The 111966-nt window shown below is 43.9% G+C and overlaps 4 protein-coding genes across 18 annotated transcripts; all 4 read right to left on the bottom strand.

Moving 5' to 3' along the window:
* Positions 1–16375: 16375 nt before the first annotated feature.
* On the bottom strand, positions 16376–31757 carry TMEM248 (transmembrane protein 248). The gene is made up of 7 exons (XM_032201024.1): positions 31551–31757; positions 22273–22447; positions 21295–21580; positions 20096–20246; positions 19140–19323; positions 18544–18687; positions 16376–17782 (listed from the first exon to the last, which is right to left on the bottom strand). The coding sequence occupies exons 2-7, from the start codon at positions 22429–22431 to the stop codon at positions 17762–17764; spliced, it is 945 nt and encodes a 314-aa protein (XP_032056915.1). The 5' UTR covers positions 22432–22447; positions 31551–31757; the 3' UTR covers positions 16376–17761.
* A 1458-nt stretch (positions 31758–33215) lies between these two features.
* On the bottom strand, positions 33216–57222 carry RABGEF1 (RAB guanine nucleotide exchange factor 1). Of its 5 annotated transcripts, none has more exons than XM_032200741.1 (10): positions 57140–57222; positions 47870–48055; positions 45384–45550; positions 44329–44448; positions 41147–41316; positions 39514–39595; positions 38551–38683; positions 38054–38145; positions 37448–37704; positions 33216–36484 (listed from the first exon to the last, which is right to left on the bottom strand). In XM_032200741.1, exons 2-10 carry the CDS (start codon positions 48046–48048, stop codon positions 36086–36088), a joined length of 1599 nt encoding a protein of 532 aa, XP_032056632.1. In that variant the 5' UTR covers positions 48049–48055; positions 57140–57222; the 3' UTR covers positions 33216–36085. The 5 variants fall into 5 exon arrangements, with proteins under 5 accessions (XP_032056632.1, XP_032056629.1, XP_032056628.1 ...); XM_032200738.1 differs by having other exon boundaries at positions 41147–41313; positions 57140–57201; XM_032200737.1 differs by having other exon boundaries at positions 44329–44445; positions 57140–57201.
* A 5424-nt stretch (positions 57223–62646) lies between these two features.
* KCTD7 (potassium channel tetramerization domain containing 7) lies at positions 62647–69395 on the bottom strand. The gene is made up of 5 exons (XM_032200939.1): positions 69129–69395; positions 68207–68376; positions 65830–66008; positions 64933–65305; positions 62647–63880 (listed from the first exon to the last, which is right to left on the bottom strand). The coding sequence occupies exons 1-5, from the start codon at positions 69270–69272 to the stop codon at positions 63829–63831; spliced, it is 918 nt and encodes a 305-aa protein (XP_032056830.1). The 5' UTR covers positions 69273–69395; the 3' UTR covers positions 62647–63828.
* A 5346-nt stretch (positions 69396–74741) lies between these two features.
* On the bottom strand, positions 74742–109734 carry TPST1 (tyrosylprotein sulfotransferase 1). 11 transcript variants are annotated; one of them, XR_004254091.1, is made up of 7 exons: positions 109671–109723; positions 94894–95837; positions 88168–88366; positions 78405–78455; positions 76820–76874; positions 75756–75803; positions 74742–74756 (listed from the first exon to the last, which is right to left on the bottom strand). XR_004254091.1 is itself a non-coding variant. In XM_032200879.1 (6 exons), exons 2-5 carry the CDS (start codon positions 95736–95738, stop codon positions 76830–76832), a joined length of 1140 nt encoding a protein of 379 aa, XP_032056770.1. In that variant the 5' UTR covers positions 95739–95837; positions 109689–109734; the 3' UTR covers positions 75756–75803; positions 76799–76829. The 11 variants fall into 11 exon arrangements, 10 of the variants coding, with proteins under 10 accessions (XP_032056770.1, XP_032056767.1, XP_032056776.1 ...); XM_032200879.1 differs by lacking the exon at positions 74742–74756 and having other exon boundaries at positions 76799–76874; positions 109689–109734; XM_032200876.1 differs by lacking the exon at positions 74742–74756 and having other exon boundaries at positions 76799–76874.
* Positions 109735–111966: the final 2232 nt, after the last annotated feature.

The following is a 111966-nucleotide window of genomic DNA, read 5'->3' as shown; positions in this document are numbered from 1 at the left end:
GAAGCCATGATCCAGTCAATGCCTTCTCTGCTTGCACACCAGAGGAGAGATCCTCTGCCTGAGCAGGACCGAGTGAAGTCTTTTGTCCTTTCAGATAAACATCTCCGGAGCGTGGGGTAAAACTGACCCGGCTCCAAAATTTCCTGGCCAGAGAGAGAGGCTGAAACCACTGGTTTCTTTCCAGCATAGAGTAAAAAGTTGATATTTCAAAAATAATAAATATAAATCAAAGTTTTAACTTGCTTGTGGAAGGAAAAAAAAAAAAAAAAAGGAAAAAAAAAAAACTTTCTGATTTTGGAAACACTGATTTTCTTACTGGCTCTAACGAAGCGACTCACAGCAAGGCAGCCAGCATGGATACAGCACCGTGTTCCTCTCTCTGTCTCCTCGGGCCTCCCTCCCCCGGGAATAAAACCAGCTCACATCAGGCAAGGCATCAGCAGCAAAATCTAATTTCGTTTCATTGAAATAATCAAATGTTTTGGGATCATTTCAGCCAAACACAGGCAGGCGAGTCAGGGTGACCCGATCCAGCGCGATGCATCCACGCTGCGCTCCCCGCCGTGTTTAAAGGGGAATTTGCAGAGTGCTCCTGAGAGCAGGGCTGTGCTGCATCCCTCCCACTGCAGCTGAGCGCCCGAGGGCCCTGCAAGACCAACCTGAGGTCTAATTTTAGTTGTTTGCTCCAAAGCCAAACTGTTTCTCTCCCACCCAAAGTCCAGCACCTGGCAGACACCAGCTCATGCAGCAGCAGGCACGGCTCCAATTTGAACCTTGCCACCAAACCTGCTCTGATCAGCGCTTCCCTTCTCCCTCCCTTGCCTACCAAAGGGTCAGAAGCTGGGTGGAATTGGAGATTTTCCCATTTCCAACCTGGTGGGGCAAAGCCAAGGTTCTCCATGCCTGACTCCTGGCTCAGCGCAAGGCCAGTGACTGCCCGCTCCACCAGGATGCTGGTGAAGCCTTGCATAAAATATTCATTTGCCATGAAAGGGGGGAGTGCAGAAGCAGCTTAAAACATTCCTGGAGACATCTAAATAATGTAGCCCAGATGGAAAATGTGCTCGTTAAAGGAAGATGTCACCGCGTGCTAAATACAAGCCAACGGTGTGCGAATTCAGGAGGGCAGGAGCAGCAGGGAAGCAGCTCACAGCCTTTGTGCCACAAGGGATGCACGGTCCTGGGAAATCCCCCAAGGAGCAGAATCTGCTCCTCTGATTCTTCTTTTTAATTTAATTTCATATTTTAAGTAAGCAGCACAAACAGGATGATTTTTCTCATCATGACATGAGGAGGTAGGACAAGAAAATAACTTCTGAAGCAGGCAAATAAGAGAAAATAAACCACTTTTTTTTTTTTTTTTTTTTTTAAGGAAAAGAAATGCCAGATCAGATAACATTGGCACAAATGGAAAGCTCTTGACCCTTTGCATACATGAACATCAAAATTTGAGGGCTGAGATTTTCAAGACCAAGCTGAAGACTCATCTTGCATCCATTTCCTAGGAGATTTGGGTTCCTCAGCCTCTGGAATTTGTTTCCCAACCCTCTTAGAAAGAAAAGACGAGCTGTGCAGACAAGCTGCAAGTCAAAAGTTAGGGCTAATATCTGGGAAAAAATAGGAACAGCGTGGAGAAGCATGGATCTAATTCCCCTTTAGCCTAGTGCTCCTTTTGTGACATTACTCAGCATCCGAGCGATACCACTTGCAAGAGGAATGCATTTGTGAGAGAAACACGGAATGAGAAGAACAACATTTTAAAATGCTGTCGCTTGACTTAACCTCAGGGCAATTAAAAGCCATATCCACCGTCACTCAGCAAAGTTAACAGAAAATCTATCAGAGAAATCAACCAGCAGAGGATCGGACCTTCACCACAGCACCCTGAGACCCAACACGAGGCCATCCTCCAACCCCACACCCGGCACAAGAGCCCCCTGCCAACGTGCCATGGTGCCTGGAGTGGTGTTATGAGGGCTCTGCATCGTCAGGACAAGGACAACAGCAACCACTGCACAACTCATCAACAACTTCCCAAGGGATCCCAAGAATGCACTTCTCCAAAGCAAGAGCCCCCAAAAGATTCAAAGGGATAGATGAGAACAAAGCCCACACAAGTGCCAGATTGTAGCACCCCAGACCAAACTCAAAGCCTCTTCCCTGCTTACATCTTGGCCCTGATCTAGAGAAAAGCCCTGGCTTGTTGAGCACAGAGCTTACTTCTCTCAATAAGAAGCTGAGGTTGCTAAATCTGGGAGAGCTGGGTGAAAATTGCTATTTGGAGGGGCGGGTGAGACATCGCATGGCTGGGATCTTGCACTAAATGTTCCTGGTCTTGCCCTTTCTATAAGTGGGAGCAAATCAACAGGAGACCTAGGAGAGCCTACAGCAACCAGAGAAGAGATGGAGCTCTTCTGCCAATGCATGTTCAATTTTTCTGATATTTTCAGACATTTGAAGCCCAGGTTTGCAAGCATATCCAGGCTCCCGAGTGCTAGAGCAAGCCTACCCCTAAGAAAATCCCTGCAGGAAAGCTACGGGATTCTCTGGATCATGCTGAAGGTTATTTACAGGGAAAGAGTCTGGATTTCCATACACCACCTTGACCACATTGCAGAAGAGGCACATTTAGCCTCAGAAGGTCAACCCACATATACCCAACAGGCAACAGCCACACCAGGCTTCCCTGAGCCACCTCGTGGGATGGCCCTGGCCATAAATAGCAGGAAAAAGCCCTGAAACCATTGTAGAACTCGGCTGCCAGGTACCTTGGTCCTCGCTCTTGCTCTCAAGACATCCAGTGACACAACCAGGAGCATTTCTGATGGCAAGGACAGGAGCGAAGCCGGCTGTCTGGGGTCTGCAGATAAGCAGATGGATGGGTCCTGGGGGCAGGAGGGAAAGCTTCAAGCCTGAGAGTCTTAAAAGGTTCAAGAAGAAAGAAATCAAATCAAAGCTAAATGCCGCAGCTCTCCCTCTCGCTACAAGCTTCAGTGTTGAACTAATCCAGGAGTGCTTTGAATTCCAGCTGTGCCTGCAGAGAAGGCGCGGAGTCACCGTATTTGAGATTCAAGCCACAGTGCAGGGAGTACCGCCGGCTTTCCCCCAGATCACAGCGGGCACACCGAGCCCTGCCCTTCTTCCTGGCCAGCCAAGGGAGGTTTACAAACCTCGCCACCCCCAAGAAGCCCTTCCAACCACTCATTTAATCAACACCGATACACGGAGATGCACAAGTGCCATGGAATAACCACAGCAGCCGCGCACTGACGCCCCTGCCTGCTGGTTTCATCGATCCTGCCCCTATCGGGGGCTCTCCCATTTCCTCAGCCATAGGGCAGGGAGGTTTTGCAGTGAGGACCTGAAGCATGAGGTGCCAATTCTTTTTTCCTTTTAATTTATAAACCCCAACTGCAGATACAGCCGCGTTTCTTATTCGAGACTGCTTTCTCTTGGTGCCCCCCTAGCAAGGCATTTCCTGACCAGAAGCAGCAGTCTTAAATTCTTCATGAACAGAGTTTAGTCTCACCGCAATTTTTAGTGTGTGTCATGAATTTTAATAGAAATACATACAAACCCCAGTCCCTCAGCACCAAGGTGTTGAGGCGGGCAAGATTTGTGCAAGGTGAGAGGTACAACTGTTTGTTGCTTTTGCTTTTTATTTTTAAACTCAGCTGCAGTGAATCTTTGTGGTGGGCAAGGATCGCTGAGCTACTTCTATCCACCGAACTGACCACAGCTTAGGAATCCCCTTGGTCAGGGCCCTACAGCACAGGAGGGCAGCCTGCCTTGGGTGCCCAGCAGCATTTGTCGAAGTTTTGATTGAGAAAAAAAGCCCTAAAAATGACAAAGAAAAAAAAAAAAGGAGAAGAAAGGTAAACCAGTGTACGTGCCCTCTCCACCAGCAGCCCTCACTGTTAGCTTATGCTCCTGCCTAAGAGAGGCAAAAAGCCCCAAACACACACACACCGAGCCAACCCAGAGACAGAGAGATCTTAAATGCTCTTTCTGGCACTACAGGGGGGTTCTCTTCCATTGTGGCTTTGTTAGTAAATAAATCAATTCCTTTTTCTTCACGTCACTCTCTAAAATGGCCCCACTCAGACGCCCGTGCTGGTGCAGCAGAGCCCTGCCTTCCCACACGCAGCAGGGCAGTGATTCACCCGCTGATTTCAGCACCTCTGGAAGTACGAGAAATTAAATTAAATTTCTTTAACACATCCTTGGCATCTCCTCCCAGGAGGTTAAAGCAAACAAACAAACGGAAACAAACACTTTCGTTTGCCAGAATGAAAAGCGATCCATGCTCAGCACACTCCTACTGGAGAACCTTGGGTGGTGTGATGGACAGAGTCATTTTAATGGAGATCTTCCCATTTCCAGGAATGAGCTTGCTCACAGGCATGTCGAAGGTTGCATTCGCATTGGCAGCTTCCTGCAACAGCAAAAGCCCCAGATGCTTGTGGTTGGAAGCGACCTATTTTGGATAAACAGAACAATGAACAAAGCACCCTCTCCCCGGCAGACGGAGCAGCACAGAGGAATGTTTTGCAAAATCTTTTGGCAACAAGGTACCCTCTGGTTTTGCAATCAGCGAAACCATGGGCAAAGCCCATGCGTCACATGAAATCCAGCTGGGAGAAGCAGTCAGCAGTGCTGCCAGCACCACCAAGAGCCCCGAGGAGACAGAGCCCACCGGCGAGACCTCTCCAGCAGGATGCTGAGGTCCTCCCGGGCTGTCCCAGCACAGACGCAGAAGCTCCCAGAGATATCACACTTGCAGCAACACGGAGAATTCACAAGCTGCTCTCAGGAAATACAGCCAGAAATAGCAGACGTTGTGCTGTCTGCAAACATCACAAGCCTTGGCCATCCTGGATTCACACCACGGGATTCGCACTGGGAGCGCCCGTAGCAGTTCCTGCTCCGTTTAGCAGCCTCTTGCTCACACCACAGCAAAGCTGGCTCTAGGCTAGAAGGTCCTACAAACGCAAGACCATGCCTGTACACAATGAGAGATGCTCTTTGCTCTCCTTTGAGAGATTTTGAGGCCTCAGAGAGAGCTTTTCACTGTCTTGCCTTAAGCGTGGCAGCAGAGAAAAATCTAGAAGCAGGAGTGTGCCCAGGTCTCACCAGCACACAGGAGAAGTGGTGGCTCCAAAACCACTGAGGTTTCTGATCTGCAGGCACCTCCTGCTCAAAGTGGGTTATGAAGCTGAAACACAGAAAGATTCAATGCTACCAGAAACATTGGTTTCAGCAAATTTCTGTTGTCTGTGATCTTCACCACCAACTCTGTATGGAGCAGCTCAGGCCAAGAAGCAAACCTCCTGCTAGATCTGTTCCCATCCCCATCAGCACCCAAAGCCTAATGCTCCCCACACCTCGATAAAGACCCTTCAGCTCTAATCCAGAGCAGTTAAGAGATTCCTGTAAGCAGCCAGATCAGCACAGCACCAGATGGGCTGAAAGGACTTATGTCTTGCAGGAGTTTAGCGGACAACCCCAGCCACAGATGGCAGGACATGGGGGAGAAGCCCCCCCTCTGTGCAGCATGCTCCACCTCCCAGGAGCCTCACCACGACCTCCCCAGCCCACATCAGGAAAGCCTGGATTTGGTTATTGAGCCACAAATGAGTTTTAGCTCAAATGTAGCTCTATCTGCTGCTATGATGCTTCAAATGACTCAAGGGGAAATCTTGATGCTGCAGCGGCTGGCGCATTGACTCGAGGTTGTATTATTCAATGCCTGCTCATATTCAGTTTGCAGCAGATCTGCTAAGATTCCAGTTTTTCAGTGAAGGGGAAGGAAGTGCTTCTCGAAGTATTTTGACTTTGTCAGGGCAACCGTTCCAGGGGACCATTGTCTGCAACAACACATTTGGCTACCCTGACGTGGAGTCACAGCAAGCCTGAGCTGCTCTGGGCTCCAGCCCCGGATGCTGGGGGACTCCTTCCTCCAGTCACTCAGCTCAGACACAGCAGCTTTCAGGCTGCTCCAACCCACACCAGGGTCCCTGCTGGCCTCCAGCTGTGCCCAGGCTTGGAGATGATAATTGTGCCTCATGTGCCAGGGTTTGGCTCCACAGTCACTTGTTTGCTTTGTGCATGCACAATCGTGCCTGGGCAACCACTGGGTGGATGGAGCTTTTCTGCTGAAAAACTGCTTTGAATGGGTCTAGTCTACGTCCCTCCTGCACACAAGAAATCAGCAAGACATCAACCCCACGGTGCTCCGACCATGAGGGAGCAGCCAGCACCTCACCTCGTGAAAGTGCCTGCTCGCAGCGGGCACTGCTGGGACATCTCCGATGATGGAGGCTTCCTGTGTTCCTACAAAACATTTTATTCATGCACAATGGAACATCATAAATAATTCCGAGCCCGCTGTGCTCCTGGAGCACAGCACGGTGTGCCAGGGGTTTGCCTCACTTGCTTTGCTCTCCTGCTAACAGCCAGCAGGAGCTGCGTGTGCATTCAGGCAAGATCCAAAGCAGGGAGTGAAAGATTTCCCTGATCCACCACAGCCGAGAAACACAGGGACTGTGGCCTTATTTTTAACAGGAGATGGGGAAAAGTTCAAATATTCAAACAAACAAGCTGCAGCTAGGTTTCTAAATGCTGTTGCCTTCAGGGCAAAGTTAGGTACAGGAGCCAGGTCCTAGTCACGAGACATTAATGTGTTGGTGCTAGCAGGGGTTTGAGCCATCTTCCTGGAAACACTGCCTCCCTCCACCTGATAGCAATTCCAAATTATGATGGACCCCGTACCCATTAAGTAGCACCAACTGCAGACCCAGGGCACTGACATTTACAACCATCACAACAGAGAAAGGCAAATGCCTCCTCTAGACCCCCTGTAACCAACAACAGGGACAAACTTGTCAAATTGCTTTGACCTTTGCTCAGCTGCTTACCAGGCTGGGCTGCAGTGGGGAAGATCCCCAAGCTCAGTTTATTCTTCACAATTTCCCTGCTGTTACCTTTTCTTTAAATGGGAGCAAGACCCAGGAAAACCAGCCCATTTCCCAGATTTTCCCTGAGCGATTACAGACACACAGGGACCTGCAGGAACAGAACCGAGCAAGGTAAAGCATCCCCAGCCCTACCACGCAGCCCTGGGAACGCCGCAGTGCCTCTGTTGCATAAGAGGTTTGTTTCTAATTAGGAAAGGGCATCTGTGGCCTCAGATGCTGCACAAGGGAAACCACGCACCTACTGCTAAGGAAGCGCTAAGGCCGGTGGGTCGCTTATTGGAAGCACAGGTGGAGGTAAGGAGAGGATGCACATCGCCAGGTGGGTGGCACAGCACAAGAACCTGAGCACTGAGCAAATCCAAAGGAGCACATCAGCTGAGAAACTGCTTGGGAATGTCAGGGAAAGGGCTGGAAGAGGGCTGTCGTTCAGTATTCAGTCTCTTCCTAAATGAAAACCCCTCGTTTTAGGGGACAACATCTGACAAACAATCACCAGAGGAAGGACAGCAGCACCCTACACTCGCTCTGCAATTCCTAATGCCTGTTCAGGAGATTCAGCCCCGATACCCGACAGATGCAGAGCCCAGCACCCCTATGGGGTGAGGAAGGCTCCCTGTGAATCTACAGCACGCAGACACCCCGGGAGGGACGGGGACACCCAGACAAGACCCGTGGCAGAGCCACGAGCATCGCTCACTGCCCAGAGCGCAGTTACACGGCCCCGGGCACTCCTAAAACACTCTGCCATCCTCTCCCCCTCTCCCCACAGGGCTGGGGGCAGAAGCAGCGCCGTGTGTCCCCCCCCTGCAGCCCGGCCCCGCTGGAAGCAGGTCCAGGCCCAAGCCCCAGCCCCGGGAGGCTCCAGGCCGGGCTCCTGCCGCCCTCTGGCGGCATCGGGCGGGCAGGGCCGGGCCGGGCCTCGCCGCTTCCCGCCCCGTTTTCCCTCAGGTCCTTGTGTGCTTCAAATGAGTTTCTTGCAGAAGCGTCAGGCCTCTTTTCCTGATCTGAATTCACTCATTTCTAGTCCTCCCCCCGTACTAGCGCTGACTCTCTCGCTAGGGATTTCCTCGGGAAGTTTCCTTCCCAGCCTGTTTGCTTCAGGCTCAAAGAGCAGCAAGTTCAGCCAGCCCCGGTTGCTTTAAGCTCTGTAACAACCTCCTAGCCCACCAGCCACCACCTCCTAAAGCCCCTTTGGGTTCACTTTGGAGTCCAGTTTTGCCACCCAACACAAAAGCACCACAGCCCCCGTAGCCCCCTGCAAGCAGGGACTTACCTGAGCCACAGCAGCGCCAGCAGGAGGAGGCAGCTCCAGTCCCACTTGTTCACTTCTAAATGTTTCTTCATATCACCCCAAGCCCCAACATGCACTGCCAGAATTACCTCTCCCCCCGGAGAAGCCTGAGTGCCCAGCAGTGACCACCCCACCTCAATCACCACGTCCCCAGCCACCAGCTGAGGAGCAATCAGAGGCGCTCAGCAGCTTCTGTGGCACCTCGTTACTCTGCAAAATGGCAAATCCACACACCTGAGCCACAGGCAGCAATTTGGACTCAGCTGCTCAGCAAGTGCTGCTGCCAAAGGAAAGGGGGAGTCCAGCAGAAACAAGTAAACTCTAAGGTGAAAATCTTCCCTTGGGTGCTGAGCTGTGGTGAGTGCTGCAGGGAGGGTGAGCTCCACATGGCCACATCCCCACCTACAGGTCACAAAATGACTTCCCTTACTAGTAGTGCCTGCTAGAATATGGTAATTTTGTTTATATGGGGCTCTGGGGTGAAATTGGAACAAGGACGTGATGGGTTTTCCCACATTTTGCAGTCACTCACTTACCTGAGCTACTGCTTGCAGAGTAGGAGCAGACAAAGTTAGTCTTTTATACAAAGACTGTAGGTGGTCATTGTCACCCTCCTCTCTGTAAATCCCCCTCTTGTTATAAGTTCAATGTCATTAAGCAGAAAGATCTTTTCCAATGGTATATGCTAATCAATGTAATGTACTGGGAAGTTTCCTATTCACAAACCTTAATAACGAGGTCTATGAAACGGATCATGCATGGATTGACTTGTGTGTTTAGCTACAGATGAAATCTCAAGTAGTTACTTATTTCATCAAGGCACAAGAATATTGGTGCAAGAAGCAAACAATAGAGATGACAGAAGGAAGTCTATCCTTAGGTGCCCAATTTTTATTTTAACATCCTGTACAGAAATGTCTCTGAAAGATAGATAGCAAATATTGGTTCTGCTGGGAAGCCTTGCAGGTTAGGTAATAATCTCCCTAAGTTTGTATCAGCAAAGGTCATAGCACTTTGTACAGCTGTAAAGCCTGTAGAAATACAGGAGAAAATGAGATCTGCAAACATAAAGCAAGCTGCCCAAGTCACCCAGCAAGGCAGAGCAAGAAATCCAGATCTCTTGAGAGCTGGTGCAGTGCACTGATGGACAGGAACACTGCTTGCATCAGCGCTGAACAAAGATCCAAATCCAGCAAGTTTGCACCTCGGTTCTCAGCAATTCTGCTATTTATTTAGCTGAGTTGTTTTCAGCGTGGGGTTAACAGACACCTCAAGGTCAGTCCCCAAGCTACATCTGAAAAGTTGGCAAAGGCTAACAGAAAGACTACCCAAGTTAACAGACACCACAAAGAAACCTTTGTACATACAAGTTCTCAGGCATCTTCCAAGAAGGATGTTTGTGCAGCTCAGAAATCAAGTTTGAAAGTCACTGAATTAACTGGTTAAAGGCAGACAGGTCCACAGAGTTTAACACGTGTAGTTTTCTACTTTTTGCTACAGATTTATTTTTCATCCTGCCAGGTAAATCATCGCTAGCAATATTTTGATTAACACTGGATGGAAAAGAAATTGCAATCTAAATTTCAGCATATTTATTCACATGCACTTCTGGGGACATTTACTTGAAACTTTTTTAAAAAGAAGGCTAAGGAAATTTGCTTGCAGAAAGAAGGCACTGCTGCAAGAAGACAGATGCTGTTCCTCCTTTTCAGCAATACTTCCACATAATACCAAAATATTTGGCACAAAGCGCCCGATTAAAGAAATGCCATTGCTGACAGCAGATGGTACTTCTCATCCCAATCTGTAGCTGCCTGCTAACACTAGATGTAATCTGATTGCAAACATGGTGTGTGCATTTTTTCCAGATGAGCAAGCTTTACATAATTTTTCATTGCCGTTGTTTGTTTGTTAACAAACACCATTGTTAGGAGCAAACAGCCTGATTACAGTGCTATCAAACAAATCCCTTCTGCTCACCCCACCCTTCCAACCTTCCGGCTCTGGAAATGTCCTGTTATACATCAGCAAAGCAGCCTGGTTTTCTCCCACTGCACTACTACCTGCTTAAAACTTACTTTTAGGCTGCTCATGCTACAAAGAGCCAGGAGAGGGCCTTTAAAGAACAGTGGTACCAAATTACAGCAAGACTTTCCCTATGCAAGAGGCTGGTCAGCTGTTCCAGACAGCAGGTTGCTTGCCTTTACTTCAGAAAAAAAGAACGCATTACATTACCTGTTCATTTACTAAGTACATTTTCCAAATGGAAATTCACTATAGGTCCTCCTTTAAGTCTACCCATGTATAATTCTATGCAGTAATAGCTCTAAAACCAGGATTTTCTTCAAGGAAGTTGCACTTCTCCAGAGCCCACTGAACATATGTGCATATTTGCCAAATAGTGGCTGCTGGAGTTATAAAAGAGAGTTTGTTTAACAGGAAACAAGTGAATACATGTCCTAGCGCCTCTCTCTTCCTCTCTGCTGGCTGACGGACTGAATTCAGCAGAAGCCAAGAGGATTGCTTTGCTAAGTGCAACAGTGACAGACTAACTCCAAATTGAGACCATGCTAACACAGGGCTTTAATGCTAATTCAGGGCAGACATTTCAGAGCTAGCCAGACTTCCTAGAGCCAAACCAAGGGGATTTGTCAAAGCTATTCTCTTAAATTCACTTTTTTTCTATTAATTCTCAGAGTTTCTCTGCCCAGAAAAAAAGAATCTTAAACAACTTCACAGATTTGCTTTTAAACAATGCTCCCATTTGTCACTAGATTTGAATAGGCACCATCTGCATACATCCAGAGTATGTTAGAGCACTGTGTGAATGCTTTGAACTCCATTCTCCAGCAAAGCAAGACAGGCTGGCCTTCTTGTGCTTGTCAAATACTCAGTGCCTAGCTTTTAACAAGCTTCCAAGAGCAACACCAAGTATGTTTTTCCTACTCCCTCAAGCACTGAAAACATGCAGGTGCAACTTGTTCCAGCTGCACAATAACTGGAGCTAGAATTTAATGAGTTACATTATCTTGATTTCAAAAGCCATCCATATATGTCTTTCAATGATCTCAAGCCACCTGCAAGCATTTTGAAATGCTCGGGATCTGGTCTCAGTTCAGCTGAGTGAGTTACAGAGCACCTGTAGCAAGGAGGCAGGGGGTGGGCATGATAACAATCAAGGCATACTGAGTACTTCTCTTAGCATTGCTCCATTTTCAGGTTCCATGACAATCACAAGTGCTTATTTCAACCTTTTGCTTCCTCTCATAGGTCCTTACTGCAGCAAGAAGTCCACCTTTTTGGGGGTTTTCCTGCTAAATCTAATAATACTGTCAACACAGAAGGCAGATGATATTTGGCAAAAATTCTTGGGATTCTGAAAGGGGAAATACATGTGAATGGAATAAAAACTGATTTGACTATTAACAACACATTGGTTTCAGAAAAATAGCTAAGGCTGTTCTCTGTTCTCTTCTGTCACACTCCTAGCACCCCACCTGTATATGTTCAGCACAGAAATCTGCACTGCATCAATAAAACAAGCTTTATGTACCTGTGACTGATAAGAGACAAAAAGATAATGAGGTCCCAAGAAAAACAGCAACAGCAGAGATGTGTCTAAGTCAAATTCTGCATTTGTCATGATGGGAACCAGCTGCATTCCCTACCCCCCATAACACATAAAAAGGTGCTTACTGCACCATACAAAGGATTTGAAATTCCAATCCATTATAGACTTTCACTACTGATTTCTTCTGAGGGTGCATATAATGCAATGATTTATGAAACCTCCATAGCATCTGGTTAGCAGAAATAAAGACAACAAAATAAACTTCATCAGTTTTATTCTGCAAAGCAATATGCACATCTTACAAACACAAAATTAATCTAGGAGAGAAATGTCATTTCCAAATCAGCTATTAACCATCATGCAACAAGACAAGTGAAATGTAAGAACAAAACAAAACAAAAGAAGCCATCTTAACCCTACAATCACCTGCAGAGGGTTGAAAACCAAGGCTCAGATTTTCTATGTAATGCCAAAGAAAAATGCAAAAGAAAATGGCAGCTTTCTAAGAACAAGAAAACACGTACAAATAGAATCAAAACTGATTCAAGTCATAGTTAAAAAGAAAAAGAAAACAAAAAAGGAAAGATCAATATGATCTGAACTTTAATATTAAGTTTTTACTCTTCTGTTTGGCTGCATTTAACTTTTGTACATTGCACCTAGGAACAATCCAATATTCCTCAGTATTACAGCATTTCAACCTGATGGATACACTTAGCTCTCTGCTGCAATACATGGGTGCAAAGGGATAAGCTAAGGCCAAAAATACATTTCTGTAACGTTTTCCCTTTTGCTTTTGTTGGTCACAATCTTAGCATTTCTCTGTATTTCCATGCAGTGGGTGACAAATTGCAAAGCAGGCTCCTCTAATTACCAAATAGCAAAACTGATTAAAAAAAAAATAAATCTCTTTTCCCCACCAGATCAATTCGTAAATAGGACATTTGGAGGTGGATCTTTAGGTTGCTGAAACAGAAAGGATATGGGTTTGCTTTTTTAAAGGAGTCGCATTATGGTTTTTATTAGGTATTTCCAGAATTTGCAACACCACCCCAATCGGTTTCCTCTTCCTGCCTTTGGTCCCAAGATCAAGCCACCCTCGTAGGCAACTCTCAAAGTCAGTATCAATGCAGAAGGCTGGGTATGCATGAATTAATTAGGAACAGCTCAGACAATTTTCAGGAGAAGCTGTCTACCTGTGTTACTTCACCGACTCACATCAGTGAAGCAGTATTAGCCCATAGCAGCATCAGGAGAAAAAATGGAAGCTTCATTTTATCCCTAGACTCCAAACTAGGCCATCTCTCAAGCTTTACCTTAACATCCCTGGAGAAAAATGCAAGTTAGTTAACACCATTTAAGTAACCAAAACTCTGGAATGGAAATATGTTCTGAAGAAAAGCGTGGTTATTTGCTTCAAATGCTCTGAAGAGTTGTGAACTTGCTGAATACTGAAGTCCTATAGATACAGACCCACGAATCAGTAGGGTAGCAATCCCAATAGTGTCTATGTGTAATAAACTAAGAATCTTATGCCAGCATAATTGAGACTGTAAGACCTTACTTGGGTTTTCTTGTTTTGTGTACTTTAGAGCAATATTTACCAAAGAAAGAGAGAGAAAAGCATATGTGTGGGCTGCAGACCTACCTGCAAAAGGTGTGCCCAGGTGGAGGATCTCCTGCAGCAGGTGGCTGAGCTGCAGGAGGAGGTGAGAAGGCCGTGTGACATCAGGGAGGCCGAGATGGAGTTAGACAGCTGGTTCCAAGCGCAGCCTGCAGTGGACCCGCAGCCCAACAGCCAAAGATTCCCCCACTGGCACGTACAGAAGGGAGAGGGGCCAATAATGCAGAAGGGTGGAAGCTTGCAGCAGCAAGGACCAGCAGGAGGAAAAGGCTTCCCCCGAAGGCTGAGGTGCCCTTGCAGAACCGCTTTACTGCTCCACAGACTGAAGGGGAGAGACCCATCACATCAGGAGAGATGCTGGAACTGAACAAGGCAGACAGATCTGTTCCCCGTATAACAACCAGCATGGCTAAGAAAAGGTGATGGGTGATAGTACGTGACTTTCTGAGGTACAGAGGCACCCATCTGCCAACCTGACGCTCTCTAGAGGTGTGCTGCTTACTGGGGGCTTGTATCAGGGATGTCACCAAGAAACTAGCATGCCTCATACAGCCCCGACTATTATCTGCTGCTGTTGTTTCATAGGGACACCAGCAATTTAGCCAGGAGCAGCCTGATGGCTCCCATGGCTGGAGTGTTGGGATGGGAAGATAGAGGCTGTTTAGGAAGGATAGGCAGGGGGAGACGAGGAGGAAGAATCACCCTCTGTGTTGGTGACCAGCTGGAGTGTGTGGAGCTCTGCATGGGGATGGATGAGGAGCCACAGAGAGTTGAGGGGCCAGGTTTAAAGGAAGGGCAGGGACAGGTGACATTGTAGTGGGGGTCTGCTACAGGCCACCCAACTGGGAAGACCAAGTGGATGAGGCCCCTCTATAGATGGACAGGAGCAGCCTCACATCCACAAGCTCTGATCCTCACAGGGCAACTTTAACCACCCCACTATCTGTTGGAGGGACAGCACAGCACGGCACAAGCCATCTAGGATGTTACACAAATGTTTTGATGAAAACTTCCTTCCCCAAGAGATATAGGAGCCAAGGATCAAGGCGATTCAAGGATCACCTCCTCCAAGCTCAGGAGGAAGTCGGGCAGGAGGCCTTCATGGATGAACAAGTTACTTCTGGACAAACTCAAGCAGACTAGAGGGAGTGGAAGCAAGGACAGGTAGCCTGGAAGGAATATAGAGAAATTGTCCAGGCAGCTGGGGATCAAGTCAGGAAAGCCAAAGCTCTGATAGAATTACATCTGGCCAGGGACATCAAGGGCAAGAAAAGCTTCTATAGGTACATCAGCACTAAAAGGTTTCTCTAAGGAAATGAGAGACCCAATTACCTGGGATATAGAGAAGGCTGAGGAACTCGATGACTTTTTTGCCTGCCTTCACTAGCAAGAGACCACTGGCACACCACCCAAATTGCAGGAGGCCAAGGCAGGGATTGGGAGAATGAGGAACCACCCTCTGCAGGAAAGAACCAGGCCTGAGACCAGCTAAGGAACCTGAAGGTGCAGAGGCCCATGGGACCTGATGAGACGCAACTATGGGCCTTGAGGGAACTGGCAGATGAAGTTGCTAAGCCACTGTCCATCATATTTGAGAAGTTGTGGCAGTCCAGTGACATTCCCACTGACTGGAAGAGAGAAACATAACCTTCATTTTTAAACAGGGAAAAAAGAAGACCCGGGGAAATACAGGCCAGTCAGCCTCACCTCTTGTGCCCAGCAAGAGCATGGAGCAGATCCTCCTTGAAACCCTCCTAAGGCACGTGGAAAACAGAGGTGATCGGTGAAGCCAACGTGGCTTCACTAAGGATAGATTGTGCCTGACAAATCTGGAGGCCTTCTACAAGAGGGTTAGAGTGTTGGTGGATAGGGGAAGAGCAACTGACATCATCTACCTGGACTTGTGCAAAGCATTTGACACTGTCCTGCAGGATACTGTCTCTAAATTGGAGATGTGGATTTGATGGATGGACAGCTCGGTGGGTAAGGAATTGGCTGGATGGTTGCACTCAAAGAGCTGTGGTCAATGGCTCAACATCCACGTGGAGACCCCTGACAAGCAGTGTTCCTCAGGCATCGGTTCTGGGACTGGTGCTGTTTAACATCTCTGTCGTGGACAGGGGGATCGAATGCACCCCCAGCAAGTTCGTCGGTGACACCAAGCCATGTGGTGTGGTCGACACGCTGGAGGGAAGGGATGCCATCCAGAGGGACCTGGCTGGACAGGCCTGAGAGGTGGGCCTGTGCAAACTCCATAAAGTTCAACAAGGCCAAGCACAAGGTCCTGCATCTGGGACGGGACAATCCCAAGCACAAACACAGGCTGGGAGGAGAACAGATTGAGAGCAGAGTCCTGAGGAGAAGGACCTGGGGGTGTTGGTGAATGAGAAGCTCAACATGATCTGGTGTGATGGTCTTTCAGCTCAGAAAGTCAACTGTATTCCAGGCTACATCAAAAGCAGCGTGGCCAGCAGGGCAAGGGAGGTGATTGTCCCCCCTCTACCCCACCTGCAGTACTGCATTCAGCTCTGGGGGCCCCAATGTAAGGACTTGGAGCTGTTGGGACAACTCCAGAGGACAGCCACAAAGATCAAAGGGCTGGAGCACTTCTGTGAAGACAGGTTGAGACAGTTGGGGTTGTTCAGCCTGGAGAAGAGAAGGGAGACCTTCTAGTGGCCTTCCAGTACTTAAAAGGGGCCTGCAAGAAAGTTGGAGAGGGTCTATTTATAAGGTCTTGTAGTGATAGGACAAGAAGTAATGGCTTTAAACTGAAAGAAGGTAGATTTAGATTAGATATAAGGAAGAACCTCTTCACTAGGAGGGTGGTGAGGCACTGGAACAGGTTGCCCAGAGAAGTTGTGGGTGCCCAACAGGGCTTTGAGCAACCTGGTCTAGTGGAAGGTGTCCCTGCCCATGGCAGGAGGGTTGGAACTAGATGATCCTTAAGGTTCCTTCCAACCCACCCCGTTCTATGGTTCTACAAAGACAAGATGAAAGGTCAATTAAGGCAATCAGTGAGATTTTAAAAGCAGTGGTGGAAGTGTCTGCAGGAAAATCCAGACTCCTGAAAATTAAGGAGGTTACCAAATAACAAGCTGGAAAGAAACAGCAAAAGCCAGAATGAGAAAGGGAAAAATGCACATCACAAAAACTCCTCTGATTTAAGAATGGACACAGAGAACAGTATGAATTTTACTGTGTGGTCTCTCTGACCTTAATCGCAACAGTACTAGTTCACTCCTCATCATCTTCCCCCGAGTGCACAGCATTAAATTGAAATTGGACTAAGCTAATAAAGTGTCATTTTCAGCTGCCCTTCAGAGATGGATAGAGTCCCAAAGTGAGAGTTGGTAACAGACTATGGGATTTCTTTTTCTTTCATTATTTGCACTTGCCCAAGGCTGTGCAGAGCCCCAACAGACAGTTAATACAATGCATCTTTTAACCAAGTTTCACTTTCTAGAAAAAAATGTTTACAGAAAGCTGCTCTGCAGCGGAGATGCATATTCTGGGTCTGAGGACTGCAGATGGGAGGCTAAGTAGAAAGCTTTCCAGGTAGTCTCTATGCTGACTGATTCTCTGGCATTCAGCAGGCCAAATGGAAAAAAAATAATCAAACTTAGCAGTTTTCAATAAGAAAGATTTTAAAATGGGACTTCACTTCTTAAGTTTTTACTATGAATAAAAGCACAAGTTTGTCCTAAATACAGCACTATTAAAATGTGTATATGTATTTCTTTTTTTCAAAAAAAATATCTAAAAATGTTCATATCTTTTCTTGCAAGCAAGGAGCAAATGGAAGAAGGTATCAGGCCACACAAATACACATTTAATTCATGTAGTAGGTTGGTGGCTCTGGAAATGCAGTATTATATCAAAGGTGCATACTGTTTCAAACACACTGTACATATCATTGGGCAAAAAACAAAGATTCATTGTTTTGTTTGAGACATTTGCAAAGGCATCTTAACCTGCCCAGATGCAGCTAGACAAAAATATCTTGCTCTGACTATATGTAGCCATATCACTAAACATATCTACACAAACATTCGGCTATGTCCACAGGTAAAGACTGAAAGTTTCTGGCCGCACTACAATGCGGAACAAGTGCATCATCTGACCTATTCTGAATATACTTTTATAAATATGTACAAATCAATTACAGGCACTTGAAATGTCTTTGGTTGGAATAAACCAACATTGCAAGATAATGTATTCACAGAGTGTTAAGACCCATTCTGGGTTCAGCAGGCAATGATTACGGTTCTCAGTCATTCTCAGTAAAAGAAGAGGATGGATTATGCTTCTGACAAAACAACCTAAACAAAAGAAAAAGAAAACATTTAATTAAAGCCAAATTCCTAATCCCATAACAGTGATATTACTTATCTCCATGCAGCTGGCATATCTGTCCTTGCCTTTTTCGAAGAACCTTGGAAGTCTAACTTGGAAAGGAAATCAAAGCAAGTCTGAAGGTATTTTGTTCTTAGCATAATCAATTTAAAAACAATACAAAACAGAACAGCTTATGTTACAAAAAATCATTAAGATCAAAGGGTGCCAACATTCATTTCCTACTTCACAATAAATATATTCATATTTAATCCTTCAAGCAAAGTCCGTGTCTCCAATGCATACTGAATAATGACTGTTTCAATACCTTTGTGATTGTTTTTTGTAATTCTAATGGCTGCTAATCAGAATTATGTATCATGTTTTATTCAAAATTTTCAGTCTGTTGCGATGAAAGGTAAATAAAACCATTCGGTGCTATCTAATCAATGCTTCATACAAAATAGTGAGAATAACAACAGAAGTGTGGCAGAAGAGCTGCATTATAGCACTTCCTGAACTGCAATAATCCACTTCTGGAGGAGAGAAATCTAACTGAGGACCTACACAGCACATATATATATTTTGTAGAACCCTTCTTTACTGTACACGATAAAACACCCACATCTCTTTGAAAAAGAATTAAGCCTACATTTCAAGAGATAAGAACTAGTCTGTACTATGTAAAAAAAAGAGGCTTGCTATGTTTTCTTAACAGAGTCAATATTTTGTTATTACTCAAACTCACCTTTTCAGAGCAGAATTCTGTATTGCTTTGCCTCAGTTTGCTTGGTCTGCCTTTAATAACTGCATAGCAGAACATTGTAATCACCATCACAAAAAGAAAGTAACTGGTATGCATGAGATGCAGGTTTATTAGAGAGCGATCATCCTGCACAGAAAATTAAAACCATTTACTGACAATGCACCAATAGTTGACACTTAATATTAGAGCAATAATTACCAGTTCAGCACAGAAATTACTTCATGAATCAACTTTCTCCCCTATTAAAAGATGGCATAGTAATGAAAGGGATTCTTAATTGTGGCACAAAAAGAGCTAAAATGCTCCTCATGTTAAAACTCTGTGCGAGAGATTTCCCATATACAAGAACTACCTTTTGTCAAATGATTTCAGAATATAAAGCTTGGTTATTAAAAACTGTGAGGGCCATAGAGATTACATGAACACCATTGTGCCCACCAGTGATGAAGCATATTCAACTCTGTTTCAGCCCCTGTGCTGAATATAATTAAAAAGCACTAAATCTGACTATTTTGGGACCCATATTCAGTTAAACCACATTCATTCAACATAACGTGTAAAAACACCGGGGCACTTACATCTGGAACTATAACAGTTAGTTTGGGATTTAAAGCGTGGTACACTTTTCCAATTGCTCCCTTGTAACACCAGAAAGGGTTATAATCTTGTGCATATTTTGTATTAGAGTCCCTTGCTGTGGTAAAGATCTTGTACCAAAGTGTGGCATTGCTGTACGTTTCAGGAACGCAATGTGGTGGCTGACTGCAGAAAAACAGAAATAATTAGCACCTTAATTGCCATTCTCCACATTCAGTAAGGTTAACTTTCAGAACCGAGTCAGGCCCAGTCTCCTCAACAGCAGTATAAAACACAGTTTCACAAAACAGCAAAAAAAAAGTCTTCACCAAAACACTGTATAAAAAACATGATTTCTATATGAACATTAAAATTTAACTGAATTTTGTTGCAGTAAGTCAACACCCCACGGCTTAATTAGAAAAATACTGGTTTTCATATGGCTTCATACAGTCCTGGGAACCTGTCTGATGGTTCTCCAGAGTATACTGAATAGTGTCAGGGAGTCTGGAGGAGACAAAGGGAAACTATTTTGATGAAAGGTCTGCACCTGCTGGGTTTGGTAGCAAAGCAATGTTCAGCTTATGCTCATCTCTAGGCAGGGAAGAGGATAAGATCCTCAGAGTCAAGTCTTAGCTCTCATACAAGGTAGTGAAACTAAATTATAGGGTATCTTTCTTAAATATTCACTGATCCCATAGTTCCTACTGAAGTTTAAATCACAGGCTGCATGCTGAAAGGCAGGCATGCCTAGAGACAAAACATTCACAGAAAAATCTAGCCTTGCTAAAAGACAGCAGAAGTCTCAAGACAGACAGGGTTTTATGGCAGGGGAAGGAAAGCAGGTACACGATATCCAGTCAACAACAACATTCATCAGATGTGACAACCTCAGAGAAGCAGCTGAGAAATTAATCACCCAACAACCAGTCTATGAAAGAGTTTAAAATGCACTTACACTGTGACAGGAAACACGTTGCTGGCTGCTGTCACAGTCATGCAGGTTGTGAATACGACCTGCTCGCAGTGACCATGAAGAACGCAGTCATCTGAATTCCAGGCAGTCGGCAGGGTGAACGTAATGTTTATCTCCTCATGGGATTCTCTGCCTTTGAGAAAGAGAGGAGGAAAGAAGAAAAGCTGTTTTCCAATCACAAAAGTAGCCGAGCAACAATCGCTAGGATAAGGAAAGCGTGCAATTGATTAAGAAGGCAACATTACCCTGGATCTGTACCTTTGAAGTCACCCAGCATCTTTATTATCAACAGAGAAAGCAGAAAAAGTTTAAAAAACAACAAAAAGCACCAGAAAATTTTGAGAATAACAACTGCTGGTCCTTCTAATCTCTCCTGCCCCCAAAAGAAGTGGGATTGATCATCAGGCTCCTTTCAGAAACAAATACCTCCCTATTTATAAATGAATTCATGCATGTTCTGAGAATTTTATTAGAAAGTACAATCACACTTCTTTAGCCTTTCTCCTGCCAAAGACGTTGTTGAACATCTGCTTTTTTTGAAGCTCACATTTCAAATTGGAGATATTTGTGCAGATGAAAAGGTGCTAGCAGATACTGAACTGCAGATTAAGTAGTCTACACTAAATCCACATGGACATATTCATACTGAAAATAAATCCAGGCTACTTGAAACAGAACCTGCATTTGATAGCACGCAAAGCAGTAACAAAATAATAATATAAAATACAAGAACACAGATTTACAGCTATGGCAAATGTCTCCTTACAGATCTCTGAGGTTCAAGACACCTTCAGACATGATTATAAAATGCAACCCTGGCTAAAAGCTAAAATTCCACAAGCTTCTATTATTAACAATCTAATCTCATGTCAAAACTGTCAGGGCAGCCAAATAAGAGGTCTTCATTCCACAGAAATTTAAATCATTTTATTTGTTGCTGTTTTCAGTATTAAAATTTATGTATGCATTTTAACTAAACTTTGTATTTTTTAGGCAATACACTACTTGATCTCTAAAGTACATACGTTAATGCCTTCAAAATGTGAGCAAGTGAAGGGCTCTGTACAGGACTCCACTCACAATAAATCTGCTCTAAGCAAAAGATTCATCTCACCAATAATAAAGTTTTCATTTGAATCTGTAGCTGTCATTCAAATTTATAAAAGTCAAGTCCCGCATACCTGAGAGTCCGATTTGGTGTCCAAAAATTGTGGAACTTAGATGTGTGACGTTGCGGGAATATCCGCCAAATGGTCTGAGTGGGTCCAGCGTCAAAGTGATTGTAACAGAGATGTTTATAGGACCAGAGTCCTCAAGAGTCTGTGGAGACTGTGTAGAAGATCTCGCCTGGCCGCTGGTCACGGTACTTTCTGGAGTTGTGGTATCATTGATGAGATGCTTTAGGGTTTCATTCTCAGATATACAGAAGTCCAAATCGTTAAACCTCAGGAGGAAAGTATTCCAGTCCTTCAAACAAACGCAACGATTTAGAGCAGATTAGCACGTTAACTTCTGTTGCCACTTGCCTACAGCAGCACAGACCTTGCTACGTACTATCCTGCCTGCAGTTTCAAGCCATTTAACGTAAATTACATGGCTCACGAAGCAAGCACAAACACCACCATGGCTATCTCAACAATGGGACAAGTTGTTTACAAAAGTCTGAAGTGTTCAATCCCAGCCACTGCCTGACCGCTGCTGGGCACAGCAGAAGAATACCCTTCTTGAAACTCCAGAAATATACTGGTTTGGTCCACCCTCACTGCGCGCAGGGTACGAGCAGTTTCCACCAAGGTTTTCCTCCTTACAGCATTGTAACGCTAGGTAAGAACAGGATTTTCACAAACAACCTAGCTGACATCATGGAATAATAATAAAAACTAACAAAAAAAAAAAAAAAGGCTCCTAGCCACGGCAGGGAAAATCCAAGTCAGATGATTTGGCCTCACCCTTAAACTAAAATAAGACTATTCACACATTCACACCAACAGTCACTTTTCCTGTAAAATCAGTGGCAAGTCTGCTGAAAACAATCTCCCATAAGACTCTTGCACCGCCATAAAAAGGTTTTCAGGAGGGAAAAAGGAACTCATTAGCTTTGTGCATGTATTTCAAATCAGTATTCCCACTGTTCAACCTGGGAACTTCTTGTACCGTACCTCTGTCATCTCTGGTGACTTGATCTCCTTGATTTTAAAGAAATAGCCCAGTGTCAGAAAAGCTATTGCCATAGCGCTTACGCTGATCATAAAGACCACAAGCGGAGGTCGGCTGCTGACGTAAACCTTCAGGTTCTCCAACAGGTTTATGTTGAACATTATTCTGATTGTTCACCTGCAAAGAAAGAACATTAGAGCAGAGTGACTGGGCCGTGTGCTGCGGGGTGGGGGTGGTCGATCACAAAAGAGAGAAGTTTGACACTAAAAAAAAATGAAATCATATGCGAAAATGAGATTCAATTATACAGCCCTGTGCTGGTCGTTGAACACAGGCTCAGTACGCCTCAAATAAAGCACAAATCAAAACACGCTCGACTTCACCTCCTCAGCTCCAAAGATCACTAACAGACTCTAAGCAGCGCAGACAACCTCTAGCACAGCCCAATATCGCTGATGAGCAATAATACCAGCCCTTCTCCTTCCCCACTTTCCTAGGCAGAATAGGCTCTGTGACTAATTCCAGCAATATTTGGACGCCTCGAATTGCAGTGCAAATGGAGCTGCAATGCAGCCTACAAAGCGAACTCTACATCTCTGCATATACGATCAAAACCAAGGCTGAAGCCTGAAAACATCACTCTCCCCATCCTTAGCCCCAAATGGGATCCAAGAAGCAGCCTAGGGGCATTTTGGACTTCTGCACCAAGAATCCTGTTGTCAGAAACACCCAATAACAGCACGAGTGGGGAGGAGAAAGCAGCTCCTTTCTTTCTCCAATTTGTGCAGCAGCTAGAGAACTTTTACTGCAGTCTGTAAACAAAAGAGAGGACTCAACATATGCTGAGGAAACGTACAGAATCAGTGCTTTTTATCCAAAAAGAGTAGTATTTAGTCTGATTCTTCTAATTGATTTTCCATTTTCATGGCAGGAAGTCTTAAGCTAAGTTCACTGTATCAGCTTCCCCATCTCCTAGTCAAAAGCAAACATTCAAGTGTTAAAGTGCAGCCTTGCAGCACCTCGTTCAGCAGCTCTGCAAGGAGAAAACACAAAGAAAACTTTTTACCTTTGTCTTACCTACAATCCCGTTGACAAGGCTTTTAACCCCATCTGTAACAGGACAGAAACAGGTCCTAGCTACATGCTGCTCAGCCTCAAAACCCAAAGGAAATGGCAAGCTCCAGGACCAGTATCTACAGGATGTGGCACTGCAGTGGTTAATGTTTGAGCACTCATACTGATCTGATAACCCTTAATTAAGTCAGGGACTCTGCTCCCTGCAGGTCTGTGCGATTCTCATGGACTCTTATTAGAAGCACATGCCATTTACCTCCCAGCTGCAGCGCGGCCCAAGCCCCGGTAAGCCCACGGGTGCAGGAGGAGCGCAAGCCGTGATCTGATCTACTGATCCAGAAGGGAAGGGGAGAAGGGAACAGGACAAGCTTGCAAGTTGTTGTTTTTTCAGATCCCGCAATGTACATCGATCGCAACTTTTGCATACTCAGTATTTTACTGGCAGAAATGCTTCGGTTATTCTTGACAGAAGCAATACCAACTAAAGCTGCAAAACAGCTCCAGAGAAGAGAAATTTGGGTCCAGAGGAGAGACCTGAAGCCCTGGGGCAGCAGCAAGACATGGAGCTGTGTGTGCCAGCTCTCCTGGACTCTCCCCACACACCTACTTGCTGTCCTTGATGAGACGGGGCTCGCTCCAGAGCACAAGATTGTGTCTTGCGTTTACTTTTTTGTTCTATCAACCAATTTCCATCCACTCTGCAAAGACCAGAAAAGCCAGGAGCTTGTTATCAGCAAAAGCTGATAAAACTGCAAACACCCCCTGCCAAAAGTACGCAGCGAGTCCGAGCGTGAGAAGCACGGTGCCGAGACAGCAGAGAGAAGGAGAAGAGGGGAAAGAGAAGGAGAGAGGTGGTGAGACGAACATGCACCTTACCAGAACTTCTGTCTGCCCAAGAGCAGCCGTAGTACGGCCAAACAAGCCTGCGACGGTGTCAGGAGAGGGCAGGAGAGAGAGGGGAAAGGAGAACCGGTGCCAGTCAGGACCATGCTGGTTTGTTCTCTGCGCCCTGCCTCCTGTCTGGTCACTGGCAGCAAATTTTTTAAACGAGCCCTCGTTAAAAACCCCGAACGCTCCAGCTAAAAACATCAGAGACACATGTTGAGATGGAAATAGATCAAAAGATAACCCAAAAGCAGAGCCGTATGCAGCGTTCCCTTCTGGATTTCCTTGTGAAAATAACAACACAGATGCAGGCTTTATTAGAGCATTTAATCAAAGCTGAACGTCACCCAGAGCATATACAGGTCTGCGAGCCCTTTTTAAAGGGGCTTCCAACAGTTCCATTAGCGCTCTTGTTTACCACAGGGCCTAAAACCAGCCATAAAGCTCGATGTGCTGAGAAGCACGCGTACGAAAAATATTTGGGCTAATATTTTTACATAAGAGATCACCAGCTTTAAAGTGCCGGGTGCTTAATATGCTCCCATAAGTCACCAGCTTTGAAAGCAATTAGAAAATGCTATAAGCTGCAATTTCCGAAGCGTAACATGCCTTTTGAGCGTTCGTGAGAGAAAAGGGAATGACTGTGGATTTAATACCAGAGCTGACATGAAAACAGCAATTGGACATGGCTAGCGCAAACCAGAAGGAAGAGGAGTATTTCCAAGCTGCTGCCTGGAGAGCTGCCGATTTTATAGGGAACAAAGTGCTCAAACAGCATTAATTATCAAAGAACTCATGAAACGGCTCAGGGCACGTAAAACGTATATTCCTGTGACATTTTAGGGGGCTGGTTAATGGTCCACACCCTCACACTCCTCCCTTCTGCTAAGGCCTGTCAGGAATATACCACGATCGCTTTTCCTCTACCAGCTCTCCTCGTAACTCACAGCTTGCTCTGTGTAAATGAATAACCTACAGGGTACCATTGGAACTTTTATTTCTCTTTCACACAGTTAAGAAAAGAAACGGAATGCTATTACCTCCTGGCAGGTCAGGGAAACAAGATCGGGTTTCTCTTTTTAGCTAAATCAGTAATCTAGAAAAGAGGCCCTAATAGCTGCTGTCTGCCTCGCTCCACGCTGCCCAAGCCTTTTAATGCTTGCGCTATAAAAATATCCACGACCAACCTAACAAGTGCCTGGAGTACAAGAGGAGGAAGGAGAAATGCCAGCTTGGAACAGTGGCTCCAGCTCCAACGTAGCTGCCTGGTGCTGAGGTGTACGCGTCGGGAGGACACGGGCAGTTCTGGCTGACGGTGCTCATCTGGAAACACAGGACAAGAGCTGCAGAGGTGGCGTGCTTTTAGATCCCTGCAAAACCTGGGATGGTCTGGTACGGAATTAAAAAGATGAAGATGGTGAAGGATGGGAATAGCAGTTAGTGTGTCAGAGTCCCAGGCAAACACAGGCTTGTTTAACCATATAAAAATAAGGAGAAAGTCATCTGTTCTGCAATCTGGGGGAGTTTTCCACCACGATGGCTCAAGAATGAATACAGCAGCCTCAGGAAAGCAACACTATCAGCTGTTCCTGCCTCGTGTGTGACAGGGGATGAAGAAAAGGTAACTTCTGAAACGGAGCTGTGAGGTTTTCGAGAATAAATTACAAATCAGGAAAATCTTGAAGTCTATTGCAAAGAGCAAAAGGTCGATGAAATGAGTCACAGCAGAAGTATTAAATTCTCTTCTCGGGGCTTAATATCAAAGGAGCTGAATTCATAACAACATCAACAAAAAACATGGTGTACTAACGCAGGTATTAAAAATAAAATTGCAGTTGCCAAAAGGAAAAACTAAACATGATTTTCCAAGAGATTAAAGTAAACATACAACGTAATTTTTATGTCTCTTGCCAAAATGTTGCTATCTTTCCACCAGAAACCTTAAAATCGAGTGATTTCTGTAAAAATATTTCCCCTTCTTTTTACACATACAAGATAGTCGCAGTCCACAGAAGAAAAATATTTGGGGGGCTGAATATTTAAAGCAGCAACAACAAAAACCAACACTGAAATGCCTGAAGGAAGAAAAGGGTGGCTGGAAGAGAAGGGGTGCAGGCTGGAGCTGACCCATCCCTACAGCACTGCATTGAGACCTCGCATCTTTCCCAAGCTGCATCTTCCTGCACTTCTGAGCATTTTGTCTTCCTTGCGTGCAGTTCCGTGTATTTTTATTAGCAATTACGTTTTCAAAGACACCTCACGCTACCAGTAGCACAATGGGGGTTAGGAAATGGGTCACATCAGGGTTAACCTAAATGAAAATAACATTGCATGCCAGGAAAACGCTCCAACACAAACCAATCGAACTGTGATTTTCCTAGCAAATCACCCGTAAGTAACACGCAAACAAAGCCATGGTGTTGATCTCAAACTAAAGCGCCTCTCATTTAAAAGCAGGAAACTGTAGCGGGTACTAAAGATATCCTTAATTAAATATGGCTTTCTTCTCAAGGAACAGAATGTGATCTCTACCACCTAAACCGCCAAAAATAGTAAATACACACATGTAAGTACACTGAAAAATGGTAAAGCAAAATAGATCACAGATGTGTTACCTGTGAAGCTGCCTATTAAAGTTCAGAGTATTCAAAGTGCTCTGTCAAAGCCTTAAAAACATTCTCATTAAGTGGTCTTCTAATCTCTAATCTGGTATCACCAAGCTATCAAACAGAACTGGCAAAAGGAACCTCAGCTGATCCGACAAGTGGAAATCAGGCCTCCACTGGCTCTCACGGCAACACCAGTTATCATCTCCCACTTTCTGAACAGGTAAAAATCTCACACATTTTAAAAAGGGAAAAAAAAAAATCAGGGTAAAACTTAAAATTAAGAAGTGTCTAACCTCGCCAGGAGGCTGCCCCTTTGTGCCCTGAAATGAACTACCCACTGCTACTACGCACTCTATCAGCAACTTTCACAGGCAGCTTCTTCCAGGAGTTGGGGACAGCTAATCGATGGATTTCCATCTCTGTTGGAATTTCACAATACACTATTTTTAACATAAAATATGCAGTTGGGAGAAAGAAAGCTTTCCCACTAACTCCATAGGAAAAGTTACTTTTCCATACTGATATCTATGGGGAAAAAAAAGAGGTGTCAGCAAATGCAGCTGCTTTAATTCATCTTTCGGGAACCATAACGAGATGCTGCAGGATGCAATCGCACAGCCCCAGATCTCTGCCAGCAGCAGAGGGCACGCAGGGCTAACTCCTGAGGGATGCCAAAATCTCTACCTTGGGATTGAGAGGAATCCTCCAGGGCAGAGCACTTTTACCAGCCAGCTGATCCTCTTCCCCTTCGCCTGTCCTCCAGCGTTACAAAACTAAACGAAGAGACTCATAGTAACTGCCATCAGTCGTCTCAAAGTAGAAAAGCAGCGAGCAAGGCTTGTGGAGGAAGAAAAAAAGTTGACAAAAACATCCCCTAGGATCCTTCAACCCCTGCAGCCAAAATATCACAAGGCACCCAGGCAGAGGTGTGGAGGCCCCCCTGCCTTCAGGGCTGTGCGAGAAATGGAGATGTTGAATCAGCTCAGGCCAGTCCGTGGCTCATTCTCTGACCTATTTCATCCTACAAATATGTTTACTGATTAAAAGCAAACAAACGCTTGCCTAGAGTCTGGAAACAGAAAGCACCGAGCACTGTTTCTCGTGAGAAGAAAACAGCCCGGTCCTCTGCCCACACGAAGAGCACAGATGGAAGGCTCTGGACAACACCGAATGAGCCAGAGAGCATCACCTGCTGCAAAGGAGGTTATTTCCTCATATTATCCAATAACAGAGCCATTTGGGAAGCTGATTATTAACAAAAGTGTGAGAGCCCAGGGACTTACTTGCACAAAGTGTTTTTTTTCCACCTCTCGAAACACTTTTCAAAGCATAATTAAATATTTCAACATCCCTGGGAGCTACAAAAACAGCAAACATTTCAGCTCTCCTACCCATAAAACAAAGGCAAGGAAGGGAAGCAATCTGGTCACGCTTCCAGGAAAGCTGAAGGTTGAAATTAATACTGAATTTCACACCCCCAAGCCCCCGTATGTAACTCTTCTCAAAGTCAGAAAGCAGAATCAAAGGTAGACGAGTTAAAAAATAACAAGGAAAATTTTTAGATTGACTTTTACTCAGCCAAATGTCCGTGTATGCGACATTTCCACGTACTGAGCAGCCCTGCCCAACAAACTTGTGTGTTGGAGTTCAAAACGCCTGCGGTGGATTTACCCCAAGCATGCGGCGTGTCGCGTAATGCTCCTGGGAAGGCAAAGGTAATTTTGTAGATCTTAATTTACAATTTCAAGAAATAAATGCCAAAAGAAACATTGCATAAACGCAAACAAGTTCAAAATACTTTTTAAATGCTAAGAGTTAGAAAAGAAGAAGAACCAGAAGAGTAGAGAAGCCAAGAGCCAAGAAATACAAACGATGTGAAGAAAGCCTTTTCTTTCACTAGTTCAATGAACCCTGAATTCTGACCATTGTTAAAAGCAAAAAAAAAAAAAAAAAAAAAAGATTTAAAATACACCCAGCTGCAAAACAAAAGCAAACCTAACCTGTGCTTGAAAACAGACATTTTGTTGCCAAACTGTAAAAAGGCAGCCCTGCTTGCCAAGTGAGGCTGTGTGATGGGAAAAATATGTTTTCATGTGCAAGAGTTCTGGCTTGGGCATCTTTAAAGCCTTCCAACTTTTAGAAGCCAAAGCCATGACTTACAACATGACATATTCTGCATCACACAGGCTGCAGGATAAGACATATGATATATATAAAATATTATACAGCGTCAAAGTCCTTGAGTCTAAAAAAAAAATACAAAAATAAAAAGCTGTTCCAGTTACTGCTCTTCGGCGTGAGAACCTGGGAGAGGAAGGCAAAATGAAAACGATTCCTTTTTCTAGGGGCTGTCCCCTAGAAGCGGATCCTGTACATTTCCACCAGAAAGCAAATTTAGCCCACCACAGCCACGCGGGCGCAGTTTGCCGCAAGGCTTTGCTCAGGAAGTAATGAAAAGTCTCAGTAACAGCTTAATAATCAGACGCTGGTTTAGCAGCCAGTTTAAGGAGGTTAATCGTTGACTTCATTAAGGCTACACATTAAGGAAGGCGGTACGGGATTCTGCAGGGTAAGTACAGAAAAACGCCAGGAAAAGGCGCTTCAGACAGTCTGTAATGAGAACTGTTGTTTGTAATGAGAACTGTAATGAGACAGAGACCCAGACAGATACACAGCTTGAATCACAAGCAGAAAATGAGTGACAAGGGGAGGAAATGGCAGCTTTAGTGGGAATGGCAAAACAGAGCTCTGCGTGTAGAAGGTAACACTGCCAGGGCAAGAGGAGTAGAAAAAGAGCCAGTGGCCACCAGTAAAGGAAAGAACACAAACAGCAGCCGAAACACCTGAAAAACCAGGCACCGGCTGAAAAAGCAGAGACCCAGCAGTAACGTTACCATGCCGGTGTACTTCACACCCCTGGTCAAAAGAAATACAACTTCAATTTGCTTAACCCAAACTCGTGGAGGAACAGTCTCCATTTTCCAGATAGGTAATTACCAAACCTCGACATGCCAGGGCATATGCGAGTTCTCTTATAAAACTAAACCTGGGAGCTCTGACTTCTGGGAACCTACTTTATTGACAGGTCTGCTGGGAACAGTCTGCTCGAAAATAACAGTCCCAACACCTCCATGCCTTTGGCAAGGGGAAATTTGGGGAAAGCAACGAAATTGTGACACCAAGGGTTTTCGGTAATACTTTCTTACGTGCTCGTTTGATAAAGCAGCATTATTTCTACTTTTAAAAAGCACATTTTTTAACAAAAAATAAAGATGATGCTCACAGAAACGCCGCCAGCAAGTGCTTAAGGAGGAAGCTGCACTCCCATGGTACGAAACCCGTCCGGGGGCGATGGAGTCAGCAGCGTCCTGTCTGCTGCCAGGCGCATCCGGCTCACACAAAGGACACCGAGGTCTGGTTGTCACTGCCCTCGGATGCAAGCACTGCTCCGCGCCTTTCTCCTGGCAGAGCACAGAGCCTGTTCTGTGTCATCAGGCGGCGTTTCAAGTCCTTGTCTTTCAAGTGGAAAAGAAGAATCACATTCCTCGGGCCTCGAGCCACTCCTCAGCTCAAGCCACTCCTCAGCTCACAGGAAGGAACAAAGCCACCGAGGCCTTAATCCTCTTTGCTGGGACTCAACCTAGGGTCAAAGAGCGTCAGGGCTCTCGGGCACAATTCGATATTATCTCTGCTCAGTCTGCCAACAGAAGTTGTCCCCCTGTTATGCGGACACCTGCTGACCAGACATTGGATTGCAGCCACCAGCCTCAAGGAGCCCAGGGAAGAGGCACAGCTCCCCAGGTGAACCCAGAGCGGCTCCGCACACCCCACCTGGAAGCAGGAGGCCGGGTGACCGCTGCCTTGACCTTACCTGCTTCTCCAGAGGCATTAATGATTGACCAGAAAAGACGGGCCTGAGGAGGCATTCCCATTTCCCGACCCACCACGCACCATAAAACTCCTCTGAAGCCCAGCGAGGCTGTGGAAAGGAACTCTTAATAATTCATAGCCAGAGCCGAGCTTTGTCGACCAGGATCAACTGTGTAATAACGTGGGCAGAGCTAACTATGCAATTACATTTCCCCAGAGAAGACAAGCCCTTAAAAAACAAACAAAGGGGAATTAAAATAAACAAAAAAGCCCGTGCAGCGATCAGTCCTGTCCCTCGTCAGGCCCCAATGGCTCCCGGGGTGCCCGTGTCTACGGCTAAGATTTACGGCTTAAATTTAACTTGAGGTACCCAGCAGCCATCTCCTTGCCATGGTGCAGCAGGAATTTTATCCTTAAAGAAAAACAACGCCTTTAGGGAAACCAAGAAGAGAACCAAACAGGGATGTGTAGCGAAGAGGAAAAGGCAACGAAGGAAGCCGTTTTGCAACAGAAATACCGGCCGTGCTACCGGAATTACCCCTTCTTACTATTTTTTCCTGGCACAACAGCAAGCACACAAAGCTGGCGCTAAGATCTAATTAAAAATAAACCCTTGGGGTAAGCAATAGAGAAGAATTAGCGATAAAGCACAGGGGGCACGGCACCACAGGACGCCTCCCAGCCCCCCCAGTGCCCGACCCAGGCCGGGGGCAGCCCCCCAACCTCAGCCCCCCCTCCCCGCGGGCTCAGGGTCCCCGGAGGGGCGCAAACAGCCCAGAAAGACCCCGAGGAGGCTTCAGAGGGGACCCCCACGACCCCCCCAGGCCCCGTCCCTGCCTTACCGGCGCCCGGAGGGGTCGGGGTGAGGAAGAAGCGGCCCCCGGGCCGGGCGGGCGGAGGCCCGGAGCTCAGCGGCGGCGGCGGGGCGGGCTCTGCACCATCCTCCTGCCCTGACGGGGGGCTACGGGCCGGGGGAGGCCGCTGCCCGGACACCCGCCTCCTCCTCCTCCTCCTCCTCCTCCTCTTCTTCTTCCTCCTGCTCCTCCTCCTCCTCCTCCTCCTGCCACAGCTTCCGGGGACGCCGCCGTCACCTCTCACCCCCGCCGACGGTGGCGCAGGGGGGACAAGCTTGTGGCGGCGCCGCCACCGCGAGGCCCGGCCCCTTCAGGCCTCCCTCAGCAAGGGGGAGCCCGGCCCGCAGCCCCCCCGAGGGTCGGGGGTCTCCTCCCCGGTCCCCCTCACCTCAGGCCGGCCGGCTTGAGGGTGCTGATGTCTCCCCGCCGCCCCCCAAGGAAGGCGATGTGCCCCCGCTGTTTACGCCCCGCTGTCTGCCTCAGGGTGGTGCGGAGGTCCCCCAGGGAGAATTTTGTCCCGTACAGTCAAAAGAAAGAGTTGGAAAAGGGAAATTTTTATGAGGTCACCGCCGCCACTGGCTCCTGTTTGCCTTAGGTTCCTTAAGGGCGGTGGTGGCGTTTCCTCGCTGCTCGTTGTCCCCCCACCTTGTTCCAAGAAAAAGAATTACACAACCAGTTTAAGGCATCCGCTACCTGCAAGTGTTCAAAACAAAATCCTGAAGCGGTTGACTTGACAGAACAAACCAGAACAGTAACATTTCCAACACAAGAGGAGGGGAAGCCTTGCACCCACAGCGGGGTGGTGGGCACACAGGGCCAGGAACTGGGATTGCTCTGTCAGAAGTGAAGGCTGTGGGGACCGTACCCATCTGTACATAAATTCATACAAAAATACCTCCCAGTAAAGAAGAATGAGCCAGGCCTGGCAGTTTATGATAAAGCCATGGGCTGTAAGCTCCTGATAGGAGGTAACAGCAATTCCAGCCCTCCACTGCTACCAAGCTGTTTTATCCACTCATTCCCCTGTAACCCCAGTATTCAGAGCAAGAATGTCTGGGCATCTTACACAGCTTACAGTCAGGGTCTCCACGTTGCAAGCCTACCCAGCTCTGTCTAGCATGAGCAGGACAAGGTAGAAGGAAAAATTGCAGTACTTGCAATAGCTGTGGTACAACTACAGCATTTTTCCTAAGGACGTCCCAGAACTCTCTTAGTTAAGGACTATTTCTTTCTCCTTGACTGAGGCTTTTGGAAAGCAGGAGGTCGTAGTGTCAGTGCATATTTGGCAAGCCTCTCAGACAGTTGAGGAGAAAGAAGTCTCATACAACATACACGAGTTTTGTACAGGTCTAATAAAAGGATGGTGGCTGGAGATAAGACAAAAGGCCACAACAGTCCTACTGCATACCACGACAAAGTGTCAAACCTGTTTGTCCCCTGTTGCAGCCCCTGTAGCATAAGCCTCCAAGGTGCAGTACTTTGTTAAATGGAATGCTGCTAGTTCTCCCCCCAAATTTTAAGCTTTTTTTTTTTTTTTTTTTTTCCAATTAAATATCTATACATATCAGCTTCTGTCTTTGTTTCTCTACCTGAATCATAAGATGCCCAGCCACAAGAAAAAAATATATATACCAGAAGATTGGTGAACATTGATAACTGGGTAGAAGAATCAGTTTAATTTCATAACTCTGTTAAGTGAAACAGTACAGTTTAATTAACCAGAACTTACTCCAAAATAGGTTCTTTACTACAGCAAAATAAATAGGTAGCTTACATGCAAAGTAGTTTACAAGAAATTCTGATTCCTGGTAATAAGACACACAGTCTTCCTTTTCAGTAATACAGAACTAGCAGTGGGCTGTTAGGAAAAAAAAAATAAAATCTGATACTGTGACTTACCAAAGCACAACAGCTGTTACTCCAATTCACTTTAAGACAGTATTTCAATTAAACTCTCCTGTTCACTAGTAACTTGTTTATAGCTATTTCATAACTTAGATATTTTTTTTTAATCTTAGTGTCTAACCAATCTTAACTTCATCTGTGGGACCAGAGCATCTCATACTACAGTGAGGCCCAGTATCAAGCACCAACCCCACCTGGTACAGCGCTCTAGACAATTCATAATCTATAACTGATGTGGCTCCTTCCAGCTCAGCATCTTCACCTTCTCAGCATACTCAGCACAGTGGCTTGCCCATTCTGAATTTTAAACACTGGAGAGAGATTCTACAGTTATTACTCTGACAACTGAACTACCTTACTTTTAGGCAAAACTATTTATTGTTTTACCTACAGACAGGTTCATTCACCTAATAAAATATTGACAATGCCTTACAGCAGTCTAGTTACTCAACACCAGAACACAAGTTCCTGGGAGAGGTGCTCCCAGAGTTGTTGCTGCTGCCCAGGCTACACAATGGCTGAGAGCAAAGTGCTCTACTCCTGCTTGCTGACTCTTAGATGGAATATGGAAATCCATCTTACCTGCCTTACAGGGATTTGGAGGATTTGTTTGCCAAAACACTCCTACTTCAGTGGCTTGATAACAAGATGGCATATGAATTGGAGATACTTTAGTTACAAATGCACCAGGCAAGTCATTCTTAAGTACTTAATCACTACAATGATCTTTCTGCAAAGAAAAAGACATTGTTACCTAGACTTGCACTTGAATGACTAAGAATTCTCCCTCCCTAGACACAGAGATACCAGAATCAGTCACAATTATGTTTACATTAATCATTAACAGCATAACAAAACCCAGTGACAAGATTTTGGGGAACTCATTAACAAAGGCATGATGTACACACGTTTATTTAAACATGGCAATTTATACAATAGCTAATTAGCTAATCCCCACCCCCCAACCTGTGTACCTGGATATCAGAATTAGCACCTAGTATTTATAAAACAAAGAAAGACTTTGCAGTATTATTTACTGCAAGCACTGGTCAAATCCTACGTAATTCGGGCAAGTGGCACATGTGTAAATTAAATAATCCAATTTCTTGTGATCATCTGACTAGCTCATTGCCTCACCATATCAGAGGAATTTGGGATAACCGGTTATCTTTGAAACACTAGGAATGCATAGTTCGTACATAGCTGACAAAAAGGAACAAAACACAGTTTTGGTCTGAAATTATTGCAGTGCAAATTTAAAGTATCTGTTTTTAAAGCAGTGGAACATAAAAGAGGTAGGTACTTCCCTCCTTGATGGTAACAACTTAACATTGCAGTTCAAGCTAAATAGCTCTGTGCTAGATATCTCAGGTACACTAACAAGTCAAGGCAGACTGGATTAACTGAGATATTTAAAATGATATAAAACGTTTCACTGGCATAAAAAAAGTTCTATTGCAAGAGGTTACTTTTTGCAGAGTGAGCTCTTAACCCGAAATACACTGATCTAGACTTTTAGCGACATAAAGCTGTATTTATCTCAACGTTTAATTCTTTAGCAAGGTAATTTCTCTTGCTAAAGAGGGTCACTAAAGATCTGAACAGTGATGTTTCATGAAAATAAAGTGCACTTTTCTGCTCAGAGCAACAGCTCATACTTCTGCTAAAAAGCAGTCTCCAATAATATGAACTTATTTATTGACCAGGATTGTTAAAAAATCAATCAAGACCTAGCCCAGTGATGGAAATTACTAGGCAATGCCAGAAAAGCAAGCCCCTTTTGGCACAATTCTTTCTTTACCTCCTTCCCTCCCCCTTTAGCTCCACATGATGCAGTTTTTATTCAACATATTCCCTCCTATTTCTGAAGCCTGGCTCAACATTCTCTTCAAAAGTGGTAGCAGCACTGATGCACACCACTGAAGGCTATCAGGTATACTGACAAAACAGAGAATGTTTACATGAAGAAAAGTCAAGTTTTAGATGGCAATAACTGTGAACTCAAATCATTACAAGAATATCCTCTCTGATTCATCAGCTACACCATCTAGTTTATTGAAACACTAGCAGTGTTCTTGCCTTTATACTGCAATGTGATTTAACCAAAAGGTGCTAATGTGAACACTTCCATATTTCATTTTCACTAATACACGAGATGTCATGCACAACCCAGACATTAGATTTTAAATCTATTTACAATTTTACATATTTTACAATATATATTTCATCTTTACAGCTACAGAATAAATCCAAGCTAACATTGATATCTTTCAAGTTTCTGCTGGAACTCGAAATCTGTAAGTTAAACTAATTATTAAAAATGTTTAAGTGCATGCCTAGAAGGAAGCTTTCTGGAAATATGTCAATGGACGAGTGTTGCTTAAAAATTACACTGTTTGTGTAGAAAATTTAAATTCATTTCAAAAACTCACAAAAGCCTAATAGAAATCTAATTGACTAAAATAAATACAATTTATTACACCTAACCAAAAAAATGTACCTTTAAAAATGTACTGATTTAAGCTCATCTGATTTTTAGCCTTGAATTTACTTCCCTTTCCAAGAAGGGGATAGTACTAGGTGAGAATAATGACACTCTTCAAAGTTAACACTTTTAATTATCCTGCATAAACCTGAGGCTGCAGTGGTGGGGGCAGCTTGTCATTTTCCACGTTTTCAGAGTCAATAGCTGCTAAGGCTTGATTTTTTGGCTTAATTTCTAATGGATATTTCTCAACAATATCTTGGACTTCCTTTGCAACTCCATCAGTCCAATCTATCAGGTCTTTCTCAAGCTTCTTGGCTTCACTGACAATTCTTTCCTGTCTCTCATTCAACTGAGACAGGAGATCTAAGTTTTTATACATTTGCTTAACACCCAGGCACACATCAGGTGACCAGCTGTCAGATTCTTGCTTCTTCGGGGATGTCTGACCAGTCATAAAACGATCAAAATCCTCTTGGCTTAGATTTAAAGACTGAGCATCCAGTTTTTCAATGAAGGCCACAGCGCAGCACTATGAACAAAACAAAGTCAGCATCATCACAAGCTACAGACTGGAACTTGTATGTTATTTATTTATTTATTTATTTATTACTGTGTAATAATTTATTTATTTATTATTGGTGTAACTACTGTTACACCAGTAAAACTGTTAGACCAAAAACCAATTATTTTGTGTCTAAACAGATCATTCATAAAGACCTTTTCAGGAAGCTAGCTATATCAGACAGTTCACATACATCTCTCTCCTCCCAAAATTTGAGTAAGTCAAAAACACAGAATGATACCGGAAGATACAGTTTCAGCTGAACTATTCTGACTTGGTGGATAACATTTAATCATGTGATCGGCTGAGATATGGTATGCTCTCTTCATTTCATGAAAGAAGCAATGTTGAGATGCCCATCTTACCTCATGGATGCTCTCCTCCTACTGACAAGAATTTTTAACATCCCAAGCATCTCATTCAAGTATATGTTTTCCTCAAGACTTGCTTTAAGATGTAATGCAGAGAAGCCAAGTTCATAATTATAATATAGACAAACACTTTTAAAAGTCTCTTTTCCTCCACTCATTCATGACAATTCTGCAGTCCTTTCAAGAGGGAAACTCTCATGGGCTTTTACAGGGAATTCTGCATCTGTAACTGCACTGCCCAAGCCCAGGATTTTAGGAATAAAAAGTATCATCTCCTCACAGAATAAAAGTATGCCTAAATCTCTGCATCAGACCGTGCAATAAAGGGTTCCATCTTGTGAGGAGCAAAACACTCTCTGGTTTGGAAAGCAGAGAAAAAAAGAAAGAAGAGATACATAGCAAAAGAGCTTGCTGTACCCTAAATAACCTTTAGCACTATTTGAAGAGTTTTAATTTTCTTTCTACAATGTTATACCATGTTTGCATTTACTGGAAATTCCGGTATCTAAGTGAAAGATACTGTTGTTGTGTAAAGTGTCAACACTGTTCCTGCACTTACCAGATTGGTAAAATAGTAGCCATCTTCTCCTGTCATTAACCTGCTTGGATTACAGAATCGTGTTATATACTGGATGTTGGACTGCAGACGGGGTGGGTTTCCCTTCAAAACAATATATATAAGTGTTGGAAGAAAGTCATCAGCAGAAGCTGGTTCATTTTTTGTGATCTTTATAGCATTAAAGATGTGCTTGCTGCACTTGGTGATGCATGCTAATTTATCACGAGGCACACGCTTTGAATCCATCTCAATAATATCTGTAAGATAGAAAAGTTCTCAAATCATTAAAGCCACAGAAACAGCCACCTGAACAAAACAAGGTGGACACAATACTAAAAATGCATTATTTTCTATCTTGTGGTGCTTGATGTTCCATTAAAGTACCTGCTTATTCAGCCTTTTCCTGGTTCAGTCCAAGCATCTCAAATAAGTTAGGTAAGACTAAGCACTTCACTGATAGTAGTTATTCCTGCTTCACAGATGACAAACTAGCTCAATACGACAAAGACTACTGCAAATGTAAAAGTCTGAACAGCAGATAATAATTTCTCCAAATAGGAGATCTGAAATTTAAAACTGTAAATGTAAACTTCATCAATCACAAACCTGTAATTGCTTTTACAACCATATCAGACACTTCTGGAATTTCTTCATTGACAGGAACACACAGCATTTGTGGAGTTACCCAGTGCAAAGCCCTATGACAAGAAAAAACATTAAACCATTCCATGCCAGTAACATTCAGATGTTGGAAGCGAGCTTTTTCTTGAATTCAATGCACAATGAGTGCTTTGTGTGAGGCACTAGAACATTTATAAGCCAGTTTATTCCACTGAATTAATTTACTATTTCCAGAAAAAACGTATTTTCCTTTTTTTGCTTTAACTTAACAAAAGCACACCAATTTATTTTGCTAGTGAAGTAGACCTTTCGTTATTAATCTTATTCATTCCTTCTATTTATTAAAATAAAATGCTTTTAAAACTTTTTGTTTAGAAAGCCTGCCAGTTTTTTGTGCACAGCAACAGACTTTTAACATGCTTGACTCAGAGCCCTTTCACAGGACTGTGGATTACTCAGCTGTTTTTCTTTGAAAGGCTTACCTGATTCTCTTCTGGACGGCGAGATCCTTCTTCTCATCATCAGTTGTTTCAGGACAAAATACGTATTTATACTGTCGAGTCATAATGTATTTTTCAATCTGATCCATTGCTTTCTCAACTTTTTCAGGGGGCACTGAAAGGTACAAATTCCCCACACCCAACACAGTAAACATAGTATTCCTAGACTGCTTAGAAGATTTAATACAGTTTGGTTCTAATGTCACCAAAACAGCAGCATTGACTCAAGGCAACTCTCATAAACATTCTTGAGTTGCTAAGGAGCTGATATACTTGGAGTATTTTCACTCTTTACAGCAGAAGCAAAAATATAATGGTAAGAACACCGTAATGATGCACCAAGGTAGGTACATGCACTGGCTCCCAATGAAGCACGTTCATTTAGCATGCAAATTAGGTTCACCTGTTTGTAGCTTACAAGAATATTTCTTGAAAAACAGTCTGAGAATAAATCCAGTGAGGTCTTCAAAGTCCTCTGTGCCTGTTTATCTCTCTAAAAAAATCCTTAAGTGTGTTTAAGATGTGCCACTTACATACCAGACACAGAAAGGCAGTCTGCAACAGAAGCACTCCCCTCTCATTGGCTTTTTGAGTATTAGCAGTGTGATAACACTATAATAATACTGCTAATTGGCTTGAGGCTACACATTCAACCTCAGTTTTAAACGAATAACATTGAATTTAAAACAGGAAATGAAAACATCTGAACCATCTTAATTGGGAGTTTAAAGAAAACCTGCAAAAACAAATAATTTAGATTGTAAAACTTTGCAGAAATGGTGCTGCTGGGAATAGTGCAGCGATACTACCAGACTAGAATCTGTTAACACCATCTCTGAGAGGTGGGTAGGAATGCTTTGCTTTTACTTGAAAACGCAAGAAGCTTTATCCTCAAAACATTACTTTTTTTCTAGCACTAGGATAAGAGGAAGAAGAACACGATACTTTTCCAGCGTGTCTGTAATTTCTCTGCTACATTTTGATAGAAGTCCTGGGCACATTCAGATTGCTCCTCAATACTTAAGTCCTGCAACAGAAAATTGATTTAAGCGTGCATGTGTGGAAGAAATGGCAAAAATGCCTTTGATGGCAAGTGTCCAGCTGCAATAACAGTCTAAGAATGCAAATATATCCACCTTAGAGATGTTTACGTTGGCTACATTATATTCAAAAATATGAAAAACCAAGACTAGCTCCTTAACATATGAAAGATTTATGGTTCTTTGCTGAACAGCTGTGTATTAGCAATGGAACCAGACAGTTGCAACGTCATTTTCCCCAGCCACATCTCTGAGTAACAGTGAGAAGACAATGTAGACTGTTTAAGTAGAATGCCTGTTCCCAATTTTGTCTCTTTTTAATTATGATATTCAGTATACCAAAAAAAAAAAAAACAGGAATGTAAGTTACAAATCTGAAAGAGTATCTATGAAGTAAACACATCTAATAATACAGTTACTATGAACATATTCACATCATTTGTGAAATAACATTGTCTTTTGGGCATTAACTAATTGAGCTAATGAAGAACAGAATGTATGTTTGAAAGATTAAAGTTAACTATACTTAAGTCACTTTACACCACTGAATGGCAGCAAAAACCATCACTTCAAAAAAAAAAAAAAAAAAAAGATGGAGAGAGAAGTTAGTGTTCTCTAAGGCCAAAACCAAGACAGCTCAAACATGTAGTCTCAGCTCTGACAGTAGCAGTGCTGCATTTTACACCTGGTTTATAAGTAGTAGCAAATTTTAAGTTTTGAGAAAGACTTCTTTGACTAGCACAAACTGTCAATGAACCAGTTAACTAAGAACAACTTTAATGTTTGTAGCTAATAATTATTTTCACAAACTCTACGCTCAGAATAGATCAGTTTTAAAAGAAAATAAAAGAAACAAAAATCCAAGATGTTTTCAAAGTGGAATGCACATAAGGTTCCATCAGAACTCCCTTTCAATTTCCAGTCCAATTTGAAGATATCATTTGAACAGCTGCATATTAAACAGGAAGGGGGATAAAAAGTTGTACTGCCTTACTTAAACCATAGGTGGCACTAAAGATACATTAATCTTTCAAGAGCAATTAAGCTTTTATGTTGAGAAATTGAATATATCCCATGTTCCCTATAAAAAAAGTAGTCAAGTCACCCTCTTTCCCCAGAGGGCAGTATCAACCTGCACACCTCCCTTTCTATCTTTGTACCGTTTTATCTATCTAAATCTTTTTATCTATCTAAGATATTAAGCTATCTAAAAACTGAATATGTAATATAGAACTACTTCCCAAAATCATGTTTATCAAGAAGATTGCTTGTTCAATAGGCATTTTATCTTTCAGAACTAATTTCTCTGAGATGCAAAAGAAAGTTCTCTCAAGATACCTGAGATACTGAAGTTTGAGTTTTGCAGCATATACCATAGCAAACCTACAAACAGTAATGCATTCATCTTCAATTTGACTAAGCACACCAGCTGAAAACTCCTGTATGCATTGTTTAAAAAACTGCTGGAAGAAGTGCAGCAATTTTTCCATCTCTCATCAATTTCCCCAGTTTAAGTAAAAGACATGCAAATCACTTACCCTTTTATGATTCATTGTGTCCAAAAATAATTTACATTGCTTATAGATATCTTGTCCTGATTTATGATATGTCTTGAGAAATTCTATGAATTCCTTGTATACTCGATCTGTCTCGATGCTAGCCTGCCTGTTTATAGAAGGGCTGGGAGACTTGGATTCTTGGATCTCTGCTGGGAAAGTTTGGACACATCAGATTAGCCTTTTCACACTGGTGTATGAATTCAAGAAACATTTACGACTTCAAATTTTTCCCCCTTATCTTGCAGATGAAAAAGCAGTCTGTTTCTTAGCAATGAAATATTGGATATTATTAAATGGAACAATTAAATACTTAGTTTCCTAGAGAAGTGAAACACTTAGAGCCACATACCCCATTTATAGTACCTGTCTTTGTATATTAGCAAATTACTGTAACGTTTGTTTGCCTTCAGACTTCTTACATTTCCATTCCTAGGTAAAATCCTTCCATATGAGATCAAGGTTTGTCGATGGGATTCCACAGCAGCTTAAGCTAATGGTGTGGTCCCATTTCCATCGTCCCTCGCTTCTACATTCCTGCTCCCGCACTTCCACCAACACAAGCATTTATTCAACTGGCTCATGACCTAGCTCAGGGAATAGCAACTCCTAGTCAGAAACAAGTCTTTCTTATGGGGTTTTCAGCTGGATTAGCTCCCCAGACTGGCTTACTGAAAAGGTCACAGGAGCACCAGCAGCAGCACAAAACAAGGAAAAGGAGCATAAGGTTGGTGAGAACACAGCAGCCCCTCTGGCTAGGCAGTTGGTGCCACAGGGTCACACCTGCAGCGTAAATGAGAACTCGGCCATTTGTGTTTCAGCAAAAGCAGAAGCATTGCATCTGCTCAAGAAAGAACCTGCTTGGCCCTTGAGAAGGGAGGAGGTATACAGAGTGCACCCAGCACTGGTTGCAAGTTTATACAGCTGCAACCACAGGGCTATCCCACAAGCACATCTGATTTTCCAAGATATACGCTGGAAGTTAACTGTACTGATCCAATACCTTCCCTATCAAAGTTTAGTTCACCCACCTTTCAATTTGCCAGCCAACACTGTTCAAAATGAAGGATTGAATAGAGATGATGTACATGAATATGATGAAAAGCAAGCAGCAAAGAAACAGAAAACATGAAAATATTCAAAATCAAAAGGGTACAAACATATCTTGCAACCTGAAAATACTAACATGCACAAGAGCTCCTTGTTTCAAGGAGCACAGAGGCAGAACTCTCACATAAGCAAAAAAGAGTTAGTATATTTAAGTTGATGTGTTTAATTTGGACTCAAAGTAGCTTTTTTTTTTTTCTCCATTTTTTTGTTATTTGTTTTTAAAGAGAGACAGCACTATAGTGAATTCAGAGCTCTACGATCCAGTGACTAACACAAACAGATCATTTGACCAAAGCACAAGGCTTGTTAATGCCTCTAGGCTTCAGCATAACCTTCTCTGGATAATGATTTGGTTCCATTAGACCATTTCTGCTATTTAAGTTATACAAATGTACAGCTACAACTGTAGCAACAAAGATAAAAAGTGCAAATCGACCTCCATTCCAGTTATACTAGAACACTTTCAGAAGGAATTTCCTTCAGTCTTCTTTACACCTAAGATTCAAAGCACAAGTACAGCATTCAAGCTGAAGGGGCAAGAATTACTGTTGACTTTTGTCACATTTAATACTAAGTAATCAGTAAGTAGAGAGCATAATTTCAAAATCATAAAACGAAGAAAGCAGGATAACATTCAAAAGGGTAGAATTATCATTTTTTCCCCTACAATTAGTGTTTTTATTTCAAAGAACTACTGAAGATTTATTTAAATTTCAACATTGATCTCACTATATCATAAAAATAAAGAACTGCATTCTGCTATTTCAGCTCATTGAGTATGGATATGAACTTTTTAGTTGCAGATTTAAAACAGGTTTTAGATACTAGAGATACAGACAATTGATGCAAGTTTGCTGCTAATGTAGGTATTAAAACTGAACGTTAGAATGACCTGACTTGAGTCACACCAAGAACATCAGGTAGTCACTCAAACACAGCAACTTCACTGATTTGTGTTGAAATCCTTTTTAAGGAAACTGAATCTGTACAATATGCACTGAGCATTAAAGTCTGCAGGAACAAATGTAGCTTCAGCAACAAAACGGTTTCAGCTTTTTCACGTGCTCTAAAAGAATCAAGTCTTAACTACAAAGAAGCTGATTGCAGGAAAGAAATTCCATTTGAACAAGAGAACCTACTAGATGCTAAAATTAAAAGTACAGGAAGAATTAAGAAAGGATCATCTCTTATAAAGAATAAGCAGTATCCATATTAAAATCTTTCTCAAGGCATTCTACTGAGATGCTAGTTGTCACAGCAGAACATTAGCACTCCAGTGAGTCACTATGGTTGTGCCATGGTCGAGGATCTGAGTCCAAGCAAAGAATACGAAGTAAGCCCTATCGTTAGCTCTGCTACACACATGCATTCATACTCTTCGTATAATTTGCAAAATAAAGACATGGTACATCTGCAAATTTCTTTAGTAAGCAGACCATGTCAGAACTGCAAACAGCATAGGATAAGATCCTAAAGCTGTTTGCATCAGGGGTTTTGGTGTCTTTTGGGTTTAAATAAAACCAGCATGTCTGTCTTCTCTTGATATTAAATTGTCTTCTTAATATAACAAACATCCGGAGATGTTTTGAAGATGTAAAAGTTCTTGAAGCGTGAACTCTTAAATTGAAGTCATTTCAACTTATAATCAGTTTTATAATTGCAACCTGGAATTATTTTTTGATAAACATATGAAGCAGCACAAGACCCAGCTACTTCTTACAAACTGTGGTAGTTTTTTTTTTCGTTTTTTTTTTCTTTTCTTTTTTTTTTTTTTTTTGGAAACTGCATAATCCTTCACGTGTCAAGCTAAGGTAGAACAGAAAGAAGCTTCAACTTTATTCCTGTACTGTCCCTACCAAAAAGTTCACAATTGGTTTAGAGATTCAATTTCCCTTCAGAATTCTAGACTTGCTTTTTTATTTCTTTTGGTCACCATTACACTCAACAGCACAGGTTATAACTGGCACAACCCTAGTTTGTATTTTGCAAAGCCCAACTAAAGAGTAAGCTTACTAAAACCAAGCAGACAGCTTGCTCAAGCTGTGCTGCATTACCTTCAGTAGGGGAAGCCAGTTCCCAGGAGGGAGTAAAAATTTCCTTCAAATCCCTGAGAATGTTATCAGCATTTCGCTCCCTCCCAAGATGTCCTTGCTTAACGATTTTCTCTTGAGCTGCTGAAATAAATGCAAAAGCAAGCAAGACACCAAGAGCAGGAGCATGTCAGGAGAGATGACGAATGGGATAAAAAAAGAAAATATGGGAAGTGTGAAGAATGAACGTAAAAAATGGTTTTCATACATAGCTGAATGTCTCATTTAGCCATCTGTTGCTTATACACCAAGACAAATTCTAAGATGAAATAGAGACTTATTTAAAAGTTCTTATTAAAGAAATGCATCACCTGTAAGGCTAAAATACATTAATGTTGATTTTTCTTCTGGAATTCCTCCTCCAGTCTAGTGGTTTACAATTTTCACCCATGTGAGTTATTGCCATGCAAAGGCATCAGTCATTAATCATTCTTACTTGTACACCTGATCCAGAACAAACATTCAGCCAAATACAGCCTTGATATTCACAACCCACATACATGTAAATACTACAAGGTTCCTTTCACATTTATTTTCATTTAAAGGCACCATGTTTATACGTTCAAATTTTCCTGTTAAAGCTGCTGAAGCGATAAATTATGGCAGCATCACCTGATACCTTGTATGTCTAAATGCAACAGAAATGCTGATTCCAGTTTTTTGGAAATGACTGACAGTCAGTACCTTGTCTCCCATTTTCTTCAGGACGAGTTCAAGTTCACGTTCTAAACCACAGGATCACACAATGGTCAACTCATTATTCTAGCACGAGCATGTGTCACACAAACAAGATACTTTCACTCAGCAGTGCCACTCAGCAACACCTAAAAGCTCACATTTTTGTGTGTTTTCAGTAAGACTTTGTATACAGAAGTAGCTCTCAAGAAGCATCATTGCCCCAACTTTTTCAAGTCAAGTCACAGAGCATTACCCTGCCTTGCAGGACAATATATCTGTCAAAAATACGTGTTAACTTAATGTATTGTATAGAACCATTAAAAACAAGGTGGAAAAGTTACCCTTCTTAGCTCCTGCTCTGGAGGAAGCAGTGAAGAACTTCTTCACAGTAGTGACCTTCCGTGTTTTCTCATTGGTTTTCTTCTCCTCAAATTTTGAAAAGGTCAGGGACTGCGCCCCTTGGGTACTCTGACTACTGGCATACGCTTCTTCCTCCTCACGCTGAAGCCTGAGATTAGAAAGCAAAAAGTTCTCATTTAACTGATTAATGCGAGCACAGATAAATTAATATCCTGTGCAATAAATTACTCACTCCTCTGACATTTCAATTCTCCTCTATGCCCACCTGCATTTCAAGCTTCCTCTCGCACATCCCTTCACTACATTAAATCCACTCTTCCCGTGTTGTAATGGGGAAAGAGAGGAAAGACTTAAGATAGCCAGGGAAGATTAAACAGTCTCCTCCCTTTTGACATTACCAAAGTATAACAACAATCACTTTCCCAATGTGTCACAGCCCTGAATCCCACAGAGGTAGTCTTTCCCCTCAGCTCTATGGGAGCATTTCCTATAGCCAACTTCCTGCCCACGTCCTCCTCTTGGGGGTTTCACTGCACATCACCAGAACTACTTTCTATTTTGAGATGTCTTCATCAACTGACATACAGTTCCCTTCAACCCCAAATATGCCTTGGCTATCTCAAGACAACCCCTTTGTTCTTATCAGCCGTTACCATATCTCTCCATTCACAGAGAGTCGCTCATCTTCCTTTATCATCTTACTGAAGATAAAAAACCACGGCACACAACTGAGCAAGTGACATACCCCGTCACAATCTTAAAATTATTCTGGGGAACAGATTATTGCTGTCATAACTTGTTTTCAAAGTCGTGGAAATACATATGCTTGCTTGAATGAATGAGGCAGACCACTTCCCTGCAACACTAACAGTGCTTTGCAAAGACCAAGCCCCCTTTAACATACAAGAGATTGAAGAACTCGTATGTCTCTCCTATGGTTACTGTTCTCCTTACGCAGGAGAATTAAAATGGGTTAAATTACACTTCTCTTCAAGCTGCTAAAGAATTTCTGAAACGTTCTGAAATTTCTGAATTTCTGAAGCTGTTAAAGAATTTCTGAAATGCCCATTTTTACTGCACATAGTTACACACTGACAGCATAACTATCTGCTCCAGTAATAATAAAATTCTTAAGCCAAATTTATGACAGGAAAAAAAATGACACATCCCCTATGCTGTACTCAGCAGTTTACCTGCAACCTTCTGATTAGGCTACAAGTTTCATGCACTTCATTCTACCTATCTTTGCAGTTAGTCTGTTCCAGTGACAGTTAAAAGAATTAAAAAAAAAAAAAAAAAAAAAAAAGCCACACTACTTCAAGGCTTAAGGTAAAAGGTTCTGGTATAATTAGATGCCAGAAAACCCAGGCTTCCAAATCATAAGATTGAACTCAAACCCAGAGAGCTTCCACTGACGTAACCTTCTACAGGCAGGCTGATAAGAAAACTGCACTTCATGGTGTTTTTTTTCTAAATTACCTTGGTTAATTTATCACTAGGTAACTCAAGTTCACCAAAGCGTTCTAAACTCAGCTTTCTCAGGCATTTGTACTTTTTCCTAGAGTTCCAGCATATACCACTAATACATTAGGGTAAGCATATGCAAAGAATCTGTGTCCACGTGAACAAACATCTTGACCAGCTCAAGCCAACTGGCTCTTAGAGAGAGTTAACACGCAGCCTCATCTCAGCAATTCATGCAGCCTTGAAGCATTTCACTTTGAGTGGATATCACGTAGCTTACACCTGGAAGTGGCACAAAGGACAGTTGTGGTGCGAGAAGATGCTTTCCACTTTTCTCAGGTAGTGGATGTTGTTTTTACTTTCTACCCAAATCCAACAAAACGCAGTTGTGGCTGCTCTAACTTTCTCAGCCAAGCATAGATTTCTCTCAACTCCCAATTTCAGAGTCAGATATTTATCACACTAGAAAAACTAAACCATTTTGCAGAAAACACATGCTTAGAAAAATTGCTTCAGTTATTAAAGCTAAAGCTTGGATGCCTTTGGGTTTAACCCTGAAGTCTGTTGAATGACCACAGCTGAGACTAAAATTAGTTTTTTAAGCAGTAGCTGAAACATAAAACCACCATGCTGGCTGTATTCAAGACACAATAACTGCCATCTCCAGAGGCAGAGGGATTTTAATCAAAATTGTCACTTTGACCCTTCCAACTGCTAGTCAGAATTACAGATTTCAGTATGCAAATAGGTCAAAGTATTTGTTGAGAGGTTGGGGGGGTGTTTACATTTGTTACTTCAGGCTTTCTTTTGAAACGTCTTAAATTAGAATGTCATAAAAATTAATTTCTGCATCAAAAAGACGACTTTAATTCTTGCTGGAAAGGTCAAATTTGAGCACTGATGATGAAACTGAGCCAAGTAGGACTAGAAAACATGAGACAGGAATAGTATTTAGTAGAGTCAGCCTACTGTGAAAGACGAAGGCATAAAGAGGGCTCTTTACCGCTCTGCCAGCTCCCAATCCTCTTGAATCTGTTTCTGCCTGGCCTTATGGTATTCCTCTCTCCAGCACTTGGAGCAAAAGCCCTGCCAAGCAGGATTGCCATAGTAACCACATCCCTTCTTGCACAGGAGCTCCGACTGATCAACGTGAATTCCTCTGCGTTCAGATTTCAGGTTCATTTTCCTCCTGTTTAAAGAGAAAAGGGTTAAAAGCCAGAAACCTGCTAGCTAACAGCCCGCCGTTTGAAGGCTCCTCTCTTAGAAAGCAGTCACCTGCTTTAATTATTGAGCAGTCAGTCCCATGGTGACACGGGAAATTCCAGAGGAGGAAGGGCAGTTACATAAGCACGCAGCCGCAGCATTAGCATACGTTTGCATGGCTGTGACCTGCAAACAGGGCTCGGCAGCTGGCCGGGAGAGCAGCCCAGCACTGCCAGCCGTCCGGTGATGGCATGCGTCTCTGAGCTCACCCGCACGCTGTTCTGACAGCCACGCAGGGACAAAGCAGCAGGGGAAAGAAGAAACACAGAGCTGCCATCCCCAAAGAGGACTCGGTAAGGCAAAGCGTAAATAGCTTTGCACCCAGGCTGTTTGCACGAAGGGCAAAACCGGTGAGAGCTCAGCGAAGGCATCTTTGGCTCCATGGGATGTATCTTCAGAGCACAGGGAAGGATCCCAGCAGGGCACGTTAACATGGATGAGGTGCATCTCCATTTCACTCAGTGCTCAGGTTACCGCAGGGTTAAGCTACGCGTCTGCACCCAGCCCTACAGAATTCCCATAGTGACCACAACAAAAACACTGGTTTTGCACCACCCAGCCCTTCCCTTTCTTTTTTTTTTTTACTCGACAGAAGCCAGCCCACGTGCCAGCTTGTTCCCAAGGGCATTCCAGCTACTTGGTGCCAGTTGTAAACGCTGGATTCATTTCAGGATAACAGCAGTGCAGGATCACCTGCGAGTTTCAGGTGTGCACATGAAGACACCGCCACCAGGATCGCACTACCGACATACACAGACACTAGAACAAACACCACGGGGTGCAGGAGGGCAGGTCTGGCCCCAAACTCAGCCCCTTTTCACCCCTGGATCCCCTAAAGTGCTCTTTGCATAAGTTGAGGAAGGCATCTTGGCAGTTCAGGTTCTTGCTCCTGCATTCACTAGCGAAGGCGTCCCTGGGACCTGCCCCCCTCCTGCTGTCACCGAGGGAAGGTGAGCTCAGGTTCCTTCAGGTGCCACGTGTGAAAAGCAAGATGAAAAGTCATCTCCTTAAAATAAAGAACATCGGTAGCTGTCAGAGCAATCTCGTTTCTCCCCAAGCGAACCCTGAAGTCCATACGCTTGAAGAACGCAGTCCTCTGCTTTTTGGCATTTCTGCCCAGCAAAGGTCACTCACCCCTGGGAGCTCGGCTGCTCGACAGCCTTGGAAAGGGCCCCCAGTCCTTCCTGGGGCCATTCAGCAGAGGACAGCAGTGAGATGCACAACTGCCACTGCCAAAGACAGTTTTCCACTCTATGACAGCAATTTTATTCCATGCTGAATCCTATATGATCAATTAATTTAAGAGCCTGATAGCGTTAAATATTCCCCGTTCATCTAAACAAGCTATTTTAAGTAATGGGAAATGTATGATTTTCTCCGAGGGAGGAACAAATTAAATATTCCATCTCATCTACATAAGTATTAAGGCTCCCTCCTCTAACATCTTTATCTTTGAAAAAAGTAATGAGTTTCTAAAAATAAGCTTAAAAATAGTTTTGTTGTAGACTTAGGTTAGAAAAACACTACAATTTAAGTATTAGAGCTTTATTTCCCTCACTGCCTTCCAAAAAATCCTTGTTTCTGTGCTATTTTCATTTTCTGATTCCTCAAATGAGGTGTTCACATTGATGACGACATACAGAACTGCGGACTGACGGTCCATCAGGCACCAGAAATTAGCAATCAAATTCTTGTCAGCGGCACAACCTGAAGCTAAATGGAGTAACGGGATGGGAATTGCACGTCGTCAGTATCTGGCAGCGCAGCCCTTTCTCAGAGCGCCACACACAGCCTCTGTAAAAAATTTTGAAAAGAACGGGGAAGTGAAGGATTGCAATTTCCACAATTGTTGCTGACCTGGGGGTTAGAGGGACAGCTTCCCAGAACAGAAGCTGCAGCAGCATTTTGATTAAAGCCTTCTCTTGCCTGAGATAAAAACTGCACAAACAGTTTTCCATACTCACAGCAAAGCTGACGGGCCTGGATGTCTCAGTTATAAATGCCAGAGAGCTATGAAGACATGGCAGATAAAACCCTTTTCATAAAACAAAGTTCAGAGAGATTTTACACTGATCTCTACCACGCAAGGAAACGCTCTCTCTGATCCTATCACCCACTAAAAGGGTCAAAGTCACGACAGTTTTGCAACTGGATTCTGTCACCCGGTGCCATAACCGAGATATTTGCTATACTTAACGAAAAGCACTGTGCTTTGGGCACTTGGATTTCTGGAAAAGGAAAGGACTGGAACAAAATCTTCTTGCCTAAACCCACATCGACACCCGGCTTTCTGACAGCCCGGCAGCATACCCCGGCTTCTGTGCCGCTTGGGCACTTTCCTGTCCCTCCACCGACACACACACACGTCAGCTTTCAATATACACAGGGCTTCAACCACATCCTGGTATCACGACCACCTCTGGCATCCTGCTGACCCCACCAGAACGAAAAATTCGGTTCTGCTCAGAGGCACAGCTCAGCAGCTTGCACAGGAGGGAGCGAAGCAGGTCTCTTGGTAACGAGATTTGTTTTTTTTTGTATTCTTTCTGGAGAGGTTTGCAAGGAGCCACGAAGCCAAGCCACCAGAAAACGAGCTGTTCTTTTTCTTCCCCTCAAGTATTTCCAGTTGCAGTTACATCAGGCTGGGACCCAGGCAGGACAAAGGAGGTCACGCTGAATTGATGTGCAGAAGTCACATGCTGCACTCTGAGCCGCGGCTTTTTCCTTTAAAGACAGAAAGGGTTCACAGCCACGTTTCACGTGGCAGCATTTACATTTTAATAAACTGAACCCAAGGAGTTTATTTAAACTGAATACGAACAATCCACCCCAGGTCAGCTTTCTTGCAAACGAAAGATCTGTCATTCCTAAAAGTGTTTTTTTTTTTTTTTTTTAGAGCATTTGGGGTCCTCAGAAGTTCTTTCTCCTTCTTCTGTTCCCATCTCTCCTTCCTTCTCCAACTAAAGGTGCATTGTTCTGTATCCAAAGCCCAGCTCCTCGATGGATATGCATGGCCAGACCTTTTATTTGCATTCACACCCTGAATGTATCAACTACCCAAAGCTCAGCTCATAACCCAAAAGAAAGAACAAATGTGGGGTTCTCCTCGAGTCAGGCTCTATTAATAATGCTAATAATCAAGAAGGATCGAAGTACCAGAAGATGACAGCTGAAGTTACACAATCTGGAGAGATGCCCTGCTCCAAGCATCCTCGTTGCAGCTCCTGCAGCCCAAATAAAACTTCTCAACAGCTGCAAGAAGCTCTGCTCCTCCCTCCCAGGAGCAAACGCCTGTGTAAATGGCTTATTTGTACTCACAAGCTGCTTTGCTCAAAAAATGCAAATTGTTCAGCTGTGAATGTAGTCAGGGAAAGCAGAAGTGACAGCTTCTTACAGATTTCCTCATAAATACCACACCAGAGAATTTTCTGTGCTGGTACTAGACCCCTCAAAGATTCACGTCCATTTTAATTAGCATCACCGCTCTGATGCTAAAACAAAAGTCTATAAAATCGTTTTCCCTATGTTCCTTATTTGCAAGTAAAAGCTTCTGCCCTGCTGTTTTCCTCTGACACTGGAAATGGAGAAAGGCCCAGCTGCTCACCATGCCCACAGTCTTTGAACTGCCCCCAGCAGGACCACGTGTGCCCGAGGGGGTCGCTGGACACGTGCCCGACACCCGGACCCTCGCGCACCGCTGGTGGATGAAGCACAAGACACCAGTCACGCTGGGTGGATTGAAGACTTGCACATCAAAGGTCTGAAAGGGAGATCTGAAAGGTCAGAAGGATCTCCCTGCGCAGCCTTCTCATCAGCATCCTTGCATACTTTTGTTAGAGTGCCCAGTCCATAAGAAGATGGTACGGTTTAATTCAGACATAGCTTTTTACTTCCTTTAATGCAATTCGTTCTAAAACTTACACATCTTCCCATCAACACAGTTTTATATTATTATTCCTAAGCTCATTTAATTTTTTCCTTTTATTCAGTAGGACTTTGAGCACTCACATACTTTGAGCAAGTGTTTTGAGAGGCGTGCGATACCAGCTCGGAGGTTTCCCAGCACTTCCTCACACCCCTAGGTGCCTCCTGCCAAGTTTGGCATCCAAGAGAATATCCAGAGAACCGCAGCTTTCTTCAGAAAATGGAAACACATCATTCACGGGAGATAAGCCAGCTGTTTGCCCAGCAGTTCCTCCATGACTTTGTCATAGCTGCAAGTGAAAAATGTCTGGGGAAACAATACAGGGATTCGGTTACCGCAGGCACAGAAGCAGACGTGTGAGCCAAAACCAGAAAAACCAACTCTTCTGCAACATGCTGCTGGCCTACAGCCACATCACTTTCCAAAGTCACACAGCTCGGTCTATCTATGAAGGTTTACTTAAGCAGACACAGGACAAGCATGACACAGGGAACATATTTTGGTACAAGTACCATAGGAGAAAAAGAACCAAAGCATTGAGGTTGTTTGGAAGGGGGCTTTGTGTTGTTACGAAATCTTTTCTGTTGACCTGAACCAAGACAGTTTTCACTGAGTGTGGGTGCTCAATAAAACACATTCTAATTTCCACAGATTTTCAGTTTCAGGCCTCAGGAGCCCAAGTCTCTCATGGCAAGCACTACAGAGACATCTAAACCTACAAAGGGATTTTATCAAAGCGTTTCGTCTTTAGGCAACATCTGCAACCTGCAATCTACAACCTACACAGGCTGGGAAATACCCACAAGCACCCGAACGCACCCTACAACAGCCAGCAAAGCGCAGCACCTTGCTTACAGCTCACCTTCCACCTCTCGAGGATCCAGTCCTGAGCACGCCAGGCTGGATGCCCGGCCACTGGCGTCTGGTTTGCTGCTGCGTAAAACCACCGATGCAGAAGGAACCAGGCTGCACTGGCACTGAATTATGCAGCCAGGTGTTATTCCACCTCATTTCTCTGATGATCTGCCATCGCACCCCCCCGGGACTACGGGCACAACCTTCCCCATCAGCTGCTTCCCAACTCACAGGATAAGAAGAGAGCTCAGAAGTTTGCAGGCACTTGATAATCACACGATGCCTTGATTCTAGGCCAGTTACATCAAACAATCCTACCATTTAGATTCCGAAAAGTACGCTCTCTGTCAATTATAAGGCCATAAATCCTCAGGCCATCTTTCCAGTATGCTGTAGAGGGCAGGGAAGTAGCAGCAAGCAATGCTCCACAACGCTGCACCTTTCATGTCAGGCTCACGGCTCTCAGCAACAGCGAGAGGCTATAACCCAGTATTCTACACAGAACAGGTTGCAAAATAGCTGGAAAAATTCATAGCACAAGTCTTCAAGCAGGCATCAAACTGACAGCAAAGAGCGAGCGCATTCCTAGCCTCGCTGTAAAACAAAGAAGGGGCACCTCTCATCCAAACAGGAGCTGTCACCAAGAACTGATTTAATGCACACATGAAAGACTGCACTTACGTAACACGTTCTTTTCAGCAATGAACCTAAGATAATTTTCAGAACACTTTGGGGTTTGCAGAGGCTGCAGGCATAGCTTTGGCTTTAGGAAAAGCACTGTTCGTGCAATAAGGCTTGGAAGCAGCATGGCTTTGTCTTTAGGTCTGCCACCACTGCCTTGTTTTTCTTGTTCCTTTCTAATGTGCACCTACCTTAATTCCCAGAGCCTCAGGAGGCAAGCAGATACCTTTATTGTCCATGCAGACCGCATCACTGCCAGAAGGACAAGTTATTGAATTATTCATACACTATTTATTAGTCCTGGATTGCTTAGGTCACCTCTGATGGAAGAGCTGGTTGAAAAGGCTCACTTATCATGCGGGGGTCTCAACCTACAGGTGCCTTTATTAAGATGCAATTGCAAGACAACATATAATTACTACGGGCTGTGAAACACAGCTTCTAAATAACTCTGTGTGCAAACTCTGCAAATAAAAGCAGTGGCTTTGTACAAGTGCTCTGTAAGCAAGTTTCAGTTTTGGTACCAAAGTTCATTAAAATACATCTGTAACCAGGAGAAGACCTCACACAACAGACTCGGGCAGTCTGGCACAAGGTATGAGACTGCCTTGGGCTTGCATATTTCAGCCTGCTGCTCTTTTGAGCAGAACATGAGCATTTTAAAGTAATAAAAAATAAAGAACGCTGTCTCCTGACATCTGAATTCCTCCTTGTTTTTTCCCATCACTTTACTCTGTTTCTTGAAATGGAGTCTTCTCAAAAAAAACCTTGGCACAACTCATAGCAGCGATCTACACCCGTCTTTCCCCTGGACTGAAGCAAATGCTATTTGGCTCTCTGAGTTTAAGCCTTCAGAGAACTTAATGAACAACTCGTAGTAATTCTTCTCATTAAAAAAACATCCAAGTGCTCCAAAGAGCATTCTCTGCATGGCTGGTACAGCATCACCCGCTGAAACTACCCATTTATGGCCAACCCAGGCATGGGATTTTAGAGCAGGAGAAGCAGCAAAGCTGGGGCAGTCTCCAAATGCATAATTCAGGTGGCTGAACAGCACCGTACTTCCCATCTGATCAAGAGAGGAGCAAGTCCCACCTGAAACTGGATGGAAGCTCAGTCCCTGAAAATAAGCTTACAAGGAAACCTAGGAAGGGCATCGAAACAGAGGGGTGGGACTGGGTTAAGGTCTCTAACAACTGGACATCTGGGCTGTGGAAAAATAACACATCGATTTTAGAAGCTACTGCAGCATCCCAAATGAAAGTGATCATAAACAGATAAATTGCCTTAACTTAAAAGCCAAAGAAAGCATCTTTTCTAGCTAAATGGTACAAAACACTACCAGCACTGGTAACTGACGAAGCAGATTAATTCTTTTAAGTGAAATATCTGAAAGCAAACACCCTGAAACACCAACTTGCAAATTACCCAGAGAGCCATCCTCCTCTCTTCCATCAGCCAAGTATTTAATGCAAAGAACACCCATCGACCCAAATGCCACAACGTCCTTCAGAGCCAGGTAAGTGTTGAAATAGTCGTGACTCACGCTCAACCTTAAACATTCAAGTGTGTAATTAACAGAAAGCTAATTAAACATGAGCTGGTTTCCTCCAAAGGAAAGGGTGGGGCGAGGATGATCTAAGAGTCACTGACAGAAAATACAAAAGCCATTGGACAAGCTAAGAATTAGGAAAGAAACAGAGGAGCTCTCTTTGGAGAAGAGATCGCATGTCTTCACAAATTTAGCATGCATCTTTCTTGCAATTAAGAAACTTCAGCTATAACATTTGCTTCCTAGTATACACAGCACAGGTTGTTGACTAATGTTCTAGAGAAAAGAAATAGTTGTTAACTGTATTTACGGACAAAGAGCTCAACCTGGAAACAACCACAGTCTTGTATTGTAATTTGGCAGGGGAAATTGCAACCACTGCTTCAAACGTCAGGAGCCTCCAACAACCCACACTGCTCACAATCTGAAAGTTAGTTCACTAACTGAAGACTGGACAAGGCATTTTCCCCCCTCCAACGTCAATACAGACTTCAGGCTACAATTTTATTTGTCCACATCAGATTCTTAATGACTGCTCTGCCAGGAGTAGCGTGGACTGATGAATTAACAGCCTACATCTCCCCACCTACACATGGCTCACACCTGCATTTCTAAACGAAGTCACAAGAAACATCCAAAAATCACCTTGTACAGCCTGACTTGGAATTCAAATTAGAAGAGGATTACCTAGAACTTCTAAAACCTCCTCAGGGGTAGCAGCTAGCAGCTTCTACAGGCTTTGCTCATTCTGCCAACGTCAACCACACTCACCTGGGTGCAGATTAAAAAGCAAGCTCACTGCACCCTCAACAAAATACTTCAAGGCATCTCAGGTGCCTGTTGTTTGTGGTGTAAAGTGATCTCAGGAATTAGCGTAATTAGCCTTATATTCCTATTCTTCCATTGTGTGTTGTTTGAGGGTTTTTTTGGGTCAGCAAAACACCCGTTTGAGCTATGATTCTCTTCCTAATCCTCTCCCTGAAAAAAAAAACAATGTAATCATGTCCAGAAGGAGCCCCAGGTAGCTCCAGAAGACCAGGAGGTGCTCAGCACACTGCCCCAAGCACCAACATCGGGTGCTGCCAGCCCAAAGCACCACTTCATGAACAGTTTCACAACTACAAGAGCCAAGCAGACCGGTACAGCGGGGCCTCATCAGTAACAGCTGCAAAGCACAACCGCCATAATGCACCCTGCTCCCAAAACTTCCCCCAAAAAACATCCCAGGCCCCGCTCAGCCCGAAGGAACGGGCTGGTTTTGCCTCCAACAACCCTCCCAGCTGACTCAGCGCCCGTCACAGCGCTGACAGCGCCCAACAAGGGCAGCCCAAGCAAAATTAATACACCGGCGTCGAACCACACCCCCGTGAGCACTTTGGTTACTTCAGGCTCGTCACTCATCTTCCAGTATTTCGTCTCCCAGTGTTTCATCTCCCAGTATTTCGATTTCCAGTGTTTCATCTCCCAGTGTTTCACACCCTTTTGGGTGATACGGATGCGTTGCTTCAAGGCGATGACTTGGTCGCTACCCAGGGTGCTCGTACGACGACGGACACCCACAAAAGCACCTAAAACGCGCCACCTGGGATCCAACATGCCCTGCAAACTCCGCTTGGCTTGAGTTGAACGGATTTTGTTTTAAAAGAAAGTGTCCAACTTACAAGCAAAGAGCCAAAAACCCCTCGATCCACCAGGGAAAGGGGGAACAGGCGGCGGGGGCCGAGCTGCAAAAGTTACCGGTGACGCCTCCCCACCCCAACCACCACAGCGCACGCACGGAAAAGAAAAACGAGATGACTGAACCGTACCCACGGAAAGAAAAATTGGGAAAAAAAAATAAAAAAGAGAGAGATTCTAAGAGAGGCTGAGCCTTAGGAGCCGCACAGGGAGGGAAGCAGGGCCCTGCGCCCCTCAGCCCGGTGGCATCGCCCTGACCAGCACCGGGGGGGCTCCCCCGAGCCGGTCCCGGTCCCCTCAGGGCCCGGGCTGGGTCTCACCGGTTGCCGGGGCCCTCCCCGGGTCCCGCCGCGTTGCTCCGCTCCCCTCGGCCCGAAGCGGCCCCGGCCGGGCCCGGCACCTCCTTCCCCGCAGCGGCCGCCCACGGAAGAGCGGGGACGTCGCTTCCTGGGCCGGGCCCCGCTGAGGAGGCTCCGGGGCTCGGCCCCGGTGAGGGGCAGGGAGAGGGGATTTGGGGACGAAAAGGGGTGAGGATGGAGAAGCAAGGTCGTAGGGGGAAAGGGGGAGGGAAAGGTGGGGTGTTTGAGGCTCCTGAGCAGCAGCCGCCTCAGCCCAAGGGTTGGAATCGCACTTATCGTAGAATATCGCCCTATGTCATAGAGTATCGTCCTATATCGTAGAATCACATTAAGGGTGGAAGAGAAATCCAAGATCAGCTGCTCCAACCGTCCCCCCGGCCACCAGTGTCACCCGCTAAGCCATGGCCCTAAGCACCACAGGGCCGGGAGACACAGTCCAGGGAAAGGCTGATGTTTCGTTAGCTGCATGGCGAGCACGAAGGCAGGGACAGGACATCAGGCAGCACCTCAGGGACCCTTCACAGCACCTGTGTCCCACGCGAGCTGGAGCTAGGAAGAGAGCTGCGTCCTTGCGGGGCTCCAATGTCCTCCTCAAATTCTCCTCTTGCACTCTTTCCTCTGCGCCGCGCAGTGCCATCCCTTCTCCTCTCAGCCACAGCAAACCAGCGCCCGACAGCCGCCTTGCTTTTGAATCAAAACTGATTTTTTTCCAGCTCAGACTGCTCCCACGAATGCCATGGGGTGTGCTCTTATGCTGACTGCAGCAGAAAGAGAAAGAGCTGCTGCTATTTAAAACTTATTCCTCTTTCCCTTCTCGTTTACTCAGTGCTGTCACTTGGCGTGTTTTTTCCCCATTCAGCAGAGAAATCCAGTTGCGAAAGCAGGTCTCACCTCGGAAGGACAAACAGGCAGCAAGAAAAAGGGCAGCTCAGTTACTTCAGAAACGGAGGGAGAACACTTCTGAACGCAGCCAGCCAAGCAAATCCAGGAACTCAACTTTCTTTCAGAGCATGGCACAAGTAGGGATGGCTACTTGGACCTTCTCTGCGGTGTCTCGCACGCATGGGTGGGTATGGGGAAGGAAGTAGAACTCAAATTATCTCATACCAGTCAGACTCCCCGGGCAGCCAGCAGACTGCATAAGTGCCATCTGTTAAGGAAGTGCTGATGAACAAGTTACTGGTTGGTGCCATTAAGAAAAGCTTGGGAGGGAGGCTGCTGTCTTAATTATCACTTGCAGTCATGCAAGGCAAACTCAAATCACAGAATGCAAAGAGAGGGAGTGCAGTAGCTGCAGACCTGGTTAGCCAGATTCCAACCATTTTCAGTATAATTCACTTTTATTGCACAACACAAACATTTGTCTTCTTTATCTAGTCTGGTTTTTATTTAAAATATATTACCTGAACTGAAAAGCCAAGTGTAGTAAAAAATAAAATACTACAGTACCCACAATATTAAACTTCACACCGCAACTTATTTAAAAATAAAAGACATTTGGAGATAATTCCAAACTCTAATCGTTGGCATCTAGGCTGGATTTTCAAAGGCATAAAAGGTTACAAAGCTTAGAGACATACAATTCAGCAAAACAAAATCAATTTATAAAACAGTAAAGGAGAGGTAAACTTATACTAAGTTTGTGTAAGTAAAACGAGTAAGAACTGCTGTTCTGGAAAGCAGTTTTCAGTAAAAGGAGTACATAAAGATCAGAATAACAGAACGATTACCCCCCAAAAAATAGCTTATTTGCAGAAAGATTAAGAGACTAGAGGGTTTTTGGTTTTTAAATTAGATTATGATTCTATAGCCTAAATTCAGAACTGTCCTGCTTCCTCTCTGACATGTGTCAACAACCTGAAAACATTTACAATTGTTTACCTACAAATAACCAGAGGTCAGCGTAACCCCAAGGTTCAGCAATACCAATCATAATGTCAAGCTAGCGAGGGCTACACAAGGTGAGGAGCAAAGTAGTTATAAAAATTAAGAAAGTGAAACAAGCAACATCATGTCCGAGATTTATGATGAACGACGAGACCGTCTTTCTACATTCTTTGCTCCTAAGTATTCTCTTATCTCTAGGCAGATGTGTCCCAAACTTGATCAATACTTTGCCACCCACGCACAAAAGAAAGATACGGTGCATAAGGTGTGGCTCGAAGGTCCTCAGACCTCTAAACAACAATGCTGAAATTCCAGTAGCATGACCCAGCAGCCACCTCACTGGTCACTGCTGTAGCTCCCAGTTCAAGCCCCACAGCCACTGATTTTTGCCCCAGACTTAACTTGAGATATCTCAATACAATGAACTTACACATAAAAACTGGAAGAACACAGTCAAGGTTGGCCAGGTTTCTGGAGGGACTGGAGTCTCTGAATGACCTCACATAAATGGTGATGAATGCTCCTCTGCTTCACACAGCACACGAGCTAAAATAAAGTGAAATATATACACATATATATATATTCTGCACAATGCAAACAATCGGCTCTGAGACTTTCCCTGTTGGCATTTCCATCATCCTCTCCATCATGTCACTTGTCCCAGGTCATCTATGAACAAGAATGAGCAGTGAGAATAAAGTTGGGCCGGAAGACTGCCAGGGTTCACACAAATTAAATGAAGTTAGAAAATGTTTGTCAGTAAACGATTTTCACTGATTCTTTAGCAACTATCAGTCACGATATTGTAATACTAAAAAAAATCCTGAAGGTTAGGACAGACTGGGTATTCACCTAGAAAAAAAATCCCAGGCTGCAGCAGAGAGAAGTAGCAGATTTTCTGCACACGGAATCGTACATCTTAACGGTTACAGAAAGGGGAAGGGGCCAAGGGGGAATCCAGTCAGAGTCCTTATCTCATTGTGAATCTTCAAGCTAGACACCTCATCTCCTCATGCCTCTTAGAGTTCATCCCAAAAATGGAGATGTGGGAAAGTGCAGAGCAGGACCCGACTGACTTACTCCTACAGAGCTGGTGAGGTTTGTCCCTGGGGAAATAACACTGCAGAACTGATTCCTTCCCGCTTTCGTTTGCGCGACAAGCAGCACACGTGCTCAATGCACATGATCCGCTTGAAACAAGCTGCTGATCACTGCCCCAGGCCTGAATACAATCTCACTCGGCTTCAGATTCCAGGAGGAAAACACAGATACGCTGAGCACCATCAATAAAAGAACTGGCCAAGTATCTCTGCCTTACACAATGCATACATTGGAACGATATGGCTCAAAACAGATTACCGTTTAACAAAGCTATCAGTTAGAACAATTTAAAATATCAAAACCCTTCAAACTTTGCTGGAATGTTAACAGCCACCTCAGTAAAGGTCAGATTCTGTGCTTATGCAAATCTCAAAATCTTATGCATTTCTCACATGACAAAGTCTTTGACATTTGCCTTCAAGGACTCAGGCCAGCAAGGTCCAACCCTGTGATGACTTGGCTGTGCTGCTGAAGCCAGACACACCAGAGCAGAGCAGAAGAATGGAGGCTGCAATTGCATCAACAGGTACTTATTCCTAAAGGACTCATGCTGAGAATCAGGAAGGATCCTTGATTCTCCTCTAACCGTGATAGCCTTTACTTTTTCATATATTGAACACCTCTGGGATGAGGGATTTCACAAAATGAGCACAGGGGACATTGAAGGCATGAGCAGGCTCACCAGACACCTGATGTTGAACTTACTCCTACTCCATGGTAGTTTCAGGAAAGAGTGTTACAGAACTGAACAAACCCAACAAAATCCCCAAAATACGCACAAATGGAAACTTGAAAAGCCCCAAAACAAGCCAAAAAACAAACAAACAAAAAACTCATAAATGCAGAAACTGATCCTTGCTTACAGGATTGAGTTAAAAATCAGCTTTAAAAATATCCATCAGTTTCAGAAGAAAACATGCACCAGGAAACAAGAGAGAATCTGTAAATAGCTCCAAAGCTTCCCAGACAAAGTTCCTAGCACTTTCATTTCCCTCCAAGGAGGACAGAAGTTCAGCAACAAGTCTTTCGGCTGACTACATAGAGCAAGTAGAAACAACATAATTTTTCAACTCTTGAAATCAACAGCTGTTAAGTGGATGATTATGTAAACACTGACCACAGAACACCACACAAACATCTTTTCATGAGTGTTTTACAATGACAAGTAGGCATCCTTCCCATTTTACAAATGTAAAATTAGTGCAGGAGTATCTACTCCACTGTGAAATTGGCTAGGATGCTTAACGTAAGCGCTGATAGTAAGATCTCTCTTTCCTCCCTGTTAAAAAAAATGCTAAGCAATGCGTGTATGAGTTTGTGTTTATACACACAGCAACTTCAAAAATATCTAACAGTTCTACTTTTTAAATAAGTACCCCTAAAACAGCCCTGCCATTATCACCTGCAGTCATAAAAAGGAGGGAAACCACTGCAATGCAGATATTTAGTCTGTGCTTTGAAAAATATCTGAGACTCCTTATGTAGGAGGGGAAAAAAAAGTTGATTCTTAACACCAGTGATCCTGTACATCATTTTGGAACCAAAAGTAGCATGTATCCTGTCTCGGGATACAGAACACAGAAGGAAGAACATCTAAGGAAGAGTAACTTTCCTTCACGCTGAACCAGCTAAATGAACTGACATGCATTGTTCTTTTAATATCTGCAGAAGTGATGTTCATTGCAACGTTATTTCAATGACATGAAACCTGCGCAGCCAATTTGTCCAAGGACATGGTGTCAGCTTGCAACCACAAGGTATTTGGAGAGTTGTGTGCATGTAAAAGTTGCAATATAGGTATTAAAGTGACAAAAACATTTAAGTAAGGAGAAAAAAACAAAACCAACATTTAAGCACAGGGAAATAGGTATGTTCTAGCAAGCCTCTGGGCTAGCCAGACAGAAATAAATTCTTGAAGTAAATAAATAAATAAATAAGCAGCATTACATAGGCATTTAGTTTAATTAGACAATTATATAGCATTCATGATATACAAAACCAATCATCTTAACATAGATCAGCTACTCACATTTTTGTTGCAAACGCAGAATTTCAAAAATTACGTTATATGCCAAGAAAAGATAAGTCAATAACATTATATAAACCAGTTATTAGATTATACTCCCCTGACATCTGCCTGCACAACTCTTCTGTTTCTGTCAAAAAACAAATACATATTAGGCAATATAATCTAAACCATTGTAAACAAAGACTGCTTAGAACAAGTGTAGTCACTAACAATATTGTTAATTTGTACAAATCACAACACGCAGAATGTATGTGCTAAGTGAAAGCATGTTGGCTCAAATCCATGCTTTCTTTTGATATTGCACAATGTTTTCTGTCTTCTGGAGGACATGAAGGATGAAAGTTTCAACTGATACAGACCAAGATTTTTATCATTTTGGTTAGGTAGTCTTCCTTTCTTCCACACTTCTTTCAACAATTAGCAGGAAAAAAACATATCAGCGTGTGCATACTAAAAATAGTAAACAATTTAAACAGGGATTTTATTATCATAACTTCTCTATGATAACAGAACAACTCTGCCCTCCAAAAATTCCTACTCTTAAGTCAGACTGTGTTCCATTTCTACTAGTACTGAAATTCAAACCAGAATTACGTCTCCATGTAAATACTTATATGGGAAGTGGCAAAAAATAACAGTAAAATCCCAGTAAAACAGGGATTCTCATCAGGGTCTCTGAATATACTGATGCTGGAAACTCTGAGGTATATAAACAGCCAAAACTTCGTAAGCCTCAGCTGTAAGGTTTTATGTCATTTTATTGGAAATTGTGGTTTGCAATTTAAGACTCCCTGAAATAAAAACAAAACAAAAACAAGCAGAAGCCAGCAGAGTAGCAAAGAAATCATGCAAGCTTCCTCTCAGTTTAGGGAGATTTTATTAGTTAGTTTGACGTGTGATTTTAGGTTATCAAATACAAGTACAGTGACCTGTGACTTGTAACAGAAAGGCCAATATTTAAGAAAACAGTTTAATCCAACTTAAAATAAGATACAAATACACAGACGTGACATTTGCCTTCCTCCCCTTCCTGCCTCCACCCCACTCCCTTTCCAAATTTAAGCTCTGGACCTGAAGCTCAGCACTTGACAACAACCCTAAGTAAACATTTGAAATGAGATCGTTAGAGCTGTGTGTCCTTACCTCAGGGAGAGGATTTAATAAAAATCCCTAAATTAAAAACATAAAAGTGTGAAGGTTAATTGATGTAAACAATTAGCCTCTTCAAAAATGTTTTTACAAGACAATTTTATGATAAAGTTGTAATAATTATTCTAAAAATTATCTCAGGTAACTGAGAATTTTGATTATTATAATTAACATGTTTCTTAAAAGCATTTTGGTCAGAAGTTTAATTAAACAAAACTGTTGGATTAACTAATCCAACGGAATGTATTAGGCAAACATTAACTTTCCCTCTCTCCTCAAGCTTGTTTTGAGGTCACATCAAGTGGGATCTTTTTGAAAAATACTTGAGTTTTCTGCACCTTCAGATCTTTAGATCTGTATTTCAGTTTTGGACATGAAGTACTTGAACTTCAGGAGATGGCTATTCATAGACAGAACTGCAACAACTACCTTTTAAAAAGAATACGATTCTGCAATGGTTGCCTCCTCCAGTATGGAAAGAAATTTACTTCCCAGCTATTTCTCCATACATCAACCAGTACATTTGAATATGAAGGCTGAAAAAACCAAAAACATGCTGATATTACACCAAGAAGGGTCAACGAGAATGTTGAAAATGAGACTTAATTGTCCAAAGGTGAGGCAAAGGTTAGTACTTGTCATTTGACTAACTCTAGAACAAAGTTTAATATCACAGAATGTAAAAAGAGTCAGTAATAAAATAATATACATTAAATATTCCTCCTACTTCTGCTAATAGGAACATACATATGGAGTTTTCTCATTTACCAAAAGCCTTTGCAAATGACCTGATTCTATAGAGCTTCTTTTTGTAGATACTGTAAACATTTAGAATTTCTAAGGCTAAAAACAGGCACAAGTCTTCCATGAACAGTAATTATTCCTAAAAGCATTAAGGAATATATTCCAAATCTGCTGTTCCTTTTTATAACAATGGAAACAATTGAAATATAGTATTATAATTCACAATGCAGATTCATAATTAAGAAAAAAAAAAAAAGGAAGGAATATAGCTTAATCTTCACAAGTAATAATACATAGGGAATACTCTTTTTTTAAGTTGTCTATTACATCAAAATTACATTTCCAGAATCTCTGTGCTGGATGTTACTCAATTTTATAAAGTGGCAAGTTTAAGTAGTGACTAAAACATTTCTAAGTGGGTAAAATTCAACCACGTTATATCAGCATTAGTAGCACCCCAGGCTTTACAATAACGCAGGTGAGATCTGTTATATCCGTTTTGCAGACTAAGATACTAAAGCCACCTGGTAGGTGGCACATTTTTTTCAGATGTTAGACACTCCTCTCCATAATTTCCATGAGGTGACTTTGTTTTGTGCCTCATTAAGGTACCTGAGCCAACAGTCTTGTTTCAGGCTGGTTTTTAAACATTTCAGAGGTTTCTCAACCTCTGCAACAGGTTCCTCTTTGCTGAACAGCTAAGCATTAGCCAACATTTCAGCAGATTGATTCCAATATACGTTAGCAGCAATGCATTTCCAGAGACACGTTGCAAAAATATTAAAAGCAATCGTCATCCAGAAGTCCCTTCATCCCCTGCACTGCTCTGGGCAAAATAACTCACCACCAAGTGATCTTGAACTCATAGATAGGACGCTTGCAGTAATAGTGATTTATCAGGTGTTTATCACACACCCCAATACACTGATGATCCACAGTTATCCCTCTGTCAGACAGGTCTGTCACAATACAGTGCAGAAGGTCATAAACATCAGCTACAGCCTCCCAAGGTCCAAAAGATACATCTACTTCGCAGTGATGTTCAAAAAGCTTCGTCTCGCTTTCACTTCTTTCAAAACGTAAAGAATTGAAATGGGGGCATTCATAAGGAGTGATGGGCATCTCCTCTTTGAAGACACAAACTTTCAGTTTTGCAAACCTTGCTTTTCTTTGCATAGCTCTAAGCTTTGCTATTTCAATTATCCGTTCCAAATGATCTAAAAAACAATAACAAATTGTAAACAACAATGAAGCACACAGTAAAAGAAAAGCAATGCATTTTTTCCCTGTGAAACATATTACTGCAGTATCTCACGTGTTTTTCTTAGTAGAGTATTAGCAAGTGTAAGCTGCATGCAGCTAGATACATTCTGTATTAATTAAATCAATGTCAGTTATCACGTGAACTCTGTGTCCTTACTATATGCCCAGAATTATTCAATTGCAGGGCCTAGCAGAACAGATGCAGAGGCACAGAAGCCTTCTCGTTCAATAGTAAGCCTTGCATGTTATGACCTAGATCTTGCTCCCTTTTAAGACAGCATAAAAATCCACATCCTCAGATGCAGAAGGAACAAATCTGACGTGGAAACTTCACGGATCTAGATAGCATGAAAGGTACATAAGAAACTCTAAAAATACAATGGAATTGGTTTGAAGGCTGAAAGCAGGCCTGAGAACACCACATATACTACTTAAATCATGCTCGAAGAAAACAGTCAATACTACTTTGTTTATTTACCTTTGTAATATGGCATTAGGCCCAGGAAAGCTTGTCTAACTTTTTCTCCTTTAAGAGGCTGGACATCCTCCAGATAGTCTAGCAATGGTCCTATGGAATAATACTGAGCTTCCTTGTAAACTGACCTCACTCGCTCTCTTGGTGGCAGGTCACCGGATCGCAGAAAGTTAAGTATGTCTCTAAAACAGAGGAAAAAAATACTATTAATTAAGAAGTTTCTGCCAAAACTGTTGTGCGTGGGAAAGGAAACGTATTCATTGTTTACTGAGATAGAAATCCTTTATCTTCAGTAACTGAGTTATATTTCCAGCACACATTTTTAAAAGCATTTGCCATTTCCAAGCCTCCAATTCAAGTATTTTACCTTTTGACTGTTAATGTTAAAGCTCATTCAAAAAAAAAAAACAAAAAAAACACCAAACGAACACCACATTTTAACAAAAAGTTCAAGGTGGAGTAATAGAAGAGGATGCAGTATTTCACAGGAAAGAGATTGTAGTCACTGTATTTCAAAATTATGTCCGTGACATAATAATCTTTCTAATTTTCAAATGCATGGACATTTTATCCCACCCAGAACTAAACTTCTAGCTGAATGGATGCTGCATTTGCAAAGGTGGTGTTCATTTCACAGTATCAGGGCCGTATACATTTGTTTAATCAAAAATAATAATCAGTTAAAAGAGAGAACATTTCCTTTTGGTTCTGCAACACTTAAGCTGCAAGATTTTTAACAGGGAAATAATTTTATAAGCATTAACCAACTATTATTGACCATATCAAGTAAAACAAGTATTGCTGTAATCTTCATTACAATGTCAACAAACACAGCAAGCACTTAACACAGCTTTCTGTTCCTGGTATATTTTGAATTCAGATCAGTAACATCGGAAATGAACTGATTTTCCAGCACTGTCGCAGGAACTTTTACATAGCTAAATGTAAAGAAATAATTATTTTCTAATAACTGCAGTGGCTTAATCTATTTTTGCCTCAAATTAAGGTACAATCCAAACGTGCTTTGAAAATAATTCAATCCTTCTCTGATGAAGAGATTAAGGAAATGTCTACAAAGGAGAAACAAGAAATAGACGTTAAATTGCAAAATGTGCCTTGGGTGAAGATCTTAACCTATGAACATCGCTAACAAAGATAAACATCATTTCCTGCAATCTCACGGGCAATCTTACAAGTAGAGTATTAGTAAGATCAGGGTTAATTTAGCTAAAGCTACACAAATGCTACAAAGTTTCAAAACAAATCCTGAAAGTGAAGGAATATGGCATAGCAAGGAAAAAATAATTTAAAAAGATCTTTAAGCCATGTTCATTTTTTTTTTCCTCAGTCACATTTTAATATAATGTATTTTTGAAGAGCTCCAAAGGTAAGTTATTCACTTACCAAAAAGCACATATACTTTGACGACTTTCTTCTTGGGAAGTTGAAACCCATCAGAGGCACAGACACTGTGTTAGCTGTCCATTTATACTTTCAGAAATGCATTAGTTAAAGCCAAACAATACTTCCCCTTGCATATTCTCGTTCAGGGGAAATCCAGCACTTACGGATGTGGCTAACTGTATTCAAAATGAGCAGTATAATATACCTAGAGGCAACAGTCTGATAAGCAAAACATGAATTTGACTAAGTTCAGATACATGGTAAGAATTAGAAACAACCCAAAATATGATTTAAAGGCATAGCACACACAAAAAAAGATCTTAATATAATGGGAATTTTATAGGAAGTGAAATACTCCTCTAATCATTGCAATTTTAATAGAGTAGACTAGTTTAAACCAGTCAGGCATCTAAATTGGAGAATTTCTGGACAACGTGTCTTCTTAACACATGACTGCACAGCTTGACTTGGATTAATATCCACAAATACCCTATTAAACACAGAAAACATCATTCTTTTAATAGCGTAAGTAACCTAGATGCATCTCCTCCATTTCCTCTTCATCATAAACAATGTAACATTAATTGAAAAGTACTGTTGTACAAAAGAGCTTCATATGGAAGCAATGTCAAATAAATTCTTTTTTAAAACATAAGAATGTTTTGATACATTGAAAGTAGATACTCCAGAGGAGACAGTGCACAAATTCAAAATATTACTTGTTTTCTCTTTCTCCATTGGAAAACTTAAGCCCTTGCGAATGAAATGCATTGTTTCAGTTGTGATATGCTGCAATTCATTTTCTCTTTGAGGTGTTTAGAAGTCAGGGATGCATGCCAGTCACGTTTTCCTAAAGCCTACTTCGCAAATATGATTTAGCTAGAAGAAATAAACATAAAACTTATTTCTCTTTAAAAGTTATTTTCTTTAAGCAACCCCTTGAGAAGCAAAGTGCTGAGGCCACCACCACACATACCCAAAGTAAGTTCCATCTCTGTCTATGAAGTATCTGCCCTCGGCGTCGGTTGGAATATAGTGTCTTCCGCTGAACATAGCCGCCAGCATTGTATCCTCGTAACGTCTCAGCGTTGACAGTCGCGTTGTAAAATGCGTGCCTCCTACATTTAGTGGGACAACTTCTGGAAACTGAAAAAGCAATCACATCATCAGAAACGAGCCCGGAGCGTGCTGCAGACACGTGTAGGCCAAACAGGTGAGAACTTCCACAGGGCACAGCACAGTCTTTGCTGCCGTGACACAATTTGGTCTGACAAGTGCCTCCTTCCTGGCCTGCTGCCACAAAGCAGCGAGGATCAAGGGTTAACACCTTGAATACTTTGGATGGCTGCTGGATGTAATCAGTGAATGGTGTCATTGAGGATGGAAGCCTGAAACATGAATAGCCACTACAATTTTAATACCAGATATTCATTAGGAGTGTGGATGCTTCCTTTTGGCTCTTTTAGGGAAAAAAAAAAACAAGTACAAAACAACCTTCCCTCCCTCTTCCATAAAAACAAAAGGCAGGGGGCAGAAAACTCCAAGGCCAGCCATGGGACTTGCCCTCAGCTGCTGTGGCCCGGGTTCCTTTGGGCTGAGCACTCGGTGAATCTGCCTTTACCTTGGGCTTACAGCAGGCCCCAAGAACTTCACAGCACACCCCAAGATGCTCCGGCACCGGAATAAAGACCTATCTGCATCTGTCAAGTTCAAACACGGATGGAAATTGGGCGTACCACTGCCAAGGTGCCAGATCAAGCCGCCAGGGGCTTCAAGGATTGAGGAATTAACGGGAACGGCACCGGGCAGGCAGGGACACGAGGAAATCCCGGAGAATTTGGGCTGTGGGTGCCGCAGCCCCGGGCCCACCGGGGGGCTGGGAGCCCCGGAGCCCTTACCTGCTGCGGCAGCAGCGGCAGCGCTTCTCCCGCCTGGGTTGCGGTGGGGGTGGCCGGCTCCTGGAACTCATCCTCCGCCTCCGAGCTCGACATGGCCTCATCCGGGTCTCGGCTGGCTCTGCCCTGCCCTGTGACAACCACCATCCCGCTGGCTGCGGCTCGGCGGGAGCGGACGGGACGTGCACCGGGCTGAACGGGAGCCGGGAGGCTCAGGGAGGGCCGAGGGGAAGGGCCCGAGGAGCGGCGGCCGCACGGAGCATCCCGGGGGGGGGGACACGGCCGGGGGATGGGGGGGGGCGGCTGCGGGCCCTGAGGCGACGCGAGCCGGGCCCCGAGCGCTGCGCCCGCCGCCCGCCGCCCCGCCAGCCCCACACGGCCCCGCGACCGGCCCCCATTGGCTCCGCCGCCTTCGGGCCGCGCGATGCGATTGGTTGAGGGGGAAGAGGGAGGCCCGCCCACCGGCTGTGATTGGGTAAAGGAGGCGGGGGCAGCGGGGGCGCACCTCCCTGCGGCGGCGCGCCCCCGGGCGGCGGGGCCGGGCCCTCCCCGGGGCACCCCCCCCCCTCAGGGGCGCCTCCCCCCCCTCCGCCCGTTCCCTCCTTCACCTCACTGCAAAAGTGGACATAAAACGTTAACAGCTGGGTGAATGGCAGAGGAAAGGGTCCTGGGCGCTGCTGGGTGCCGCGTTCAGCTTTGGGTCCCTCACTACAAGGGCATCGAGGCCCTGGAGCGCGTCCAGAGAAGGGCTACGAGGCTGGGGAAGGTTCTGGGACACAAGTCCTGTGAGGAGCGGCTGAGGGCACTGGGGGGGTTTGGGCTGGAGAAGGGGAGGCTCAGGGCAAACCTCATTGCTCTCTGCAACTGCCTGAAAGGAAGGGGTGGGGAGCTGGGGGTCGGCCTCTTCTCACAGGTAACCAGTGATAGGACCAGAGGGAATGGCCTCAGGTTGTGCCAGGGGAGGTTCAGGTTGGAAACAAGGAGACATTTCTGCTCAGGAAGAGCAGTCAGGCACTGGGATGGGTTGCCCAGGGAGGTGGTGGAGTCACTGTCACTGGGGGTGTTCAAGGGGAAGGTTGGACATGGTGCTTGGGGATAGGGTTTAGTGGGTGACATTGGTGGTAGGGGGATGGTCAGACCAGCTGACTGTAAAGGTCTTTTCCAACCTTAACGATTATATTATTCTGTTATTCTATGAGATATCGTGCCTGCTTCTATCTGCTAATGCAGTCACTGCCTCTCACTGGAAAAGCTGCAGGTCCCCGATGGACCCAGACAGAGAAGGGCTGTGCCTGCCTACAGAAGCTCTTCAGGGCTAACCCCAGTCTGCGGGAATGGTTGGAGCCTTCTTGCACTGCAGTTTGGAGGTGAATGCCACATCCTGTTCAACACCCTAATCAACACAGGGAAGCAGGTTCAGTGCTTTTCAATTGCTTGGTTAGAGGCATTGTCTCAGCTCAAGGTAGGTGTTTAGTTTTTCTCTGCAGCTCAAAAATTGCGTTTCTCAACACCCTCACCACACTAACAGTTTTAATGCTTGCCCTGAAACACTATTTATTCTGACGTCATCAGTTATCAAAACAAGTCAACCACGCCTTGCAAAGATAAAAAGGAATACACAACATAAATAAAAGATTATTTATATACAGACTACTTTAAGGAAGTAAACAAGTTATCATTAAAAAGCAGCTTATAGAAGCTTAATTTCTAAGGTGCACAGTCAAAATTGAGTGTGACCCTAATGTGAACGTATTATTTATCATGCTGTTACCTGAAACTAGTGCTTCAACTGCTGTATTTTCCCTACCCTTAAGAATATTCAAAAGAACTCAAAGCTGGCAAAAATGTGATCTTCAGTTGTCCACATTTTTTTCAAGAATCTCTCCTAGCTTTCACGTAAATGGAGCATAGTCTGCATAAACAAAATGAGACTCCATTAAGTATATGAGAATCACAGACCACAGAATGAGTTTTGGGGTTTCTACATTGGGCACTGCACCAGAACGGTCGTCCTTCCCAGCACAAGTAGAGGTCTGAGAGAAAGAAATGCTTCCCCTTTCATAATCCTCCTTCAGCGAGACACCAGGTTTTGGAAATAAAACATTGAAAGAGGATAGGTTAATGAGGTCATCAACAATAACCTTTCCCATTGGAGCTTTCACACAAAACAATCTCCTTAATAGTGAGGTTCAGAATATAAGATCTCAGCCCACAATTAGTGCAGGATTTTATGAATAAGACTTGTGACAATAATATGAAGATTGATCATTGACAAGTTTAACCTGTTTTTAATGGTCATCAAAGGATCACTGAAGTTCCTCTCAGGGTTTGCCTCGCTTCTTACTCATCCACAGACACAGGCTAGTGAATGCTCACTGGACCAGTCAGTCTAAAAGAGAAACAAACTACTCCCTGGCCAGTTTTCTGACATAAAATCTTCATCATTTTGTGAAGAATATGCATTCATCTGAATATCCTTTCCTTTCTACTTAGGGCATATGTGATAAGTAACCAGTCACAAAAATATTTCTCTATTACATCTCATTAAAGTTTTCTTTTGTTTATTTAAACCAAATAAATGGGTCAATTTAATTTTCAAATACATCTAGGGCCAGACCAACAGATAATTAATAAGAAAGCATCACCAACAAACAAAAAGATTTCTAAATCAAATATTTAATTGAACCTATGTCAGCACCACCCAACTCTGCCAGAAATACCTCCTTCCAGTTTACAAGCTGCTTGTCCTTCAAATGGCACAGATCACTTCCTTAAGCTTTGTTTATTGACTACTCAGACACTGCTTCAAAAACACACGCCAGAGAAAGCTCACTCAATGAACTGGACCTGCAAGTTCCGCTTCATTCCCTAGGGAATAACAGCAACCCTGCGCTGGGTTCTACTTCATGCTGAGACTGAAAAAAGCTTTTAAAGCACTGCTGTTCCCTCAGCTTTTCCATATTGGTTTAAGCAGCTTTCTCCTAAACACCTTCTGAAGTTACACTGCTGTTGGCAACATTATGCGTGTATAAAGAAGTGACATAATTCCACGCTCAAAGTCTGTCCCAGTGTAGTGATCTCTGAATCCGTCACAAGAGATCTGGTAACCTACATGAGCTGCTATTCAAAGCCAGCTCACGGGAACACTGGGGAGACACCAACCTGGCTGCCAGGGAACCTCCCTCATCTCCAGGAGAACCTGGGTCCCTGTGAGGATAGAGAATGAGACAGGACCTCTGCTCTCTACGATTTTTTTTTAAGAGACTCAGATGATCAAAGCCTTGCGTGAGCAAAGCAGGAAGAGACAGGACATCCAGTTACAGCAATCCTAATAAATCTGCGTAACAACAGCAAAGAAACATTCTGAAACAGGGCAGGAATCCCTGGGCTGCAGTAAACTGTGTTGTAAATCTGATTGTAAAACTCTGCGCCAGCTTAGCACATCTAGTCATGCCCAAACGACAACAAAAATTACGCTGAAGGCACGCTGTAAATTCGGTACCTGGCCATGCAGAGCAGCCTAAAAGCAAGGATGTGGTATGGGAGGATATGATAGGAAACCTCACCAACAGCAACCTTCTGAAGGGGGAAAACAGGGCAGAAGAGAGGCCTAACAGAGGTCCCAGCACTACCTGCAGGTGAAGGCCACACAGCCTGTGTTTGTCCACAGCAACTGCTGCGTTTTTGTGCAGAATCGTGAGGCAACAGCAAGCTTTTAGGGTCTTTTTACAGGACTGATGTAAGGTGGCTCCATCCGCTGTTACGGGCAAGGCAGAGCTGTCCCAAGAGAGTTTGGAAATGAAGCCAGGCACATTGATAAGCCTGGTGCTCAGCCAATTAAGTATTAATTAAGCAGCTAGCTGCCAGCTCTGGGCTCAGCACCACGCCATGTCCTGCAAAGCACCAAGGGGCTCACCCTTGCTGCAGCTCCCTCCCCTCAGCTCCCCTCTCCCCCGCTCTTTTCCAGCGCTCCGCCGCCCCCCACACCGAATATTTCCCTCAGGAGTATTAAAAATAGAGGTGTTAAATCCCTGCAGGATGCAGGGATCCGCGGCTGTTCCGCCTGAAGGCGTTGAGGAGAACACGAAGACGAGGCGACCGCACGGCCCGGCCTCAGCCCCGGCTCCCCAGTTCCCCCTGGCGGCTCCGTGGCGGGGCTGCGGGGAGGTCCCTGCCGCCGCCACCGGGAGAGGAAGGGGTCCAAACCTCAGCGGGGACCCCGAGGAGAAGGGACCCGAGCCCTCGACACCATCGGGGGGCAGCGAGGCCCCGTCGCCGCCTCACGGAGCGCCCGGGCCGGGCCTGGGGCTGCAGCGCTCCCGGCCGCCTCAGGCGGCTGCACGGAGAGGCCATTGCTCCGTGTGGGCACCAGGGGATGCTCCCGCTTCGTTTTTGGGGCCCTGATCGAGCAAATCTGCTGTTTTCACATTTGGTGATCAGTTGGGTAACTCTAAAGAGGATTCAGTTCCTGAAGGCACCTAAAAAAGCCTTCGTCTGCTGCTGATTTACACTTCGGCGATCTCAAGGGAACAAAGGAAACAGAAGGAAAACGACTGTTTCAAATCATGAGGCAGAAATCGTGTAAATTTAGAAGCATTTTGGAAAAAAAAGGCTGCTTGTGAAACCAGTGGATAACCCCGAGGCCATCTTTGGGCCATACATGGGGTTAGAAAACAAGACCAAAGCAAACAGAAAACAAAACAAAACACAGACTTACTTGAGTAAGCATCTTCCCAAGCAGCTGACAGATCCTCAGAGCTTTAGGACACAAATTCCACCGCACTGCTTTAGGAATAGGCAGGGGCATTTTCCAGAAGTGATTTCCTCACCATTGCCGCCTGCCTGAAAGCTACCTACTTCTCCCTGTAGCAAACACATTTCGTGTTACTGTTTCTGTACCTCACAGTAGGATACCTACCCCAATTCCTTTTTGTATCATTGCCCAGCTGCTAAAAGCAAACAAAATCCATTCAGCGGCAAATCTTAAAGAGATCAACAGCCAGGGTATTAAATTATAACTTTCAAGTAATCCAATATCTTCAATTATTTCAATCTTAACTCAGAGGCAAAAACATTAATAAAAAAAATCACATTTAAAGCATTTATTTTGAAAAATAAAATACAAAAGATCATTGAATTGTAATTGTACATGTAATTTATCAACTTTTTTAAATAAAAAGATATTTAACAATTTCCACGTCAATAAGACAAATAACTGTTCCACCAAAAATCCTTAGGACAAGCACAGACCACTTCTGAAAGTTTCATACATTTAAAACCAAACTGCTAAAGGGAAAAGAAAAAAAAAAAAAAAAAGGCCTTTGAAGAAGACTGAGGTTTGGAATTAAGAAGACAGAATATCAATTTCAAAGACAGGCATTGTGTTGCAGTTTTTAAAACCTTAAAAATAGTTGTGTAAGTGTAATACAATTCTACAATAACATCTGTGATTTTTTTTTTAAACAGGTTTACATGCGCTCACAACAACAAAATCTTGACCAAAAAGAAAAGAACATGAAAGAAATGGGGGAGAAAATTCTGAAAAAAGCAGGCCATGAGCTGTACATCTCACTGATCGCAGTGGGACAGTCCTTATAACATCACTTCCATTGAAAAGGCAGCAGTCTTTTTCTAAAGAGAAAGGAAAATAGTTATATTTGAGCATTTAATGTAGTATTGTTTTTATCCTTTATAACATCTTGCATTTACAAAAATACTGCATAATTACGAGCAATCACTGCCACCTCAGTGTGTGAAAAGTTACTGTCAAGACTATCAATTTCAGAATGAATGTCTGCACTCAATCTTTGAAAAACACTTCTATCCATTATTTCTAATTGGTATGATGCTTTTGGCTATATTTAGGGCTATAGAGAAAGCCATATGCATGACCACACATTGATACCTATATTGGCTGTATTTATGTGGCATCATGGTTTTGGCTATAGAAAAACGCACCCAGATTAAATATTTTTTGATAATACATGGTTGACAAGTAAAAATTGTGGATTAATGCAGTAAAAATCCTGCAACAATCATTAGATAACTACTCGAGAATTTACTGGGTTCCCTGAACAATCTTGCCATTGTTATTTCAACAGCTAAAATATTGACTATGAGATACACAAAAAGCAAACGATACAAGTCAGTCTATGTTTAGCTTTTTCCTCTATCTAAAAGGGCAAATGATTAAAAAAGAGACCATGAAAATTCATCCTTATAGTATTTTGTTAAAATGGCAACCTGAATCTGTTGTGCAAGTATGTTATAGTACTTGTGCAGTACCAAAATGAACAAGAAACCTTGCTGAAGAATATCTGAACGAATAGTGGTTCAGTTTTATGTACTCCTTTCAATGTCAGGCTCAAATGTAGTGTTGACAATTCAGTAGCATAGCAAACACTGCAAACTGTAATGAGCCATGTAGAACTGCACAGTGACTCTTAAACCACAAAAACTACGGTTTGTAGCTCTTACTGAGCACTTACCTCCATGCGATTTTTTTTTTTTTTTTCCAGATTCTGAACCAATATCAGATCTTCATATTTTTCTTACCCAGACTCCTGCATGGGGTTACGTTAGTTTAAAAAGATCACCTTAACTAATGCGTTATGCGTGTGCTTTTATTACCTTCTGTGCAAGAAAGATCCATTTTGTCTTCTATTCCATAGGCTCAGTCTGTTAAGTAAATAATTAAAATAAAATTAGCAATTTTACATTAGGGGAAAAGGTAGCAGCAGCAGCACCCATGCACCATTTAGCTGCTTGGGTTATGCTAATTTTATCTTTAGTATACTTAACTAAAGAATACTTCATCAGAATAATTTTTACCTCCAGCTCCAGTGTTTATAGTTTAAGAAACATTCTCTATTTCACAAAGCTTTGTTTTGCTTTTTGGAATAAATCTGCTGAGAATTAGGTAAACATTGTAGTCATACTAAGCTAATTGTATAAATTCAGCTCTGTAATTTAGGGGAGTACAATTTAGTAACCTCCCCTATCATACGGGTTTCAAGATGCCACCGGCTAGAAATACTGGACCACGTTCTTTTGACATATCACAAGGTAACTGGAAAATACAAAACATAATTTAACTAATGGACACTGTTGGCAGATCGAGGATAATTTATTTGGCTAGCACACCATCATTACACAATGTGCTAAGTTTTTACGATAGCTCATCTCCCTGCATTTTCCAGAAATCTTTATCAGCAGTGTTTAATCTCCTTTTGTTCTGACACACCCTATGCTTGCAGCCATATATGCATATATTTGTCTGTTACATTATAGATAATCTTGAAATAAACACAGTAATTGCATTTGAAAGCATTATGAAATAACTGCAGCACACTTCCTCGATACAATTAGCTAACAATAACTTTTAAGCAGCACACATTTAAATAGTTTTCTTGCCGTTAAGCTGCATAGACATTTTGGCCAGCAGTGAACAATGCTGTGAGCAACAGCACATTTAGCTGCGTGGTGCCAGATTCTTAATGGTTTCTATTAGCTGAGCACAACTTGCAAAGCACGAGCACTAACTGTCCGAAGGGGTGAGAGCACGCAAACATCCAGTAAGAGCGCGAAGCCCACATTAGAGATCACACAAAAGGTTTATCAGAAAGATTTGGTGTCCACAGCAAAAAGTTATATTCTGAAAACATGAAACAGACACTACAGCTATTCAACTTTACTGATCCATGCTCATTTTATCTTGCCACGAGACTTCCTTTCTACTGTCTTCTTGGGCTGGAACAAAAGAAACCAGTTTTCCTTTTTAATAAGCTAATTTTCATTTGAATTGATGGAATAAGTCAAAAAGCCTCGTTTGTGAGTGGTAGGTTCTACTGTGTATTTTTGAATCTCTACATCGAACAAAAAGTCATGCTCAATGAGCCTTTTGCTAATATTTGGGAACCAAAGTCAAGAAAACTTGCACCCACCAGTTTTTTGTTTGTTTTAAGTACAGACACTGCAAACTATTTAACTTTTGATAGGTTACTTACATTTATGTTTTAAGTAAACTTCTGTACTGTTTGTATGATTAAAGACAAGAATTATGTAGAAACAAAGTAACACAAGCACGGTAAATAACTTGTCTGCTTTTAGTCATTGTACAGGATTTTTAGAAACTAGGAGAAAAGCATGGAATCTTTTCCTCTTTTACTTAAAATACTTGCACGTTTGGCTACAGTCATGCTGTAAGTTACCATTTCAGTGTATTGCTCTGCCCAATAATTCTTTTATTTTTAGACAACTCTGCTAAAGTACTCCCCCCCAGAAAGGCTGCATAAAGATCACACGTGGTCAAAATAAGAGATGCTCCTCTCCTGCCCAAAACAGAGCTGCTGAACAGAACAAAATCTAACTAAAGAATGATGGTGGCCTGCAGCTCTTGGAAAAGGAGAAAAAGGCCTTGCAGGAGGCTGAAGGAAGCTCTATGATCAGGACTTTAAAAAACAAAACAAAACAAAAAAACACAACTTAAAATACCAGCAACAACAAAAGTCATGGGTAAGCCAAAAGGCTTGCCCACCCACAGCTCCTACTGAGGTTAATGGGAAGTAAGGGTGCCTCTTGTTCTCCTAAGTTGCAAAGATAAAATAAAGTTCTGGAGGCAAAGAGCCCCTAAAATGTTTTCTCTCCCAATCCACAAAACTATACTCCCATATATGCAGGACAAATTGGAGGAAAATAAAAAAAAACAAATATTTTTCTACTTAGCTTTACTTGAACACACCCTGAGACAGTAACAGTGATGAGCCACTTCCTGTTTTTTCTATCAAAGCACGATGTAAAAAGCACTTTAAACATTTAGTATCAATTATACAGCCTGCAACATTGATTTTTTTTGATTGTTTTGCCAGGTATTGTAGCATTTCTTTTAAAGCGTCTCATTGTTTCTCTGCTATCTATAATCTACTTGCTTTAAACCTTTCAGTGCAAGACAACAAAAGGTAAAGCTTCTCTACAAATAACGAGCTTTGCAATTTGGTCTGCATGACAAAATACAGAGCCAAACTTTCCTCCAGTTTCACAGTAGTCCTCAGACAGCTGGGGTTTATGGGCACCATACTACTAACACTAGAGTTACACACTCAAAAAAGCCTTGGCACAGTTGAGTGCGAGAGCAGGAGTGCTGGAGATTTCATCTTATGGACAAGCTATTCTCTCAAAATCAATCAGAAAATCAAATCTATGAAGAAGTGGCTTACAAAGGTTGTTTTCATACTAACTTGCTGCTATACCCACAAAAAGGAAACTAACTGAATACTGTACCTGTGGCACTTCTTTGAGAAAGTCAGGAAGCTGAAATTCACCTTTATAGACCTGGAAAAATAAAATATGATTTAGTATTCAAAGCTAGCACTCACTATTGTTTGAAATATTGTTTAAGCAAAAATAAACTAGAGTATTCTAGGTTATTAGTATGCAGTAATGCTAAATCAGATCTGCCAGGGAGTCTCCTAAACCGAGTACAACCCATTTGTAAAAGCAAGCTTCACTCGCGAGGTCTGGCAGTCTGAAGTTCTACAGCTTTACGCTCAGTCCCAGGCTTGCTCTTTACTCAACACAGATGGCAACATTTGAAAAAGGTATTTAATATTCCAACTGTGTTTGTATTCAAATGATACAACTCTAACTGGTATTACATTTCAAGCTTGCTCAAATCAATCATTCATTAAGTCCTACATAATTCATTCACTATACTTTTAGAAAAAGATTTTCTACAGAATGATTAAATACGCTGAGGCTGAGTTGTTATAATACATACTTTTGGGGAAGTTTACAAGTAAACAAATCCATTGCATCATATTTCAGCACCTTCAATAAAATAAATTCTGCTTGCACTTTATTACAGTTTACAATTCAGAGACTCCATTTAAAGTCTTCCGAAAGAACTGCTTGTCACGATCCCATGGACTGTCAGAACGATTACCCAACAACCAACTTTCAGTTCCCAAACATTTCACAGTTCAGACACTTGACAAATGTCACAAAATACAAGATATTTTTGATGCTTTCAAGTATTCATCATGTACAAACTTTCATTTATGCAAACGGAAGGATCACACGCGAACAACTGATCCCACCTTACTGTGCTGTCAAAAGAAAGTCCTGTTAGCCTTGAGAAGAGTTTGTGGACACAATGAAAATACAGCCGAAGTCTAGAAAAGCTAAGGTTTAAATTCTATTAAAATGGTCAACACTCGAGGAGAGTCAGCATCTCCTTCCACCCTGTTTAATAGAAATCCATCCCTTTATTTGCATATCTAGCTGCTATAATTCTCTGCTAACAGGAAAGATTATCCACTTGCTTCAAAATTGCAAGACACATAAATAACACTCTAAAACACAGAAACACAGGTGTTTTTTGTTTTTTAAATAGAAGTTTTCCTAAGTGTTTCATGTCAGACCTTGAGTCACTTAGCGGACAAGATCAGACACTTAGCTTCTTTCCTCATAGGATGTAACCACACACCTAAAACCTCTGGCTCTCCAAGAGAACGCAAAGTTGGGTGAAGCTTAACTTCTCCTTTATTACTTTCACGCCCTTCAGTCATTAATACATATTTCTGTATATGAAAAGAAAATAAAAGGGAAGAAGAAAAAAACAGCGGTATACTTTTCAATACTAAATGACATATAAATTAATAGGTTTGTATATGAGTACAGAAGAGTCCCCCTGTGATACTCCATATTCCTACAGATGTGAACAGAAAAACACACCCAGCAATCTCTCATTTTGGCAAAAGAGGTACAAAGCCCTTAATAGCAGGGCTGCTACAAGGTCAAAGCCAACAGCTCTTGTGATTATGAATTTCTCCAGCTGTAGCCTCATTACCAGCCTGACTTCATGACAGTTTGTTATTACCACCATTTCTGATCTTTCAGAGCACAATGTTATTATTGAAACAACACCGTTTGGAGAAAGAGCAAGCAATAAATATTCTCAAATGTACCACGAGCCACACCAAACAAGTGTTTCCACTATCTGACCAATTAGGAAATAAATTGGCAATGCATCATCATCATCTCTCTAGAGGATACTTCTTAAAAGCTGTTTGCTTTTACGATTAAACTGGAATACATTCCAAAGGGGGGAAATACTCTGTGTTATTGATTTTTTTTTCCCCTGACAAAAATAAATAAAATAGGAAGGGTTTTACCATCCTTTCTACTGAACCCAAGAGACCGAACACCCTAGTGTCATGGGTTCTTATGGGGCTATAATCGCATAGAATCAAAACCTACAAACCTTCCAAAACCCTACAAAGCCCTAAAATGGAAATGGAGCTATTTGGAAGCGCCGCCCCAAGCTGCGATGCCTGGTTTGCAAAATGCGTCAAAGGAAATGATTCTGGAACTTGAGGGACCCTTGTTAAAAATATCCATTTTCTCTGCCTCAGCACAAAGAGCATGAGGCCATACTCACCTTGCCAATGTGCTGCAGGCCCAGGACTGCAGCAGAGCCTGCTCAGCACCTCCTGCCTCTGGGACACCTCTCCCCAAAAACAGACCTGCAGCACTGAACTGCAGGACTCGTGTGGAGTGGACTAAAAAGCTGGCAGTTCTTGTTACTCTTTCTCTAGGCTAAACACAGCCAAACAAGCCTTTGCTAAGGCCCGGCATTAGAATAGGAATCTTTATACACACACACACTGCAGAACTCAGGTCCTTTTGATACCCATGGCCTGGATGAAATAGCAAGGCTGACTCAAAACAACAGGGAAAGCTTTTGGTTCGATTCAGACTGGGGTACTGCCATCCCCATGGTAACTTAATGAAGGCCACGCTGGTCAAAAATTCCAGCATGTGGCTTCTTGGAGCCTAGCTATATAATAAATATTTCTAAATGAAGGAGAGGATCTCATATTTTCAGCTTTTAACCAAACCATTAAAATGCAGGCTTGCATTCTGAAGAGCAGAAGTGGAAGTTGCAAATCAATCTCATCACCACATTAAAAATAATACAGAACAACCTAGGCAAGGCTCCCAGGCAAAAGCAGCATCTTTTATTAGGCAAGGGTGGATGTTGGAAGCCAGAGAGGCTTCTCGTCACATCTTCCCGTAAACCACTGCAGTCATCACCTGAACACTTTTATAAACAATAACACCGATGACAATGCTGCATTGTGACACCATGCTGGGCACTCTGTAGGCTTGCTTTCCCTTCCTTCTCCTGCAATTCCAATATATATGTATGTAATATAAAAATAAGTATGTGTCTCTGCTCTAAAAACCTTACCAGTGTAAGGCCCTTTGTAGCAAGAGCATTTACTCCTCATAAACATCAACAGGGGCTCGTCAAGGGTATTCATCCAACAGCAACATTAAGAAAAATAATGATACTTGAGTCATAACCTGGAAAGATAAGAACACGTTTCGGGGCATTTGATATTATATGCACATCAAATACCCCAATTTACACATTGTAATTTATAGAAGCAGAATACAACCAATGCCAAGCCTATAAAACTGCACCCCGATTGTGTTTAAGACACAACCGCGCCTAATTCTCACTCAAAACTGCCATTATCAGCATTCTGGTTTTGTCAAGGTTGAGACTGCCTATAAACTGGTTTAAAGTAGTTCCAAAAATGGTGAGTGGTCCCTTATGAATGAAAAGCCAGCGATCATCCGCAATCCAGAAATTCATAAAACAATGACTCCATCTGCAGCCAAAGGCATTAAAAGGTTTCAGATTCAAAATTCTTTTCAGACCAATTTCTAAGCCTAAAACATATTATTTGGAGACTGGCAGCACAGAGTGGCTGAAGCAGGATATCAGAATGATTTCCAGTCTAAGCAAGAATTCAGTAAAATTGAGCAGAAATGGTGTTTACCATTTCTAAAAGAATTATTTTGCAAGCACAAATGGATTTCCAAAGGGGGCAGAGAATAATCTGAAGTCCGTGTCAGTTTGTTGTTCACTGTTGGCATTATTCAAGCTGTTCTACATACAAAATAATTGAAAAACATTCTCATAGCTAAGCCAAATGCATTTTATTCTCAAAAAGAGATCAGGAAAAAAAAAAAAGGTCACATCCAGTTGTCTGACAAAACCCTTGTAAATACACAAGGAAAGTTTAAGAATGGAAGAATAACTCTGAGAAGCTGAAATCAAAAATATACTTTAGAGACAATCAAAGCACTCATTTTCTCCCGCTTTTAAGTCTAGTTTAGAAAGAAACACATTTTATTTGGTCATTTCCATAGATAATGGTCTTTCTTGTCTAGAAATTAGCTTGGAAGTAAATGTACTTGGGCTTCCTGGATTTTCAAAACATCAAAGTTCCCGAGTACAAAGCAATCAATGTTTAATTATCCAAAAATAAAAAAATAAAATAAAACCAGTACAAAGCTCCCTTCTAGAAACCATCCCTTATTGCACATTACATGGAGGTATCCTCACTTTCCTTAGTTTCTAGGCAGCTTACAAGGCTTACACAATTCTTTATTTCTTTGTTGGAACTGCCAGCAAAGAAGACTGTCCAAGATGTAAATATTTATCCAGTAAAATAACACAGAAAGCAAGATTTTAAGCCACTGAGTATCTGCCAAGAGGCAGTTTGCAACCCTACCTAATTGTCTATCTTGTTAATAACTATATATCTTACTAGTTATATATATGCACAGATAGTAATGAATAAAAATTAAGTTCATGACTCCTGAGACAAACAACGCAGTTGGGAATCTCCAGGCTGGAAAAAATACCAGTATTGAACACATTTAAAGGATGCTGATCAAGTCTGTGCTGCTGGCAGACATAAGACAGATGAAATAAAATAAAAAAAAAAATTGTTTATTTGTCTAAGTATCAGATATTGCCTCAAAAGCCTTTTTATTTTCCCCCCCCCAAGGCTACTCGAGCAGCTGGCATCACACTATACCTCTACATTTACCCATCTTTGACAGCACAAGTAATTACTCTCATGCAGTAGCATAGACTCACTTCACGCCCTTTAATCATAGATTGTTTCTTTCTATCTTTAAAGCCCCAGATACAGAGTCCTGAAATCAAGATCGTCACGGACGTCTCGACATTTACCAGCAGGAGACATTTCCTCACAATTTAATATGGGTATGAAACAGGAGTCAATAGAAGTCTGCTTTTTCCTCTGGATGTTACTGCAGAAAAAAAGCATCAACAGAACATAAAACAGAGAGAGATAACAGCTTTCGGATGTGATTAGAGAAACCCACACATATTTGAAGAGTCATGATGAAAACCATAGCTTTTTCTATAGTTTTGTATGTTTCCGTCTCTCGATCTCTCCAGGGCAAGGATCATAACTTCATGAAGAAGTTAAAAGAAATGACTGGAATATGTATTCCTAGCATACAAACTCATTTAGCGGGGAGTGTGTGCCAAAGAAAATCTGATGTAATACGTTACAGATGTGAAAGGAAAGCACTTAGCCAACCATAACATAACAATAAGCCAGTTTCTACTGGGCATAAGTCAGGATCTTGCAGTTGTGAATTGTTCTCTGGCTTTTGGTATGTTCTGTTAAACTGCTGACATACGCTTTTACACAAACTCATGATATTGATAAGGACGTATCAGATACTCTTCCAGTGTGAAGTGGATCTACTTTGGTATTGCATCATACAGTGAGTTGGCTACCAGTGCAGACCATTTAAATTATTTGCATTTTCTGCTTCATTTGAATGTGAAAACTCATTTTAGTTACAAGATGTTATTTTCCTTTATGCTCAGGACGTAGAATGTTAAATTCCAGGAAAAAAAATCAGCTTTGTACCTATAAGGAATGGACCCTTGCAGTCATTATAATAAAATGAACAGACCAGCAATGTACATACTTAAAAGAAACATACAAGACAGCAAAACCCTGCAGTCACTGAGAAACTGAAAATTATTAAAGATTGCCTCTTGATGTGAAGTCACGTGCAGAGATCTGCTGAACAGTGCAGCACTATTCAGACCTTGATCTCTGCTCTGCGTTCCTTCTTACAAGGAGACAAGAAAAAGTGTCAGAAAGGATAATATTGTCAAGCCTAACATAAAACAGATAAACAGAAAGTAATGGCTCTGTTATTGAGAACAGCAGAAAAATCTGTTATATTTGTATTAGATTTGTACTCCACCAGTGTAGATTCTATCAGAAATGTCTTAATCCATAGCACCCCGCTGCACTTGGAGACAAACATAAGAAAAGAGATGGAGCTAGCTTCAGGCTCTTTTACTTCCTAAAACAAAACCAGAACTAACAAGACAAACAAAGTATAAACACCCGGTTTGGTGCTCTGCTACAGGAGCACGGAAAAGCAGCCTAACCATTGTGGTGTCCTAGAAGAGTAACATTTAAGTGAAAAAATAAAAATAAAAAATTCAGCAGAGACAGTTATTTTCCCTGCGTTATCTACATGCACAGATTTTATTCTTCAAGCATTGTCCTTTAGATGGTGAAAATCATCATTTCCAGACTGAAGGAAAAAAAATATTGAAATCTGTATATATGCAAGTCACCAGCAGGGGGACAGAAGACAAAAAAGAAAAATACAAACAGGATTTAGCTGCATAAAAGACTTAAGGGAAATTAGCTTTTTGCACCCTGCTAGCCATTCCCTTCCATTTTCTCCAGTGCCAGCCTTCTCACATTTTAGACATCCTTACACTGTTGCTTCTTATTTTAGCGACTAAGAGCAGCAGCTTTGAAATTCCCAACTAGTAGTTTCACCGCTGAGCATTAATCTAATTTGCAGTCTTTCCAAGAAGTGATTGATTTTGCGCAGCGTAGTTGCTACAGCTGGTGCAGTGGAGTATAAATGCAGTAATGCAAGTAGAATTTGCACAGCTTTACAGAATAAAGACATCTTGCAGCTTAAGTTTTGAATCTTTTAAAAATTATCTTCCACAATTGGACCATACACAAGCTCCTGGCCATAAAACCCTGAACTGAAAGCATTCACGAGGCTTTCTAGCTGTGAATTTATTTTGCATCTTGCCCAATTTTTGTTTTTTATTCCAATTATCTTTATGTTTTTGTATGCAAGGTATGTAAATGCTCCCAATCACACGAAACAAGAACTCCTTGTAACAATGCGAGAACCGAGTGCTGTTTTTTTTTGCCGTATCCGATAGCAATGAACTAGATCACACCGTGCTGTTCCATCTTTAGGTGGAGCCAGAATCAACCCTGCCAGTAATTCCAGGGTGCTGGGCTTCCACCCTGTTGTCACAACGTACACAAACAAGCATTACATACCCCTCCAGCACAGAACAACTCCTTCCCCATCTCCACAAACAAACCCCAAAACACCGGTCCTGCCCCCAAACCACCACCTTCTGTTTGCCAGACCAGGGCAGCTTCTCCCATCCCAAGCTCTAGTTCATGCCATCCCAAACTGGCTCGGAAACAATGGCACGAGTAAAGAGAAGCAAATGTCAGAGCACTCAGCGTTAATTCAAGTTCGTCACACTAAGGGGTTACCACGCTAACACAATACAGCTCAGTTTCAGAAGTCTAAACTTCTTCTAAATCTGTTTTCAATGAATAAAATGTGAGTTCTGTACTCGGTTTAAAGTTCTCGGCGACCACAAACTACAAATATAATAGAAGAGCTTCCAAACAAAGTGAAGCAATAAACAGTTGCATGCAAGATTTAGATATATTCTTATTATGTACTGAAGAACTGGAAATATTTTATTTGGACAGCTTCATCTCCAACAACACATACAGTACAAAACTCGGAAAAACCAACCCAGGTGAAGAAATCTGAAAAGAGACAGCCAGAACAAAAGCAAAAAGCAATTTACAAGTTCACCAGCTGAGAGAGAATGCAATAACACACTCGACTTGCCAAGCTGCTATTTCCCAAAGGCTGAGAAACCTAGATCGAGAAATACAATTCTTTTTGATAAATACCTTCTTCTCCAAGCTACAGTAGCAAGAAATAAATTAGCGCATGTTCAAGAAAGAGAAGTGGGACTCCACAGGGTGGCATGTGCTGTCTGTGATGGAGCAAGCACATCACAGGTCCCTTCCTGCTCTTCCCAGCCACCTTAAACACAGCATGTTTTGAAATATCTGCCCCCCAACCCCAAATAAAATCAAATAAAAGCTGTGGGGGAAACTAAACAAAGAGCATTTTTCAGAACTGAGTCAGCTCCCACTGATGACCAAGCAGAATATTAGTTATTTCAAAACCTCCTCGGTTTAAGGCCAGCATTTTGGCAGTTTCCTATGCAAGATGGCCAGGAAGCCTGACACCTTGGAGGGGCTGCTGAGCCTGCTGCCCCAAAAAGGAGGCAACCGAACAAGGAAAGAGGTCTGGGAGCTGGGAAGCCTCACAACTTGACACCCTAAGGGCTCAGGACACCAGTGCAATCAGTGATGGAGACAGGACCAGTGGCCAAATCTTATATCCATGGTTGTTTTGTTAAAGAACAAGTGGCTAGGGAAAACGTGTGCTGGGTACTACAAGAACTAACCACGTACTTCAAATGCTACCTTGAGACCAGGGCTGTAAGTAAAAGATACTAAAACTAAATGACAGTCAAAATATTAACATCATTCCATATGTTTGCAATATTTGGATCGGCTTTTATAGCAATAGCCTCCAGTTTTTCAACACCATTTTTAAACATTAGTAAACAAATTATGCTTCAAAGCAGACTTGTGAAAACACACTGCAGGCTTTTAAATTAGGCTTCAATTTTTTAAGGTGAGTTTGTGGCTTTGTCCGTTGCCTTGATTTCCATCTTGCATTTTGAAACGAAAGATTTCAGGAAGCCACCCAACAGTAAACAACTGAAATTTGTTAAACTTAACTCAGACTGAGTTTGTCCTGCACAGGAAGAAGAGAAAAATCAACGATAAATTATTGAAATACAATATAAATTTGGATCCCAGTCACTATTTTCAGTATGTATTGGTAGATATGTGAGGATTTTGTTTTCAAGGCTCACTGAAGAGGTATTGAACACCTTTTTATGTTTGTTTTGCAATCGGGCTGAATTGAGTGCAGAAGTTAGCTTGCCTGTGAGCCTTTTAAAACACTTAGTACCATAAGACCTACAAAACATTAGCCATAAGCTGTTCCAGAATAGGGGGGTAACCTCTTCTATTCTGAGCTAACAGCTATTACAATTGTCAGCCTACCATCCTCTAATACAGCGATCAAACTGCTTAATGGATGTTTCTCAGAGAGGACTCCTAAAAAGAGACAATACAAAATGTTTAAAGTCTACACAAAATGCATTTTTTTTTTAGTATCCAGCCCATTAGCAAAGTACATTGACCAATTTTTAGTATCAGAAGGCTAGCGACAGTTCCTTCACATTGTTTAGTTCAGTTTTTCCAGTGATGACTTTGCTACAGCAGCAAGAGTCACCTTCTTCTAATACAGTATACATTCTTAAATGAACAGAACTGAAAAGTTAATTAATTCTTATTTCAAACAATGGTAATAAGCTTTTCAATGGATACCTCCAGGGATAAACAGTTATATAGCCTAACTATTCAAATTCCAACATTAAGCTCAGACTAAAACCCTCATGTTTAGGTTAATCAGCGCCAGACCTTCTTGCATCTTTTGTTTGTTCTACAAAGGACAGCAAATAATTGGAAAAACTGACATTTTGGTCATCTTGGGCTATTTTCCATGGGTCACTTTTCAAATTCTACCAAGTGTTTGGGAACAATTTTGTGAAAGAGCTTCTGCCAACCCTCATGCATAAAAAGCTGAGCTCATGAATCAAGTTTGATGACCGGGCGAGAAAGCAAGCTTTTTTCCAAAACTATCCGGATGATTCTCAAGAGGCTCAGCTACACACAGAACACAGCACAAGCCTGGGGTTGGGAGGAAGGAAGAGGAACCAAATGGAACACAAAGAGCAGGAGACAGACTTTCAGTGCCCATGGTCCTACAAAAGCCTTCCCTCTCCCCCACTCAGAAAGGAAAACAAATCACTTAAGTACAAAAAGCTATTAGAAATGGACTTCAAAAGAATCTTCTGTTCTATAGCTCACATCCACTTGGTAAATAAATTAAACGCACGTAAATATCTTACCCTCCTTGTGTTTTCCACAACTTTTTGATCTGGCTTCCCATAATTTGGTGGATTGGCATAGGGATCGTAGCCCAGTTTGGCCAGCATGGGCGCGATCACTGGCATATCTTGCAGAACATCAGCAGGTATCTTCCCAACCCACTTCGACAGCGCTTCCACGTTGACTGGCTTGATTACTTGGTCAGTAGATCTTTCAACTCTGTGGAGGGAGAAAGAAAGGTTATATTTTGTATCCCCAACTAATATCTGATCCTTTCCTACCAGGAAGACTTTTAGCTTGCTTGGTTGCTTTTCCCCTCTTCTTTCCCTCTCAAAATTTCATGTTCCTACAGAGTGGGGGGAAGTGCAGTTTTACTATGTACAGCTGAAAGAAGAATAATTTGTACATGCTTTCTGCTCTAGGCTTTCAGAGAGAGCATGCTGAAGCAAGTTCTTTACATAAAGAGAGCAATGAAAGTCAAATATCTGCTAAGTGAAAAGTATGCACACACCTACATATAAAGCTGTTTTCCCACTGACATACTCCCACATTAGCTGTTTCATTGGCTTAATTACTCTTGAAAGTTGTATTCTAAATGATAATCCCTGTGACTAAACTCATTTTTTTGAATAGGACAAGTAACATTTCCAGAGACGCTTTTGAATATTACACCACCTTAATGTAAATCTCAAATGAAAGACTTTTTTTTTAAAGAGGTGACAAAGATACCGACTGCAGTCATATTTTTCATGACCATCCCTATAACTGATGGAGAGTTTGTTCATTACACAGCTCTTAAAGAAAGGCAAGTGAGTAATCTTAAGTGTCATATGTACCTTGTTTAGAAAATAACTAATTCGTTGCTCATTTAATCAACTGTCCTCAAGTCTTTCATTCTTGTACCCTAGTCTGGTTGTGGGATTTTTGTTTGTTTGTTTTTAAAGAAATCTGACATCAATTTGCTTTCCCATGTTCCTTGTTTCTTTTAGATTAGAAAACTTTAAACCTCCTTACTGTGTTTATTTCTGAAACAGGCCAGCAGCACTCGGAGCAGGCTGAGTAATCTAAGGCTCTCCAAACTTTCTTTGGAACTCAGAAAGAAAAATGCAGATGCATTTGGGATATCAGGGCTTGTCTTTCTTCTACGGCAGTCTAACATCAGATCTGTAGATACAAGATGCCTAAAGGAATATTTTCATATGCTTGGTAAGTAATGCTGTAAGGTACAGCACTGTGTCAGTAGCCCCTGCTGGCTGGCTAAACCTGCGTGCAGTCTGATGCTGAGCATCCAGCTGTCACAGCCACTTGCAGTCATCATCCTTCCTGGGCATCGTTTACATCATGAAGAATTTAATCACAAAAAGCTCTACCACCCAGAAAGCAAAATTGGTATACTTGAAAGCAGAATAACTCTACAAAGAATAAAGCCAGTACATCATCTGCATGAAACAAAGCATGAGAACACCGAGATTCAAATGTGATGCTCGAGCAGCTCATTCTTCAGAATTACACAGCAGGCAGAGTACGAGAAAACACATCCTGAGAAAGACATTCCTTATATATTCCCAGCACTTTCTGAGACAAGAAGCCTGAAGCTGAAGTCACGCAGCTCTCAGAAGTGGCAAGTGTGATCAGTTATTTCATTAACCTGATGAGTTCACAAAGAGGCTGAAGAGCCCTTGCACAGGGGGCAAGCATTAACCCAACAGCACGGGGCATCCAGCCCAGATGCTTAGCGCGCTGTGCGATGAAAGCCAGATTACAAACACATACGCACGTCCGCCAGTCATCAGCTCAATTTCATCTTAACACCAGCCTTTACCTTCTTACTCAGTTTTACTTGTCATCAGAGCTCAAATTCTCCAGGATACAGAAGGGAAGTGAGTCACACAGTGCTGGAAGGTCAGGGGCTGGAGTGCTTCAAACACAACCAGAACGAACAACAAACCTGACAGGGAAATGATCACTGAGGGGGAAACCATCCTGGCAAGCGGGGCCTTCGCAGATTGCTGCAAAAAGGTGTTGAACAGAAGCTGATGAGTAAGCACCCGACAAAAAAAACTGTAGGACAACCACAGGAATTTAAGCCTTACCCTCCTCAACCATTTTCAGTAGCTCAAAAAGAAAGGCAAGAACCCAGAATGGGATTCGGGGGTCAGGATACCTTGTTCTGAAGTAAAAGCACAGTTCAATGTTTATGCTTTGCCCCGCTGTCATTTCAGTCTTTGGTAAGAAAAAGCCCAGCACAGAACACTTCCTGGTGGCAAGAGACAGGCAACCAGGCTCAGCTGCTCCTAGGCGCTCATTCAAAATATGCTGCAGCACTTTTGGTCTCCTGTCTACATCTTTTACTGTCCTATCACTTACAATGGGAAGAAAAGTAAAACACAACTACTGGAAAAGATCCTTCAGACCAGAAGAATATCTGAGGAATATGGAGGGAAAAGAGAGCAGGCAGGAGAGAAAGAAAACAAACAGAAAAAGAAGAAACAAAGCAAAACAAGTAAACGTACCAAGTCTCAACAAATTTGATTATGTGTGCACATGGCAAATGCGGCCTGGCAGCACTGCCAGGTTCCACTGCAGAACTGCAGGGACCATATGAGCTCTGAAAGCAGCTGGTAGCACGGAGCACAGGGCTAACCCCACATCCTTCTACATCTGTACTAGAATGAAACGAAAGCAAGGTATATATTAAAAGCAGCGTATTCTAAAGCAATTTTGCCTAGACAGCTATTTTCGTAGTAAGCCTAATAGAAATTGCTATAAAAGGGTTGACATTTCTCTGCACCAGTGGTCACCGCAGCTGTTTTCAGTTAGGAGGCAAATGCCGGAGCTACATTAACAATACCAGTTACAGCCTGCTGCCTGGCCATGCATTCCTGGAACAGCCACGCTGGCAATTACTTCAAACAACAGGTTTTGCACTACTACAAGGTCTGCGGTGTACATCTTTAAAACCCCTGCAGTGTTTCTCAAGCTGGGTAAGAAACAAAATGAGGAGGAGGAGGGGGAGAAATAGCAAGTAAAATTAAACAACGGTGAGGCTAGGGCTGGATCAGCAGCAAAAAAAAGTCAGGGATTACTAAGCAAACGCAGGAGAAGAAATGACGACAGCCAACGGTTTCCTCAAATGAAGCAGCCAGGGGAAGACATGAAGTCAGAAGCTTAAATACAAACTGCCCAGTTCCTAATGGTGCTAATAAAAGACTTCTGCATAAGAGCTTTTGAGTCTGGAATACAAGCAAATGGAGTCAGCTCGCTTCCTGAAGGGCTCTGCAAGTCACTTGGTGGATAGCTTAGCTCTGGAAGAGAAATAACGCACGCATACATTTTAGACACAGCTGTAAAAAAAAAAAAAAAAAAAAAAAAGCACCTTGCACTGACCTACAGCCTCATTCCGTCTCATACGGATTGCATTTAAAAGAGTTTTAATTTCAAATGAGTTAAAAATACATTCTTAAATATTCACTTTCTGTTACTAGATATAACATCACTATAAAGATCTTTAAGGGATACCATGGTCACTTTCTTGAAGTGGCTTTACGTATTTCTAGACAACAAATTTCCAGTTTCTTTTCAAAAACCCTCCAGCTGTTATAACACCTCTGGGCATCCTGATGCTGGGCCTCACTTGAGCAGGTGTCACGGCTCTGAAGCGGATACCAAAGGGATCCGAGAAGTCTGAAAGGTCTGAAAAAGTCTTAGAGCTAAGTGGAAGATGACCGAGGCAGGCTTCTCTGCTCATTCTCTCAAGTCCTTACACATACCTCTGCCTTTGCAGGTTATAATAGCAGCTCATTCTTCACTCAACTTTTGAGGCTTTCTACCCTACCCAATACCTTGCAGCCAGCAGGGGAGCAAGTTTCACCTAGGTCTTCTTATTCTCTCTACCAGGCTACAGAGGCTAGGTCTGCGTGTTGGTATCTTTTAAGGGAAGCTCACATTCAGAGATGATTTGGTGCTTGTAATGTGCTCTTCCTGCCAGGGAAAGCTGCAGTATAATTTGAGCGATCTGATTTTAATACACCATTACGGAACAGCCTGAAGCGTTTGCTACCAGGCATGTGGTGAAGTACAGCTCTGTGAGAAGACAGAGCTGTTATGTAGCAGATACTGCTTTTTTGGGTTTCCTCACATTATCTGAGGTGATCTGCAGCTCTGTCCTTTGGAAGGTCAGGTGGGAGAAAGCTAGTAGCCGAAATACAGAGCTCTGCTGCTCCAGCCTCAGTTGTTTCTGCTAAAAGAAGGCAATATTCACACTATGAAGCACAGAGGATTCCCCGGGAAGCCTAAAGAGAAATCCTAAGTCGTAAGAGAACAAGGCTGGATGGAACCTGAGCCTGGAACTCAATGGCCCATCGCACCCAGGGCCATAAAGAACTCAGCTGCAGCTGAGAACAGGCCAAGCACAACTGCATCCTCCTCCTGTCAAGTCCACTGAGAGGCATTCAGCTGTCAAAACCTGGTAAGTTGTGGCACAGCCTTTGAAATTCAGGGTAAACTACGTAGCCAGGACCCTTCCAAGGAGCACAAGTTCCTTGGGACACCTGCTCTGGGCAGGGACCCCAGCACACAGCAGCCCTGGCCTGGGGCACCCGGGTGGTGCACGAGAGGTGAGGGACTGAAGGGGATCAAAATGGGGGCCTTGAGCTCCCAGTACGTACACAAAACAGACATCCAAGGTCCAGAATTTCATATTCACTGTTTCTTTTCCCTACAGGCCTCAAAAGACTGAGTCACTGAAGTCATTATCAAATTATAAAGGTCTCTTGCAACCGAAAAAACAAATCTCACCCTGCATTTCAAGGGTATTTGATTAGACAGAAACAATACAGACATAACATTAATAAACCATTTCTCCCTATTGCCAAAGCCTTCTGCAATAATAAATTACTTTCACATATCATCTTGCAAGAGATAATAAAAACATCAAGAATTCCATGAACAGGCTGAATTGAGGGTCACAAAAATAAGATTATTTTCATATGGGTTTGTCTTGAAATTCCTTGAGTCTCTTTTCTTGAATTTGAAAGTCTGATTCAAGAATATTCACAAAGCCACATTTTACTTTCAACATTATATTTTCATAACTTTTACAGACACGAACAAAAGCTTTCTCAACTCCTCACATCCCATTCCACCAGATTTAGCACAAAATACTACTTGAAACTGTGTGAATTCGATAGGGCTACTGAGTTTTATAGTTTAGAGGTCCATTAATTTTTACAAATACAAATCTGGAAGCTGTAAGGCAGTAATAATTTACTGGAAATGGCATTCTGCATAGTTATTTTACAGGACACTTAGCAGAACTTGGCAACCACCTTTTTATGGCAGTAAGAGTAAGTTTACTCCCCCCTCAGCTGCCACGGGGAAGCAGTAACATAAAGCAGATAACTGAAGAGAATTTCAGGCACAGACACAGACTGCAGAGACATCCAAGAGTACACTGCTCCAGGGTTACACTATCAGAAGGCTTCAATCTGCTAACAAGAATACTGCAAAAAACGAGTTGAGATGCCTTCTTGATAGCTGTAACAAATTTTATGATGTGCTTGCAACCATATTCCCCTCTATTATATTAAGAATTCTACACAATAGCCATTTCCTTAGGCATTAAACAAAATCTACCAATTTTTATTTCTCAAAACCTTTAAAAGATGGAAAAATAATCACTCTGTATTCAACAGTTTGACACGTCTCCACGCAGCTCACACTGCTGGCTGTGCAAGCTACCTCTGTTACTCTAAAGCACTTGGTCGGTGATAAATATTCAAAATGCAGAAGCCAAGGAATTTAACTGAGGATGTCTTGCTGCTAAGATATGCCTTTTATTTTTATTTTTTATTTTTGAAATTAAAGTGACATGCAATCTGGCAGATAGATCTGTCATAACAAAAAAAAAAAAAAAAAAGATTCAAGCATTCACACCTTTTCCCCATTGTAACGCCCAACCAACTCCCATACTTCAAAAACTTGGCTGTAAAACTGGAAGAGAAACCAGAAGAGCTGGTAGTTTAATGGGAGAATAAATAAAGGATTTTTGTTCGTTTGTTTTTTTCTCCTTTCACAATACTTGAGCTTTGTAATCAGAGATAGATTTCGGTCTCTGAAAGTGGTTAGGTCAGATGCACAGATGGCGTGACAGAATACCGAGAGATTTGCCTACAACAAGGTTAATTTTATTCAGAGTGTATGTCCTTTTAGGAGCACATGCCAACAGAAAAGCACGCCAATTCTGCTTTCTATTTTGTTGGAACAATTTCTCAAGTTTCCTGGAAGAGTACGTTCTTGGCAAATACGACTCGAGGGCCATTCTTGCATTGACAACAATAATTAAGTTCCTGAAATCTGATGGGTGATCTTGCTAGGATGAATAATGCCAGTCTAGACAAGAACAGCTCAGGTTTATTTAGGGCACAAGAAAAAGCAAAGCTATATTGGAAGAAAGGCTGATATTAGCTGTCCATATTTAAGTTACACTGATCTTAAACTGCCAGTTCACATGCTCTATATGCATGTTATCAGGACAACTGTTCAGTGGGTGCTACAAGTGATTCAAATCATTAGTTAACAATTATTATTTTGCATATAATCTACATTGCAAATCAGCTTTCCAACTACATAAGTTTCCACTAGCTACATAACACCGAAACCAAGTTATGACCAGACTTCTATATGCCAAAGGTACTCTTTTACCTTTTAAAAAGGTACGAGATAAAAAGAGGAACGCGCATACTCACTTGGAAAGAGAAACACCGCCTGCTTTTCCGATCATTTCTTCGTGGTGCAGCACTGCTTGGTTCCATGGGATGCGAAGAAACTTTAAGAGAGTTCTCATCCATCTTTCAGGATGCAATACAAGCTGTTCATAATGTACCAGCATACACCTCTCAAAACCAACCTCCATACACTGGTTATACATAGTTTCTATAGCACGATTCCACTTGGTCAAACAGTCCCTGTAGCTGTTCAGGTCAAAGCCAGCTATTGTGACTTTTCTGGATATCATGGAATGTACAGATGCACGACCGTCCCGTACCATGAGAAGAAATTTGGCATTGGGGAAAATTCTAGCAAGATAAGTTAAGGATTTTAAAGCAAAAGGGTCTTTGTTACACAAATACGGTGCAGGCTCTCCATGTTTCACAATGATTTCCAGTAGAAATGCTTGCATGGCTGAGTCCAGAACCTCATCTGTGACTCCAGCTTCATCCAGCCGGATCTTCTCTTTGCTTGACCTAGCCCACATCTGCTTAACTGCCAGTATTCGTGGGATGACCCTTGTCTCTTCTCCGCACCGAATATCCGGGTGAGCATCAAGCATGGCACGCATTAAAGTCGTGCCACTTCGAGGTACTCCTCCAATAAATATTAAAGGCATGTCTTTGTTGTAAGCAAAGGTTTTATTCGCATTTACATTGGAACCAGTTCTTACTGTGCTTCTCACGCTTTCCATCCTCGCAGGCTGGCTGCGTTCCTCTATTCGATGGTGACACTCCATCGCGTGCTGGCCCAAATAAAACACTGTCACTGAACTGATCACCAGACATGCCAGTAGCAAGTTCTGTTTGAGTTTTCCAACCATTTTGATAATGTCTGTCACGTCAAAATAACAAGACCTTCTAGTTCGGATTATTTTCTAGTTCACGTGCCATGGAGATCCTAATCCAAAATAAGTTAATGTCTGGTGAGAGAAAAAAAAAAAAAGAGTTTTGTTAAGAACTGCATGATGAATCAGCAACAGAAACATCTGACAGCATTCAATGCAATTATCATCTCCTGGTGTTGCATTAAGACCACAAAAGGCTATGTCTAAACAAAAATACCCCACAAGAAAAAGTACTCTTGTTTACCCATAGCAGCAACACAAAACATAATAAGATTGGCGATTATAGTTGCTATTTTCATAGTTCTCTGATGCATTGTAACAGTATATTTAAAGGAATTCCACCACTGGATAACTACCATTAAATTTTGCAGTCAAGGAAAGCCATTATTTATATGGAACTCTACAAACTGAAAAAACAACTCTTAAGAAAACACCTTGCTTTGCTAAGCGAGGATTTTACAGGGAAAACAAAGACAAAAGACAAGACCTGCCCCCTTTCACATTTGCCCATAAATACATTATATTCAGCATTGCCTGACATGCTCCATTTCCTTCAGAGGACAGGAGGTGATGGAAGACGTTTCACAGTTATGAAACAACCCTGAGATTCTCCATTTTTTGATCATGGGCTTTATGCAATGAAGAAAAATAGCCTGCAACAAGTAAATTTCAACTTTAATTTCAAGAGAAGCTTTGATGAAAGAAACGTTATCACCATTAAAAACTATAAACAGAATCCAAGATTAAAAGTAAAATCAGCCGTGATTTAAATAACAAAAGAGTCAACCCATGCTGACTTGAAAGTTTTAATCCATCCCAGTATTGAGATGATGCAAAGCAGATACAGAAAACTAAGGATTTCATCCTACCTTGTTTTCTTCACCTATTTTTTTCTTAAAGATATTTTTATAAAAAAAAAAAAAAAAAAAAAAAAAACAGACCAAATTATTCATCATTCCATTGATTAAAAAACATGAAAACAAGCCAACCTCTCCCCCAACATCTTACGCAGCATTTTGATCTCCAGAGAAACATTTGCTGAAATGCTAAAAACTGAATAAATTGGGAAGAAAGAAGAACCAATCCTGTTTGCCATCAGCATACAAGCAAAAAGAATTAAAGCTTTGCATGTAATAAAGCATTCCCAGAATAAGTATATGCTGCTTTCTACCTTCAGATAAGGTTTGTGCTCCTTTTAAGCAGGGCTGGTAAGCTCGTTATTTCTTTTAGCTTCTACTTCATCTGGGTAAGTCCGCGCTTCTGCTGGTATGACAGCACCAGTCTTCCCGCACCAAACAAAACGTAACGCTCTGAAGTTTAGAATTTGAGTATTTTGTGATTTCACAAAGAGCTTTATGGCGAGCACCCAGGTGACAAATCAAAAGTCAAGTGGCAATACCAGTAAGGCAACTTGGCTTCCTAAGCCACCCTGGCAGCCCGTCTTCATGGAGCTTATGGTTAAAGTCATTTCGTATTTATAGTACGGAGCAGAAATACACACTGTAAAAAAAGCATTTAACCTATTTGTCACGGTATAATCTCCCTTCCGTCTCTGTATCACATGTAAATTACTCAGTTTGTTTTAAACCCTCACAACTCTTACAAAAAAACGGGAAAAAAAATGGCAAAACAAGGATGACCACATGTCTACTTCACGAGGTATCAATAATATGGCTTTAATTCCACGCCCTACTCTACAATTTAAGCAGCTATGATTACCTGGTGACAGGAGGACATTTCAGTGCTGTGAAACAAAATGAACTTGCCACAACAAAAGCCACCACTGTTCTCCTGTAAGCTACTTTCAAATAGCTATTGCACTATTTTCTACAATGACAGAACCCGAAACAAATCAGATGGGTAATATAATGTAAGGGTTTGCACAGCTACCACATTTATTACTAAATATTTTAGATAACTTCTTTTTTAATTTTAACTCTAAAAGATTTCCAAGCTGTAATAAGGAGGTAGTCTGAAACCCCAAGACACGTAAAATGAAAACGAGGGTTTTCACTGATGATAGTTTTCATTTAGGACTCCTTAAAACTGCATTATTTACACATAATTTTTTATTTTTACAGATGAAATGAGAACCAAAGACTTAATTAGATCACTTGCCAACGTGTACGTGAGATCAAATAAAAGGTTTAGGTAGAAACAAAAGATGTAAGAGCTGTCCGCTGTCCAATGTAGGCACTGGTAAGAAGGACTTAGGAAGACGCCACGAGTTGCAGCCAACACCAGTGGATTATGTTCAGCCCTGGCTTACCTAAAACTGCCACCTCAGCTGCCCAGGTGCCTTGCTGTGTTCACGCCAACCTGTACCCTGTACCTTTATTTTTCCATCCATAACAGTTACTGTATAGACTGTTCTTTTACACGTACGCTGTTGTTTTCTGAGAGGAAGTAGTCCGAAAACTGACTCTTCCTCTCCAAATTCCAATGAAATTCATACTCTAATTGATACTTTAAGCATGGGCTTGCTTTTCAGGGCTGAAATAACTCACTGAATGGTATGAATCACAGATGCTTTTAATTGCCAGGCACTCCGAGGACTGAGGTACCGCCAACATTTTAAAGGACTGGCTTCCTTGACACTTTTCCATCTCTGTCAGCAACACGACACACCCCTGAGCACACGCTGATGCCGACCCTGTTCCGAAACACGACTGACTGAAGTGTTTCCTCCATAAGAAGCTCAGTCTGTGACAGGATTCACAAGCCGATACCCCCAGGGCCGTCCCCTGCTTGGCCGCTGCCTTCCCCACCACATGGCTGCAAGCGCTGTGAGGGGCCCGGCCCTGAGGCGCTGACAAAGCTGATTCCAACCTGCGGCTGTCGCAATAGTGTGCTCGAAGTTCAGCTTATTGGTCTTTGCTACCCAAAGTAAACTGGAATTTGGGGCTCAACTGGTTTTGTTATAGTTGAAGCTGCCCAGGAGGGCTGGCAGGCACCTGTGGCAGCAGTGCTCCGCCACAGCAAGCCCCATTCCACCTGACAGCCACTGGCCTTGGCTTTAATTTAAGTGCCTGGATATCCACAGAAAGAATCCCCCAAAACTAAGTGAACACCCTCCAAACAGCACTCAAAAAAATAAAAGCATATATATACATACATACACACACAAAATACACATATACACACACAAAATTCAGTCAATAGCTGCACAGCACTGAAAAGCAGACAGCCTCTCTCCTGAGCAGATGCAGCATGCACACCTAACTTTTAATTAAGGAAGGAAAACTGTGCTGCTTAAAACTAGCAACCACCACACAGAATCTCTCTGAATGCTCTTAGAAACAGTAATGATTTAGTTAAAAGTCTTCTGCAGAAAGAGCTAGCACAACAGGAACAGATTTTGCTGCAGAGCATACAAGATGTGCAAATATTTACACTTTATACAATCCCCAACATTATTCAGTTTGAGTAAATGCCATAAGACTCATTTCGGAAAAAAAAAAAAAAAAACCAAACCAAAGATTTTCTTTGACTTACAAACTAATAAAAACCTATCCCTTGAAGCCCCTAATCTTCCCCAAATGCAGAAGTTAGGTAGCTGATCACTAAGGAAAGCCTCTCAGTGCATGAACTGTTTTACTTGGGTCATTTATGGCAGAATATCACTGTGAAAGCCAGAAGGGAGGTGAAGCAGCAGCAGTGTCAGAGCAAAGCCTGCTGAACGCAGGCTGGAACACCCCATCCACGGGTCAGGCAAGGCGGAGCGATGGCTCACTCCCAGCACCGAATGCACTAAGTGCTGCAGACTCAGTTGGTTTCCTAAATTACCATTAAGCATTGACCACTCGCATACAAAAGCAACAGATCCATATACCTTTTTTTTTTTTTTTTTTTTTTTTTATACCAGAAAAAAACAAACAAACACACAAACACACCAATCGACCACAAACCTTTTCATTTGGTGCAGCAATTTTTGCTAAGTCCCACGCTGCCAAAGGCTGACAGGGCAGAAGCAGCCAGGCTGAAGCTGCCCTGTGACCCACCGTGCTGTTTTCTGCCTGGGAGCAGTACCTGGAGCACACAGCCGCCGCCAAACGTAGCAAGGCCAGGGCCTCGTACATCGGGAATCCAACAGGAGCTGACAGAAAGGCACCTCTCAGCAAACCGATCTGTTCTACAAGCTAGCAAGCTCCCTTCTGGGCCCCTGGTTACACATAAGGCTCTTCAAGATAAGTATGACATATGGAAGTTACTGCCCTTCGAGCAGCTCACAAATCAACAAACTCCACCTCCTCCCTCCTCTACATGAGCGAGCACTCTGGATCGCATCAGTGTCAACCTGAAGAATTATTACAAGTCATTAATGTTCTGCTGTTAACAGCAACTAAACCGACGGCGTCTGAAAATCACAGCAGGGCGATCAGCAGTCCCCAGCTAGCGTTTAAGCAGAGCCTTGAAGAATGGTGGGGTTTTCACCTGCTGGGACCTGAGGAGAGCAAGCTGCCACTCCAGCTAAAAGCACAGGCAATTCTTAATAAAAAATAGGAAAATGACAGAAAAAACAACACCGCAGTCAGAAGTTAAAGATCACTACGATGACAGACAAGGCCTTTAGCAGCCAGTTTCAAAAGACAGACTAAACCAAATGCCCAGCAAATGTAAGCGCAAGAAATAGCACAGAGTTGGATCTACAGGTTTCATTACAAGAAAGTGCAACTAAGCACTGAGTTAGAAGTGCCTGTAACTGAATTTTATTTCCAGAAAAGTCAGACCGATGAGTCAGCCCCAAGAAGATGTGAACAAAGCAAAATGACTGCTTTGTCTCCCCGCTCTGCACACACCAGCTCCCTCCTCCCCCCTGCCCCTATCTGCAGTAGCTCAAGACCTATTTTCCTAAAGTTCATCCAAGAAACACTGAAGATTTTAGCTTAGTAAAGAGGCAATTCATTCATTTGTATTTTATGCTAAAACAGTTTGGGGTTTGTCATTGCTTGAAAAAGTTGTGTTGGGGAAGAAAAGATCATCCATCACCATGCAGCATGAAGCAGCCCTCCCAAGCTGTAGCAGGCACACTTTCCCTTGGGAGACTGCAAAGAGTGATGACCATCACCTACCTCCTTCCAGTGGATTTTTCCAAGGCTAAATAAACAGGACAGCAACACTTGCATCACCCATCTCGAAGAAAAGCCACACACATAAAGCATTTTTCAGTGATTAGTTTGTCCCTGCCTTTTACTTCTCAAGGTTCTGGCTCGCATCCTGACCACCAGATCTCTTTCTACAACAGCAAGTACAGGAGCACTGCCCGATTTCTGTGCAACGTGCCCCCTCCTCCTGCATCCACCTAAATGCGCATCACATTTGACCACAACACTTCTCGAGAAGAAAGATAGTTCTCAGCTCTGTGTCAACAGGCTACCAGGCTCTAGTCGTCCTTTTCGAAGCCTTGCACCCCCTGTCCTGCGTTGGACAGTGGTGAGTGGAAGAATCAAGAGTTATGGTACCAAGAAGATACCATACCATACCAAGAAAATACATATGGTATCAAGAAGATACTCCAGCAACACCACCTTTCAGATGAACAACCGCAGTCTGACTGCTGGATTCAGCCCTTACAGCCAGTGCTTGTGGTACAAATCTGCTAAGGGAAACTGGAGAGAACAATCATTTGGCAGCGGCACAGCTAAAGAAGGTAATTAACTGGAGGAAATGAGTGAAGGAGCAAGAGGAGAAAAAGAAGAAACCGACATGGTGAACATTGGCAAGTCCAAGCAGCATTTTCATTTCTGCTTGCACAGTCAGAAGCAGAAGAGAGCGACAATGGATAACAGCAGTTTAGGAGTTTTTGCTACTCAGTTTAGCTGCCTTGCATCTGCTTAACCTCCAAGCCAACAAGGTAAGCAGACAGCGAGCGAGATGCAACAGGCGCTGCTCTTTCGACGCAGTTATCTGGATCAGCCTTAGCACTTCATTGCATAGAGGGAGCTCCAACAGCTCCTGGCTGCCAAGCTCTCCAAAGGCCACTTTGCTCAAAAAAGCAGAAACATACCCATAAAAGCTTCCCCGAAGGCAGCAAGAAAGAAAGCTGGCTGGCTCTTCAGCTGCTGGACTTTAGCCGCTCTTCTTCCAAGCCCTGTTCACACTGTACACACAAGACACAGCTGCAAAAAGGTTCTAGATGTTGTTATACAGAGGTGCCACCTCCCGCTGCCATGTACTCTGTAGTAAGGATACACTACCAAAGTCACCTAATACACGTCTCACAAAAAAAATAATAGACAAATGGGTTCCTGTGTGATGCAGATGTCCCAGAGCCAAAGGACCAGCGGTGCTGAAATCGAAAAAAGGTCAAAAGCCCTTACCATTATTTTAAAAGATTGAGGTACAGACATTGTAAGAGGTTCCTCCCTTCAGCAAAATAAAACCATGCACAAAAACTTGTTGATCTTGATTCAACTGGTTCCAATTCCAGCAGAGAAATGCCTGAAGAGTCGATAACCAGCCTTCCACAACTGAATCCAAGGAAAAGAAAGTTTTCTTAGTAATTATCCTCCCATCTGCACTGTGTTTCAAGTCACCAGTTGTGAATATATTTTCCTCTCAGGCACTGCACTGTAAAAGCACATACTAGGACGGTGGCAGAGCCTGACAGTTCTCAGGAATCCTCTTCAAAACAGCGCATTTTTAGAAGACGCAATATATTCCTTACAGAAAGTTCCACATTAAGCTCATCAAATAGTTTAAGTAAGAAGCTGCTGCATAGAACAACAGGTCTTTGCATATTTCTAAGTCAAAGTTAAAGAGAGGTCTTACAAGAATTCCATAAAAGCTTTCCCTCAATGCACTGGTTTGTTTCTGGTCGTTTGCATTTGTTCACCACAAAGAAGATTGCATAGGAAAGCTGACAGCTACACGATAATGGTATAGCACAACACCGAGGAACACAGCTGAAATATTCACAGGATACCACTAAAAGAAGCTATCCAAACCGGCCTCAACTCATTTAAGAGACTGTTCCAAAAATCATTTAGGTATTGTGGAAGCATTTTTGATGTCTCCCAAGCACAGCCATCTCAAGGACTCCCCCAGGGCTGGGCATCACGCCTTGCTACCCGGCACATAACAGCATCGGAGCGATGCCGAGGTCAGAGGACGGCACTGGCAGGCAAACCCCCAGCACAACATTTGGCCAAGCAAGAAATAAAAGGAAGGGCCAGGAAGCTGAGTACCAAGCCCATCTTCACCCTTTTCAGTCATCCCGGCTCCCAAGCCCTGCAGCCGATTTCTCGGGGTTTCTCCCCATTATTTATGCAGGAATAAAGGCTGCTAAAGCACAACCAGCAGTTTTTATCCCTCCCCCCAAAAAAAACAAGCAGCACTTCACCTGAGGGAAAGCACCCGGGACAGGACGCAGGCAGCAGGGCTGGGCACAGGCTGGCTTGGTGCAGAGCAGCTCCAGGGGCAGGATGATGGAAATGGACTGGGATTACCCCAGGGACACGCAGACATGCAAACAACCATCGGTGCCGTTCGCTGGCATTTTTCTCACACTCCCCTAAACCCGCATTTTTTGCTTGCTTTTAACCTGAAAAGCTGTAAAGGCCAAATCAGCCCCCGCTGGTCTCCAAGTTTTTGCACCGAGCGCCCCTACCCCAAATCGCGGGGTCCCCCCGCAACCTCTGGAGCTGTCACGGTGCGGGGGGGCTGCCCCAAAACCCTGAGCCTCCCTCATCACCCCCACATACACACATTTATATATCTAATAGATATATATTATAAATATATATAGAGAGAAATTCAGACGTGTTTGTGCACCCCCAGACCCACCCACACCTCCAGCCCCTTCCCCCAAGCAGCCCCGCGCACCTCCCAGGCGCACCGAACCCTTCCTTTAAATCACAACCAGTTCCCATTTCCCACCTTTTTAACCCCAAAAAGCGGTCAAACCCCCCACCCCCTCCCTCCCCCCTCCCCGAACCCAGAGGCTGCGCCGGGACCCTCCCCAACACCGGCTGCACCCAAAGCGGGCAGGAACCGCACGGAGCCGCCCAGCAGCGACCCCGGACCCCCCCCGGTGTCCCCGGTGTCCCTGTGTCCCCCCCCCGGTGTCCCCCGGTCCCCTCCCGCTGCCCCCCCCGCGCTGTGCAGCGCCCCCCGCCTCACCCCTGCTGCTGCCGCCGCCGCTGGCAGGGCCGGGCCGGGGCCGGGGCCGCACCATGGCTGCACGGGGCCGGCACCGGGAACGGGAATGGGGCTGAGGAGCGGGAGCGGGGCCGGGACCGGCACCGGCTGCGCCCCCCCGCCCCCAACCCCTCCCGGTCGCCACCGCCCCCTCCCCGCGGCTGCCATGGAAATGCCAAGCGCGCCCTGATTGGCCGCGGGCCGCCATGTGTCGCGCGGCGCTATTGGGCCGCCGCCGGGGATTGACAGCTGAGGGGCGGGGTTAAGGAGGGGAGGTTGGCCACGCCCACTTCGCGGCTTTTTCCCGCGCGGCCGGAGGTGGCGGGAAACGGCGGGGGGGGACGCGACACGTGGAGGGTCCAGGGGGGAGCCTGAATTGGGCTTGTTTTTAACTCGCCGCCACCAAAACTGCATTTTTTCTTTCCGTGCAGGGGCTCTGGCCCAGCTGCCTTTGCCCTGTGCAGACAAACAGCCCGTGGGATCGCAGGGATAGGAGGGATCCCGTGGGGCAGCCCCGAAATGGAGGTTGCTTGCCATGTTGGGGGGGCAAATAAATCAGGTGAAGGGAGTTAATGGGGTGGCAGCCCCAAAATGCAGGCTGGGAGCAGCAGCAGTGCTTGGGGGGCTTGGCTAATGGGAACAAGCACGGGCAGGGTGCTGCTGGCCTTGAGGACACCACAGCAGGACCTCAGTGCAACGAGGCTGGGAACCACCATGTGGCAGAACGTCATCTTTTCACCACAAAAACCCTAAAATTGGGTCAGACTCGTTGCCCCATCTCCCCTGACGATGTCACAGGGCACACCACGAAGCTAGGAGACCCAAGCTCCAGTGCCCGGTGAGCATCAGGACCCTGAGTGATCCCACCAGGGCGAACCAAGTGCTGCCAGCCCCTCACCTCCCTCCTCACACAGCAAGAGCCCATCGTAAAGCTTTTATGAGCCCACCAGGCTGTGGTTTCCACCCACATGGCACTGGATAGGGATGGGGACTTATCCTGCCTCCTGCTCCCCACGGTGACAAGGACACATCGATGCTCAGCAGGGGCTGCCACCACCTTCCAGGGGCACCCGATATCCCCAGGGCCTTCTGATGTGCTTGGGAGCTGCCGGGTCCATGGAAAAACAATAAATTCCCCCCCAGGTGCTAAAATCCACCTCCAATTTCTCATCTCAGGCAATAAACGTCGCCTGCTGCCGACGGCGGCAGGACTTGAAGCGCTGATTTACGGACGAACCGCTCCTATTTCCAGTAAGATTGCCTCGAGCCATTAAGCAGCACTTCCCAGGTCGCTTTATCGATTTGCCTTTTACAGCTCCAGCCGTGACTCACACACATCGTCCCCTTTCATGGCTCCCAACCCGCGGCGATCAAACGGGGCCCTGGGGAGAAAACGTGGCTCTATGAGGGAAAATCACAGCCACTGGGGGAACCAAAGCTGCTGGATGGGGCTGGTGCTGCCTTTAATCGGCACCGGTGCAGGAGCTGTGCTCAGCCAACCTGCCAGGTATCTGCAGGCAGAGCCCAGCTCCCAGCCGGGGATAATCCACGGTGTCCCCCTTCTGCCCCTTAGTGCTGAGCACCAGAGGTAGCAGAGCCCCCCTGGCACCTTCCCACCTGCACTCCCCAGCACGGCTGTCCCAAAATCTGCCACAACCGGGGGCAAAATTGGGCTCAGTTTTCCCTCCCTAGCTGCCAGTGCAGTGCGTTTATGTAGATCTAAGTCCACTCCAAAAAAAAAAATAGCCCTGAATTCAATTTAAGCATGCTGATCAGAAGCCAAAGTCTCGCTGTCCACCTTGGGGGTGGTGTTTCACCTGAATTCCACCTTCCCAGCCGTAAGAATGCCAAGAATTTCCCTCTCGCTCTGCACAGCTCCTGCCTTCCCCCAGAGCCGTGCCCGCTGGCTTCAGCACGGGGGAATTTGGAATATCGCTGCTCCTCTTCCTCCAGTGCCTCGGCAGCGAGCACAGGGCCAGGCTTGGGACTGGCTGTGCAGGGAGAGAGGAGGGATTTTCCCCTACAAGCAGCATCCCAGCCGGGTTGGGGCTGGGGATACAGCAGCCAAGCACAGACTTTTCTCCTTCCCCCTGCCTGGACTATTGGGACTGTTCCTGGTCCGACCCGAAGCAGCTCTGTGCCTGATGGTTCCCGGCCCTGTCTGGGTCTGACCCGGTGCCTGTCGCCTCCTGAACGTGACGGCAGAGAATCGATCATCCCCCGCGCCTGCAGAAACGCGTCGGTGCCAGGAATATCCCCGCCTCGCCTCCCTCAGCCGTATTCATTTCACAGGGAGATTTTTTCCCCAGCTGTGCGAGCTCTGGAGGTGCAGCATCCTCGGGGGTTTCCAGCGGGTAGGCAGCTCCGTCCGTCCAAGGAATACAGCAGGAGCTGTTTTTCCACTCAAGGCAGGAGCGAGCGCTCCCCTCGCACATTTACAGGCACCTTCGCGTGTTCCTGGCCGGCGGACAGCTGCCGATGTGGCACGACGGACGTGCGCGGGCTGAGCGCTCCCCTCCTGCACAGGAACATCCGAGCACAAGCCAGGGCCTGACTCCTTCCCCTCCGCTGGATTTTCTCTTAAAAAATAAATTAAAAAATCCCACGTTGGGACCAGCTAGGCAGAAACTCATTGCCTGGGGCAGGCAGAGCCCCGCTGATGGGCACGAGCGATGCTCTCGCTGCCCAGGGATGCTTGGGGAGCTCTGTGTGGGTGCCCGCTCCTCGTGGCATCCACCTGGAAAATCACAGCAGGAATTCGGGATCCCTCCTGCGAAGGGGCAGGAGCCATTTCTGGGGGGAACAGGGAATGCCCCAGAAGTTTAAATGGCTGGAAATGCCCAGCAGGTTGCAGGATTAAGCCCTGGGTCTGGAAAGCAGAGCCCGTGCCATGCGTGGCAGCCACACAATGAGCTAAATATCCGCCAGCTCATTTGTAATGCCAGGAGTACAAGAAGTGTCTCAGCTGTGTCTGGGGCAAGGAGGTGAAAAGGAGGCTCCTGACCTCCAGCATCTTAAAAAATAATAAAAATTATTTTAACTTAAGGAAGAAGACACAAAATCCCTCTGCCACAGAACCAGCGGTGTGCTTGTGTCACATTAAAAGTTTCCAACCCCTGAGCTCTGGCTGCAAGGGGGCAGTGACGCATCCTGTGAGCGTAGTGGTTTTGAAAGCAAACCTGTCCCATGGCGAGAATGTGTTGGCACCCTGAAAAAATACAGAAATCAAAAAAACCACAAAATGCTGCTTTGGGGTCCAGCTGTATGTGCTGGGTCCCATCCCGGCAGTGATTTCTTCCCCGTTTGCAGGGGCCGAAGCACAGAGCCCCTCAGGTTGCCGGAAAGCCCTGGATTTGGACCCATTTTGCATTTTCACCTCGGTGTCTCCAGGTCCCGAGCTGGGCGTGCTGGGGAAGGAGCAGAGCCCTCGGGCCAAGGTCGGGGAGAGCGAACAGCAAACAGGGCCTCTCTTGCTGTTTGGTTTCCATCAATCATTTATTCTTCCCTTTTAAAAGGAGAAGGCGGCATGCCGTGCTCCGAGCTGCCTGAAAGGCTCCTGGCAGGGCACAGTGAGCAGAGGCAGCATCCTCAGGAGGGGATGCACCTGAGACCTGTCCTCCCCCAGAAATAATCCCACGGGAAGCTGGGCACGGTGACGGTGGGCACACCACGAAATCCAGACCTCGTCTCTCCCCATGCCCGGCTCCAACCCCCAGAACGCATCCCCCTGCAGCTAGAAAACCCACGTTAGGTTAAAAAAGCAGCGCAGAGGACAAAATGCACCGAAAGATGCATCTGCAGCTCTCGGGGAAGAACCTGGGGCACAAACAGAAACAAAACCTTTATTTTGGGAAAAAACCCTGCCTCTGAGCCTCTTGGGCTCAGCCTGTGCCACCTCCATGCCTCCTGCTCAGGGGGGCAGGTGGAAAAGGAGACCTCACAGCTGGGTCACGCCATCCAAAGGAGACCCACAGAAACCTGCTCGATTCTCAGTCTTCTCTACTACTGACTTCTGCGTGTTCTTCAGCATGACATTCTGTAGAAATATTTCTTGTTTTCCTAGTTCTTGTTTTCCTAGCAAAAACAAGTCCTCCTCTGACCCAAACGGAGCAGAAAGGGCAGAAATCCCCTGCCAAGGCGCTGCTGCAAAATGAAATCCCAAACCTTCTGCACCCGTGCAGCCAGCAAGGAGCCTCTGCCCATAGCTCAGGGCTTTCCTTTTGGGTTATTTTGGGCACAAATCCCCACTCTGCTCCACCTGTTCTGCTTGTGGCACTACGGGCAGCCTCTGGCTCAGCTGGCAGGGACAGGAAGCATTTGCTGGTTTCAAATTTTCTTTTTCTATTTTTTTTCCCCTAACGTGCTGCAGCTGGGCACAAAGTGGTGCAGAGCCTGGGCTGGGGCAGTGGGGAGGGACAGGAGCAGGGGTGTGGGTATGTGTAGAGTACATATAGAAATGTGTATACGTGCATATGTACGGGTCTAAGTGCTTGTATGCATGTATAAAGTAGGTATTATATGGATAGATTTAAGCATATCTTTGAAAATATTATATATACATTTATATCAATATATGTGTATATAATATAGAGGATATTTTTAGGCATTTCTGTGCATTTCATATATATGCACTTAGGCATATAAAAATGCATTTTAATTTGGACACAAATGGAATGTAAAGAACATATATATGCATAAATGCATTAATATAAATAAAATGTAACTGTGCATATATATCAAAATATAAATAAATAAATGTAAATGTGACCTGCCAAGTGAAGTCCCCTCAGAGCCAGCAGACCCGGGGGCAGGCTCAGCCCATGCTGCCCACGGCAAGACTCTCCCCAGCCCCGCTCTCGTTCCCACTTGCCCACCTCCAGGAGCATTTTCTGCCCGGGTCCGTGCTGCCGTGCACCCACCCAGCTGCTCTCCCCACTCCTCCGTGGGGTCAGGAGACAAACAGACAGGGAAATAAACTCATGCAGGGGGTGCAGCATGAGATCGCCAAGGCCACCAGCAGCAGGGATGCAGCCTCTTTGCTGCCAGAGCTGCCTCACAGTCTGAATTTCCCAAATCTTCCCACAGGCGCCTTTATCAGCACAGCACCGACGCGGGGTGGCCGGACACAAGCAGGGCAGCCCTGACTTCTCCTCCAGCAGCTACGAAAACGTGGCTGCGAGTGACCCCGATGAGTGCAGGAGGCAGCCTGCCAGTGTCTGTGTTTGATTTCTTACCTAAGCTCCAGCCAGCTTAGCGCAACGTCAGCTTGGAGCCATAAACCACGAGACGAGCGGCGTAAATGGCTGTGGCCAAGAGACCCGACCAGGAAAGGGGCTGTGCTCTGTGCTTTCTGGATCAGGGAGCGGCTCTCCGTCGCGGTGAGGGTTACCTCGGAAAATCCTCGTGCTGATTTTCTCGTTTGCAAGCACAGCGAAGGGCCACGGAAAGCTGCCTCCACGTAGCGTGCCTGGAGGTGCCGGGAGCTGCTCCCCACCAGGGTCCGGCAGCAAGGGCAGCTGCACACATCGCCACCAGGGCGAGTGATGACCACAAACAAGGGCGCTCAGCACCTCCTGGAGAGCCACAGGGCAGGGGACAGGGCTGGCAGGCGCACGGCATCCCCACCCTGCTCACGGGCCGAGCGAAGCCCACGAACCCCCATTCCCATTCATCTCCCCCTCTACATCCCCTCGCGACGCTGCAGCAAAACCCCAGCACCACCAGCAGCCGGGTGCTACCCCTCACCCCGAATCATCCATCCCAACTCACCACGCTGCCGAATTTCACCTTTTTCGACTTAAACGGGCGATTCGGGCTCCCATCAGCAGCAGCTCCGGGCAGCCCCCGTCCCCCACGCTGCCGCCGTTCAATGAATTCCTGCTCAGAGCTGCAGCCCGGCCGCGGGCAGCTCGGGCAGGGGACAGGGCTGAAGGCGTGCAGAGTCCTCGCGCCGGTCCTCGGGTGCTCCGCTCCCACCAGCTTTTTCTTCTCCACCCGCTTTTATAGGAGCCGGGTAGCTCCTGCTGGCTCCAGGCACCCTTATTATAGCGACTGCTCTGACCCATTTAACCAGCGTTAAATAATTTCTCAGTTCATTGTCCTGCAGAGATTAGTTACATGGAAGCATGTTTTAATGATTAACTATTGGGCTCTGCTGAGGCCCCAGCAAAAAAAAAATGCAGTTTACAGGGTCCCCGCCCCCTCCTGCCCCCAGCACCCCGTCCTATTGCCCCCCACTCCCAACATTTCTCCTTTTCCTTCAAGCCCCAGCCCCCGGCAGGGTGCATCCAGCCCAGCCGGGTTCAGAGGGAAGGCTCCAGCTCCCAGCACTGCAGGCAGAGGCTGGGAAAAGCCCTAAAAGCAGAGCCCGAGCAGGAAGAAGCAACGTGAGCTGGGCGGTTTGGGGCTGGATTTGCCTTTTGAGCCACTTTTGGCTCTTCCAAAAGGGGGGCATCGATCCTGCGCAAGGGAGGTTTGTCCAAACTGCGTTTCACCAGACCAACACTTGGCACTAGGGCTGAAGGGGACAGACGGGGATTTTGCCCACTTCCCAGCTCTGTCCCTGCCTTTCCAGAGCAGTGAGCTCACTCCTTTACCTCCCCAGAGCTCTTCTTCACCAATTCCCTGGAGCACGAGGGGAAACCGAGGCACGGGGAGACCAAGGACAACCTGCACGCTACGCTGCTGCTTTCACACAGCATTTGGCCACCCCAGGAGCGGGGCAGAGACCCCTCCACCAGCCTTTAGGAGCATCTTGGGGCCGTTTCCAGCCCTTGATCTTCAGATCTGACCCACCTTCCCCGCCTGCTGAAACCTCCCCGGGTTCACAGTGCGTGGGCAGGGGCCCGGCCGCTTTCCGCCGAGCCCCACGCGGAGCCAGGACGTGGGACAGGCAAGAGCCGGGTGTTTGAGTTGGCCCAAAGCAGGAGCCTCCAGCCCCAGCCTCCGGTCCCTCTTCTGCCCCAGGCTCCCCCGGGGAAGCCCATTCGCTCTGCAGCATCAGCAGTTTGTGGGGAAAAAAGGAGCAGACCTGATGGGAGGAAGCGGTTGAAATCCCCTCAGGTTTCTGCGCTTCCTTCTCCCTCCTTCACCTCCGCCTGCTCCGTGCCGGGAGCGCTTCAATCGCCGTGCGTCCGCTGAGGTTTCTAAGGAAATCAGCGAACAATACGAAAGGGGAAAAAATAACCTTTTTTGACTGGAATGAAAGAAAAAACAACAACCACCACCGTGTGTTAAAACGCCACGCAGCAGCTTGAGGCTTCCTGCTGCAGCTGGTGGGGCCAGGAGGGGCCGGGGGTGCCGGCACCGTGAGCCCCATGGTGGCACCGGTCACCGTCCCTGCGGGATGAAGCAGTGGGACAGGGTCCAGGGCTGGGGCACCGTGGTGAATTTCCCCTTAACCCCAAAGTTTTCTGGCCACCCGCGATGCTGCAGGGCTCACCGGGTACCCGTCGGGTAACAGCACAGCAGGAACCCGAAGCGGAGCGGGGAGCCCTGCCGGTCCCTGCCAGGGGAGATGCTCGAGCCACAGCTGGATTAATTTAACAGCTCTAACTGATTCTCAGATCTGTTTTCTTGACAGCATCTGGTCCAGAACAGAAGGGATTTGAGCCCCAGCCTGGCACCCCCAGCTGAACCCATCGCAGGGGGGCTGCTGCTTCCCAAACCTGACCCCCTCAGCACGGAAACCTGCAGCTGGGCACAGCAAAGCCTTGCCTGTACTTGGATGGGAGCACTGCGGGACAAAACCCAGCGAGGAAACAGCGAACCAGCTGCAGCTTAAGGAGCAGCACCCAATTTGTATTTTAATCCTGTCTCCAAAGAGGAAAATGCCAAGGAGCTGGGGGGGGGAAATGCCATCAGCTCTGGCTGGGGACCCGCGTGCCACCCTGTCCCCAGAGACCGGCAGCGGGGAGGTTTTGGGGTGGAGGCTCCACGAGCCCTGCAGCCAGTAGCTGGTTTGGGGTTGTTTTTTTTTGTTGTTGTTGTTGTTTTTTTAAAACGAACAATGAAATTCTGCCTGGCCCCACAGAGGAGAAGGGCTGGGGTGATCGCTGCCAGCTTT

The sequence above is a fragment of the Aythya fuligula genome, chromosome 20, assembly GCF_009819795.1.
Source record: "Aythya fuligula isolate bAytFul2 chromosome 20, bAytFul2.pri, whole genome shotgun sequence".
NCBI lineage: Eukaryota > Metazoa > Chordata > Aves > Anseriformes > Anatidae > Aythya > Aythya fuligula.
The sequence above is the reverse complement of the archived record's forward strand: the minus strand, read 5'-3'. Positions and strand labels throughout refer to the sequence as shown.

Coding starts and splice junctions, on each gene's coding strand:
- TMEM248 (XM_032201024.1), bottom strand. CDS start 22,431: ATGTTCAACATAAACCTGTTGGAGAACCTGAAGGTTTACGTCAGCAGC. Junction 20,247..21,294: donor ACACCAAATCGGACTCTCAG/GTATGCGGGACT, acceptor TCTTTCTCAAAG/GCAGAGAATCCCATGAGGAG. Junction 17,783..18,543: donor CAGAATTCTGCTCTGAAAAG/GTGAGTTTGAGT, acceptor TCTTTTGTTTAG/GTTGTTTTGTCAGAAGCATA.
- RABGEF1 (XM_032200741.1), bottom strand. CDS start 48,048: ATGAACCTGAAATCTGAACGCAGAGGAATTCACGTTGATCAGTCGGAG. Junction 44,449..45,383: donor CAGAGCAGGAGCTAAGAAGG/GTAACTTTTCCA, acceptor CATTTATTTCAG/CAGCTCAAGAGAAAATCGTT. Junction 38,146..38,550: donor GCCGTCCAGAAGAGAATCAG/GTAAGCCTTTCA, acceptor TTCTTGTCATAG/GGCTTTGCACTGGGTAACTC.
- KCTD7 (XM_032200939.1), bottom strand. CDS start 69,272: ATGGTGGTTGTCACAGGGCAGGGCAGAGCCAGCCGAGACCCGGATGAG. Junction 68,377..69,128: donor TGCCGCTGCTGCCGCAGCAG/GTAAGGGCTCCG, acceptor TTGCTTTTTCAG/TTTCCAGAAGTTGTCCCACT. Junction 63,881..64,932: donor GAGTTCAAGATCACTTGGTG/GTGAGTTATTTT, acceptor TGGTTTTTTCAG/CCTTCATATTCAAATGTACT.
- TPST1 (XM_032200879.1), bottom strand. CDS start 95,738: ATGGTTGGAAAACTCAAACAGAACTTGCTACTGGCATGTCTGGTGATC. Junction 88,367..94,893: donor GGCGGTGTTTCTCTTTCCAA/GTGAGTATGCGC, acceptor CTCCCTCCACAG/AGTTGAAAGATCTACTGACC. Junction 76,875..78,404: donor TTCTCAAAGAAGTGCCACAG/GTACAGTATTCA, acceptor CTTTTGTTCCAG/CCCAAGAAGACAGTAGAAAG.